Source organism: Pongo abelii, chromosome 18 (assembly GCF_028885655.2).
Source record: "Pongo abelii isolate AG06213 chromosome 18, NHGRI_mPonAbe1-v2.0_pri, whole genome shotgun sequence".
NCBI lineage: Eukaryota > Metazoa > Chordata > Mammalia > Primates > Hominidae > Pongo > Pongo abelii.
In genome coordinates, this window is record NC_072003.2 from 32,073,427 (window position 1) to 32,207,049 (window position 133,623).

At 52.5% G+C, this 133,623-nt stretch overlaps 9 protein-coding genes across 40 annotated transcripts; 3 read left to right on the forward strand and 6 right to left on the reverse strand.

Annotated features, from left to right (window-relative positions):
* Positions 1-2,962: 2,962 nt before the first annotated feature.
* Positions 2,963-8,980, reverse strand: ALDOA (aldolase, fructose-bisphosphate A). Of its 4 annotated transcripts, XM_054533180.1 has the most exons (10): positions 7,110-7,455; positions 6,364-6,517; positions 6,036-6,168; positions 5,741-5,952; positions 4,676-4,730; positions 4,398-4,558; positions 3,984-4,067; positions 3,708-3,882; positions 3,348-3,547; positions 2,963-3,260 (listed from the first exon to the last, which is right to left on the reverse strand). In XM_054533180.1, exons 2-10 carry the CDS (start codon positions 6,502-6,504, stop codon positions 3,165-3,167), a joined length of 1,257 nt encoding a protein of 418 aa, XP_054389155.1. In that variant the 5' UTR covers positions 6,505-6,517; positions 7,110-7,455; the 3' UTR covers positions 2,963-3,164.
* A 544-nt stretch (positions 8,981-9,524) lies between these two features.
* Positions 9,525-20,699, reverse strand: LOC129047191 (keratin-associated protein 10-2). 2 transcript variants are annotated; one of them, XM_054533778.1, is made up of 5 exons: positions 20,573-20,699; positions 20,291-20,326; positions 18,866-19,009; positions 18,466-18,621; positions 9,525-9,658 (listed from the first exon to the last, which is right to left on the reverse strand). In XM_054533778.1, exons 2-5 carry the CDS (start codon positions 20,294-20,296, stop codon positions 9,545-9,547), a joined length of 420 nt encoding a protein of 139 aa, XP_054389753.1. In that variant the 5' UTR covers positions 20,297-20,326; positions 20,573-20,699; the 3' UTR covers positions 9,525-9,544. The 2 variants fall into 2 exon arrangements, with proteins under 2 accessions (XP_054389753.1, XP_054389752.1); XM_054533777.1 differs by having other exon boundaries at positions 18,866-20,326.
* Positions 20,700-37,198: 16,499 nt separating this feature from the next.
* Positions 37,199-49,058, forward strand: TLCD3B (TLC domain containing 3B). 2 transcript variants are annotated; one of them, XM_054533786.1, is made up of 7 exons: positions 37,199-37,382; positions 37,535-37,594; positions 38,243-38,373; positions 43,950-44,033; positions 46,641-46,875; positions 47,664-47,759; positions 48,018-49,058. In XM_054533786.1, exons 1-7 carry the CDS (start codon positions 37,344-37,346, stop codon positions 48,300-48,302), a joined length of 930 nt encoding a protein of 309 aa, XP_054389761.1. In that variant the 5' UTR covers positions 37,199-37,343; the 3' UTR covers positions 48,303-49,058. The 2 variants fall into 2 exon arrangements, with proteins under 2 accessions (XP_054389761.1, XP_002826353.3); XM_002826307.5 differs by lacking the exons at positions 37,199-37,382; positions 37,535-37,594; positions 38,243-38,373 and adding an exon at positions 42,191-43,057.
* C18H16orf92 (chromosome 18 C16orf92 homolog) lies at positions 45,755-50,249 on the reverse strand. 14 transcript variants are annotated; one of them, XR_008514473.2, is made up of 5 exons: positions 50,081-50,186; positions 49,600-49,838; positions 49,399-49,486; positions 46,807-47,145; positions 45,755-45,880 (listed from the first exon to the last, which is right to left on the reverse strand). XR_008514473.2 is itself a non-coding variant. In XM_024234113.2 (5 exons), the coding sequence occupies exons 1-5, from the start codon at positions 50,247-50,249 to the stop codon at positions 45,803-45,805; spliced, it is 576 nt and encodes a 191-aa protein (XP_024089881.2). The 14 variants fall into 14 exon arrangements, 7 of the variants coding, with proteins under 7 accessions (XP_024089881.2, XP_002826354.2, XP_054389764.1 ...); XR_008514471.1 differs by having other exon boundaries at positions 45,778-45,880; positions 49,600-49,758; positions 50,081-50,249; XR_008514470.1 differs by having other exon boundaries at positions 45,778-45,880; positions 49,399-49,489; positions 49,600-49,758; positions 50,081-50,249.
* A 1-nt stretch (position 50,250) lies between these two features.
* Positions 50,251-67,866, forward strand: DOC2A (double C2 domain alpha). Of its 4 annotated transcripts, XM_054533784.1 has the most exons (17): positions 50,251-50,484; positions 50,976-51,091; positions 51,843-52,294; positions 58,101-58,156; positions 59,764-59,893; positions 60,918-61,273; positions 62,386-62,476; positions 63,143-63,407; positions 63,821-63,900; positions 64,102-64,176; positions 64,273-64,382; positions 66,079-66,205; positions 66,288-66,347; positions 66,429-66,592; positions 66,700-66,781; positions 66,868-66,964; positions 67,046-67,866. In XM_054533784.1, the coding sequence occupies exons 8-17, from the start codon at positions 63,152-63,154 to the stop codon at positions 67,189-67,191; spliced, it is 1,197 nt and encodes a 398-aa protein (XP_054389759.1). In that variant the 5' UTR covers positions 50,251-50,484; positions 50,976-51,091; positions 51,843-52,294; positions 58,101-58,156; positions 59,764-59,893; positions 60,918-61,273; positions 62,386-62,476; positions 63,143-63,151; the 3' UTR covers positions 67,192-67,866. The 4 variants fall into 4 exon arrangements, with proteins under 4 accessions (XP_054389759.1, XP_054389757.1, XP_054389760.1 ...); XM_054533783.2 differs by lacking the exons at positions 50,251-50,484; positions 50,976-51,091; positions 51,843-52,294; ... (1 more) ...; positions 59,764-59,893; positions 60,918-61,273 and adding an exon at positions 61,836-62,045; XM_054533782.2 differs by lacking the exons at positions 50,251-50,484; positions 50,976-51,091; positions 51,843-52,294; ... (1 more) ...; positions 59,764-59,893; positions 60,918-61,273 and having other exon boundaries at positions 61,835-62,476; positions 63,139-63,407.
* INO80E (INO80 complex subunit E) lies at positions 67,589-77,181 on the reverse strand. 3 transcript variants are annotated; one of them, XM_024234116.3, is made up of 7 exons: positions 77,002-77,181; positions 76,777-76,847; positions 76,535-76,587; positions 72,559-72,637; positions 72,355-72,466; positions 71,865-71,981; positions 67,589-68,159 (listed from the first exon to the last, which is right to left on the reverse strand). In XM_024234116.3, exons 1-7 carry the CDS (start codon positions 77,080-77,082, stop codon positions 67,938-67,940), a joined length of 735 nt encoding a protein of 244 aa, XP_024089884.1. In that variant the 5' UTR covers positions 77,083-77,181; the 3' UTR covers positions 67,589-67,937. The 3 variants fall into 3 exon arrangements, with proteins under 3 accessions (XP_024089884.1, XP_003778648.1, XP_054389762.1); XM_054533787.2 differs by lacking the exon at positions 67,589-68,159 and adding an exon at positions 68,166-68,827; XM_003778600.4 differs by lacking the exon at positions 71,865-71,981.
* Positions 77,182-77,252: 71 nt separating this feature from the next.
* Positions 77,253-80,411, forward strand: HIRIP3 (HIRA interacting protein 3). 3 transcript variants are annotated; one of them, XM_002826313.5, is made up of 7 exons: positions 77,253-77,857; positions 77,935-78,055; positions 78,181-78,295; positions 78,555-79,495; positions 79,597-79,765; positions 79,848-79,946; positions 80,035-80,411. In XM_002826313.5, the coding sequence occupies exons 1-7, from the start codon at positions 77,793-77,795 to the stop codon at positions 80,196-80,198; spliced, it is 1,674 nt and encodes a 557-aa protein (XP_002826359.1). In that variant the 5' UTR covers positions 77,253-77,792; the 3' UTR covers positions 80,199-80,411. The 3 variants fall into 3 exon arrangements, with proteins under 3 accessions (XP_002826359.1, XP_009248890.1, XP_054389756.1); XM_009250615.4 differs by having other exon boundaries at positions 77,685-77,857; positions 78,555-79,501; XM_054533781.2 differs by lacking the exons at positions 78,555-79,495; positions 80,035-80,411 and having other exon boundaries at positions 77,737-77,857.
* Positions 80,412-81,145: 734 nt separating this feature from the next.
* Positions 81,146-100,062, reverse strand: TAOK2 (TAO kinase 2). Of its 3 annotated transcripts, none has more exons than XM_009250618.4 (19): positions 98,708-99,515; positions 95,453-95,619; positions 95,197-95,268; positions 95,004-95,105; positions 94,511-94,556; positions 94,285-94,381; positions 94,047-94,160; positions 93,866-93,957; positions 91,618-91,711; positions 91,432-91,513; positions 90,472-90,639; positions 90,042-90,302; positions 89,710-89,871; positions 87,824-88,189; positions 87,541-87,744; positions 86,898-87,137; positions 83,597-83,809; positions 82,439-82,621; positions 81,146-82,357 (listed from the first exon to the last, which is right to left on the reverse strand). In XM_009250618.4, exons 2-19 carry the CDS (start codon positions 95,582-95,584, stop codon positions 81,836-81,838), a joined length of 3,150 nt encoding a protein of 1,049 aa, XP_009248893.1. In that variant the 5' UTR covers positions 95,585-95,619; positions 98,708-99,515; the 3' UTR covers positions 81,146-81,835. The 3 variants fall into 3 exon arrangements, with proteins under 3 accessions (XP_009248893.1, XP_024089887.1, XP_009248892.1); XM_024234119.2 differs by lacking the exon at positions 81,146-82,357 and adding an exon at positions 82,758-82,862 and having other exon boundaries at positions 82,455-82,621; positions 98,708-99,489; XM_009250617.4 differs by lacking the exons at positions 81,146-82,357; positions 82,439-82,621; positions 83,597-83,809 and having other exon boundaries at positions 85,009-87,137; positions 98,708-100,062.
* A 243-nt stretch (positions 100,063-100,305) lies between these two features.
* Positions 100,306-111,352, reverse strand: TMEM219 (transmembrane protein 219). 5 transcript variants are annotated; one of them, XM_003778601.5, is made up of 6 exons: positions 111,232-111,352; positions 110,062-110,260; positions 109,773-109,962; positions 105,101-105,330; positions 101,792-101,962; positions 100,306-100,404 (listed from the first exon to the last, which is right to left on the reverse strand). In XM_003778601.5, the coding sequence occupies exons 2-5, from the start codon at positions 110,224-110,226 to the stop codon at positions 101,825-101,827; spliced, it is 723 nt and encodes a 240-aa protein (XP_003778649.1). In that variant the 5' UTR covers positions 110,227-110,260; positions 111,232-111,352; the 3' UTR covers positions 100,306-100,404; positions 101,792-101,824. The 5 variants fall into 5 exon arrangements, with proteins under 5 accessions (XP_003778649.1, XP_009248895.1, XP_009248896.1 ...); XM_009250620.4 differs by having other exon boundaries at positions 110,062-110,263; XM_009250621.4 differs by having other exon boundaries at positions 111,180-111,283.
* Positions 111,353-133,623: the final 22,271 nt, after the last annotated feature.

The following is a 133,623-nucleotide window of genomic DNA, read 5'->3' on the forward strand; positions in this document are numbered from 1 at the left end:
CTACTAAAAAATAAAATAATAACAATAATAATTGGGCTTGGTGGTGCGCTTGTAGTCCCAGCTACCTGGGAGGCTGAGGCAGGAGAATCGCTTGAACCTGGGAGGCAGGGGTTGCAGTGAGCCGAAGCTGTGACACTGCACTCCAGCCTGGGCAACAGAGTGAAATGCTGTCTCAAAAAAAAGAAATTTGAACTCAGAAAGTTGTGTCCTCAGGTCTAGTTTTTTTTCTATCAATTACTCTTTCGGGAACTCAGATTATCATAAAATTCAGAGGTCCAGGCCAGGCATGGTGGCTTATGCCTGTAATCTTAGCACTTTGGGAGGCCAAGGCGGGCGGATTACCTGAGATTGGGAATTCAAGACCAGCCTGGCCAACATGGTGAAACCCCGTCTCTACTAAAAATACAAAAAATTAGCCAGGTGCAGTAGCGCGCACCTGTAATCCCAGCTACTCTGGAGAGGCTGAGGCAGGATAATCGCTTGAACCCGGGAGGCGGAGGTTGCAGTGAGCCCAGATCGTGCCACTGCCTTCCAGCCTGGGCTACAGAGCAAGACTTCGTCTCAAAATAAATAAATAAATAAAAGTCCAAAACTCCCAAACTGGTATATGACGTTCTCTGCTTCTCTAGTCTTTTTTTTTTTTGAGACGGAATCTCGCTCTGTTTCCCAGGATGGAGTGTGGTGGCACAATCTTGGCTCACCGCAACCTCCACCTCCTAGATTCAAGCGATTCTTCTGCCTCAGTCTCCCGAGTAGCTGAGACTACAGGTGCGCGCCACCACGCCCAGCTAATTTTTGTATTATTAGTGGAGACGGGGGTTTCACCATATTGGCTAGGCTGGTCTTGAACTCCTGACCTCGTGATCCGCCGGCCTTGGCCTCCCAAAGTGCTAGGATTACAGGTGTGCACCACCGTGCCCGGCTGAAACTATTGATCTTTAAACAATCTCTCCAGTCTCTGAGCCTCTGCACATGTTCCCTTTTGGAATGCCCCCTTTGCCATCTTCTACCGACCTTCAATTTTTATTTGCTTTACTTCAGTGTTGGTTTCCTAGAGTTGAATGAGCTAGGCAGACAAATTAATCCAAAGTTTGGAGGGATAATAGTGATTGGTTTTGTTTTAGATGTAGGCAATAAAAGCAAAATATGCAGAAAAGGGAAGGACCAAGTTTTATTTTTATTTTTTGAGACGGAGTCTGGCTCTGTTGCCTAGGCTGGAGTGCAGTGGCACAATCTCGGCTCACCATTACCTCCGCCTCCTGGGTCCAAGCAATTCTCCTGCCTCAGCCTAAGTAGTTGAAACTACAGGTGTGCGCCACTATGCCTGGCTAATTTTTGTATTTTTAGTAGAGACGGGGTTTCACTGTTGTCCAGGCTGGTCTCAAACTCCTGACCTCATGATCCACCCACCTTGGTCTCCCAGAATGATGGGATTACAGGCGTCAGCCACTGCGCCCGGCCTAGGACCAAGTTTTTATACTCCTAGAAGGTTCTAGGTAAGTCCGTTCTACCTGAATCACTGCAGAGATTCTCTAGGTCCAGAGAGCTGATGTAGTTACTGTACACCCCAGCCTGGGTCATGAGGGAAAGGCTCAAAGTAATGGCATGGCACGCTCATTCTAGCTTCGTGGAAAGCAGCAGCTGCAGAGGCGCAGTTATTCACCTGGAGCCTGACCTCTACAGCTTAACTTCTGCATCTGCATTATCAAGGGGGTATTGGAAACAATTCAAGGTTTTTATGGGATTCCACAGCCCAAAGAAGACTAAGAAGCCCTCTCTCTTAATTCCATCTCTTGTTAAAATGGGAAAACAGGCCAGGCGCAGTCACGCCTATCATCCCAGCACTTTGGGAGGCTGAGGCGGGCGGATTACCTGAGGTCAGGAGTTCGAGACCAGCCTGGCCAACATGGCGAAACCTCGTCTCTACTAAAAACACAAAAATTAGCTGGGTGTGGTGGCTTGCGCCTGTAATCCCAGCTACTGTGGAGGCTGAGGCAGGAGAATCACTTGAACCTGGGAGGGGGAAGTTGTAGTGAGCAGAGACCATGCCATTGCACTCCAGCCTGGGCGACAAGAGCGAAACTTTGTCACAAAAAGAAAAAAAAAAGATGGGAAAACAGAAAACTCAATAGTGTAGATTAAGGAGATAAGCATTGGCTGGGCGCGGTGGCTCATGCCTATAATCTCAGCACTTTGGGAAGCTGAGGTGGAGGGACCATGTGAGGTCAGAAGTTGGAGACTAGCCTGGCCAACGTGGTGAAACTCTGCCTCTACTAAAAAATACAAAGATTAGGCAGGTGATAGTGGCGTGCGCCTGTAATCCCAGCTACTCGGGAGGCTGACGCAGGACAATCGCTGAGCCCAGGAGGCAGAGGTTGCAGTGAGCCAAGGTCGTGCCACTGCACTCCAGTCTGGGTGACTGTGAGATTGTCTCACAAAAAAAAAAAAAAAAAAAAAAAAAGAGCTATGCATTGATAATCCTTTCCACCAAGAAACAGTTCAATCTTGGGCAAAAGAGCCTTAGGTATAAATTGAAAATAACAGCATCTACTCATATAAAACACCCGTTATGTTTCCTGGCTCATGTCACTCAGGAAAAGTGAGCTAGTTAGTGGGTTTTCGTCATAGGGGTCTTCTGCCCCCCTTGAGTTCTGGACCTAAAAGTGCTGAGGCTGAAGCTTCCTAAGACATGAGCAGTTACAACCATACTCCCCAACTGTGAGCCCTATCTGATGCTGCTAAGTGAAGGGGCAGAGCCTGCAGTGGCTGGAAGAAAATGTCACAAGCTCTCAGCCTTTCTCAAAGCCCTGGCCAAGTATAAAACAGAGCATGAAGGTCCTTTCACCTTTCACTCCTTTCCCGCCCAGAAAGAACAGAGAACAGGGGCTCGCTCTTCTTCTGGGCTCTGCTACCTCCCCAGGCCCTCCCCTGCATTATACACCACAAAACACGGATGGCCGACTCCCCCTTAAATAGCTGTTTATTTGGCAGTGTGCTGGAAAGGGTGATGGACTTAGCATTCACAGACGACACCACACACCACTGTCACGAGGGAGGCAAGAGCGCGGGCAAGCCAGCCTGGAGCCCCGAGGAGGAGGCCCCCTCTTCAAGAGTGGGAGGGGGCGGGGCCTGGAGTGTTGGGGGCAGCCTGGGAACACCTCCGCTTAATAGGCGTGGTTAGAGACGAAGAGGGACTCGCTGGCAGCAGCCCCAGCCTGACCGCTTGGAGTGTACTTTCCTTGACAGGCGAGGCTGTTGGCCTAAGCAGGGAGAGGGGTGGAGTGAGAAGGGCTCTTCTCCGAGTCCCGTCCACCCAGGCACCCTAACCACCTTCTGCCCATCCTTACCAGGGCTCGCTTGACGTACTCCTCCTGCGCAGCCTTCAGGTTCTCCTTCTTCCCGCCCCAGGCCTTCAGGGCAGAGGCCTGCAGGGCTCGGCCGTAGGAGAAGGTCAGGGCCCAGGGCTTCAGCAGGGGGCACTTGTTAATGGCATTGAGGTTGATGGACGCCTCTTCCTCACTCTGGCCTCCAGACAGGAAGGTGATCCCTGTAGAGCAGGGGTGAGAGGCAAGAGGGGCTGTGGTCAGAGACCCAGGAAGCTGGCAGGAGCTGGTGGAAGCTGCCATGGAAATCCGTCCAAATGGGCATAGGGTTGTGGGTGGAGCTTATCTACTGCATAGAGGTCAACATGAGAGTGTGGGCCTCACCAGTGACAGCGGGGGGCACTGTGCGGCGCAGCGCTGTGACGGTCGCCATGGCAATCTCCTCGTGAGAAAACTTCTGGGTGCAAGCGTGGCCTGGGGTGACCATGTTGGGCTTCAGCAAGGTGCCTTCCAGGTAGATGTGGTGGTCACTCAGAGCCTTGTAGACAGCAGCCAGCACCTGGAACAGAGCAGGCGCACGAGGAGTAGTGGGGTGGAGGAGAGGATGGGGTTAGCCCCAGGGTCCCCGCCCAGCCACCTTGCACTGAGGCAGCCACTTACCTTCTCGGTCACATACTGGCAGCGCTTCAAGTCATGGTCCCCATCAGGGAGGATCTCAGGCTCCACGATGGGCACAATGCCATTCTGCAGGGTGAGGGACAGGGTCACTGTGAGGCCTCCTAACCCGGAGTCCCACCTACAGCTCTCCACAGCCACTGGTCAAGACCATGTCTTGATGATGCCAGGGACTCAGGCTTCAAAGCCCTCAGCAGATTACAGGAGACAGGAGCCTCCTCAGATCCACCCACAATCCCTCCTTGGCCCCTCTGCCTCGAATAGCCCTTGAGTGTCCTCCATGGGCCAAAGCTGATGCTTGCTTTGGGGGAGGTAGGCATCATGGCAGGTAATTTGCAAGTTAACAACACTGGAACCAAATGAGGTGGGAGGTGGCCTATTGGGGACCTGCAGGCCCACCTGCTGGCAGATGCTGGCATAACGGGCCAGGACATTGGCATTTTCCATGATGGCGAGGGCTGAGGGGGTGTGTTCCCCAATCTTCAGCACACAACGCCACTTGGCGAAGTCAGCTCCATCCTTCTTGTACTGGGCACAGCGCTCAGACAGCCCATCCAACCCTAAGAGAAGAGGGAGGGGTCAGAGCACGGTGGGGAGGGGCATGTGGTTTCCACTCCTCCCGGCACCCAAACCTGCTCTGGTTGGGTTCGTAGGGCAGAGAATCAAAGAGTTCTCACCTTGGGTGGTAGTCTCGCCATTTGTCCCTGCCAGGGGGACCACGCCCTTGTCTACCTGTTGGGGTCGGGGTAACAACATTAAGACACAGGAAATGACCTCTAGCACCCTTTCCACTGTCACCCTAGCTGGAGTACAGTGGTGGGATCTCAGCTCACTGAAGCCTCCACTTCCCGGGCTCAAGTGATCCTCCCGCCTCAGCCTCCTAAGTAGCTGGGTGTGCGCCTCTTTCCTCTTCTTTAGCCCCAGTCTTCCCCCACATTTACTTAATCCCTTAAGCTGCATCTCAGGGCTGGCAAATATTTTCACTTAGTTAAAATTTTTAGTTACTTAGGCTAATTAAGTATTTAGTTACTTAAGCTGGGCATGGTGGCTCATGCCTGTAATCCCAGCACTTTGGGAGGACGAGGCGGGCAGACCACGAGATCAAGAGATCAAGACCATCCTGGCTAACATGGTGAAACCCAGTCTCTACTAAAAATACAAAAAAAAATTAGCCAGGTGTGGTGGCAGGCGCCTGTAATCCCAGCTACTCGGGAGGCTGAGGCAGGAGAATGGCGTGAACCTGGGAGGCGGAACTTGCAGTGAGCCAAGAGATCGCGCCACTGCACTCCAGCCTGGGAGACAGCGAGACTCCATCTCAAAAAAAAAAAAAAAAAAAAAAATTTACTTAAAATGTTTAGTTACTAAAATACTTAGTTACAATTAAATTAAAATATTTTCACTTAGTTCACTTAGTAACAATCCTCTGAGACAGGATACGCTGGGATGTTATTTGACAACAGAAATGTTGAGTGAATTGGGTGTCCGACTGGGGCTCTGCCACTTACTCTGAGCAAAACACTTCACTTCCCTGAGCTTCTGAGATTTTCATCTGTAAAGTGGGAATGATACTGTTCTCTCAGAATTGTGAGGATTAAAAATGTCGAGTAAATGCCCTAAGCCTGAAGCAGGCTCCATGCAAGTCTCTAGGCCTCCAATCCAGCATTCATTCCATGCCTCACTAACCTGGATTTCCTTCCTCCACTTCCATCTCAAACCTCACATCCTGAGGCCCTGCCCCTTACCTTGATGCCCACAACACCGCCCTTGGATTTGATAACTTGGGGGAAGGGACGCCCATCATCCGCCTTTTGGTAGAGTGTCTCGTGGAAGAGGATGACACCCCCGATGCAGGGGTTCACGCGGTTGTCAGCTGTCAGCAGCAGCTGGCGGTAGAAGCGCCGGTTCTCCTCCGTGTTCTCGGTGCCAATGGACTGCAGCCGCTTGGCAATGCTCCCTGGGAGTGTCACATGGGAATTAGGGGATCAGCCTGCCACTCCCAACCCTGCACCCTCCACCCATTCTGTCTCCTGCCCGCACCAGTGGACTCATCTGCAGCCAGAATGCCCTTGCCGGGTGCCACGATGCGGTGAGCGATGTCAGACAGCTCCTTCTTCTGCTCCGGGGTCAGTGCTGGATATTGGTAGGGCATGGTGCTGGTAGTAGCAAGTTCCTGGGTACAGGAAACAGAGGGGAAGGACTAGTTAGCTGGGGTTTCCCATCATCTCCCGATGAGCAGGGCCCCTCTCCTGGAGGTCAGGGAAATGTTCCCTACCTCCTCTGCCCCACACCCAGCAGGCCCTGGGGCACTTCTGGTCCCCAGCTCTCCCGTACGCCCAACTTCCCTATGCTAGGCCTGCCCCTGTACCTTTCCTAACTCTGTCTGGTGCTGGGTGTTGCCCAGCTGAGGGTGGAGTTGCCCACTGGCAACTGGGGGAAAGGAAAAGGCCATAGCCATGGACAGGTGGGTCATGTTGAAGCTGGACCCTTCTGGCTTGCGCCTTGCCATGGGGTCACCTTGCCTGAAAACAAAACCGAACCAGAGTATTTTAGAATGTAAAGATCGTGAATCGACCAGAGGGCCCAACACCCTCGTGTGAAAGGGCCCAGATATGGGAAAGGTCTGTGCTTCAAGCCACAGAGCAACCCCGGAGCCAGATCTGAGATTAGAACCCAGTTCTTCTGACTGCCACTGGGGTGTTCCTCCCAATCCACTCAAGATCCCAGGGCTGGCCCAGGCTCCAAGGCTTCAAGGACATCCCAAGGTCAGGCTTTTCCCCACAAGGGAGGGGGCGGGTGGTAGGAAAGGAGTATTAGGAAAAAGATAAAAGAGCAAGAAGCCCAGGAAAGGGCGGCGGAACAAGTCCTAGCCCGAGGCGAGGAAAGCGGTGAGCTTTGCCGTCGTCACTGTTCCTACGGGGCAAGAACGTGGAGGGGCAAGCACCTTCCCCTGAAAAATGCTCCCGCCGCTTCGCACGGCGGCAGCTGTTCCGGGCTCAGAATCAAGGTCGCCCGATAAGGAGAGACAAGGAAAGTGTTAATGGGGCATCAAGCACCGCGGAGGGGTTTCCCCTCCTCGCGAAGGGCGCCCCGTTTCCCAGGGCAGAAACCAACCTCCCACTTGCGAGAACCCTGGGGCTGTACACGGGCCGGCCTCCACCCCTCACTGCCTCTTAGGATCCCCGCCAGGGCTAAGGGGCCCTAATCCTTTGCCACAGGGGTCCCTGCAAGAAAAGGGGAGGGGAATCGTCCTTCATCTCGTCCGGCTTCCTCCCCCGCCATGACTCAGCGCGCGCAGCCGCTGCATTGCGCAGTTAAGGGACCTCAGGCTGGAGGGGCCGGGGAGCCTGTGTGTGGCTGGTAGTGGGGAGACGCTGGCATGGGGTGGGGGGGGGGCCACCACGAGGACGCCCAACCCGCCACTGCCCCCAAGATCCCTCTCCACGGTCCCTGGTTCCCACACGTGAAGAGGGGCGCTCACCTGGCACAGGAGAGGGGCGGGTGTGCAGGGTGCGGCGGCAGAGGGCGGCGGGCTGGCGAGTGGACTCAGGGAGCGAACGCAGCACTCGTCACCAGGACCCCTTCTGCGGCGCGTTCCGAGAGGAACGCAGCCGATTCAGCCTCGGAGGGGGCGGCGCAGGGGGCGGGCAGGAGAAAGGCGGCGCCCGGCCTTTTAAAGGCACCACTCCGCCCCCCCGCCGCCGAGTTTTTTCCTTTACGAGGAGCTGGCGGCGTCCAATGGCAGGCGATGGACTGGGCTACGGGCCGCCCCCGAGAGGCGCAGCCCAGAGGCCGCGCTAGTTAGGGGCGGGCGCGGAGAACACGATCCCTCCCCACCCTCCTCGGACGTGACTCGGACCACATCCCGCGGGTCGCTAGGGCCCTCCCCTCCGCTCCTTTCCCCCAGCCTGGCGCGGTCTGGGGCGCCGTGACTCAGCCAGAATGTTGGCAATGGAGGAGGGGGGGACGGGGAAGTGGAGGACGCGGATGGAAAAGTCGGAAACGAAGGAGGCTGAGTTTCGCCTCCCAGGCCCAGCTCGCGGCCCGGGGCCGCCCCAGCTGCCGGCATTCGCGGCTGTAGCGCGTGTCACCATAGGGGCCACATCGCGCAGTCGTACGTTAGCCTGCCTCGCCCGCGGGCTGCATCGGCGCGGAGCCGACCCCATGTCAGTGGCCCAGGCGTAAGGGAGGCGGAGGAAAGGGCAGCGAGGACACGCAGGGAGCGTGAGAAGGCGGCGGAACTAGCGGCGCGCGGAGGCGAGGCCTCCCAGTGCGAGCTCCAGGCTGGCTGGCCGGGCTGGGTCGCGCATGCGTGCGCGCTCTCCGCCCGGGCCGCCGCAGCCAGGCTGGTAGTCCTCTGCGCCACCGAAAACCAGAATGTGCGGCTATGCACCGGCCGCTGCTCGGCCTCGGGCATGCGGGGTCACAGTTCCTGCCAAACGTCTTCCTTGCGCCTGACTTCCTTCTCCAGAAGAAAATCCGTCCCCGAACTGATCTGCCTCCCAGATGCTGGCATGGGCTCCTATCGTCCAAGTCTCCCCTCCTCACCCGGACCCCATCTGGACCCTGTCGGCCCAACCCCATCCCCACTCCGGCCCGGTCCTGCAAGGGGCCCACCTGCGGCGAGGCTGAAGGAGCCGGCAGAGCCTGGTCAGCAGCGAGTGAGCCAGGGGTGCCCGGGCTGGTTATAAGGCAGCTCCTGCCCGCCCCACACGTGTCCCCGACCTTCTCTGATGACCCCTGCCCTTTTCCCGCCACGGATCCTCTGGCAGGGACCTATATTTAGGGAAACCTGAAGCCCCTGACATTCACACCAGCGTGGGGCCCGGCATGGGGGAAGGGGGAGGAAGCCTTGGGTCGGCCCTATTGATGGGGAGGGAGCCCCTGCCCACTCACCGGTGCTTCAGAGGAAAATTCTTCCTTGGAAATCCAGACGGAGGCCCTTGGTTGTCAAGAGAAATAAATCTTTGGCCAGGGACCTGTGGGAAGGAAAGGGGTGAGGGGACTCGGATCACGTGGCCTGCCTGGCTCCTTCTCTAATCTCCCTCCTCCCCTGACTCCCTGCCGTGATGGTGGCTGTTCTGATTCTCTGGAGCCCTGGGGTTTTTTTAAGAAGGAAAGCAGATACTGGCACTACACTCACCTACCAAAATAACGGAGAGTCCGTGGACGGAGTGTGGTTGGGGCACCCCTGCGAACCCGGTACTCAAGGGCCAGGCTCCTCCTATAACACTTGTGTGTGGTGAGCAGCGCCACCCCCCTGCCCAACTTCAAATAGAATCCTTGACTTGGGGAGGGGAAGGGGAGCCGGGGCACCTGCCCGAGCACTAGCCCCTCTCTTTTCTGGCCCTCCAGAGGAGCTGCCGTCCAGCCGGCCAACAGTCCTGCCCTGCAGGGAGCCAGGCCCTGCGCTGCCACTTCCAGTTTCCAGGCCTGGGTGCTGGGCAGGCCATCTGTGGTTCCAGTGGCCTGGGGAAAGGCTCTTCAAGGAGGAGGGCACATGGGCCCTGGGGGCTGGCCGCTCCCCAGAGGGCAGGGGCCCTGGGTCCTCATCGGAGCTTGATCTCGAAGCAGAGACAGTTGAGGCTCTGGCAGTCGGGGAGCTGGCACGTACAGGCACAGTCGCAGAGTGGGCAGCAGCGGGGGCAGAGAGGTGCCCAGTCCTGAGGGAGGAGAGAGAGGGGTGAGGGAGGTGGGATGGGGCCAAGTCTGTTGCTCTCTAAGGGGAGAAGGGAACAGAGCGGCCTGGGAAATCTCACTTGCCCAGTGGAACAGAGGGTACTGTCCATCATTCCCAGGAACAGTGCAGTTCCCTGTGCTGTTGAAAAATCAGCAGTGAGTCCTTGTTCTGAACAACTGAGTTCAGGAGCTAGAAGCAATGATTCAGAGTTCTCTCCTTCTCATTTTATGTGTGAGGAGACTGAGGACCAGAGAGCAACTGGCCCTGGGTCCCATGCTAGAATTTGGGCCTCCCGGTATCAAGCTCAAAAGATGGTTCTGCTACAGTCCTGGGGTCTGTGCAGTTGAGGCAGTAGACAGAGAAAGCACACACATTTTTCTGTCCATCATGAAAATGACTTGTGGGCTTTATGGACTTCAGCATGAGACCAAAATAGAGGGTCTCATTCACCATTTTCGAGCATCTACTCTGCGCAACGAACAGACCGCATTCATGAATGATTTTAAAAATCTTTACAGGTATCTTTGAAAATGGCAATTTACATATTTTTAATTTTTAATTTTTTTTTTTTGAGACAGGGTCTCACTCTGTTGCCCAGGGTGGAGTGCAATGGTGCAATCTTGGCTCACTGCAACCTCCACCTCCTGGGTTCAAGTAATTCTTCTGCCTCAGCCTTCTGAATAGCTGGAACTACAGGTGTGAGCCACCACACCCAGCTAATTTTTGTATTTGTAGTAGAGATGGGGGTTTCACCATGTTGGTCAGGCTGGTCTCGAACTCCTGACCTCAGTTGATCTACCTGCCTCAGCCTCCCAAAGTGCTAGGATTACAGGAGTGAGCAACTGTGCCCAGCCGTTTTTTTTTTTTTTTCCCGAGACAGAGTTTCACTCTTGTTGCCCAGGCTGGAGCACAATGGCGTGATCTCCACTCACTGCAACCTCCACCTCCGGATTCAAGCGGTTCTCCTGCCTCAGCCTCCCGAGTAGGTGGGATTGCAGGCATGTGCCACCACACCTGGCTAATTTTGTATTTTTAGTACAGACGGGGTTTTGCTATGTTGACCAGGCTGGTCTTGAACTCCTGACCTCAGGTATCTGCCTGCCTTGGCCTCCCAAAGTGTTGGGATTACAGGCATGAACCACCATGCTTGGCCCATTTTTTGTATCTTTTTTTTTTTTTGAGACGGAGTCTTGCTCTGTTGCCAGGTTAGAGTGCAATGGCGCGGTCTTGGCTCACTGCAACCTCCACCTCCTGGGTTCAAGCGATTCTCCTGCCTCAGCCTCCCAAGTAGCTGGGATTACAGGCACGTGCCACCACGCCCGGCTAATTCATTTTTTGTATTTTTTTTGTAGAGACAGGGTTTCATCATGTTGCCCAGGCTAGTCTCAAACTCCTGGGCTAAACCCACCTTGGTCTTCCAAAGTGCTGGGATTACAGGCATGCGCCACTGCACCCAATCAATTTTAATGTTTTCAAAAGAATTAGATCTATTTGTTTGTTTGTTTTTTCAGACGGAGACTTGCTCTGTCGCCCAGGCTGGAGTGCAATGGCGGGATCTCGGCTTGCTGCAACCTCTGCCTCCTGGGTTCAAGTAATTCTCCTATCTCAGCCTCCTGAGTAGCTGGGATTACATGCGCCCGCCACTACGCCCAGCTAATTTTTGTATTTTTAGTAGAGACAGGGTTTCACCATGTTAGTCAGGCTGGTCTCGAACTCCTGACCTCAGGTGATCTGCCCACCTTGGCCTCCCAAAGTGCTGGGATTACAGGTGTGAGCCACCACGCCCAGCCTTATATCTTTTAATTACCAGAATCCTGAGTAATGGGCTTCTTTACAAAAGAGAAAATGGATGGTTGGACATGGTGGCTCACACCTGTAATCCCAACAACTTGGGAGGCCAAGGTGGGCGGATCACTTAAGGTCAGGAATTCAAGACCAGTTGGGCCAACATGGCGAAACCTCTTCTCTACTAAAAACACAAAAATTAGCTGGGCGTGGTGGCATGCACCTGTCATCCTAGCTACTCAGAAGCCTGAAGCAGGAGAATTGCTTGAGCCTGGGAGGCAGAGGTTGCAGTAAGCCGAGATCGACCCACTGCACTCCAGCCTGGGCAACAGAACAAGACTCTGCCTCAAAAAAAAAAAAAAAAAAAAAGGAAATGGAGGCATAGACAGAGAGGCAAGTGATGGGAATGGAGCTGGAATGTACAGTCCTGCCTGCAATCCCCCTTGAGCCCTCTGCCTCCCAGTGCCAGGAGCATCAGCCTCTCTCTGGGTCTGCCAGGGCAGGGGCAGCTCATCCCATGTTCTCCACTGAGCTAGCACTGGACTCATGCTCAGCAGGTGTCTGAGGTATAAATGAATGCTGAATGAATGGATGAATCTAAGCATATCATTTGCCTTCTTTAGGCAAAGAAGAAAGAAGAGGGCTTCTCAGCTCCTGGAGGAAACAATGTCTGTCTCTTGGGGAACATGAACAGCGTATCCTTAGAGGCAAGAAGGGAGAACTGGTCTATCCAGTGCACTGCTGTCCTCCCCTGGGGCAGGGATGACTCGCAACTGCCTTAGGCATGGGCTGGAGTCAGGCCAAATGGCTGAAGTGGCCCAGGATGGCTGGGTGACAGAAGATTGGCTCCTTGAGGCCAGAGGCAGAGGTAGTGACAGTCACAGTTGTACAGTTCAATCAGAAACTTGGCCAAGCCAGGAATAGGGGAATGACCTTTCCAACAACTGAGGTTTCGGGGTGTGGTGTCAGATGGCTGGTGAAATCAGATATCACTAGGGGCTGCAGTGAGGGGAGGGGACCTGCCACCTGCAGGGACAGGGGTCTGAATTGGGCTGTGCTACTGTCAACAGAACTGCCTCCTGGGGGAGGCTAGAACTGTCATGGTGGAAGGGAGAGAGAGAAGTGATTTTCTTGTGTTTGATGAGGGTGTGATTTGGGGTGTCTCTAGGGAGTCTCAGTCTGGGGATGAAATCGCTTCTGTGGGCTTTTGAAGGACCACACCATCATTCTGTGCACAGAACTCGTGGCTGAGAGAGGCTCTGCTGCCATTACCTCAGAAAAGAGGGTATTAAAAGCATTTCTTGGCTCTCTCCCTTGGAAGGGTTTAGATCTTGTCATTAATAACTGGCTAATGGATTTCTCAACTGTTAAAAGCAGCCATGTGGCTTCTGGAAGGAATCTGCTGTTTAAGTACGTTAAACAAGGACTCCGCAAGACTGTTAACCCTTGTGCCTCTCCTGGCTCTCAGGAGAGTTTTTCACTTGAATTTTTCCTGTTGTCTCTTTGAGAGCCAGCCATCATCATACAGATGGTTAAAGCTCAGGCCCTAGAGTCAGTAAGGCCTGGGTTTGAACCTCAGCTTGGCTAATTCATTTTTTCAGCCTCAGTTTCCTCATTTATAGGAATATAACACCTAAGGCCGGGTGCAGTAGCTCACACCTGTAATCCCAGCACTTTGGGAGGCCGAGGCGGGCGGACCACCTGAGATCAGGAGTTCAAGACTAGCCTGGCCAACAACATGGTGAAACATCATCTCTATTAAAAATACGAAAATTAGCTGGGTGTGGTGGCGCATGCCTGTGGTCCCAGCTACTTGGGAGGCTGAGGTGGGAGACTTGCTTAAACCCGGGAGGTGGAGATTGCAGTGAGCCGAGATTGTTTTACTGCACTCCAGCCTGGGCAACAGAGTGAGACTCCGTCTCAAAAGAATAAAATAAAATAAAATGAAAAAATATAACACCTACTTCATAAGGCCATTGTGGGGAATCGGTGGAAAGAACTAAGCATGATGCCTGGTATGTAGTGAGTGCGGAACGAAAGAGAGCTGTTCTTGGCTGGGCACGGCGGCTCACGCCTGTATGTAATCCCAGCACTTTGGGAGGCCAAGGCAGGCGGATCACTTGAGGTCAGGGGTTCAAGACCAGCCTGGCCAACATGGTGAAACCCTGTCTCTACTAAAAATACAAAATTAGCCGGGCATGGTGGCAGGTGCCTGTAATCTCAGCTACTTGGGAGGCTGAGTCAGGAGAATCACTTGAACCTGGGAGACGGAGGTTGCAGTGAGCCGAGATTACACCACCGCATTCCAGCCTGGGCAACAGGGAGCACTGGCACTCCAGCCTGGGCGACAAGGGAGACCCTGTCTGGGGGAAAAAAAAAAAGAAAGAAAGAAAAAGAAAGATATAAGAGAGATTTTTTTTTTTTTTGAGACGGAGTCTTGCTCTCCCGGGCTGGAGTGCAGTGGTGCGATCTTGGCTCACTGCAAGCTCCGCCTCCTGGGTTTCACGCCATTCTCCTGCCTCAGCCTCCCGAGTAGCTGGGACTACAGGCATATACCACCTATGCCCGGCTAATTTTTTTTTGTATTTTAGGAGAGACGGGGTTTCACCATGTTAGCCAGGATGGTCTCGAACTCCTGACCTTGTGATCCGCCCGCCTTGGCCTCTCAAAGTGCTGGGATTACAGGCATAAGCCACCGCACCCGGCCTGAAAGAGAGCTATTCTTATCATAGCTTCTTCCCTCAGCAGTGGTTCTTAACCTGATGTGCATCAGAATCATGTGAGAACTTGTACAAGATTCACAAACTCTAGCCCCAGCCCAGACCTGAGTGTGGGGCCTAGATGCCTGGCTTTCCTTTTAAGTCCCATACCTGCTTCTGATCGCATGCAGGGCTGAGCAACCGCTGCTCCATAGCACGTCATCTCTCACCCTCTGTTGTAATGGCCTAGTTATTTCTCTCTCTCCATCACCAGAATGGAAGCCCTGCGAGGCTGGGGACCATCTCCATCTTCTTTCTGCTGAGTTCCCAAGGCCCTAGACAGTGCCTCAACAGTAACTTCATAAATCTTTGGTGAGTGAGTCAATGAATGAATGAATGAATGAGAACCTTGCAACATGCACATGAAAGAAGCAAAGCAGGCCAGGCGTGGTGGCTCACGCCTGTAATCCCAGCACTTTGGGAGGCCAAGGCGGGCAGATCACAAGGTCAGGAGATCAAGACCATCCTGGCTAACACGATGAAACCCCATCTCTACAAAAAATACAAAAAATTAGCCAGGTGTGGTGGCAGGCACCTGTAATCCCAGCTACTCGGGAGGCTGAGGCAGGAGAATCGCTTGAACCCGAGAGGCGGAGGTTGAAGTGAGCCAAGATTGCACCACTGCACTCCAGCCTGGGTGACAGAACAAGACTCCGTCTCAAAAAAAAAAAAGAAAAAAGAAGCAGAGCAGGCGAGCAGGCACATTTCTCCCTCAGTAAGGAAGAGAAACCTGGGTTTCTGTTCCAGCTGGTCCAGCCATATCACCTCCAAGTCACTCCAGCCTCCGTAAGCCTCAGGGTCTACAGCTGCCAAGTGGCAAGACATTTGTAACCTCCCGGGCTGTTATTACAAGGAAACTGAAGAGGGAGGGACTTAAATGTACTTTGTGGAAAGACAGCTCAAGGACAGAAAGAACCTGCCCTGCGCTCCACCCTGTTAAAACCCTTCCTAGCTCCAGCAGAAACCGGAGAGGATCAGGCCCTGATGTCTCCAGGTTTGAAAGTTCTTGCAGCACTCTGTGGGGAAGGTGGGAGGGCCCAGTTTATCCTTACAATGCACCTCACCTATCCTCTCTCCCAACGAGGTGATGAGTCCCTGGCTATTCACTTCAAATAGACAGAAGGGGTAGGGGGCAGCATCCCCAGGACAGGGGGCCAGAAATCACTTTCTAATGGAGCATCTCCTCTAAGACAGGAGGTTTTTTTGCTTTGGGTTTTTTTTTTTTTTTTGAGACAGAGTCTCACTCTGTCACCCAGGCTGGAGTGCAGTGGCATGATCTCAGCTCACTGCAACCTCTACCTCCCAGGTTCAAGCGATTCTCCTGCCTCAGCCTTTCCAGTAGCTGGGATTACAGGTGAGTGCCACCACGCCAAGACAGGAGTTTTCAGAACCCAAGGTCTCCTCCTTTTGCCCTTCTGCCCCTCAGCCCCAAACCTGGGACGCCTCTGCTGACTGCCCCTGGCAAACCAGAAGCTGATTATCTGAAAAAGCGCTCCTTGCCCTACAATTTACTTCAAAACTGAAAACATGCCAGGGATTAGCACCAATCACCATGTGCCCAAGTTATGAATTTTCTTTTATCCTCCCCTTCCATCCTAGGGAAGGAAGGTCACCACTCCAAGGGCAGGCGCTTTGCTGTCTGAATCGCTGAGCTCAAAATACCCATTCCTCAGGAAGGTGGTCGATTACATTTAACATCTTTAAACCCACAAATGCAAACAGGCTTGTCTTCTGCAAGCCAGGCTTCTCCCCTGAGGATTCTACCTCAGCTAACGCTGTGGAGCTATTTGCGATGCAAGGCTCTCCTGCGTAACACTCTGGAGAAGCCACTAAACTTCCCTAAGCCAGCTTACTCTCCACTGCAGGAGGAGGACAGTAACCCCTACGTGTCTACACGTACAGGCATGGATAGGTGGCCAAGTGTGATGTCAGGTTAAAAAGGGCAAGTAGAGGCTGAGCCCGGTGGCTCACATCTGTAATTCCAGCACTTTAGGAGGCCAAGGCAGGCAGATCACCTGAGGTCGGGAGTTCGAGACCACCCTGACCAACATAGAGAAACGCTGTCTCTACTAAAAATACAAAATTAGCCGAGTGTGGTGGCGCATCCCTGTAATCCCAGCTACTTGGGAGGCTGAGGCAGGAGAATCGCTTGAACCCAGTAGGCAGAGATTGCAGTGAGCCGAGATTGTACCATTGCACTCCAGCCTGGGCGACAAGAGCGAGACTCATCTCAAAAAAAAAAAAAAGGGGGGGGGCAAGTAGAGGCTGGGCTTGGTGGCTCACGCCTGTAATCCCAGCACTTTGGGAGGCTGAGGATGGCAGATCGCTTGAGCCCAGGAGTTCAACATCAGCCTGGGCAACAAAATGAAACCCCATCTGTGCAAAAGATATAAACATTAGCTGGGTGTGGTGGCATGCACCTGTAGTCTCAGCTGCTCAGGAGGCTGAGGTGGGAGGATTGCTTGAGCCCAGGAGGCAGAGGCTGCAGTGAGCTATGATTGTACCACCGGACTCCAGCCTGGGTGACAGAGCAAGATCCTGTCTCAAAAAAGGCGGGGGATAGGGGGACAGTAGCAGGTATGATGAAATAACCTACGTGATACCACCCCATTTTTGCCAAATAATGGTAAAATACAGCAGTGATAATACTGTATTAATATATGACAGATACATGTAAAACACAGCAACTTTGGGATAGAGAGTGGGTTTGTAAAGTGATTGGTACTTTCCATGTATTTCTATATGTATACTTTGTAAATAATACTTTTTGTAATCAGAAAAAAATATAGGTTTTAAAAAATACCCAGCTTTGGATCACCTGAGGTCAGGAGTTCGAGACCAGCCTGGCCAACATGGTGAAACCCTGTCTCTAATAAAAATACAAAAAAAAAAAATCAGCCAGGCGTGGTGGCACATGCCTGTAATCCCAGCAACTCAGGAGGCTGAGGCAGGAGAATCACTTGAACCTGGGAAGCGGAGGTTGCAGTGAGCTGAGACCACACCATTCCATTCCAGCCTGGGCAACAAGAACTAAACTCCATCTCTAAAAAAAAAAAACAAAAAAAACCAGCTCTCCAGGAGTTTGAGGCTGCAGTAAGCTATGATTGTGCCACTGCACTCTAGCCCGGGTGACAGACCAAGATTCTGTCTCTAACACAAAAAACAAACAAAAAAAATGGCCGGGCTCAGTGGCTCACACCTGTAATCTTAGCACTTTGGGAAACCGAGGTGGGCAGATCACGAGGTCAGGAGTTCGAGACCAGCCTGGCCAACATGGTGAAACCCTGTCTCTACTAAAAATACAAAAATTAGCTGGGCGTGGTGGCAGACGCCTGTATTCCTACTACTCAGGAGGCTGAGGCAGGAGAATTGCTTGAACCCAGGAGATGGACGTTGCAGTGAGCTGAGATTACACCACTGTACTCCAGCCTGGGCGACAGAGCGAGACTCCATCTCAAAAAAAAAAAAAAAAAAACCATGGCTGGGCCTTGGTGGCTCATGCCTGTAATCCCAGCACTTTGGGCAGCCAAGGCGGGTGGATCATTTGAGGTCAGGAGTTCGAGACCAGCCTGGCCAACATGGTGAAACCCCGTCTTTACTAAAAATATAAAAATTAGCCGTATGGTAGTTGTGTGAGCCTATAATCCCAGCAACTCAGGAGGCTGAGGCAGGAGAATCACTTGAGCCTGGGAGGTGAAGGTTGCAGTGAGCCTAGATCACACCACTGCACTCCAGCCTGGGTGAGAGAGTGGAACCCTGTCTGAAACAACAACAAAAAGAAAAGAAGAGGGGAGGGGAGGGGAGGGGACAGGAGGACCCAGCTCTGGAGGGAGGAAAGAAAAAAAAAAAAACTCAGTTCTCAGTTCTCAGGGTTGTTGGGAAAAACAAAGGTCCGTAAAGAGGCCCTATACCTAAAACATAGTTCATTCGGTGAACGGAAAGGAGCTGTGTGAGCTGTTTTTTCATTTAGCTCCCAGTTTTAGTTAGAAGTGCTGGCTATGTGCTCTACATGTTACCCACATCACCTTTCTCCAGCTGGCACCCTATTTTATTTTCTTCAAGTAGCTTTCATCACCAGACATTATCTGATAGGTTGTTTTTACCTGGCTCCACATGATTCATGCCCTGGAACCGTGCCTGGCCTTGAGAAGGTACTCAGTAATAAATGTTGTTGAGCAAAAAAATGAATGCACCGATCATACCTAGATCAGGGCTCAGTGGGGCAGGGGGTAGGAATGGAACTCACAGCTCCGGTGGGCTGGGGGCAGCAGGCATCCAGGAAGTGGGCTGGGCTAGGCAGAGGAAAGTCGCAGGCTTCTGCACAGGTCCAGCAGCAGTCTGGGGGCCCAGAGGAACCTTGCTTCCTGCAGGGGGAGCTACCGTCCGCGCAGCAGCCCTGGGCCTAGATCACAGGGTTCAGGATGTGGAACAGGCAGCAGGTAGTGACAGCCAAGGCAGCTTTCCCGAGGGGGCAGGAAAAGGTGTGGCTGGGGACAGGAGAGGAGGGACCCCCTGGTATCAGAAAACGGATAGATGCAAGGGCTAAATGTCAAGTGTCTCAGGGTAAGAGCCTGCAGATGAAGGGACAGGTTACCGGGATTCCTCTTCCCCAGAGCCCACCCTTTATCCCCAACCAGACCCCTCACCAGCAGGCAGTGCCTAGTCAGCAGGACTAGACCCAGCAGCAACAAATAGATGCCCACAGCGATGAAGACGATGGCAGGGATGGGGAGCAGCAGGGGAGGGCTGCTGACAGGAGCCGGGGTTGGATTCCACGGGCTAGAGGAGGCCTGGACGAGTACAGGAGGAAGGGGTGACAAGGAGGTGGAGAGGGGCTGCAGGAACACGGGAATACCATGAGGGACTCGGAGGTGGCTGGGAGAGGAACGGCCACCAGATGGTGGAGAGAGCATTAACAGGACTACACCCTGACTCATTATCTTGTGCCCCGAGCCTGCCTTTTCCCCTATCATTCCCAGTTCAGCAACATCAAGCACTTCAGCATTCTAGAGTCTTCTAGGGTTTACTGATTTTCCTTATGGAATGCCTCTCCAAAGAGATCTCTTGTCTCTGACTCCCTTGCCACTCCTTTACCATCCCTCAGCCCACATTACCGGCTTCTGTCATCCAACCTGCAATTTTGCCCCTTTCCACACCAGGTGTATCCCTCCCTCCCTTACAATCCATCAATGGCTCCCAGTAACTCACTTAAAATTTTTTCTATTATTTATTTTATTATTATTATTATTTTTGAGACGGAGTATCACTCTGTCACCCAGGCTGCAGCAGTGGGGCGAGCTTGGCTCATGCAACCTCCGCCACCCGGGTTCAAGGGATTCTCCTACTTCAGCCTCCCGAGTAGCTGGGATTACAGGTGCGCGCCACCACGCGCAGCTAATGTTTGTATTTTTAGTACAGAGGGGGTTTTGCCATGTTGGCCAGGCTGGTCTTGAACTCCTGATCTCAGGTGATCCGCCCGCCTCGGCTTCCCAAAGTGCTGGGATTCCAGGCATGAGCCACCGCACCTGGCCAATTTTTTTAGAGACAATGTCTCACTCTGTCACCCAGGCTGGAGTGCAGCGGCATGATGATGGCTCGCTGCAGCCTCGAGCTCCTGGGCTTAAACGATCCTCCCAACCTCAGCCTCCTCAGTAGCTGGAATTACAGGCGACAGCCACCACGCCTGGCACTTAAAACTTATGTCAGTGACAAAATTCCCAATTTAGCCCTGCCTACCTCTCTCCCTCCCCCTCTTCCAAACACACGATAGCCCTAGCAGTTCCCCAAATGCTGCAGCCTCCCTCTCACCCCCAGGCTGTTTCCTCTGCCGGAAATGCCTTTTCTCCTGGATTACTTGGTCAACTCCTTATCTTGCCAGGAATACCAGAAATGTGCCCTCCCGTGGGAAGTCCATTCCTGGCACTCTTCCTCACAGCTCTGGTCCTGAGCTGGCAGGGTGTAGTCTGTGTTGGGTAGAATCCCCCTCCCCAGTCCGTGCTGGAAGACAGGCCCAGTCGGGGTTAGGACAGGGCGCTGAGGGGGCCCAGAGAGGGGAAGGGGCCCGGACTTACGTCCATGGGGCAGGGCAGAGCCAGTCAGTCCGGGAGCTGCAGAAGGAAGGTTCTCGGTCTCAGAGGCTGAGAGGCACCGTTAGACCGGGGTGCCCACCCTCCTTCCCTTTCCTGTTTGGGGAAACTGAGGCCATGGCTGGGCCGGAGGGTGGAATTCGGGAAGGGGAATCGGGGGCTGGGGATCCGAGGCGGCGCCTTCCTCTCAGGCTCCAGCGCGCCCCAGGCCACTCCCCTCCTCAGTCCCCACACGCCGGGCTTCCCCGGTCGGTCAGCACCCATCACCTGCACCCTCGGGCCACGGGCAATTCACGGATTCCGCGCCGAGCTGGGTCCAATCGGCCGAGGGGCCGGCTCCGCCTAGAAGCCGTTCGCGGCATCCCGTTGTTGCCATGGTGACCAGAGCGGTGTTTGTACGGCGGCCGCCGAGGCCCAAACTCCCTCCTCCCGCCTCGCGCTTCCCGCCTCCCGCCTGAACTTCCACTGCCACCGGCTCTGCGCCGCCGCGGCCCTCGGGGCTTTCTCGCGGGGAGCGAAGGAGAAGAGCGAATCCTGCCGCCGCCCGCCTGGGTCGGATCCTCATCAGATGCTGGACGTTGGAGGAGGCACCGGGTTCTGGGGCGCCACAGGAGGATTGAACCCCCAGGCTACACCCACGACTTGGATGTATCTCCGGCCAAGCCACTAAGCATCTGCAAAAGGGAGAAACGCCTGCCGCTCAGGGATATTGTAAACATCAAAGCTACTTTTTATATTTTATTTTTATTTATTTATTTATTTATTTATTTATTTATTTATTTATTTTTGAGACGGAGTCTCGCTCTGTCGCCCAGGCTGCAGTGCAGTGGCGCGATCTCGGCTCACTGCAACCTCCGCCTCCCGGGTTCAAGCGATTCACCTGCCTCAGCCTCCCGAGTAGCTGGGATTACAGGCGCGCACCACCACACCCGGCTAATTTTTGTATTTTTAGTAGAGACAGGGTTTCGCAATGTTGACCAGGCTGGTCTCGAACTCCTGTCCTCAGGTGATGCGCCCGCCTCAGCCTCCCAAAGTGCTGGGATTATAGGCGTGAGCCACCGCACCCGGCCCGGTTCTTTTTTTCTGATTTATTGATTGATTGATTGATTGATTTTTTTGAGACGGAGTTTCGCTCTTGTCTCCCAGGCTGGAGTGCAATGGCGTGATCTTGGCTCACTACAACCTCTGCCTCCTGGGTTCAAGCGATTCTCCTGCCTCAGCCTCCCGAGTAGCTGAGATTACAGGCGACTGCCACCACGCACACCTAATTTTTGTATTTTTAGTAGAGACGGGGTTTCACCATGTTGGCCAGGCTGGTCTCGAACTCCTAACCTCAGGCAATCCCGCCCACCTTGGCCTCCCAAAGTGCTAGGATTACTGGCATGAGCCACCGTGCCTAGCCTTTTTTTCTGAATTTTTAGAGATGTGGTCTTGCTATGTTGTTCAGGCTGGTCTTGAACTCCTGGGCTCAAGCAGTCCTCCAGCCTCAGCCTCCCAGGTAGCTGGGATTACAGGCATAAGCCACCTTCAATAGGATCTGCTGAAGCTTCCTGAACCAGTGTGTAGGGTCTCACGTTTCCACAGCTTTGCAGTTGCTGATCCCTCTGCCTGGAACACCCTCTGTCTTCCCCTCAAATCTCTTCCTTATCCCTCAAGCATGTCCTCAGTTTTGCCTCTGTGAGGTCTCCCTGCCAACCTCAGGCAGAGGTGGCTGCTTTGGACTGTGAATTCCCACAGCATCTTACAGATACTGTTGTTCTAGCACTTCTCACAAGATACTTGAATTCCTCACTTCCATGTCTGGCTCCACAATTAGACTGCAAGTGTCTGGGGCCTGGTCTGAGTCATCTCCGTATCCTGAGCTCTAGTACTTGGCCTAGCCCTGGGAGCCTTGGTGAATACTCACTGATTCTTTTTCTTTCTTTCTTTCTTTTTTTTTTTTTGAAACGGAGTTTTGCTCTTGTTGCCCAGGCTGGAGTGCAATGGTGTGATCTCAGCTCACTGCAACCTCGGCCTCCTGGATTCAAGCAATTCTCCTGCCTCAGCTTCCAGAGTAGCTGGAAGTGCCACCATGGCCAGCTAATTTTGTATTTTTAGTAGAGACGGGGTTTCTCCATGTTGGTCAGGCTGGTCTCGAACTCCCGACCTTAGGTGATCTGCCCGCCTTGGCGTCCCAAAGTGCTGGGATTACAGATGTGAGCCAGTGTGCCTGGCCTATTTTTTTCTTTTAATAAAGTAGACATGGGGTCTCACTATGTTGGCCAGGCTGGTCTCCAACTCCTGCCTCAAATGATCCTCCCACCTCTGCCTCCCAAGTTGCTGGTATTACAGGCGAGAGCCACTGCGCTCAGCCAATACTCACTGATTCTATGAATGAATTGAAACCAAACACCATCCACGAATGAAGCATTGTTTTCCACACGTCCTAATTTCCTTGGCTTTCAAGGCACTCAGACCTCCCTGTTTCATTCCTAACCTTTTTAGATCACACACACACACACACACTTGCACACACCCACACATGCACGCTCACACAAGCACGCCTCTCCATGGAGGCCTCCGACTTCCTACACGATGGCTGAATCCTGGCATTTTCCCCTAAAAACAATGCTGCCATATACCTATTTTTGTCCATGTTCTCCACCCCAACATACCTCACCACAGCTGCTGCCCCTGGGGTTTCCTACACCATGAGGCAGTCACGGAAAGTGCCAGCGGCTGTGTCCCTGGATCCCAAATCTTCCCTCCCACTCTCAACCATACTGAGATGGTCTCAGCCACCCTCTTGGTCACCCCTGGCCCTCTCAGAGGGCATTTCAAGCCCAGAAAACAGAAGTCTAGCTGTCGCTAATGTCACCATTATTGATCCTAAAGAAGATTGTCTTCTTAGGCTGTCTTCCGGTTTTTTTTGTTTTGTTTTTTTTTTGAGACAGAGTCTCACTCGGTAGCCCAGGCTGGAGTGCAATGGCACAATCATGGCTCACCACAACAGCCTCGACCTCCTGGCTCAAGGGATCCTTTCACCTCAGTCTCCCAAGTAGCTGAGACTACAGGTGCATGCTACCACACCCAGCTAATTTTTAAATTTTTTTTGTATAGATGGGGTCTCACTATATTGCTCAGGCTGTTCTTGAACTCCTGGGTTCAGGCGATCCTCCTGCCTCAGCCTCTTGAAGTGCTGGGATTACAAGCGTGAACCACTGTGCCCGGCCTTGGGCGGTCTTATTGTCTGATGGAATCCTGAGGACCAAGTTGAGGCCAGTTCTCACCTCAGCCCTAGAAAAGGCCTCCAGGAACACATATTCTGCATATTCTGCCAACAGAGAGACGTCAGCCTTGGCAAGGCCCCTGGACACGTCCATGGCCTGCAGTGCCCAGACCCGCCGGTGCTGGTGTTTTGTTCCTACCATGGGCTCATACATTATGCAGGAGCATGGGCAGTGCCCCAGGCCTGTGTGTTGCCAGGCAAGCCAAGACAAGGGATGATGTATGCACCCCACTTTGCCAAGGCCCCATTTCTTTTCTTTTCTTTTCTTTCTTTCTTTTTTTTTTTTTTTTGAGATGGAGTCTTGCTCTGTTGCCCACGCTAGAGTGCAGTGGTGCGATCTCAGCGCACTGCAACCTCTGCCTCCCAAGTTGAGTGATTCTCCTATCTCAGCCTCCCAAGTAGCTGGGATTACAGACGCACGCCACCATGCCCGGCTAATTTTTGTATTTTTAGTAGAGACAGGGTTTCACCATGTTGGCCAGGCTAGTCTCAAACTCCTGACCTCATGATTTGTCCATGTCGGCCTCCCAAAGTGCTGGGTTACAGATGTGAGCCACTGCGCCTGGCTGTGCCAAGGCCCCACTTCTATCCACATCACAACGTTTGCTGGGGGCAGAGAAAAACTGACTTCACAATAGCCAGCTAACCGCAAAGTCTCCTGTCCCTGAAGTTGGAAGCTGGAAATGTCAGATGTATCATATGTAGTTCCGCACTTCCCCTAGGAAAGGGCAGACAGGATAGTATACTTTCAATAATCGTGGGGTGGGTGGGAGATCAGAGATGCAGAGTTCCCAGAAGATGAAAGAAGCTTCAGCAGGCTTGGGCGTGGGAAGGGACCTGGCAGTTCTGATTCTGATCTAATACTTTCAGCTGCCTCCAATGGACATCCAACGATATCATCTCCCAGAGATTAAGAAGAGATTCACCAGCCTCCTTAGTATAAAATGAAAGGCTTGTGTTTAGGTAATTACCCTGGGGGAATAAAGAAGCAGTGCTGAGCTAGAGCTGGTGTCAACAGAGGCCTCTCCACAGACTTTATCTTACTTAATCCTTACAGGAGGCACAAGTGGCAGAAACAATTACTTCCATTTTATAAGTTGGAAATAATAATGGCCCAGTTGGAAACAAAACGAAAAAAACCTGTAGGCCAGTGCAGTGGCTCACGCCTGTAATCCCAGCACTTTGGGAGGCCAAGGCAGGCGGACCACCTGAGGTCAGGAGTTTGAGATCATCTTGGCCAGCATGGCAAAACCCCATCTCTATTAAAAATACAAAAATTAGCTGGGCATGGTGGCGGGTGCCTGTAATCTAAGCTACTTGGGAGGCTGAGACAGGAGAATCGCTGGAACCCACGAGGCGAAGGTTGCAGTGAGCCGAGATCGCACCACTGCACTCCAGCCTGGGTGACAGAGAGAGACTCCGCCTCAAAAAAAAAAAATAGCTGGGCGTGGTGGTGCATGCCTGTAATCTCAGCTACTGGGGAGGCTGAGGCAGGAGCATCACTCGAACCGGGGAGGCAGAGGGCAGAGGTTGCAGTGAGTTGAGATCGTGTCACTGAACTCCAGCCTGGGCGAGAAAAAAAAAAGGCCTTTAGAACCAGGAAAGATCTGGATTTGAATTCTAGTTCTGCCACAGTGTATCTGTGCAACCCCAGACAAGTCAATTGACCTCGCTGAGCCTCAGTTGTCCTCATGTGGAAAGTGCGGATGACCCTCAGGGACTGGCAGGGCTTCCTGTGATTATTTGAGAAAATGTATGCAAGGCACATGGCATAGAATGAAGGCTCATTAAAATATATACCCAGGTGCAGTGGTTCATGCCTGCAATCCCCCAGCACTTTGGGAAGCTGAGGTGGAAGGATCGGTTGAGCCCAGGAGTTCAAGACCAGCCTCAGAAACATAGTGAACCCCATCTCTACAAAAAAAAATAAGAAAAATTAGCCATGCATGTTTTCTAATTTTCATGTGTATTTATGGTCCAACTACTTGGGAAGCTGAGGAAGAATCTCTTGAGCCCAGGAGTTTTTTTTGTTTGTTGTTGGTGGTGGTGGTTTTTTTTTTTTTCTTTTGGAGACGAAGTTTCACTCTTGTTGCCCAGGCTGGGGTGCAGTCATGCGATCTCGGCTCACTGCAACCTCTGCCTCCTGGGTTCAAGCGATTCTTCTGCCTCAGTCTCCCAAGTAGCTGGGATTACAGACACCCCCTCCCCCACCACACCCAGCTAATTTTTGTATATTTAGTAGAGACGGGGTTTCACCATGTTGACCAGGCTGGGCTTGAACTTCTGACCTCAGGTAATTCACCCGCCTTGGCCTCCCAAAGGGCTGGGATTACAGGCGTGAGCCACCATGCCTGGCCCGAGCCCAGGATTTTGAGACTACAGTGAGCTATGATTGCACCACTCCACTCCAGCATGGGCAACAGAGTGAGACACTGTCTCAAAAAAAAAAAAAAAATTATAGGCCACATACAGTGGCTCACACCTGTAATCCCTGCATTTTGGGAGGCCGAGGCAGGTGGATCACCTGAGGTCAGGAGTTTGAGACCAGCCTAGCCAACATGGTGAATACCCAGTCTCTACAAAAAATACAAAAATTAGGCTGGGTATGGTGGCTCTCACCTGTAATCCCAGCACTTCGGGAGGCCGAGGCAGGCGGATCACTTGAGGTCAGGAGTTTGTGACCAGCCTGGCCAACATGGTAAAACCCTGTCTCTACTAAAAACACAAAAATTAGCCGAGCATGGTGGCACGTGCCTGTAATCCCAGATACTCAGGAAGCTGAGGCAGGAGAATTGCTTGAACCTGGGAGGCAGAGGTTGCAGTGAGCTGAGATTGTACCACTGGACTCCAGCCTGGGTGACAGAGCAAGACTCCATCTCAAAAAAAGAAAAAAACCCAAAACCAAAAAGCAAAAATTAGCCAGGCATGGTGGCACATGCCTGTAGCCCCAGCTACTCAGGAGGCTGAGGTGGGAAGATTGCTTGACCGCTGGGGGCCGAGGTTGCAATGAGCCGAGATTGCGATAGATACATAGATAGACAGACAGACAGATAGATAGATAGATGACACAACAGGCCGGGCATGGTGGCTCATGCCTGTAATTCTAGCTACTTAGGAGGCTGAAGAGGGAGGATCAGTTGAGCCCAGGAGTTCAAGGCTACAGGGAGCCATGATCATGCCACTGTACTCCAGCCTGGACGACAGAGCGAGATCTCATCTCTAAATATATACATTTTTAATGACTATTAATGAATATCACAATGCATATGTGTGTAGCAACTGTGCTTTACACAGATCTCATTTAATCACCCCAGCAGCCCCAGGTAGAGGTGCTGCTGTTTCATAGATGAGGAGCCCAAGGCTCAGAGGAGTTGAATCCCTTGCACAAGGATGCCAGGCTAGTGACTGGCGGAAGCAGGACTTAGGCCTGGCAATGGGACTTGGTGTGTGCTCAGTGGAGGCTCAGAGAAGTTGTGAAATTTGGCCAAGGTCACACAGCCAGTCTATGTGAGAAGAAAGGGATTGGACCCTTAGCTATCTGGCTCCAATCACCTGCTGTGCCCTCAGCTTTTTCTGGTGTGCGGATAGAGGGTGGGACTGGCATTGCTTGGGACAGTCCCTAACCTGGGACAGGTAAGTAAAAATACTAAATAATAAATGCTCTGGCACCCCGGCCAGGACTCGCCCCAGAGCCCAGGCGGGGGGAATCGGACCGTTCCCTGGGTATCATGTGGGAAACAGGCCACTTCTGGCCGCTTATTGTTTACTTATTCACAGCCTTCGATGATATCACACCTGCACACCTCCGCAGGGCACCCGGTGGAGAGGATGAGTGAAACAGCCTGTGGGCGGCAGAACCTGGAAGAACAGAGAACGGTAAACTCAAGGCCAAGGGTAAATTGGGTGGCGGGTCTCTAAGGACTGCGTGGGGGTGAGACTTGCCTGGGGAGACAGGCTAGGGGAAGGAAAGATGGTGGCCAAAGTCACAGAGGCTTGAATGGGCCCTCCTATACCCCTGCCCTGCACTGCCCCTCCACGCGTGGACTGCCTAATGCTCTATGTTTTGTTTGTTTTTGTTTTGTTTTTGAGACAGGATCTCCCTCTGTCACCCAGGTTGGAGTGCAGTGGCGCGATCATGGCTCACTGTGGCCTCCACCGCCCTAGCGCAAGTGATCCTCTCACCTCAGCCTCCTAAGTAGCTGGGACTACAGGCACACGGCACCACGCCCCAGCTAATTTTTTTGACTTTTTGTAGAGAGGAGGTCTCACTGTGTTGCCCAGGCTGGCCCCATGCTTTCTGGCTGCACACCCAGGCCAGGATAGACTGGTGTGTCTCCCTTCCTCTGCTGGGATGTCCTGAACACCCATTGACCACCTGACAAGGGTTCAGAGTGTGCGGTGCATCCCATCTTGGGTTTATTTTAGGTGGCATGTCAGCAAGAAAACACACACACACAAAAACACACACCACACACACAAACACACACAACACACACAAACACACCACACACACCAACACACACACCATACACACACCACACAAACACACATACCACACACAAATACACACACGCACCACACAAACACACACACCACTCACCACACACACACCACACAAACACACCACACACAACACACACATACCACACACACAAACACCACACACACATCCCATACGCCCACCCCACACACACCCCACCACACACACCGCACACACACCACACATACCACACACACCACACATACCACACACACCACACACACCACACACACCATACACACACCACACACATACACCACACACATAAATACACACCACACACACCACACACACACCATACACACCACATACACCACACAAACACACCACACACACCACACACATCACACACACCATACACACACACCACACATACCCCACACACACCACACACACACACCATACACACACCACACAAACACACATACCACACAAACAAATACACATACACCACACATGCACCACACACACACACCACACACACTACACAAACACACCACACACACCATACCCACACACATCACACACACAAACCACACACATCACACACACACACCACACACACAAACACACACAAACACCACACACACCCCATACACCCACCCCACACACACTGCACCACACACACACCACACACACAGCCTGAACAAGCTACTCTCTTTCTCTTTCCAATTCCCTTTCAACGCTTCTGATTACTGCAGAAGAAAGTCTCAATTTGCTGCCAGAAACCCTTTAACACCTTTCTGTCTGTGTTTATCTTTTTGTTCTTTCTTTCTTTCTTTTTTTTTTTTTTGTGAGATCGAGTCTTGCTTTGTCGCCCAGGCTGGAGTACAGTGACACGATCTTGGCTCACTGAAATCTCCACCTCCTGGGTTCAAGCAATTCTTCTGCCTCAGCCTCCCGAGTAGCTGGGATTACAGGTGCATGCCACCACGCCCGGCTAATTTTTATATTTTTAGTAGAGATGGGGTTTCACCATATTGGCCAGGCTGGTCTCGAACCCTTGACCTTAGTTGATCCACCCCCCCCTCCCCCCTGGCCTCCAAAGTGCTGGGATTACAGGCTTGAGCCACTGCGCCCAGCCTGCTCTTTCTTTTTTTTAACAAGGAGAGAGCCAGCCTCCAGTTCAGAATGAGCAGCTGCCTATAGTATCTAGCTAGAATGTTATAAAATGTGTTTTCATTTTGTATATTTTTTGTTACCTTCTGTTTATCACAGGTGGTACTGGTTTTCTATTTTCCAGAGTGATAAAAAGTTTCCTTTTAAAGTACATGGTAGCCACAGTGGCTCACTCCTGTAATCCCGGCACATTGGGAGGCCAAGACAGGCAGATCGCCTGAGGTCAGGAGTTTGAGACCAGCCCGGGCAACAGGGTGAAACCCTGTCTCTACTAAAAAAAATACAAACAATTAGCCGAGTGTGGTGGTAGGCACCTGTAATCCCAGCTACTCAGGAGGCTGAGGCAGGAGAATCACTTGAACCCAGGAGGCGGAGGTTGCAGTGAACGGAGATCGCACCATTGCCCTCCAGCCTGGGCAACAAGAGCGAAACTTCGTCTCAAATGAAAGAAAATAAAGTACATGGTTAGTTTAGCACTGTGGCTCCTGCCTGTAATCCCAGCACTCTGGAAGGTGAGGCAGGCAGATCACTGGAGGTCGGGAGTTCAAGACCAGCCTGGCCAACATGGTGAAACCCCATCTCTGCTAAAAATACAAAAATTAGCCAGGTGTGGTGGCACACACTTGTAGTCCCAGCTACTCCAGAGGCTGAGGCAGGAGAATCGCTTGAACCTGGGAGGCGGAGGTTGCAGTGAGCTGAGATCGCACCACTGTGCTTTAGCCTGGGAGACAGTTAAAAAAAAAAAAAAAAAAAAAAGGACGTGGTTAGCTCATGCTAACCATGGTGGCGCACACCTATAATCCCAGCACTTTGGGAGGCCGAGGCGGGAGGATCGGGTGTATTGCTGGAGCTCAGGAGTTTGAGACCAGCATGAGCAACATGGCGAAACTCTGTCTCTACCAAAAATACAAAAAATTAGCCGTGCATGGTGGTGGCATGCCTGTGGTCCCAGCTACTCAGGAGGCTGAGGCAGGAGGATCACTCGAGCCTGGCAAATGGAGGTTGCAGGAAGCTGAGATGGTGCCACTGCATTCCAGCCTGGGCAACAGAGTGAGAACCCCATCTCAAAAAATAATACATGGTAAAAAACAAAACAAAACACACAACCTGTGCTCTGAAAATCAGATTACTCAGTTCAAATCCCCGCTTGTGCCACTTTCTACCTGCATGACCTTGAGCAAGTCACACAACCTCTCTGTGCCTCAATTTCCTCATCCGAACAGTGACTGAGAGTATGTCTCACCTGACACAGTGATTTGTGCCTATAATCCCAGCACTTTGGGAGGCCAAGGCAGGAGAATACTTGAGGCCAGGAGTTTGAGACCAACCTAGGCAACAAATCGAGACCCCCATCTGTAGAAAAAACTTTAAAAATAAGCTGGCAGTGATGAGCCTGAGAGCCTGTAGTCCCAGCCACTTGGGAGGCTGAGGCAGGAGGATCCTCTGAGCACAGGAGTTTGAGGTTACAGTGAGCTAATTGTGCCAGTGTACTCCATCAAGGGAGACAAAATGAGAGACCCCGTCTCAAAAATCAAAACAAAACAAAAACCCCAGTATGTCTGTCTTAAGATTATTGTGGAGATTATGTTAGTTAATATATATAAAGGGCTTAGATTGCTGCTGGACGTCTAGTAAATGCTCTATAAATGTTTGCTTCTTTTTTTTTCTTTTGGAGACGGAGTTTTACTCTGTCGCCGGGCTGGAGTGCAGTGGTCTGATCTCGGCTCACTGCAGCCTCCGCCGTTCAGTTTCAAGCAATTCTCCTGCCTCAGCTTCCTGAGTAGCTGGGATTACAGGTGCGTGCCACCACGCCCGGCTAATTTTTTTTTGTATTTTTAGTAGAAATGGGGTTTCACCATGTTGGTCAGGCTGGTCTCAAACTCCTAACCTCATGATCCACCCACCTCGGCCTCCCAAAGCATTGAGATTACAGGTGTGAGCCACTGTGCCTGGCCTAATGTTTGCTCTTATTAGGTCAAATAGAGAAAAACAACAACAACAATAACAACAAAAAACACCCATAACTGACCATAACTGAGGTTTTTTTACGTGGGGAAACAAAGGTTTGGAGAAGCTAGAGGCTGAGTTAGGATATTGGTAAGTTTCTGGATTCCCAGTCTAATTGCCAGCTATTTCAATCTTCAATAATTAATATAACCTCTCAGCTTCCACTTAATCACTCGCAAAATGGGACTAATCCTATCTCATTGGATGTTGGAATTGGTGTGTATAAAGGCGGATCAGAGGCGGGGCACGGTGGCTCATGCCTGTAATCCCAACACTCTGGGAGGCCAAAGCGGGTGGATCACTTGAGGTCAGGAGTTTGAGACCAGCCTGGCCAACATGGTGAAATCCCGTCTCTACTAAAAATACAAAAATTAGCTGGGCGTGGTGGTGGGCGTCTATAATCCCAGCTACTTGGGGGACTGAGGCAGGAGAATCGCTTGAACCCAGGGGGCGCAGGTTGCAGTGAGCCAAGATTGTGCCACTGCATACCAGCCTGTGCAAAAGAGTAAAACTCCATCTGAAAAAAAATAAATAAAATAAATAAGTAAATAAATAAAGGTGGCTCAGAAAATGAGCATTAGGACAATGATGCCTTCTCAACTGGGATAATATCGCCCCCAAGGGGGCAAAAATCTTACTCTTTTTAATATGGAAAAGATATATGTAAATAGACATACAGTATATCTGTGTTATTAAACTTTCTTGATAGGCAGCGATTACAAAAAAAAGTCTAAAAAGGGCTCCTTAGGGGAACAATAATGAAAGAAAAGTTGAGAAATACTGCTCCCCAAACCAAGGTTTTTCCTGCTTGGCTTGTTTAGCCACTAGTGGGCAGTGAAATTGGCTTAATGGGTCATGATCAATATTTGGTGGAAAAATGATCTAGAAAATTCCACAGGGCACTGCATATAATGAGTCAGAATGTGTTGTGCAAAGGTTTTCCATTCAACGTGTGGGTGAGTGAACTGCAGTCACAAAATAAAAGATATCTCGGCTGGGCGCCGTGGCTCACCTCTGTAATCCCAAACTTTTTTTTTTTTTTTTTTTTTTTTGAGACAGAGTCCCGCTCTGTCGCCCAGGCTGGAGTGCAGTGGCGAGATCTCGGCTCACTGCAAGCTCCGTCTCCCAGGTTCATGCCATTCTCCTGCCTCAGCCTCCCAAGTAGCTGGGACTACAGGTACCCGCCACCACGCCCAGCTAATTTTTTGTATTTTTAGTAGAGACGGGGTTTCACCGTGTTAGCCAGGATAGTCTCGATCTCCTGACCTCGTGATCCGCCCGCCTCGGCCTCCCAAAGTGCTGGAATTACAGGCGTGTGTAATCCCAACACTTTGGGAGGCCAAGGCGGGCGGCTCACTTAAAGTCAGGAGTTTAGACCAGCCTGGCCAATATGGTATCTCTACTAAAAATACAAAAATTAGCCAGGCGTGGTAGCGCGTGCCTGTAATCCCAGCTACTTGGGAGGCTGAGGTAGGAGAATCATTTACCCAGGAGGTGGAGGTTGTAGTGAGCTGAGATCGCGCCACTGCACTCCAGCCTGGGCGACAGAGCGGGACTCTGTCTCAAAAATAAATAAATAAATAAATAAATACATAAAGAAATAAAATAAAAGATACCTCTTGTGGGTCACTATTAAAAAAATTTAAAGCCATTGCTCAAAACCACAATTTTCTCCTCTCATATTTTCTCTCTCAGACAAGCCTGTGCAGCCTTGGACTGTTTTGCTCTAAACAAGAAGAAATCGACAAGGAAAGGAAGAAATGTAGGAGAGAGTCCAGATTCCAGTGAGACTCGGGCCTGACTCTAACCAGCTCATGGCCTGGAAACTCCTCCCTTCCACATTTTCTTGTCCGGGGTAAGCACAGGTGCAGAGGAAAATAACCATCCCTGGTCACGCTCAGTGGCTCACGCCTGTAATCCCAGAACTTTGGGAGGCTAAAGCAGGAGGATCTCTTGAGCCCAGGAGTTGAAGACCAGCCTGGGCAACATAGCAAGATCCCATTTCTAGAAAAAAAAACTCCCCAAATTAGCCAGGTGTGGTGGCACACATCTATCGTCCCAGCTACTCAGGAGGCTGAGGTGGAAGGATCACTTGAGCCCGGGAGGTGGAGGCTGCAGTGAGCTGTGATTGTGTCACTGCACTCCAGCCTGAGTGACAGAGTGAGACTCTGTCTCAAATTAAAAAAAAAAGAAAAAGAAAATAACCCCAGAGGGGTGCAACTCCTCCTCACTCCTTCTGCCTCTCCTACTCTCATCCCTTCTCTTCCCCTTTTTCCCTCTCCCATCTCCTCTCCTCCCCTCACGCCTTCCCCTCTCTTCGCCTCCTTTTCTCCAGACTTGGAAGGCAGCGGTCACATTTACCGATTTTGGCATGTACTGTATGGTCTGAAGCATGTCATTCAACTTTTCTGAGACTCTCATTTCTCAGCAGTAAAATGGGGAAGTTATTTGTAAGGTGGCATAGATGATTAAACGGGAGCATGTATATAAAGTATTTCAGCCCGGTGCCTGGCATACGGTGGGTGCTCAGAATGACAGTAGCTGGCTCAGAATGACAGTAGCTGGCTACCGGCTACTGTGTGAAGTATTGTAGTTTCTATGCATTGGCATGATTTAGTCCTCACAATGAGCTATGCAGAAACTGGGAAAATAGCAGGACAGGCTGCCTATTTTCAGATCCCAGCTCAGGATCTTTTCGTATATATATATATATATATATATATATATATATATATTTTTTTTTTTTTTTTTTTGAGACAAAGTCTTGCTGTGTTGCCCAGACTGGAGTGCAGTGGCACCATCTCAGATCACTGCAACCTCCGCCTCCTGGGTTCAAGCGATTCTCCTGCCTCAGCATCCTGAGTAATTGGGATTACGGATGTGCACCACCACACCCGGCTAATTTTTGTATTTTCAGTAGGGATGGGGTTTCGCTATGTTGGCCAGGCTGGTCTCGAACTCCTGACCTCAGGTGATCCACCCCCTTCTGCCTTCCAAAGTGCTGGGATCACAGGCGTAGCCACCATGCCTGGCCGCTCTTGGTTTAACTTTTAATTTTCAGAGTCCCATCCAGAGGGAAGAAAATAAAGTAGCTAAAGAAGCAAATACTGGCTGAGCATGGTGGCTCATGCCTGTAATTCCGGCACTTTAGGAGGCCAAGGCAAGGGAATTGCTTGAGGCCAGGAGTTCAAGACCAGCCTGAGCAACATAGCAAGCCCCCATCTCTAAGTACAAAGATTCCTTTCCATAGAACATAGCTAAAAATTTTTTTTAAATACAAAAATTAGCTGAGTGTTGTGTGCACACCTGTAGTCCCAGCTACTCTGGAGGCTGAAGCAGAGGCTAAGGAGGATTGCTTGAGTCCGGAAGTTAGAGTCTGCAATGAGGTAGGATCATGCCATTGCATTCCAGCCTGGACAACAGAGTGAGACCCTGTCTCAAAAGAATAAGAGGAAGAAGCCGGGCGCAGTGGCTCACACCTGTAATCACAGCACTTTGGGAGGCCGAAGTGAGCAGATCACCTGAGATCAGGAGTTCAAGACCAGCCTGACCAACAGGGAGAAACCCCATATCTACTAAAAATACAAAATTAGCCAGGCGTGGTGGCACATGGCTGTAATCCCAGCTACTTGGGAGGCTAAGGCAGGAGAATTGCTTGAACCTGGGAGGTGAAGGTTGCGGTAAGCTGAGATTGCGCTATTGCACTCCAGCCTGGATAACAAGAGGAAACCTCCATCTAAAAAAAAAAAAAAAAAAAAAAAAAGAGAATAAGAGGAAGGAGGAGGAGAAGGATAAGTTCTGAAAATATGAATGAGGATGTCTAAATTGTATTCAGTGGTGTTTTTTCCCTCCTTTTTAAAAAAAACCTTTCAGTTCCTTAGGAAAATAAGTTTATGTTTTCTATATCTGCTTAACATTATAGGGACAAATAAATTCAGAAAATATGATTTAAAAAATTTCTATTCACTTCCTGACTGTTTAACCTTGGACAAGGTACCAAACCTCTCTGTGCCTCTGTTTTCTGATCTGTAAAATAGAGGTACAGTAATAATCCCTACCCACAAAGTTGCTTTGGATAAATGACTTGATATTTTTAATTAATTTTTTTAGAGACGGAGTCGCACTCTGTGGCCCAAGGCTGGAGTGCAGTCTCGTGCGTGATCAAAGCTCACTGCAGCCTCAACCTCCTGTCCTGAAGTAATCCTCCTGCCTTGGCCTCCCAAAGTGCTGGTACTACAAGTGTGCACCACCACACTTGGCCTTTTTTTTTGTTTTAGAGTTAGAGAATGCAGATCAATGTCTGACCTGTAGTCTAAGCAGCATTTAATGATGTAACACTATTATTAACCCAACCTCACAGATGAAGAAATTGAGGCCCATAAAGGCTTTGCCCACCATCATTCAGAGAAAGGAAGAGCCTAAATTTAGCATTTTAAAAACTGCAGCTTCACTTAAGGGGCACACATTTTAAGAGGATGCCTTGAGAACGTTTATGTATGTGTACACTGGTGATTAATATAAGGGCATTTCCAACACTTCAGAAGGTTCCCTGGGGTCTCCTCCAAGTCAATACCTTCCCCAAGTTAAACACTGTTCAGATTTTTCATGATAGATGTTTTGCTTTTCTGAATTTGATGTAAACAGAGCCATACAGTGTGTTTATTTATTTGTTTCCTATTGTCAGCAATAGGGAAGTGAAATGTTTCTTTGATTATCTGTGGACTCTGAATTTGAAGTCCAGGTACTCCCACAGTAGAAATGGCCTTCTTTACCTTTTATCCTACACCGCCTTTTAAATCAATAACTACTTAGGACTACTTTTTTGGGGGGGCAGGGTCTTGCTCTGTTGCCTAGGATGGAGTGCAGTGGTATGATCATAGCTCACTACAGCCTTGAACTTCTGGGATCAAGCAATTCTTTCCATTCTTTCGCCTCATCCTTCCAAGTACCTGGGACCACAGGTATGTGTCATTGCACTGGACTATTTTCTTCTTCTTCTTCTTCATTTTTGAGACACAGTCTCGCTCTGTTGCCCAGGCTGGAGTGCAATGGCGCCATCTCGGCTCACTGCAAGCTCCGCCTCCCGGGTTCACGCCATTCTCCTGCCTCAGCCTCCCGAGTAGCTGGGACTACAGGCGCCCGCCAATGCGCCTGGCTAAATTTTTTGTATTTTTAATAGAGACGGGGTTTCACCGTGTTAGCCAGGATGGTCTCGATCTCCTGACCCCGTGTTCTGCCCGCCTTGGCCTCCCAAAGTGCTGGGATTACAGGCGTGAGCCACTGTGCCCGGCCTGTTATTCTTATTTTTTGTAGAGACAGGGGTTCCACTATGTTGCCCAAACTGGTCTTGAACTCCTGGCCTCAAGTGATCCTCCCACCTCGGCCTCCGAGGTGCTGGGATTCCAGCCTGAACCACCGCACTTGCTGGTTTTTTTTTTTTTTTTTGGAGACAGAGTCTCTGTCGCCCAGGCTGGAGTGCAGTGGCGAGATCTCCGCTCACTGCAACCTCTGCCTCCCGGGTTCAAGCGATTCTCCTGCCTCAGCCTCCCGAGTAGCTGGGATTACAGGTGCTGGCTGGCTAATTTTTGTATTTTTAGTAGAGACGGGGTTTCCCCATGTTGACCAGCATGGTCTCGAACTCCTGACCGCAGATAACCCACTCGCTTCAGCCTCCCAAAGTGCTGGGATTACAGGCGTGAGTCACCACGCCCGGGCGTGCACCGGCTCTTTCCCTTCTCCTTTTCCTCCTTTCCCTGTCCCTGAACGTAGCTGTCCATCAAGTCACCAATGGATTCTAATTGGCCAATTCTAGGCAAGGCTTCCTGGAACCGCCCCCCAGCCCCCAGAGGAAGCAAATGATAGGGCACATGTATCAACTGGGGGGCCAATGGGAGGATGGCATCTTCTAGCCAGTCCACCAATGGGAGAGCATACTCCTGCCCTCCCCAACTGCCTCTGCAGAGCAGCCTCGTGCCTTTGCAGTTTGACACCTTCCTTTTATCCCGAGAAGGTCCCTTGGAAGCCACTTCAGGAAGGCAGGATGGCAGGGCCTGATTCCCTTCATCCTGCCTGTGCCTGCCCCACACCTCTGCTCCCCAGAGTAGATGGGAGGGGAGGTCTTTCTCAACAAAAATGACATCAATGTAAATATATGTAGTTTCAGGCTTGCACCTGTTATTTCTTTTGTTTTCTTTTTTAATGGAACAACAATCGCTTTGGCTTTATTTTGTTTTTTCAAGAAATGTCATTTTAAAGTTCAAATATCTTGACAACCCCCTCCCTTCCTTTTTCCAAGTTCTGGGTGCTGAGGAGAAACATCAACCTCCCTTTCTGTCTTCCAACCTGTCCCTCAGAGGTGAGGACTGGGGAGAAGGTAGAGGTGACATAGGGTGGGTGGCGGGCGGGGCATGCAGAAGATGGAAAATGGTGGAGTTTAAGAGTAGGAGGAGCTGGGTGCAGTGGCTCATGCCTATAGTCCCAGCACTTTGGGAGGCCGAGGCAGGCAGATCACCTGAGGTCAGGTGACCATCCTGGCCAACACAGTAAAGTCCTGTCTCTACTAAAAATACAAATATTAGCTGGGCATGGTGGCGGGCGCCTGTAATCCCAGCTACTCAGGAGGCTGAAGCAGGAGAATTGCTTGAACCCAGGAGGTGGAGGTTGCAGTGAGCCAAGATCACGCCACCACACTCCAGCCTGGGCAACAAGAGAAAGACTGCGTCTCAAAAAAAAAAAAAAAAGAAAAGAAATTGTCTAAATGGGGTGTGTAAAACAAAAAATTAAGATAATTAGGATGTCGAATTGCCCCGGATGAGGAATATTAAAAGAGTAATAAGGACGCAAAGAGCTTAGAGAAGAAGTTTGCCTGGTGGCTTTCAATGGCCACAGATGGATGGGTCTCTTGGGCCTTGCCTCATTGAGGGTGAAGAAGGCTGCCGGGGGGTCTGAGGGTGTTGTGTTGAGGTGTTCTCATGACCGTCTTTTTCTGCCTTCTTGGCTGCAGGCAGGCATGACCCTGCTGTTCGCAGTGGGTTGCGTCTTCTTCCCGTTGTGCTTTACTGCCCTGCGCTGGGGCTTGCAGAACCACGCCAGCCTGCAGATGGAGAGACAAGAGGCTGTCCTGGTAGCATCCAAGTAAGAGGACCAGGGTGAGGGTGTCCTTCCTGGGGCCATGGCTGGTGGAACTGATCTCTTACTTTCAGGATGAGTTCGTGGTGAAAGCAGAAGCAGAGTGTGGGGTGGAGCTGGGATTTGGAGTCAAAAGACACCAGCAAGCTGGGCGTGGTGGCGCACACCTGTAATTCCAGCACTTTGGAAAGCTGAGGCAGGTGGATCACCTGAGGTCAGCAGTTCAAGACCAGCCTGGCCAACATGATGAAACCCTGTCTGAACTAAAAATACAAAAATTAGCCAGGTATGGTGGCAGGTGCCTGTAATCCCAGCTACTCCGGAGGCTGAGACAGGAGAATCACTTGAACTCAGGAGGTGGAGGTTGCAGTGAGCTGAGATCATGCCACTGCACTCCAGCCTAGGTGACAGAGTGAGACTCTGACTCAAAAAAAAAAAAAAAAAAGACACCAACAGTGGGGTCTTTTGTGAATCATTTAACTTCTCTGAACTTCAGATCCCTCACTGGTAAATGGGCTTAATAATAATACCCACTTTCCTTTCTTCATGGAGATGTTGTGTGAGGATCATGTGAATCAGTGTCTGTAGAGCAGGGGTTGAAAACTGCTGCAGATAATATGAGGGTTGTGGGCTCTGCGGGGGTGATATAGGCTAGAGGACTCACCTTCTCTGCTGAGGGCCAGTGCTGCTCGGCTCCAGCCACTGATAATGTTATATGGTTAGAACGTGGGCCAGTGTTTTCGGAGTTGTGATTCTTTGTCATTGTTGTTGAGACAGGGTCTTGCTCTGTTGCCTAGGCTGGAGTGCAGTGGCACGATCATGGCTCACTGCAGCCTTGAACTCCTGGGCTCAAGCAATCCACCTGCCATAGTAGCTGGGACTACAGGCAATGCACCACCACGCCGGGCTAATTTTTTTTTTTTTTTTTTTGGTAGAGACGGCGTCTCACTATGTTGCCCAAGCTAGTCTTGAACTCCTGGGCTCACAGGATCGTTCCTTCTCAGCCTCCGAAGTGCTGGGATTACAGGCATGAGTCACACTGTACCCGGCTTCCTCTTCTTCTTTTTTTTTTTGAGACAGAGTCTCACTATGTCACCCAGGCTGAAATGCAGTGACACCACCATGATTCGCTGCAGCCTTGACCTCCCTGACAAGTGATTCTCCCTGAGAATCGGGCTGACTCCTGAGTTGCTGGGACTACAGGTGTGCACCACCATGGCTGGCTAATTTTTGTACTTTTAGTAGAGATGGGGTTTCTCCATGTTGCCCAGGCTGGTCTTGTACTCCTGGGTTCAAGTGATCCTCCTGCCTTGGCCTCCTGAGTAGCTGAGTAGAGATGGGGTTTCACCATGTTGGCCAGGCTGGTCTCAAACTCCTGATCTCAGGTGATCTGCCCACTTCGGCCTCCCAAAGTGCTAGGATTACAGGCATGAGCCACCGCGCCCAACCTCTTCCAATTCTTGAATACTGATAAGTAACTAAGAATTTATTTAAGAACTACTATACTGACAACTGCATACTGGCCAAACAAAACATGTCTGTGGGCCGGGTTGGGCCCTTGGGCTGCAGATCTATGACCTGTGTGACAAAGCTTACCATAAAAGTGCACTATCAGCAAACCGTAGGAGGGGGGAGGAGGTACACGGAGCACAGATTTTACTAGGGTGTCTACATGGATTCCCTGGCAGACAAAAAAAGCCTGTCTTTACTCATCCGAAGTGAAACCACAGTTCCATGACCAGCCTTGTAGTCTTCAATCAAGTAGTTACGGTGGCCTCCCATCACCCAGCCTCCCCAGCCTCTGTCCTTTTTGCAGTTTTGCTCATGTGTGGCTTTGGGGTTATGCAACTATGGTTTTTTGGTTTTTTGGTTTTCTTTCAAGATGGAGTCTTGCTCTGTCGCCCAGGCTGGAGTGCAATGGTGGGATCTCGGCTCACTGCAACCTCCGCCTCCTGGGTTCAAGCAATTCTCCTGCCTCAGCCTCTCAAGTAGCTGGGACTACAGGCGCATGCCATCATGTCCGGCTAATTTTTTGTATTTTTAGAAGAGACGGGGTTTCACTGTGTTAGCCAGGATGGTCTCGATCTCATGATTCGCCAGCCTTGGCCTCCCAAAATGCTGGGATTACAGGCGTGAGACACCTTGCCTGGCTGCAACCATGGGTTTGAAACCCAGCTTTCATCTGGGCGTGGTGGCTCCCACCTGTAATATCAGCATGTGGGGAGGCAGAGGCGGGTGGATCGCTTGAGCCCAGGAGTTTGAGACCAGCCTGGCTGACATGGTGAAACTTCATCTCTACAAAAAATAAAAAAATTAGCTGAGCATGGTGGTGTGTGCCTGTAGTCCCAGCTACTGGGGAGACTGAAGTATGAGGATCATTTGAGCCCGGGGAGGTTGAGGTTGCAGTGAGCCATGATCGCACCACTGTACTCCAGCCTGGGGGACAGAATGAGACCCTATCTCAAAAAAAAAAAAACCCACAAAATTTCTAAACCTGTTTCTTCTATAAAACAGGGATACCAAATAAGAATCAGTAGAAATCACCTGGTACTGTGCCCAGCATGTAGTAAAAACTCAGGGAGCTGGATCCCCTTTCCCCCTCCCGTGAAGGGCTGAGGACAAGGAGCTAGGTCCACTATTGTCTCTAAAACCGGCTCTAAATCACCGTGAGACTTCTTGGGTGCTTTCCTACAGATGCCGCTAGAGGGCAGCACAAAACAGCAAATCCCAGTCCCTGGCCTTTCTTTGGGGGAGGCGAGGAGTGGGCTCTGGCAGAGAAAGGCAAACCATAGGGTTGATTATTGAGCTTGGAGACCAAAGGAGTTTGCATAACAGGCCCTTGTCATGCTGAAGTCCACAGGACAGTTGGGATCAGGATGGGAGGCCAGAAGTCAAAGGGGGAAGTGCCTCCGGCTCAGGTCCCACAGCGCGACCCGGGCCCAGTCCCCAGGCCTCACTTTCCTTATGGGCCAGTGAGGAGCTTGCACCTTTCCCACTCTGAAACTAGGCTGTTTGTGGAAGTTGCAGAGGAAGGGGAGCTAGGAGCATTAAGGAAACTGAGGAAAAAGAGAGGGGTGGGAATTTAGGGGAGGCCAGGAGGGGCTGACAGTCTGAAGAACAGGGCCTGGGCATCCTAGGGCTCCCTGGGACTTCCTGAGAGGCAGCTGCCCTGCGCCCTCGCCATTGTCCCCCCTTCTTCCAAACTCCCTGCCCCTCTGACGCCTGCAATGAGAGGGCTCTGCCACTTCTGAACTGGGTGACCTCAGGGAGCCTCAGGATCGTTGCTGGCCCTGTGGGAAGGACAGGCGCAGCGCCCTCGGAGCTCCTGCAGCAGACAGGACATGGGCAGCCCTGCAGCACAGTCAGGTGTCCCCTCTGGCCAATGTCAGCTTCCTTCCCGGCCATCGGATGAGGGGGCCTCTGCGTCTGAGGATGCTGTGTTGAGATGTTTTTGCTCCTATCCCCTCCTTCAGCTTTTCCTTCTGAGAAAGCACCACTTGCTCCCTCTCCCAGGGAACCCTCTCTTCTGCTGGAGTGGGCACCCAAAGCTCGGACCCGGGACAGGCCACAGAGGGATGGCTTGGTGAGGGAGGAGATGCCAGGCATTTGCAAAGTGCTGATGGGAAGCAGGGTCAGGCCCCTGTGGGAGCTCAGGGCCCCCTCCCAGCTGGCCAAGGAGCCCTGGGCCCCCTTCCTCCCCAAGAGAAGAGCTGGCCCCTGTCCCCAGCAGCCCCCTGTGCCGCCGCAGCTGCTGTTCCTTTAAGGGCCTCCCCCTCCCTCTTTCTCTGCTCCCCCCATCTCTGTCGCAGCCGCGGCTGTGGCTCAGAGCTGCATGGGGAGACGCCGCTGCAGGTCCGGTTTCTCGGTGTCTGGTCGGTGCCATCATTTCCCTGCCCCTCCCCCGTCCTCCCCAAGCTGGCCACTTCCCCTCCCCCTCCCCCTCCCCACCGAGGGGGCAGGGGGCTGGGCACGGAGTCTCTATGATGCCGTGTGCGGTGTCTGTGCCGGGCGGCGGGGACTGGGGCGGCAGCGCGAGGAGGCAGTGGAGCCGGGAGAGCGGTGGTGACCGCTGACCGCTTGCCCGGCTGCTCCTCCGCTCCCTCCCGCCCACCTCCTTCTTTTGGGGCTGGCACCCAGACCCACCCCCACCCCCTCCCCGCCTCCTCGGGCCCTCCCAGCCTCTCACGTAAGCCTCCCCTCCCCACCTGCCTGGTGGCTCCCTCCCCTCCCCCATCTGCATCCTCCTCCTCCTGTCCCCTCTTCCTCTCTGTCCCTCACCAAGCCATCCCCTCTTCGCCTCTCCCCATCCCTCACTGGCCTGCTCCTGCCCCCCTTCTCCCATCCTCCCCTCCCCCGTCTCTGCCCAGCCGGCCCCCTCCCGACTCCCCAGTTTCATCGGACTCCCTGGCCCCATCCTGTCCCCGCCCTGGCCCCTTTGTGCCCCTTCCCATCGTTTTCTCCCTCCTTCCCGGGCTTGGCGTCCCTTCTCCACCCTTAACTCCTTCTGCTCGGCCTCCCTGCCCCTTCACGGCCCGCCTGCCTCCCTGCCCAAGTCCTGAGCCACCATGCTGACCCCGATGGTGGCCGGGGGGGTGGTGTTCCCCGGACTCTTCCTCCTCTCCAAGAACACGCTCCAGCGGCTGCCCCAGCTACGCTGGGAGGAGGCCGACGCAGTCATTGTCTCAGCCAGGTAAACCACTTTCCTTCCCCTCAGCCCCTCTCTGCTTCTTGGGCTTCTCAGGGAATGGAAGGGACCTGGCACTTCTCTGGACCCTCAGCAGTGGGGGACTGGGAGCTCCTGTGGGGGTCCGGGGCTTTACCCCCAGGCTTCCTCTCTCCTCACTGCCTGCCTTGCTCACTGTTCTGGGAGACCTCATCCAGCCCGGCCATCTGGTCTACTAGTGTTCAGCCCGCCTCTCTCTTCTTCCCGGTACACCCTCCCACCCTCCAAAACAGGGCCGGCATGCGGTGAAGACATTCCTATAAGACATTAGGGACCGAGGCCAGGGCCAGACAGCTAGGTGTCACTCAGGGCAAGTGTTTGGGGGCCAGGGATGGAGGAGTGGATGGTACAACTCTACACCCCTAGAACAGGGCCAGAGTGCAGAGTGGAGGCTGGTGGCAGTCAGGAGACAGTGAGAAAGTGACTGGGGAGCTTGGGGTCACAAAGGGTCCAGAGTGAGGCCTGCGTCATGACTGGACAGCTAAGCGGGGCAAGAACCGGCCCAGGCTCCCCTCGTGGGGAGAGGCCCGGGCCAGCAGTTCACTCTCAATGGGGTCTCACCTCAGGACGGACACCCTGCCGGCTTGAGAAGAGGGAGACTCAGTTTCCACAAATGGAGAAGGAAGAAGGTGGCAAGGAGTGGGGTGGACTGAGGAACAGCAGCCGAGCGGGCTGGAGAGCTGTGAGGTGCCCGTGGTGGGGCACATCTCAGGCAGCCCAGCCTTGGGAGAAGGTGGGCAAGGACTGGCCCGAGAAGTGGCTGAATGCAAAGTGCAGTTGTTAGACTAGCAACGAGGAGAAATCAAGGCACACGCCTCTTCCCTTCTGCCTTTCTAGCACACCTCCCTCTCTCCCCCAGGCTGGTGTCCTCCGTCCAGGCCATCATGGCCTCCACTGCCGGCTACATCGTCTCCACCTCCTGCAAGCACATCATCGATGACCAGTAAGTGCTGCGAGACCCCCCCTGCCCAGGTGCCAATGGTTGGCGTATACGGGTAATCCCGGAAGACCCCACATCTTGGAGGGAACTCTGTCTGTAGTCCCCAAGCCCTTAACTTGGGCCTGAGCAAGTTAATTGCAATAACCGCAACTCAACACCCAGGGATAAATTTATCCCGTCCTGTCCTTAAAGGTCAGAACCAGGGGGAGAAGGAGCAGGGATCAGAGAGGATCCTCAAAGCGCTTTCTAGTCGGCTTCCAGGTCTCCCGTGTTGTCGTGGACTCCCCACCTCCTCCCTGCCTTCCACCCCAGGAGGCAGAGACCCCATTTCCAGTCAGCACCCAGGTGGGGTGCCCCCTCCTCATGCCAGGCTCACCCCTCAGCCCCTCCCAGAAACCAGGCATCTGGCACCCACTCCACGCGTGAGGGAGAGGAGAGGGGAGAGATGACACGCACAAGACCACACACGGCCAGGCAGTGCGGGAGGGAATGAGGGTGAAGAGGCCAAAATGTGGCTGGGCAGCTGCTGCAGTGTCTGGTGCTTGCCAAAAAGGCCCAGAGGTGTGCGGGCAGGAGGCGGGGGACAGGGAGGAGAGGGGCCCTGTCCGTGGTGCTGACGGCCGCCCTAGGTGACCCACGGGTGGCCCATTGCAAGTTGCCTTAGAGGTGCCCACAACACCCTCTTTGTAGCTTTCAGCACCGTTTCCCTTCTGTGGCAGCCACTGAGTCCCAGGGGACATTCTCTGGACACCCCTGATGGGGGGTGCCCTGTTTCTGTTTGCCTCTTCTTTTCCCGAAGATGAGTTGCCTCTTCTGTGGTGAGGCAGCGGCCCTTCCTGGAAGGGCTTCAGCGAGGGGAATTGAGTTAAGTGGCAGCTGCAGAGGACAGTTCTTGGCTTAACTCTTTCTTCAGACCCTGCCTAGGGACTTGGCTGCTTCTTGGTCTCTGCCCGCCCCTTCCCACCCCTGCTCCAAGGATCCAGCACTTGAGCCTGGGATCCAGCACTTCCTCCCCAGCCTTCACATGCAGAGGTCACCTTTTAGCTTCTTCACCCCCCTGCTCCCCAGGCCCCCCTGTGTCTGTTCCTGTCCTTCTTCCCTGCTTTAATCCTCAGGTAGGTGGGGAGGATCTGGGTTAATCCAGGGCAGCAGCTGTTCCTACTTCTGAGCACCTAATTGCCAAGAGGGTGGGGATGGGATTTAACACCTCACATGACAGCCCAGGGCCTGGTGGCCCCTCCTGGTCTCCTGCACCAGCCCAGCTGTCCCATCTCCCATCACCTCTGCTGGGCCTGCATTCTGGGCAGCTTCCTACCCTGACTCCTTCAGGCCACTTGGGCCCTCTCTCCCTGTGTTCCCGCCTCGAGTTCTCTGCAGCTGCCCCTCCCCTCTCATCTTTCCCTGCCTCTGGGCCGCAGCTCCACACCACTGCACCACAGTTTCAGGTTCCCTTTTCCCTGATACCGTCCCTGCTGGAGAATGGGCTGGCTCCACTCACAGGCCGCCTGCCCCAGGCTCCCCATCCTCAGAGGCCTCAGCCCCAACTTCTCCACGGCCCCCTCCACGTGCCTCATGTTTGGTGATGGCTTCTGGCTGACTCTGCTTTCATCCCTCCACCCCTTGTGGGGTGAGCACCCCAGGTCCTTGCCTCTCTGACCTCCTGCCCCCACCCCAGACCAGTCTCGGGACTACAGGATTTAAGAGAAACTGCCGATGTGCTGACTCCGGAAGAAAAATGCTGTCTTGTCTGTTCATCCATTTCTCATTTTTGTTTACTCTCCAAGTACATGGAACTTTCTTTGTCCTTGGCTCCTTTTGCTCTGCATTTTCCCCTTAATGCTTGGCTGTCCCTGAAAAACAACACAAAACAGACAAGAGATTGGGTGACTTTGGGGCAGGGCGAACAGCGCTGACAAGACCTCTCACTTTGCCAACAGGGTCTGTCTCTGATGCCTCTCGGATCTTCTGGGGACAGTGGGGATGACAGTGAGGGCTGTGGAGCCACACTGCCCATGTCCCTTCCTTGGCCAGGTTACCTAGCCCTTCTGTGACTCACTTCCTCACCTGTACAGTGGGGATGATGGCCACACCTTCCTTTTACAGGGTTTTGGGAGGGGTAAATAAGTGTATGCATGGGAAGTTTGGAAGAGCGCCTGCCCCAGGAGGCAGGAATGGGCGTCCACCCCTGTAACCTCTCTCTCCAGCACTCTCGCCCCTTCAGCTGTTGCTGGTCCTAACCTCATGGTAAGGTTAGGACAAATAACCATGGCAAGGTCCCACCTGCCTGGCCTGGGCTTATTTTGGCACTGTATCTGTGCCTTTTGGTCTGTGGGCATCTTCTGGTCTTTTCTTTTCCCTCCACTGTACTTCAGAGAGAGAGGAACATGGGTGAGTTCTGAGGCCACAGGTTTGAATCCCAGCACCATCTCTTACTAGCTGCGTGACTGTGTGACCTTGGGAAAGTTTCTCACCCTCTCCCCTCTGGATCTCTCATCTGTACCCGAGACTCCGCTCCTGTCCAGGGCTGCCATGCTGACACCTGAGATCTGCCACCACTCACTGGTGTCCCCTTTCCTCCTTGCTCCCCCACCCCGTCTCTCTGCCCAACAGACACTGGCTGTCCTCTGCCTACACGCAATTTGCTGTGCCCTACTTCATCTACGACATCTACGCCATGTTCCTCTGTCACTGGCACAAGCACCAGGTCAAAGGGCATGGAGGGGATGACGGAGCGGCCAGAGCCCCGGGCAGCACGTGGGCCATAGCGCGCGGCTACCTGCACAAGGAGTTCCTCATGGTGCTCCACCATGCCGCCATGGTGCTGGTGTGCTTCCCGCTCTCGGTGGTGAGTCCCGGGGAGCTGGGCGGGCGGGGTGCGGGTGGCCTGCTCCTTGGTCCTGCTGGTGCTGGCAGGAGCCTGGGAAGCCCCGGGTCTGGGTACTGACAGCCAAGCAGACCCAGCGCATTCCCAGGGAAAGCTGTGGACAGGCAGGGTTCACTGAGCACCAGCTCAGGGGCACTAGGGTGTGGGGGCAGCCCGGCTCCAGGCTGGACGATGCCCGGCTGCGGCTCTTTGGATCTGTGGTTGCACATCTCTGAGCCTTAGTTTCCTCACCTGTTACATAAAGGACACAGTCTTTCTGCAGGACCGTGAGAGGGATGCAGCCAAGTCATGCACCTGCTCCTGCACCCAGGTGTTCTTTCTCTTTTTTTTCTTTCCAAGACGGAGTCTCTCTCTGTCACTCAGGCTGGAGTGCAGTGGTGTGATCTCAGCTCACTGAAACCTCCACCTCCTGAGTTCAAGTGATTCTCCAGCCTCAGCCTCCCACGTAGCTGGGATTACAGGTGCCCGCCAACACGCCTGGCTAATTTTTTTGGTATTTTTAGTAAAGACGGGGTTTCACCATGTTGGCCAGGTTGGTCTCAAACTCCTGACCTCGTGATCCACCTGCCTCGGCCTCCCAAAGTGCTGGGATTACCGGCGTGAGCCACCGCGCCCAGCCCTGCACCCAGGTGTTCTGACGTTCAGAGTCAAGCGTCTCCCAAAGTGACAGAGGGGAAAGAGGAAGGGCGGGGGCTGCCCAAGAACCCAGGGGGAGCCCCAGCTCCTCACCCTCCTGCCTCTGTGCTCAGGTGTGGCGACAGGGGAAAGGAGACTTCTTTCTGGGTTGCATGTTGATGGCAGAGGTCAGCACGCCCTTCGTCTGCCTTGGCAAGATCCTCATCCAGGTGAGTGAGCACGGGAGGGTGCGGGAACCCAATGGGGAGGTCACAGGAAGGGGAGGGACCTTCAAGGTTGCTGCCAAGGGCTCTGGCCCCTTCGTCATCCCCCCCTCACCCCGTGCCTTTTGAGCACCTGGTGCTTGTGTCCTGGCAAAGTGTCCGGTCTGGGAGGAGCTGCCTGCTAGGGTCGCAGGGAGGCAGGGAGAGGGCCAAGGGGGGCCGAGCCCTTCTGCTGCAGCGGCCACCGTGTCTGTGTCTCCTCAGTACAAGCAGCAGCACACGCTGCTGCACAAGGTGAACGGGGCCCTGATGCTGCTCAGCTTCCTCTGCTGCCGGGTGCTGCTCTTCCCCTACCTGTACTGGGCCTACGGGCGCCACGCCGGCCTGCCCCTGCTGGCCGTGCCCCTGGCCATCCCTGCCCACGTCAACCTGGGCGCTGCGCTGCTCCTGGCCCCTCAGCTCTACTGGTTCTTCCTCATCTGCCGCGGGGCCTGCCGCCTCTTCTGGCCCCGCTCCCGGCCGCCCCCGGCCTGCCAGGCCCAGGACTGAGGCCAGGGGCCAGGACCCTCCCCCTCCCCACCCCCACCCCTGTGGAGACAGGGCTCTGGGGCTGATGGCTGGGGGTGGGAGCCAGGGTCCTCTTGCCCGGACAACCCCAGGACTGACGATGACCCCGAAAGGGAAGAGGCCCCATCTCTCGGGGACTGTGGGGGTGGAGAGAGGGGACCTCTTCTCCCTAGTGTGCCCCCTTCCTGCACACCCCTGCACTGGAGGAGGGGAGGGGGCACCGCCTCCCACCCACTGAGGACAGGAGGGCTTGTGGGAGGGAGACCGACAGGGTTTCAAGGGGACCAGGAGTCAGAATGTGGGGAGGCGCCTCTGCCAAGGCCATCCCAGCCCCTATGCTGCCACCCCCCAGGGCTCCCCATCACCCAAGAGGAGAGGACGCCCCAACTAACCCCCGCTGGCCCTCGGGCCTCCCGAGTGGCCAGCTGCAACCACGGCTCCTCTCCAGGGTAGGCCAGCTTGAGGAATCTTATTTATTTTATTTATTTACCCAAATTTGAACTAGTCTGTTGGGCTGGGGGAGGGAGGTGGCTGCTACCCCCAAGCCTTCCCAGTGCTGACAGCCCCCGGGGGCAGGCGAGGGTGCCCAGTCCCTCACCATCGGCTGCACATCGCGCCCTCGGGCCCTGCCATGTCCCTGGTGCTACTGACCTCTCAAGGCTTCCTCCAATCTGGGGTCGGGGGACCCTGGGAGGTGCTTTACAGACCGCTAATAAAAGACGATCTGCGTGAACGCCACCAAGGCCCTTGCCACCAAGTTCTTTGGGGCTGGGAAAGGAGGAGGTGGGGGGCTTGGGCCATGGGAAACAGAGGGGGCGGGATCCCCGGCTGCTCGCTGGGCAGTCAGGGAGGAGGAAAGCAGGGAACTTTTGCTCATCAACAGGAGAGGAGGTGGGTGTGGGTGCTCAGGTTGAGTCCAGAGCCCTTGTCCGGCTCTTTAGGCCCCTTTCTGGAAGTTTCTGTGGGGCATGGAGATCAGAGGGGAGAGGTCACACCCTGCCCCGGTAGAACTGGGGTCTTCAGCCGCTCCCAAGGAAGGTGGTGGTGGGTGGGGTTGGAGAAAGGGGGCAGGCCTTACATGTGGGTGCAGAACTGGAAAAGAAGAAAGAAGAACGCCACCACCAGGAAGCCCACCAGGATGTGATGGAAGAGCCCGGGTCTGGAACCTGCTAGACAAGCAGGACCCTTAACTCCCATCTGATGGCCCAGTGAAGGGTCTGGGGCTGCTCTCCTCCAGGCCCTGGAGGGGAGGGAGGTCTCTTCTCAAGCTGGTTCATACCTGAGTTAATGAACACGATGGGTTTCTCTCCAATAAACTGGGCCACAGCCAGGAGCCTGGCTTGGTCTGAGTCCGGATAATCAAAGAAGTCAGGTCTGTCTAAGAAGCGCGGAGACTCTGTCCCCAGGGCTGACGCCGTGGCACGCTTGGGTCTGGGTGCTAGGACCCAAGCAAAGTCTGTGACAACAGCCAAGCTGACCCCTGCCTTTATCTCTTGAGGCGGAAGCTGACTTGGGACCCTGTGAGACCACCCAGCCTTATTGCAGAGGCTGTGGAGGGTCTTGATTTCCCTCAGAGTCAGCTGGGTGCACCACGACAAGGCCCACGGTTGTTGGGGGGTGGGTGGGACCAGCAGGATGGGAGAGAAGAGTGGAGAGAAAAGGAGAGGGTGCAGGGTTGGCTTCCGAGTCCCTAAGTGGGCATCACACTTTATGCCCCCAGAGCTGCCTGCCTTCCCGCTGCTCCCAAGACAGCTTCTTACCAGTTTCTATGGCCCCTAGTGCAGCCAGCCACACCCACACCAGCACCCATGGCCACAGCCTCATGACTCCTATCATGAGGTGGGGGCTCTGTGATGTCACAGCCCAGAGCTGTTCTGATGGCACTTTGGGGTGAGGGGAGAAAGTGCTAGGAGCTGGGACCCCCCCCATCCCTCACTCTCATCAGAAGAGGAGAGCAGAGGTTGGGACCAGTCTTCATCCTCTGGAATGTCGTTGATGATAAAACCATAATGGTGGCAGCCCCAGCATTTACAAAGAGGAGGGATGCGGCAGGCCCATCTTGCTGAAAGCCCGAACTAAAGGAAGCTGTGTTTGGACAACAGGCACAATTTGGGGTGGCAGCACAGGGCCACACACCTCCGGTTACCCCTTGAATCAACCACAGGTAACATTTGTTTTATTTATTTTAATTTTTTTGGAGATAGGGTCTCTGTCTGTCACCCAGGCGGGAATGCAGTGGCGCGATCTTGGCTCACTACAGCCTCTGCCTCCTGGGTTCAAGTGATTCACCTGCCTCAGCCTCCTGAGTATCTGGGATTACAGCTTTGGATAAATCCCTTCCTTTTATCTGCCTGCCACCACACCCGGCTAATTTTTGTATTTTTAGTAGAGACAGGATTTCACTATGTTGGTCAGGCTGGTCTTGAACTCCTCACCTCAGGTGATCTGTTCGCCTCGGCCTCCCAAAGCACCCGGCCTATTTTATGTATTTTCAGAGACAGGGTCTCACTTTGTCACCCAGGCTGGAGTACGGTGGTATGATTACTGCAGCCTTGAACTCCTGGCCTCAAGTGATCCTCCCACATCAGCCTCCTGAGTAGCTGGGACCACAGGCATGTGCCACCATGCCTGGCTAATTTTTGCATTTTTTTGTAGAGATGAAGTCTTGCTATGTTGCCCAGGCTGCTATCAAACTTCTGGCCTCAGGTGATCCTCCAGCTTCGGCCTCCCAAAGTGCTGGGATTACAGGCATGAACCACCATGCCCAGCAGGTAGCATTTATTGAACACCTATTACTATGCTGGCTGGACCCCATTTATGGCCAAGTCCCTTGCACAAATTGGTTCACTTGCCCTTGCACTGACCCTCAAAGGCAGGTACTCTTTTTTTTTTTTTTTTTTTTTTTGAGATGGAGTTTCACTCTATCGGCCAGGCTGGAGTGCAGAGGCACAATCTCAGCTCACTGCAACCTCCACCTCCTGGGTTCAAGCGATTCTCCTGCCACAGCCTCCTGAAGAGTGGGATTACAGGCGCGCACCACCACTGTCCGGCTGATTTTTGTATTTTTAGTAGAGATAGGGTTTCACCATGTTGGCCGGGCTGGTCTTGAACTCCTGAATTCAGATGATCCGCCCGCCTCGGCCTCCCAAAGTGTTGGGATTATAGGCGTAAGCCACCAAGCCCAGCCCAGAGGCAGGTACTCTTGCCTCCCTTATACACGGGAGGAAATCACGGCACAGAGGGGAAAAGTAGTGTGGGCAATACACACTTCCTGGGGGCGGGGGTTCCTCTCTGAGGCTCCCCCTTGCATCCTACCCGCAGATCCAGGGGCACAGGGCTCTCTCCATCCTCCCCCGCCCCCTCCTCAGTGCTCAGCCGGGAACGACCCTGGGGTTAGGAACCGAGAGGAGTAGCAGGCGTCTCCCACTAGGTGGCAGCAGCGTCCGCGCCTGAGTCCCCGCTCCCACCCTAGGGAAGGCGCAGCCGGGCGGACTCCTGGGCCTCCTCCCGCCTCTTCCACAGGTTGCATCTGCGGCTGCAGGAAAACGGATGGCTGGGAATGGCCGTCGGGGGTTGGTCAGAGGAAGTCCCTCGGCCCTTTCCGAGGCACATCTCTTGGCCATCGACGCGTCCTTCGCAGACTCCGCTCCCTGCACCTCCGTTTCCTCTTCTGTGGCCGGCGGCTCCCCCGTGGCCACCCCATCTCCCGTCTCTGCCACCTCCCAACAGCCATTTCCACTCCTGCGGCCCCATCCTAGCTAAGAAGAGCTCCCTTCTGATTGGCAGGTGGGCCTGTCTGTCACGGGCATGTTCCATCCCACCCAAGCCCAACGACACTCCAGGGTTTCCTTAGTTTCACAACGAAGATATGTGCTCAGCGGACTCTGCAGACCCAGTGCCGCGACTTCCCCTAAAGCCAGGCGTGTATCTGTGCGCGTGTGAGGTGCTCTGCAGCAACCCTATGCAGAGAGCAGGTGGGCTAGGACTCGGGGTACTTGCCATGAACCGCTTCGAGTTCCTAAACAAGTAAAAAGCCCAGAGAGAGAAAAAAAAGGGGGCGGCGGGGCGGGGGTGGGGAAGGAGGGAAACGAATATCTATGGGACTGGCTGACGTGGGCTGCCTCCCCTGTGCTGCACTGATGGCTTCCCTTTTTTTGAGACAGTATATTGCTCTATCTGTCACCCAGGCTGGAGTGCAGCCTCGACCTCCTGGGCTCAAGCGATCCTCTCACCTCAGCCTCCCAAGCAGCTGGGACCACAGGCGTGCACTACCACACCTGCCTATTTTTTGTTTTGTTTTGTTTTGTTTTTAGATGGAGTCTCTGTCTGTTGCCCAGGCTGGAGTGCAGTGGCACCATCTTGGCTCACTGCAACCTCTGCCTCCTTGGTTCAAGCGATTCTCCTGCCTCAGCCTCCCGAGTAGCTGGGATCAAAAGCAGGGGCCACCATGCCTGGCTAATTTTTGTAGTTTTTAAAAATAGAGACGGGGTTTCATCATGTCGGCCAGTCTGGTCTCAAACTCCTGACCTCAAGTGATCTGCCCTCCGCGGCCTCCTAAAGTGCTGGGATTACAGGCGTGAGCGACTGCGCCCAGCCTACTTCTTTTTTTCTTTGCAGAGATGGAGTCTTGCTATGTTGCCCAGGCTGGTCTCAAACTCCTGGGCATAAGTGATTCTCCCACCCTGGCCTCCCAAAATGCTGCGATGACAGGTGTGAGCCGCCATGCAGATCACTTCTAAGAAAAAGGAAGGGATTTATCCAAAGCCACAAGGCATATGAGAGGCAGCAGAAGGGACTCAGTAATGTGGTTTTTGGGCCAGGCGCGGTGCTCACACCTATGATCCCAGCACTTTGGGAGGCCGAGATGGGTGGATCACTTGAGGCCAGGAGTTCGAGACCAGCCTGCCCAACATGATGAACTCTCATCTCTACTAAAAATCCAAAAAATGGCTGGGCATGGTGGCTCACACCTATAATCCCAGCACTTTGGGAGGCCGAGTCAAGTGGATCACCTGAGGTCAGGATTTCAAGACCAGCCTGACCAATATGGCGAAAACCCGTCTCCACTAAAAATACAAAAATTAGCCAGGCGCGGTAGCATGCGCCTGTAGTCTCAGCTACTCCGGAGGCTGAGACAGGAGAACTGCTTGAACCCAAAGGCAGAGGTTGCAGTGAGCTTAAATTGCACCACTGCACTCCAGCCTGGGTGACAGGGCGAAATTTCATCTCAAAAAAAAAAAAAAAAAAAAGATTAGCTAGGCATGGTGGTACGTGCCTATAGTCCCAGCTAGTCAGGAATCTGAGGCAGGAGAATCACTTGAGCCCAGTAGGTGGAGGTTGCAGTGAGCCAAGATCGCGCCACTGCACTCCAGCCTGGGTGACACTCGAGACTCTGTCTCAATAAATAAATAACCTGGTTCCTGATGCTGGACCAGGGCTCGTGCCCCAGGCCCACACGCAACTGCTCCTTGAGGTTAGCTGGGAGAAGGGACACAGAACCTATGGCCTTTGGGGTTGACTTTCTTTTGTTTCCTCAAATGCTTCAAAAACATCCAGCTATCTCTACCAGTAAAGGCCATTTCGACCCAAACAATGCATTATCCATTCATCCATTTATTCATCCATGACATAAACATGCTGAGCTCCTGCTACACACTGGCTGGACTCCATTTATGGCTCAGAAATCACCACGGCACGGTCCCTGCCCTCAAGAATGACAAGGGAGAGAACTCATAGATGCGCATCATTCTAGAGTAGATGGGCAACTCTGGGTCATCTACACCTGCTGTCTCCACTCCCTCACCTTTAATGGACTCTTCAATCTCTTCTTTTTTTGAGATGGAGTCTCATTCAGTCACCCAGGCTGGAGTTCAGTGGCATGATTTCGGCTCACCGCAACCTCTGCCTCCCGGGTTCAAACGATTCTCCCACTTCGGCCTCCTGAGTAACTGGGATTACAGGCACCCACCACGACGCCCAGCTAATTTTTTAATTTTTAGTAGAGATGGAGTTTCACCATGTTAGCCAAGCTGGTCTCAAACTCCTGACCTCAGGTGATCTGCCTGCCTCTGCCTCCCAAAGTGCTGGGATTACAGGCATAAGCCACCGTGCTCAGTCAATTCTTCAACCTCTTCTAATCTGGCTTAGTCCCCACCAATCCACTGAAGCTGCTTTGATCAAGTCAACGAAAGAGCTCATAATCTGTCAAATCAAATAGTTCTCTCTCTTTCCATTCCGTCTGCCTCCCAGCAGGTGCACCTGTCCCTGACTCAGAGCCCTGGAGCCACACTCACCAGTTCTCAGGACTCCTTCTCCAGCCAACTCAGCATGGGGCCTTGTCTTGCTATCTATATTCTCTGCCTAGGTGATCTCATCCATACTCGTGGCTTTAAATACCATCTATATACCAGTGACTCACAAATGTATATTTCCAGCCCAGACCTCTCCTTGGAGCTCCAGACTCCGAGATGTCTGTTTGTAATGTCCAAATACATCTCCAAGGCAATGGATCACAAATGGAGTCCTACTCCAGACCTGCTCTGCTCCCATCTTTTCGTCTCAGTGGATGGTCCCATCATTCCTCTAGATGGTCTTCTCAACACAGAAACCTAGGAATCATCCCAGATCCTTATCTCTCACCTAATGAACCCCAAATTGAGACCTGTTAGGCCAGGTTCGGGGGCTCACGCCTGTAATCCGAGAAATTTGGGAAGGCGAGGTGGGAGGATCACTGGAGGCCAGGAGTTCAAGGTTGAAGTGAGCCATGATCGTGCTGCTACACTCCAACCTGGGTGACAGAGAATCCCATCTGTAAAAGATAAGAATAAAAAGATCTGTTGGTTCAATTTTCTTTCTTTTTTTTTGAGACAGCATCTCACTCTGTTGCCCAGGCTGGAGTGCAGTGGTGCAATCATAGCTCACTGCAGCATCGACCTCCCAGGCTCAAGCAATCCTCTTGCCTCAGCCTCCCAAGTAGCTGGGACTGCATCATCAAGTCACCACGCCCAGCTAAGTTTTTTTTTTTTTTTTGGTAGAAATAGGATTTCACTATGTTGCCCAGGCTGGTGTTGAACTCCGGGGCTCAAGGGATCCTCCTGCCTTGGCCTCCCAAAGTGCTGGGATTACAGCGCCCAGACTCAATTTTCTTTTCTTTTCTTTTTTTTTTTTTTTTTCCCCGAGGCAGAGTCTCACTCTGTTGCCCAGGCTGGAGTGCAGTGGTGCGATCTCAGCTCATTGCAACCTCCACCTCCCAGGTTCAAGTGATTCTTGTGCCTCAGCCTCCTGAGTAGCTGGGATTACAGATGCGTGCCACCAAGCCCACCTAATTATTTTTGTATTTTTAGTAGAGATGGGGTTTCACCATGTTGGCCAGGCTGGTCTCAAACTCCTGGCCTCAAGCAATCCGCCCACCTCGGCCTCCCAAAGTGCTGGGATTACAGGCGTGAGCCACCGCACCCGGCAATAGGTAGTTTTTCGACCCTTTCCCTCCCTCCCCTTTTTTGGAGTCCCCAGTGTCTATTATTCTCATCTTTATGTGCATAGGTACCCAATGTTTAGCTCCCACTTACGAGAACATGTGGTATTTGATTTTCTGTTTCTGCATTAATTCAGTTAGGATAATGGCCTCCAGCTGCATCCATGTTGCTGCAAGGGACATAATTTCATTCTTTTTTATGGCTGCATAGTATTCCATGGTGTATACATATCACATTTTCTTTATCCAGTCCACTGTTGGTGGGCACCTAGGTTGATTCTGTGTCTTTGCTATTGTGAATAGTGCTGCAATAAACACACAAGTGCAGGTGTCTTTTTGGTACAATGATTTCTTTCTTTTTTTTTCTCTCTTTTTCTTTTTTTTTTGAGACAGGGTCTCACTCTGTCACTCAGGCTGGAGTACAGTGGCTTGATCTTGGCTCACTGCAGCCTCAAACTCCTGGGCTCAAGCGATCATCCTGCCTCAGCCTCCCGAGTAGCTGGGACTACAGGTGCACGCCACCACTCCTGGCTAATTTTTTTTCTTTTTAGACAGGGTTTCGTCATGTTGACCAGACTGGTAGAATGATTTCTTTTCTGAATATGCCATACTCTGGACTGCCTCCCAGCCTTGGCACACACCTCTGCCTGGAATACACTTGCCTCCAAGCTTGACCTGGGTAACTCCTCCTCATCTTTCAGGTCTCAGTTGAGACAACTCCTTTTCTGGGAAGTGAGGTGTTAATCTTTGTTCCCTCCTACCTCATAGGACCCTGAGTTCCCATGACTTCTGACCATCCCCTGTCCCCACAATCTATAGTCGATATTCAGTCAATATTTACTGAATGACTGGGTGACTGGTGCAAAAGCCTCCCATCTCTGGACAAAGCAGGGCTCAGCACTGTCCGTCATTTTCCTCTGAAATTGGCTTGAACTCCAGCCTCATCCTCACCTGTCTTCAACAAGTTCTTCTGGAGGCAGGCAGGCCTGGGGTTGAGCAAGCACCGTGGGAAGAGAGCACAGGAGAGAGGACTCGGCAGGTTCCTTGACCAGAGTGTCCCCCTCCCCTCACTGCAGGCCCCCTGTGCCCAGGTCATGGACACCCTCTTGCTAAACTCACCGGCTGTCACACTGCACAGCGTCTCCCTTCGTCCTGCTTCCTTTCTTATTCTGGAGAGCCACGAAGGAAACCTAATGGTTGCCTTTACTTTAGAAATATTGGCCGGGTGCAGTGGCTCACGCCTGTAATCCCAGCACTTTGGGAGGCCAAGGCAGGCAGATCACTTGAGGTCAGGAGTTCGAGACCAGCCTGGCCAACATGGTGAAACCCCATCTCCACTGAAACTACAACAATTAGCCAGGCATGGTGGTGTGCGCCTGTAATCCCAGCTACTCGGGAGGCTGAGGCTTGAACCTGGGAGGTGGAGATTGCAGTAAGCCAAGATCGTGCCACTGCATTCCAGCCTGGGCAACAGAGCGAGACTCGGTCTCAAAAAAAAAAAAAAAATATATATATATATATATATATATATATATATATATATAATTTTGCTGGGCATGGTCTGTGGCTCACACCTGTAATCCCAGCACTTTGGGAGGCCAAGGTAGGAGGATGGCTTGAGGCCAGGAGTTTGAGACCAGCCTGGGCACCATAGTAAGACCCATCTCTACAAAAAAAAAAAAAAAAAAAAAAAGATTAGCCAGGCATGGTGGTGCATACCTATAGTCCCAGCTACTTGGGAGGCTAAAGTGGGAGTATCGCCTGAGCCCAAGAGTTTGAGGATGTTGTGAGCTATGATCTTGCCACTGCACTCCAGCCTGGGCAACAGAGTGAGACCCTGTCTCAAAAAAAAAAGAAAAAGAGAAAGAAAACGAAAGGAAGGAAAGAAAGAAGGAAGGAAGGAAGAAAGGAAGAAGGGAAGGAAGGAAGGAAGAAAAGAAAGAAAAAGATAAGACCAAAATTTGGCCAGGTGCAGTGGCTCATGCCTGTAATCCCAGCACTTTGGGAGGCCGAGGCAGGTGGATCACCTGAGGTCAGGAGTTCAAGACCAGCCTGGCCAACATGGTGAAACCCCCATCTCTATAAAAATACAAAAAAATTAGCCGGGCATGATGGCAGGTGCCTGTAATCCCAGCTACTCAGGAGTCTGACATGGGAGAGTCACTTGAATCCGAGAGGTGGAGGTTGCAGTGAGCCGCGATCGAGCAATTGCACTCCAGCCTGGGCAACAGAGCGAGACTCCATCTCAAAAACAAACAAACAAAAAAAGACCAAAATTTATTATTTTAATGTATTCTTTGGAACAGGTAACCTATGCATGGGGCACAAAATTCAAAAACTACAAAAGGATGCACGTTGAAAAGTAAGCCTTTCCTCTTCCTGCCTTGTCTCCCCAGAGGTCACCATAGTTATATTTTCTTTTGTGTATTTATTATTATTTTTTATTATTTTTATTTTTTCACTCTCTCGGCTTGTCAAGAGACACAGTTACCATTCTTGTGCAGGCCTCCAGAAACAACATATGAACAACTAAGCAAACACGGCTAAGCTCTTTCCCTCTCAAATGGCGGTATTCCAAGCATGCGTCTCTGCACTTGCTTTTCTTTTTTGATTTCTTTTTTCCTTTTTTTTTTCTTCCGAGATGGAGTCTTGTTCTGTTGCCCAGGCTGGAGTGCAGTGGCATGATCTTGGCTCACTGCAACCTCCGCTTCCCAGGTTCAAGCAATTCTCCTGCCTCAGCCTCCCGAGATTACAGGTGCCCACCACCATACCCAGCTAATTTTTGTAATTTTAATAGTGACAGGGTTTCAGCATGTTGGCTAGGCTGATCTTGAACTCCTGACCTCGTGATCCGCCCGCCTCAGCCTTCCAAATTGCGGGGATTACAGGTGCAAGCCACCACGCCCAGCCTGCACTTTGCTTTTTTTTTTTTTTTTTTTGAGATGGAGTCTCGCTCTGTTGCCCAGGCTGGAGTGCAGTGGCGTGATCTCGGCTCACTGCAAGCTCCACCTCCCGGGTTCACGCCATTCTCCTGCCTCAGCCTCCCGAGTAGCTGGGACTACAGGCACCCACCACCACGCCCGGCTAATTTTTTGTATTTTTAGTAGAGACGGGGTTTCACTGTGTTAGCCAAGATGGTCTCGATCTCCTGACCTCGTGATCCACCTGCCTTGGCCTCCCAAAGTGCTGTGATTACAGGCGTGAGCCACGGCGCCTGGCCTGCACTTGGCTTTTCTAAGTTAAAATGAAACTGTGAGATGATGATTCTAGGGCCAGGCACAGTGGCTCACGCCTGTAATCCCAGGACTTTGGGAGGCCGAAGCGGGAGGATTGCTTGAGTCCAGGAATTTGAGACCAGCTTGGGCAAAGTAGTGAGACCTTGTATATTAAAAAAAAAAAAAAAAAAAAAAAAAAAAAAAAGATGATTCTAAACAAGAGCAAAACAGCCTCTTGTGGCTGCACCCTATTTCATTGCATGGAATTACATCATGACTGATTTAACTGGTCCCCTACTTCTGGGTATCTCAGTTGTTTCCAGTCTTTTGGAATATGCTACATTTAAGAATTTTGAACTTCGTGGCTAGGCGTGGTGGCTCACGGCTGTAATCCCCGCATTTTGGGAGGCCGAAGCAGGTGGATCATGAGGTCAGGAGTTCAAGACCAGCGGGGCTACTAAAAATACAAAAATTTAGCCAAGTGTGGTGGCGTACGCCCCTGTAATCCCAGCTACTTGGGAGGCTGAGGCAGGAGAATTGCTTGAACCCGGGAGGCGGAGGGTTGCAGTGAGCCAAGATTGCGCCATTGCACTCCAGCCTGGGCAACAAGAGTAAAAGTCTGTCTCAAAAAAAAAAAAAAAGAAAAAAAGAATTTGAACTTCTATTACTTGGCTCATGGGTCGGCATATCTGTAAGATAAAATCCTAAAAGTGGAATTTCTGGGTCTAAGGATTTTTTTTTTTTTTTGAGACAGGGTCTCACTCTGTTACCCAGGCTGGAGTGCAGTGGAGTGATTATAGCTTACGGCAGCCTTGACCTCCTGGGCTCAAGAGATCCTCCCACCATCACGAGGTCAGGAGATCGAGACCAGCTTGGCTAAGAAGGTGAAACCCCATCTCTATTAAAAATACAAAAAAATTAGCCGGGCATGGTGGCAGGCACCTGTAGTCCTAGCTACTCGGGAGGCTGAGGCAGGAGAATGGCGTGAACGCGGGAGGTGGAGCTTGCAGTGAGCTGAGATTGCGCCACTGCACTCCAGCCTGGGCGACAGAGCAAGACTCCATCTCAAAAAAAAAAAAAAAAAAAAAAAAGAGATCCTCCCACCTCAGCCTCTTGAGTAGCTGGGACCACAGGCACACACCACTGTGCCTGGCTTTTTTTTTTTTTTTTTTTTTTTTATAGAGACAGGGCCTCACCATTTTGCCCAGGCTGGTCTTGAACTTCTGAGCTCAAGGGATCAGTCCGCCTCAGCTTCCCCCCAGCCCAAACACTTTGATTTTGCCCATTTTATGGGTAATAAGTGATATCTCAGGGTTTTTTGTTTGTTTGTTTGGTTTGAGACTGACTTTCGCTCTCACAGCCCAGGCTGGAGTGCAGTGGCACGATCTCAGCTCACTGCAACCTCCGCCTCCCGGGTTCAAGCGATCCTCCTGCCTCAGCCTCCCAAGGCACATGCCACCACGCCCGGCTAATTTTTTGTATTTTTAGCAGAGATGGGGTTTCACCATGTTGGCCAGGCTAGTCTCAAACTCCTGACCTCAGGTGATCCACCCACCTCGGCCTCCCAAAGCGCTGGGATTACAGGCTTGAGCCACTGTGCCCCGCCCCCTCAGTGTTGTTGACTTTACATTTCTCTTACTTTTTTTTTTTTCTTAAGAGACTGTGTCTCACTGTGTTGCCCAGGCTGGCTTCACTCAAGCGATCCTCTCGCCGCAGTCCCTGGAGTAGCTGGGATTACAGGCACCCGCCACCACTCTCGGCCCCATTCCTCTTATTAAAAAAAAAAAAAAAATTGCCGTGAAATACCCATATCGAAATGTACCATCTTCACCATTTTTAAGGGTAAGATTAGGTGGTGTTAGGTATGTTCACTTTGTCGTGCAACCAGATTTCTGTTTTAAATAACAGCACTTAGAGATGCCGACTTCGTGCCAGGCCCAGTTTGGGACACTAGGGACTCCCAGATGAATCAGCCGCTCCAGTGGAACTCCCTGCTGGTGGGGGAGGCACTGGCGAAGCGGTGCTGAGCGGAGTCCTGACGGCGCTGGAGCTGAGGGGCAGTGCGGGATGCCCCAGGAAGGCTCCTAGGAAGAGGGGACCCAGGGTGACTCCCTAAGGAAGCGCGGTTCCCAGGTAGAGGAGCGCATGTGAGCCAAGATCCCTAGGCCTGAGCCGTCTAGGTGTGTCCCAGGAACTGCAGGAAACGGTTGGGTGAGTCAGTGGTGGGCAGCAGGGGTGATAAACCCCTTCGTGTCTTCAGGATGGTAAGTGTGGGGCACAGGTGAGTGAAGACCGAAGGCCAGGGGTGGACTGACACTCCGTGGCAGGCGCAGGGCTGGGCAGGGGGGCGGCTTGGGGGTGGCAGGGTTTGGGTGAGAAATGGCAGCCCATGGGGAACGACCACAGGGCTCTGGAGCCTTCAGAGCCAAGCCCCGACGCCCCTTCCCACCTGCGGGGCAGAACTGGGGATGGCAGGGGGGAAGGTGAGGGAGGGTGAGGGAGGGTGGTTCCCAAAGGAGATGCCATCCCTGGTAAGGGGACATGGGCCCCTGGGAGTTGGGTTGGGCCACAAAGAGAGAGGCCTGAACGGCCAAAGGGAGGGGGCGTGGGGGAAGCCGCAGCATCAGACCTCTGCCTCCTCCCTCAGATCGTGAGGCTCCCCAGCCTGGCTCGGGAGACCCCGAGATCCCCTGCTCCTGTCCACCTCTGACAGGCGACCCCCTGCTCCTGTCCACCTCTGGGTCCCTACGGACATGGGGAGGGGAGGAGGGAGGCCCCAGCTCCCCGCGGGGGAGGGGCGTGAAGACGCGCGGGGGTGGGGGGAGATGAGCCGGCGTCGCCATGACAACGAGGCCGGTGGTCCGGCCCTGCGGACCCGGGAGGGAGGGAGGCGCCGTGGGCCGCGCGCGCGGGCCGGGGCGGGGGCCCAGGTCTCCCAGGAGTAGTTGGGGAACACCCGGCGATTCTGGCGGCTGCTTCCTGGTGGCGCAGGGAGCCCGCGTGTTTGCGAGTGCGTGTGCGTGCGAAGTTCTCCGGGTAAGTGTGCCAGCGCGCGCCTGGGTGTGTGCAAGGGTGTGAGCGTGCACACGTGGGCACGGGCGTGTGCGCGCGGGGGTGCCCGGCTGGATGTGTGCACACGAGTGTATGCCGGCCCGCGTGCCCCTACGTGAGTGTGCGCGCGCGAGCACACGTGTGTTTGTGCGCTCGCGTGCGCTCCCGAGCGGGCCCCGGGTGGGAGTCCGAGATCCCGCCCCCTCCCCAGCCCCGGCGCCCCTCCCCGTCCCCCGCCGCCGCGCCGGCTGCATCCTCGCCTCCACCTCACTCACCCCCTCCTCCCCGCACTTTCTCGGCGCTCCCTCCCTCTCTGCTCGCACAGCTCGACTCCGCGCTCTCCTCGCCGGCCGCCGCCGCCCAGCCTGCGCCCGCCGTCCCCCTAGTGCCTGGGCACCTGTTGGAGGCAGAGGCAGGTGCAGGGGGCTGGGCAGGCCGGGGGGCGTGAGGGTGCAGGGAAGCGTGCCAGCCTGTGCGCGCTACGGGGGTGTTCGGCTCTCCTGCGGCTGCAATTTCTGGCTCCCCTGGGGAGCCAGAGGTGGCATCTGAGGCTGGGGTCTCCACCGTGGGCTGTGGTGAGCGAGCGGGGGAACCAGGCAGGCAGACAGGTCCTGGGGCTGCATGAGGGGACAGTGGGCAGTTGGAGCCTAGAGGAATGGGTGACACCCTGACTAGACCAGCGCCTGGTGCAGAGGACAGAGCCTCCGAGAAACAGAGGCGGGGCCCTGCAGGGCCCCTTGGAGGACAGGCAGGCTCAGGAGCCGAGGGGAGCCCCGGAGGAGAGGAAGGAGCTGGCAAGATGATAAAGGGACAGCCTAGAGGTGGGTGGGTGAGGACGGGGTGGTGCAACCTCGACTTCTGCGGGGAGTGGGTTGGTAGCCCAGCCCCTGTGGAGCCAGCGTGGGATCTGCAGGGGCCCAGGCCTCCCACCTGCCACCGGCTGGCACACGCCACCCTCTCCCTCGACACCTAGGAAGGGAGGCCAGTGAGGGCCCCGCAGACCGAGGAGGCCGTCGCCTGGCCCTTAGCCAGGATGGCTAGCTATGATGGGCTCACTGGCTCACATGCCCTCTCCTAGCCAGGGGTGCTGCATGAGGGGCCGCAGGGGCGATCGCATGACCATCAACATCCAGGAGCACATGGCCATCAACGTGTGCCCCGGGCCCATCCGGCCCATCCGCCAGATCTCTGACTACTTCCCCCGCCGGGGACCAGGACCTGAAGGGGGCAGCGGGGAGGCCCCCACCCATCTGGTCCCCCTGGCTCTGGCCCCCCCTGCAGCCCTCCTTGGGGCCACCACGCCTGAGGATGGTGCGGAGGTGGACAGCTATGACTCGGATGATGCCAGTGAGTCTGGGGACTTGGAGGCCCCATGTGCTGGTGGGGGTCTCCAGGCTTGCCGTGGCGGGTGCGGGGCGGGGGAGAGGGGGATGGGCCCTGCTGGCTATGCATGTAGGTAGGGGAGGAGGGCAGTGGGGGGGTGGCAGGGATGGCCACCACAGCTGCAGTCGGCGTGGAGATTACAGCTTCAGCAAGGCTCAATATTCAGTATTTCTGCTGAGACACTCCACCACCCACACAGCCCCAGTTGCGGCGGAGCCAGGGACCCAGACGCACACACGCATGGGCCCACTCAGCCTCTTGCACTCACACTCGCGGGCTGGCAAGAGAGAGAGACACACACAGCCAGTGCCCACCTCCTGGCCTCTTGCACACACCTGTCTCCATACCGACCCATGCTGCCTTTCCTCTCTCTCCAGCCGCCCTGGGCACGCTGGAGTTTGACCTTCTCTACGACCGGGCCTCCTGCACTCTGCACTGTAGCATCCTCAGGGCCAAGGTGGGCACTCCCTGCCGTCCAAGCCCAGGCCCGGTTTGCATGCAGCCCCCAGAGGGGGCCCATTCCTCCTTCCCTTCCCAGGCCTGCTCCTTCCTCCTGCCCTTGCACCCTCCTTCTGGGCTCCTCCAGGGTCCAGCTCTACAAGAGGGAGGGAGAGCGGTGCCGGGAGCCTCCAGCCCTCTCCCCTGCCCTCCTCTCCAGGGCCTCAAGCCCATGGATTTTAATGGCCTCGCCGACCCCTATGTCAAGCTGCACTTGCTGCCTGGAGCCTGTAAGGTAACAGCCTTCTCTCACCCCGCCCGGCCCAGGCCATGACTCCAGCCCATGGGGCTGGAGGACAGTTTTTGAGAACCTTTCATCCCCACATCCCAGGCCAATAAGCTAAAAACGAAGACTCAGAGGAACACACTGAATCCCGTGTGGAATGAGGACCTGACGTACAGCGGGATCACGGATGATGACATCACGCACAAGGTGCTCAGGTGAGGGCCCCCCTCCACACCACCCAGCAGCAGCTCGGGGACAGCTGACACTGTAACCGCTGGTTGTTTGATCTATGTCCCATTAAGCCCGTACCTCTCTGATGTTCAAGAACCATCAGCGGCTCCCTAGCCCCTTTGGCAGCAGGCCAAAATACTTCCCTGCCACTCCTGCCCCCCAATATCTCCTGCCTGCCAGGTGTGGTGGCTCACACCTGTAATCCCAGCACTTTGGCAGGCCGAGGTGGGCGGATCACTTGAGGTCAGGAGTTCGAGACCAGCCTGGCCAACTTGGTGAAACCCTGTCTCTACTAAAAATACAAAAATTAGCCGGGCGTGGTGGCATGTACCTGTAAATCCCAGCTACTTGGGAGGCTGAGGCAGGAGGATCGCTTGAACCCGGGAGGCAGAGGTTGCAGTGAGCCAAGATCGCACCACTGCACTCCAGCCTGGGTGATAGAGGAAGACTCCATCTCAAAAACAAAACAAAGTATCCTCTGCCCCTCAAACAGAGGACTCCCTTCTTCCAACTGGCCAGTTCCACAACTCCTGAACTTTTCCTGTTGTTTTCTATCTGGAAAGCTCCTTCCTGCCAGCCTAAATTCCACTCATCTGAGGTTCAGTCCAAGCTCTGCCCCCTCCCAAAAACGTTCCCGGGTTGCCGAGACCCCTTCTCAGAGCCCTTGGCTTAAGTCAGACCTCTGCAGCTTTGGTCTGCCCCTTCCGTGCCTTGAGTTCCCCTAAAATCTCTTAAGGAGTGAAGTCTTCAGGGACAGGGAACTTGCTCTGTCATCCCAGGAGATGGAGATGTGGGGAGAGTACTCCCTCAAGTCAGGTGGCGGGCAGCAAAACCCAGGCTCTGGAGAGACCTCTGCCTTTGTGCTTGGATTTGCAGCTGGGACCTTCCCTAATGGTCAGGGCTGTGCGGCAGAGACCACCTTGGTGTCGGCTGTGCGGGTGGAATGGAGGGGAGGCCAGAGGCCAAAACCAGAATGAGACCAAAAAATGAGCGCTCACCAGGGCCCAGCCCAGGCTTAGCATTTTCACATTTCTTTCTTTCCCTTGACTATCTCCATTTACAGATGGGAAATGAGGCGTAGGGTGATCAAGTGACTTGCCCAAGGTCACACAGGTGGCTCAGAAGTGGCAGGGCTGGGATCTGCCCATCCTCCATGCCACAGATGCCCAACCTGGTAGTGGGTCACTGCAGAGGCAGGGCAGGGGCTGCAGGAGGACAGGTGGCTGGAAAGCAATCATTTCTTAGTGAGTCCCTGCGGGGCTGGCTGTCTGCTGCACACAGGAAAAGGACGGGGGTTCCCGAGGAGGCGTGGGGTGCTCGTCTGGCTGCCCAAGGCTCCAAGGCCCTTCTAGCTCTCACGGCCTGTGTCTATGGCCACATCCACCATGGTGTTCGGCTCCTGCCCCCAGGCCCTGAATGGAGGCAGTGAGCGGCGTGCTCCAAGATTTCTGAGGGCTTCCCACAATGGCTGAGCACGTCCTGATGGACCAGGGACAGCCGGGTGGCTGCAGAGGGAGGGAGAGAGGAATGGGCAAATCTGCTTGTCCTTCTCAAGTGCCAGCCTGTCTTCCAGATGAGATGTAGTGTTTAGGGCAGAACTGGGCTGGTCCAAGGCCCTTCCTACACCCCGGAACGGGGCTCAGGTACCCCAGGGGCCCTGACACTGCAGTTCCCCACCAGGATCGCCGTCTGTGATGAGGACAAGCTGAGTCACAATGAGTTTATTGGGGAGATCCGCGTGCCCCTCCGCCGCCTCAAGCCTTCGCAGAAGAAGCATTTTAACATCTGCCTCGAGCGCCAGGTCCCGGTCTGTGTGGGGGCTGCAGGGGCGCCAGGGGAGGGGGCCCTGGGGAGGCCAGGCTTCCAGAACCTTCTCTTTGCCCCCTCAGCTGGCGTCCCCCTCTTCCATGTCAGCGGCGCTGAGGGGCATCTCCTGTTACCTAAAGGAGGTGAGGCACCTCATGGGGATGGGGATGCATGTGGGTGGGCGGCCGCAAGGCCCAGGCTGACCCTGCGTCCGTGCCCCGCAGTTGGAGCAGGCGGAGCAGGGGCAGGGGCTGCTGGAGGAGCGTGGCCGCATCCTGCTGAGTCTCAGCTACAGCTCACGGCGCCGGGGACTGCTGGTAGGCATCTTGCGCTGTGCCCATCTGGCTGCCATGGACGTCAACGGTTACTCGGACCCCTACGTCAAGACGTGAGCCCTTGCTCTGACCCTCTCCTCCCCAGCGAGCCTGCCCTGGCCCGAGTTGGGCCTGGCCTGTCCCTCATCCCTCAGTTCCTCTCCCTCCACCCCACCCCCAGGTACCTGAGGCCCGATGTGGACAAGAAATCCAAGCATAAGACGTGCGTGAAGAAGAAGACTCTCAACCCAGAATTTAACGAGGTACCCGGGTGGGGACGGGACACGGAGGGAGGCCAGGGAGGGGCTGGGGAGCTGGCTCACGAACGGGTGGCCGGCCTTGTCCCCAGGAGTTTTTCTACGAGATAGAGCTCTCCACTCTGGCCACCAAGACCCTGGAAGTCACCGTCTGGGACTATGACATTGGCAAATCCAATGACTTCATTGGTGAGGGAGGAGCTGGCTGCGGGTGCTGAGGGCGGGCGAGTAGCAGGGAGGTGGCCCTGACCCTGCCACCTGCTCCCCCAGGTGGCGTGTCCCTGGGGCCAGGTGCCCGAGGCGAGGCTCGGAAGCACTGGAGTGACTGCCTGCAGCAGCCAGATGCAGCCCTGGAGCGCTGGCACACCCTGACCAGCGAGCTGCCCCCTGCAGCTGGGGCTCTGTCCTCAGCCTGAGTGGACAGCAGTGTCCCAGCACAGGCCCATCGAGCCGGGTCCAGTACCCAACCTTCGCACGAGTGTGTTGCACGTTTACACGGGGTGGGCTGCCCCCACCCTGCACTACCTGTCTTATTTTTGTGAGTCTCCGTGACCCGGGTCTGTCTGCTCATGAGGGGCTGTGGAGTTCTATGTTCACATATGCAAACCTCCTGCCTGACTCGCTAGTCCCTGCAAATATGCAAACCCCCCATCATGTGCACACCCGGGCAGTGCTCAGAGCCTGGCCCCAGGCCCCCGCGCTCCTCACTCCTGCCTCTCCACGCTGCCCCGTCCCTCTCCCCCGACAGGGAGGAGGTCGGATTAGGGGAGGTTCAGAGGAGAATGTCTCAAAAACAAAAAGACAAAAAACAAACCCAGAGCCACTCCTTTAATACAGAAACGTCATTGAAAAAACCTAGCCCTGTACAGCTGCCCTTTTAAAGAGGTGGCCATCGCAGGGTCTCTGCCTCCCCAGCAGGTGGCAGATGCTCCCGGCCACTCGTTTAAATAACTGTCCCCTGGAGGGGGCCGGGGTTTGAAGGCAGGGCCCCTGCCACCCTCCTGGGGGACACCCGTGCATGTTTACGCCTTTTCTGGTTGTGTCAGTGGCCGGAGCATGGCAGCTGGGCGTCAATAAACACCTCCGAGGAAGCTGGACTCGTGTGTGCTGGCATGGGGAGGGCGCCGGGCGGGGCCGTGGTGGGCATGGCGTGATGTCGCGGTCACTCCGGGATGTCGATCACCAGGTCATCGTCTCCATCCAAGGCATCGTCCCCGCTACCTGCGTCACTGAACATCTGCCGAGGGACCGTGCTCAGGATCGTGGGTGGGGGCATCTTGGGGGGTGGGAGGGGGGTCAGGGTTGTCCCGACTCCAGCCCCAGAACCCCGGCCAGGGAAGGTCAGCGGCCCTCCCACAGGGCAGTCGGGGGGTCCCACCGCCATCTGCAGCAGGGGGAAGAAACACAGGGGGACTAGTCAGGGAGGCACTGGGGCCTCAGGAGACCGGGCTTTGCCCCCCGGGGCAGCTCTGGGGAGGAGGAACGGGCCCTGGGCACAGCCGGGCCAACCCATGCTGCACTCAGGGCCTGCCCCCACCAGCCCCTCGAGAGCCTCAACCCAGCAAGTGCCTGGGGGTGGTGATGGAGGTGAGATAAGGGGATGGGGGTGTCTCACAGGAAACCGGAAGAGAAAGGCCCGGGCACCTGCCCCCTCCAGGGAGGCGCCTGGGCTGCCCTGAGACAGGGGTTAAGCCAAAGGCGGAGTCGGCCTGGAGTGCTTGCCTGCCTGCCGGCCCCGGAGGTGCCACCTGCCACCAGCTTCCTCTCCCTACTCCTCCTCTCCCTCCTCCTCCTCTCCCTCTTCTGCGGCACTCACTGGTTCGGTGGAAGGTATTGCAGGCTGCCTGAGCCAGGAGCCCCGGCGGCTTATCTGCCCCCAAGAAGCTTGTATTATGTCTTGGATGGGCCCCTCCTCGGGATCCCCGCAGCTGTGGCCTAGGCCCAGCCCTCCTCTCAGCTCACCTGGGCTGCGGTCCCAGCCTCCTAACTGGACTCCCTGCCTGCAGCCTCTCCCAGATCCAGCTCCTCCGCACTGCAGCCAGAGCGCGCGCTCTAAAACACAGACCTGAGTGCATCACCGTGCCACTCGGGGCCTCGGGACAGGAGTGCCGCCTGCTGGACGACAGGCGGCCCCTCCACCTGGGCATCCTGCTCTATTTGTCAGAAGTCCTGCTTTGTCCTCTGAGGGTGGGAAGTGGCCTCTGCCCTGCTCAACCCTTCAGCTCCCCCCCGCTGCCAGGTCCTCACAAACCCTCCCTAGAGAGCTCTGTGGGTTTCCTCTGCAGTCCCCATGCTTTGTCTGTGGGCACAAACTGGGCACCTGCTGTGTACCAGGTAGTTTCTGTTAATGCCCTCCCAGCCTCAGGACACCAGGGAGCGGGGAGAGGTCATGTGCCAGCGGAGGAGGCTGAACCTGGTGTGGACATGGAGGTCCTGAGGCACAGGCCTGCTGGGTCCTGCGGGGCAGTATCTAGTCTGGCCCTGGGCTAGATGCTGGGTGGGCTGGCAGGAAACGCCATGCGTGGTCTCCAGTGGCCCTTCTGAGTGTCACATTTGGCCCTGTGGCCTCCTCTCTGCTTCCTAAGGAGCCCTCATCCTCATCTCCGCTGCTGGGGTGGTGTGGGGGCCAGGGTGGGTCAGGCCTCAGGGTATAGGAGGCTGGCAAGATGGATAACAGACAGGGGGCCCAACTCTGAACAGCACCCCCACGCCCTGTACCAGGACCCCACATGTACACATGTGAGCAGACATGCGTGTATGACTGGAAAGGACCATCCCCTCCTCTGGCCACCCCCTCTCCTTCCCCACTGTGTGCAGCACGTCCCACCCTGGCCTGGACTTCCTCAGTGGCGTCCTCTCAGCCTGACTGGCAGTGGCTCACATTTCTCTGTTGCTTACTAGGGGCCAGGCATGGGCTGGGCGATTTTCATCCCTTCACTCACATTCTCCGCACAATGACGCCACTGAATGGAGAAAGAGAGCTGTGGCTTAAAGAGTGAAATGACAACGCTGAGGTCGCATGGTGAGCACTGGAAGAGCTGGGATTCAAAGCCGGCCAAGTCCAACTCAGGCCTGACAGAACCAACCTGCTTCTGTCTTCACAGCTATCCTTCCTCTGCTTGGACTCCCTTCCTTCCATCTCCTCACTCCCCTGACCCTTCAGGGACTCCCGCTCCCCCGACAGTAACAGACAAACTCCCATTTCAGGCCGCTGTCCAGGCCTTCCGTGACCCCGCCCCACCCGCTTCTTCTTGCCAATTTCTTAGCACTCCTGCTCTGGCCCGGGCAGTGCTTTCACTGTGGCCCTGTCTCCCTTCCCACTATGGCTTCAGCCAGGAATATCCAAATCCACTCACCCCGGGCTCACACGTTCCCCCTGCTGAGGCCTCTCCTGGCTTCTCCCCGCCTCCCCCGACAGCCATGGACCTGGGCCACCCTCTCAAACCTTCTCTCCAGAATGTCTACAACTTTGCTCCCGGACATGACTCCGCTTCAGGACTCAGCACCCAGCCAGAAAGCCTCAAAGTGCCCCCCAATGCTGCGCCACCCCCCACCCTGCCCGCCACCCCCCTGCTAAGAGCCAGGGCCAGTACTGTCACCTCTGCTTCTCAGGCTCAAGAGGTGAAGCCTCACAGGGCCAAGGTCACACGGAGAAAACAGCAGAGTTGGGATTAGAGCTCCAGATCCTGTACTCCAGACCACCGCAAATGCAGCCTCTCATTCTGCTTCTGGCTCCAGAACCCTGGGAGCCGCCCAGTTGGTCCCCACTCCGCTTTGTCCCTCAGCCCATCCCCATCTCTCCCAAGGCTCGCATCTATCGCCAGCCTGGCGGCTTCCAAATGCACAGCCCCTCACGGGCCGCTGTCTAGCTGCCTTTCCAGATGGCACCTGACATATCTGCAGCCAGACTCAGCTTCCCTCCAAGCCTGTGCTCCCACAGCCCTCCCATCTCCAGGGAGGGAGACTCCACTCGTGCTCAGACTAAAGCCCTGGAGGCATCCTGGCCTCTGTCCCGCACAGCCCACACCAGGTCCTCCAGGAACTCCCATGCTCATTCTCTGAAATGGGTCCGCAGCTCCCTCTGGACCCTCTGCCGTTGGCCTGGTTTACCACGGTGGCCTCCTCACTCCCATCCCAACTCACCCCACTGTTCAGTCTGTTCTCCGACCACCAGTGTCTGCAATTTTGTTAAGATGCAATTAGATCACTCCCCCTCCACACCTGCAACCTGCGCCCCGCCAGGGGAATTGCTGTCTCCAAGCCTTCATTCACAGCGAATCCTGCACACTGGCACTTCAGGAGCTCCCCTCCCTCTGACCTGCTCCGGGACCCAATTCCCTGCTTATTTTTCTCCCAAACACAGACTCTGCCCGACGGAAACACTGCCCAGGAGCCACACGGCTTGCTGCCATTTCCTGTAAGTCTCTGATCAAAGAACATCCCAGACTGCTGGGCCCTAAGTGTCAGCCTTGTCTCCCCGGCGTCCCCACGCTCTGGACCTCACTCTGTTCTTCTCCACAAGTACCTATTTTTTCTGGTCTGTTTTCTGCCTATCTTGCTAGACTGTGAGCTCTGTGAGGGCAGGCACTGGTCTGCTTTGTGCACTGCCGTGTAACAGGAGGCGCTCCAGGGGCGCTTGCTGGTCACATCGAGTAGGACCACTCGCCCTATAGGTGCCAAGCCTAGGAGGCCTAGAGGGTAACAGAGACCTGCTCAAGGCCACGTGGTTTCTAACAGGCAGTCTTGACTTGACTCTAGATCCCATAATCCTGACCCGGTCTGGGGCTACCTGGCATCACAGAACACGCCCCCCCTGGGAAAATGAGCCTGGCCCTGCTACACTGCAGTCATGAAAGGGCGGAACCCCTGGCATCCGCACACCGGGTCCCCCAAGGCTGGTTCTGCCCTGATTTGTCTCCATACAAGCCTGTGAGCCGAGACTTCTCTGATCTACCCCTCAGTGCTAAGTGCTGACTGGGTCCCCAAATTAACCGTTCATGATTCTCTGACAGGCCCCCGCCTTGAGCCTCCCTCAGGTGACTGTCCTCCTGCCGTCCTGCCCCTCCCTAGCGCCCCCACGTCAGGGTACCTTGAGTTTCCGGGGCAGGCGGGGCCGTTTCTCCCGCTTGGGCCTCAGGGGACTGGGCTCGGGCAGCTGCAGGGCCAGGTAGTCAGAAGGGAATGGGGGGTAGCGGGGGGAGGCCAGCTGCGGGCGGGAGCGGGGATGGAGATGGGAGGCGGAGTGGACCGGGGTGAGGGTGGGGGAAGAAATGCAAACAGAAGGAGGATGGAAAAACAAAAGAGATGGTGATGAGTGCGGCTCCTGGGGCTCCCGAGCACAGAAGGGCCGGGCAGCAGCAGGATGCTGTCCTGGGCTTTGCTCTCCTCAGTCAGGCCTGGCCCCGTTCCTATACCAGAGAGAAGGGGGCAGCCCCGACTCACACCCTCCACGGGACACTTGGGCCACACCCAGACAGATGTCCCCAAAGTTGGGCTGGCCTTGCCCCAAGGCCCAGCCCTTCTGCCCAAATGACGCCCACCTTACTCCCACGCACTTCCCATCCCTGACCCCAACTCACCGAGCTCAGGTATGGGGAGGGGACCCCGGAGGCCTGAAGGGGAAACCCTGTTGAAGGAGGCAGGGAGAGGCTGGAGGGAGAGGGGGCCCCCCCCAGCGGAGGGCTTCTCTTCCTGGAGAAAGGACAGGGGGAGGTCAGAGGTGGCTAGGAGCCCAGGCGCCCCACCTGACCCTCCCCAGCGAGAGGAATGCATCTTCTTCTCACCTCTTAGGGGCCGGTGTGTCAGACAACTTGGGTGTCCCCTCTGTCTCGCTGTTATCTGATGATGCAGTGGCATCTGAGTCTGTGATGGAGATAGCTGGTCAGTGGGGATGGGGGGATCCCAGTCCATCCCAGAAAGGTATAACCTTCTCTACACTACAGAAGGGCACCGTAAGACCAGGTGCGAGGGCTCACGCCTGGAATCCCAGCACTGTGAGAGGCTGAGGTGGCCAGATCGCTTGAGGCCAGGAGTTCAAGAGCAGCCTGGACAACCTAGCAAGACCTCATCTCTATTAAAAACAAAAACAATTATCCGAGCATGGTGGGGTGTGCCTGTAGTCCTAGCTACTCAGGAGGCTGAGGCAGGAGAACTACTCGGAGATTGAGGCTGCAGTGAGCTGTGATTTTAACACTGCACGTCAGCCTGGGTGACAGAGCCAGACCCTGCCTCAGAAAAATGAAACAAACCAAAACCCAACAGAAGGGCCCCGGGGGAATCTGACTCACCAGCTAGTGGGCACGCGCATGCACCACACACTCGAGCTGTCCCAGGGAGGCCCATAGCCTCTCCAGCCTCCCCAGCCCCCCTCCCGCTCTGGTTCCTCCATAACACACCTGCCACGCATGGCCAGGGTGCCAGGCTCCTTCCCACTCACCACCTCTCCTTGTCATCAGATCCAAGGAAGGATGGGAAAGGCAGCACCTCCACTTGTCACATGAGGTCACCAAGGCTCAGAAAGTAAGGTGTGAGGCTAAGACTCCAAGCCAGGTCTGTGACTCCTTGGCTGTTTGATGCCACTGGTTCCTTGCCTCTGAGCTGAGCAGTCTTCAACTCCTGCCTCTGCCCCACTCCCCATAACCAGGGTCCTGTTCATCTACCCCTGAAGTCCTCCCCTTCATCCACTGCTCCCCACGCCAACTAACACAGATCAGGCCACCAGCACGTCAAAATCACCTGCTAAGCAGTCTCACCTCACCCTGCCACCCACTGTCCACCCCCAACCCCAGAGTGACCTAAAACAAACCTGGTCACATCCTTCTTGATGATATCACCCACTACCTGCATGAATTCATGGTGCTGCTTAATCTGGCTTCAATGTACCTTTCTGGTCAACTAACACAACTGTATTCTTTAAAGCACACTGACCTATTTCATCAAAAAAGAAATATATTTCCTAGTTCAGTGCCTCTGCCTCAGAAGGGCCATCTTTCATTGAACAAACGACTGCTACACCTATAGAAGCTGTTACCAATGTCTCTGCTCAGACAGACCCTTTAAGAATCAGATTAAATGCCACCTCCTCTGTGAAGTCTTCCAGAATCCCTCTAGTCCAGTTAACTGCAGGCTCTCCTGGAACCCTCTACTCTCACTCATCATGGCTGCCCTCACACTGTGCTGAAAAGCGTCGTTTGCGAGTGTCTCCCTGGCCAGGGCGTGGGCCTCCACGACAGGAGTGGGGCTCGTATTGCTGGCTCTTCCTCCTCAGATGCAACCCACTCTGGCCATGAACATGCTGGGTTCTCTCCCACCTCCTGCCCTGAATTCCCCTCAAACAGGATGTTAACTGGAAGCCCCTAGGGAAGGAAGAGGCAGGGGATGAGAGGCTACAATAAAAGCCAAACCTCCTACTATGACCTACCTGAGTGGGCCCCTGCCTATTTCCCTAACCTTATCTACAATCCTCCTATAATAGCAAGCAAATGGGTATCATGCATTCTGACAAAACACTATGTCCTAAAACGTGGCTGGCTGCCACATGCCAATCCTGCCTCAGACCAATGTGCTTCTTTTTTTTTTTTTTTGAGATGGAGTCTCGCTCTGTTGCCCAGGCTGGAGTGCAGTGGCGTGATCTCGGCTCACTGCAAGCTCCGCCTCCCGGGTTCACGCCATTCTCCTGCCTCAGCCTCCTGAGTAGCTGGGACTACAGGCGCCCGCCACCACACCCAGCTAATTTTATGTATTTTTAGTAGAGACGGGGTTTCACCATGTTAGCCAGGACGGTCTCGATCTCCTGACCTCGTGATCTACCTGCCTCGGCCTCCCAAAGTGCTGGGATTACAAGCGTGAGCCACCGTGCCCGGCCCAGACCAATGTTTAAAGGCAAGGAGAGAGGTGATTCTACGTGACATGGCTTGAGGGCTCCACCCAGGAAGAGGCCCACAAATGCCCACCTTAGGGCTTTTTCAAACTGTGGGTCTCAAGCCATTAGTGGGTCATGAAATCAATTTATTGGTTTGCAACCAGCATTAAAAGAAAGGAAAAAAAGCAGTCTAAAAAGTGTCAAGATGAATTGGATATAGTGATCTTAAAAATGTTTCGTTAAACTTTGTTTTAACATGTGGGGCCCTGGTTATGATGTAAAATATAGTTAACTGCAGACAATATTCAAATAAAAGGATGAAAACAGTGTTCTCTCTCTTTCATCCCTCTGCTCTTCAACCAAGCCTGACCTGTTCTTACCTCAGGGTAGCTGCATTTATTATTCTACCGGGACAACTCTAGACCACTTCTTCACAAGATTGGTTTTTTTTTTTTTTTTGAGATGGAGTCTCACTCTGCCGCCCAGTCTGCAGTGTAGTAGCGCAATCTCAGCTCACTGCAAGCTCTGCCTCCCGGGTTCACGCCATTCTCCTGCCTCAGCCTCCCGAGTAGCTGGGACTACAGCTGCCCACCAACACGCCCGGCTAATTTTTTGTATTTTTAGTAGAGACGGTTTCACTGTGTTACCCAGGATGGGGTTTCTTTCATTTGAGACAGCATTGCTCGGTCACCCAGGCTGGAGCACGGTAGTGCTATCATGGCTCACTGCAGCCTTGACCTTTCAGGCAAGGGATCCTCCTGGTTCTGCCTCCCAAGTAGCTGGGACCACATTTATACACCACTATACATGGCTAATTTTTTTTTTTTAATTGAGATGGGGTCTCACTATGTTGCCCAGGATGGAATGCTGGTTTCTTCTCTGGTCCCAACTCAAATGTCACTCTGTGAAAGGCCTTTCTTGAGTACTCTATTCAGACGTTGCCTGCTGTCTGCTTGTGTGGTTTGCAAGCTAAGGATGGCGTGTTTTTTTTTTTTTTTTTTTTTGAGAAGCAATCTCACCCTGTCGCCTAGGCTGGAATGCAGTGGCAGCGATCTCGGCTCACTGCAACCTCTGCCTCCAGGGTTCAAATGATTCTCCTGCCTCAGCCTCCCCAGTAGCTGGGATTACAGGCGCACGCCACCACACCTGACTAATTTTTGTATCTTTAGTAGAGACGGGGTTTCACCATGTTGGTCAGGCTGGTCTTGAACTCCCGACCTTGTGATCCGCCCACCTCGGCCTCCCAAAGCGTTGGGATTACCGGCGTGGACCACCGCACCTGGCCAAGAATGGCTTTTAAGCTTTTAAACGGTTGGAAAAAAAAAAACTAAAGAAAAATTTTTCATATGGAAATAATACAAAATTCAAATTTCAGTGCCTATAAAGTTTTATAGAAACATAACCATACTCATGTATTTGCCTATGGGGTACGGCTGCTACTACAATGGCAGAGTTCAGTAGATGCTTCAAAGATTGTATGTTGCAAAAAGCTTACTTACCATCTGGCCCTTTGCAGAAACAATTCATCAACCCCTGTTCTCCTATAATCATTACCGCATAACTGTTTTCATTACCTTCAGGTCGTTACTATGACCTAAAATTCTAGTCTATTGTCTTCATTTACTTATTCTTCCCAACTAGAATGTAAATTACAACAGGCCAAGGGCTTTGCCTATCTCTGCCTCTGCTGTATCCCCTGTGCCAAGCACAGTGCCTGAAACACAATAGGTGCTCAGTAAGTGCCTGAATGAAAGAACGGTGGAGGTGGAAGGCAAGCAACTAGGCTTAAGGACCACTGGGGGCTGCATCAGCCACCACTGCCTAAAAGGCAGGGGTCCAGGAAGCTTGCTAAGTGCCAGGAACCATGCCCTCCACCAATTTTTGAAGACCTTGCTCACCCGAAGAGTCTTCATCCACGTTCTCGTACTGCAGAAGTCGGTCTAGGAGGAAACTGAAGGGAGGGAAGGAGAGACGGACAGTGATTTCCAGCACAGCAATGTCCTCCTGGGACCCTGTCCCTCCCAGCTGGCCCATCGGATCCTTGAAAGAGCCCATGCACTTGTGGCCCTACTCGGGGATGGGGTCCAAATGTAGATTCCCTAGGAACCACATCGCTCTCCGCCCCTGCAACGTGCCTCACCTCTTGTCCCGGGACACCTTCAGTAATTTCCTTTGAGCTTTCCTCAGCTCCTCCTGGAAGCACTCGTGCTCCTGTATCACGGGCAAGGGGTGCGCTGGGCCAACGGTCCTCCGTGAAGGGCCCCGGAACCAGCGGCCGCTCGCCCCACCCACTTTACACCTGGGTAAACTGCGATCTTGTCCGCGCCAGGCCTCACCCCCCACAGCCTTCCCGCGCAGCACTCACGTAGATGAGGAACTTGAGCTTCCGCTTCAGATTCCGGTATTTTTTTTTGTAGTCCACTTCGCCGTCCGCCGGCCCGTTCATGACCGGCCCGGGAGTGGCGCCCAGAATCTACCCTCCCGCTACCCCAAGCAGGGGCTGCCCTGCCGCTCACGCCTCCACTTCCGGAGACGCTGCAAGGCTGTGCCGCCAGGACTACAACTCCCGGCGTACCCCGCTCTCAGGCGGCGTCACCGCACGGGCCGACCTCCCGGGGGACACTGGGACAGGAGCGCGGCGGCGAGTGGCTGCGCTAGGGATGGCGTAGCAGCGACGCGGTGACGCCACAAAAATGGCGGACGCTGGAAAGCGCCGTTCCTGACTCTAATGTACTTAGACACTTGAAGCCACAAAAGGATTTATCCCCGAGGTTCCTCGTCTGCTCGCGAGGATGCCTTTTCTCTTCTGCCTTGCGAAATAACAGCAGCCTAGCTGGTGCCCGTGACCAGGGAGGAAGGCAGCGTCGCGGGCTGATTACGTTTCACCCAAAGGGTGCCGGCGCCGAATTGGTTTCTAACGAGAACTTTTAAAATGATCCGTTCCAAGAAAGGGTAGGAGCCGCGAGACCCTCCAACTGCCCAGGGAAAACAAGTCTCGTCTGGCAAAGTTCTCGGCCCACGCGGTCCGCGGCCAGGGGCCAACGGTCCCTCGCCCCACGTTGCCGCAGCACTGCGCGTGCGCGAGCCGCTGTCAAACGCGCTGACGGAGGCCGAGAAGAAAAAAAGGCGGGAGCCGCCAATCCCGGGTTGAGCAAAATGGCGCGGGAGAAGGAGATGCAGGAGTTCACCCGTAGCTTTTTCCAAGGCCGCCCGGACCTCAGGTGCCCAGGGGGTTGAAGATGGGGTTGGAAAGGGCGCGGGTGGGACGGGACTCCGTCCTCACACCATGTCCCTGCAGCACGCTTACGCATTCCATCGTGCGGCGGAGGTACTTGGCTCACTCGGGCCGCAGCCACCTGGAGCCCGAGGAGAAGCAGGCACTGAAGCGGCTGGTGGAGGAGGAGCTGCTGAAGATGCAGGTGTGCCGGGCCGGAGCCTGGGCCGCGGGAGGCGGAGGCGGGGCTTGCTGCTGAGGAGGAGGGGCCTGACGGGGCGCGGTGAGCGCAGCCTTGGTGCATAGTTTGCCCTCTTGGCGCACACACAGGTGGATGAAGCCGCTTCCAGGCAAGACAAACTGGACCTTACCAAGAAGGGCAAGAGGCCTCCCACCCCTTGTAGCGACCCGGAGAGAAAAAGGTTCCGCTTCAATTCAGAGTCGGGTTAGTGCTTCCTCCCTGCTGTGGGGGCCTTCTGCATCGTTGGTTCACTCAAGAAGCATTCACCACGCGTCTCTTATGTCCCCAGGCGTTAGATGAGGGAGCAAGGCCAGTGAGTCAGGAACCGGGAACAGCGAGTACAGATAGCTGTTTCCTGCTGCCCCTCCAACTGTCAGGGCAGGGCTCGAGGCAACCTATCTGAAGTGAAGGGAGAAGGGACAGGAGGAGCCTGTCTCAACCTTCTCTCCTCTCCATATTCCAGAGTCCGGCTCTGAAGCCTCCAGCCCAGACTACTTTGGACCCCCAGCAAAGAATGGGGTGGCAGCAGAAGTCAGCCCAGCCAAAGCGGAGAATCCAAGGCGAGCCTCAAAGGCAGTTGAGGAGAGCAGTGATGAGGAACGGCAGAGGGACCTGCCCGCACAGAGGGGAGAGGAGAGCAGTGAGAAGGAGGAAAAGGGGTACAAGGGGAAGACTAGGAGGAAACCTGTGGTAAAGAAGCAGGCACCAGGCAAGACCTCAGTCAGTAGGAAGCAGGCCAGGGAAGAAAGTGAGGAGAGTGAGGAAGAACCCGTTCAGAGGACAGCAAAGAAGGTGGAGGGAAATAAAGGAACTGAAAGCCTGAAGGAAAGTGAACAGGAGAGTGAAGAGGAGATCCTAGCTGGGAAGAAAGAGCACAGAGAGGAGGAAGTGCGGGAGGAAGAGAAAGAAGAGGATGAGGAAAAGGGGGATTGGAAACCCAGAACCAGGAGCAGTGGCCGGAGAAAGTCAGCTAGGGAGGAGAGGAGCTGTAAGCAGAAAAGCCAGGCAAAGAGGCTCTTGGGAGACTCAGACAGCGAGGAAGAGCAGAAAGAGGCAGCAGGCAGTGGGGATGACAGTGGGAGAGATAGAGAACCCCCAGTGCAGAGGAAGAGTGAGGACAGGACCCAGCTTAGGGGTGGTGGGAAGAGGTTGAGTGGAAGCAGCGAGGACGAGGAAGACAGTGGGAAGGGGGAACCCACAGCTAAAGGCTCTAGAAAGATGGCCAGACTGGGCAGCACCAGTGGTGAGGAAAGCGACTTGGAGAGGGAGGTAAGTGACAGCGAGGTGGGGGGAGGCCCCCAGGGGGAGAGGAAGAACCGCTCTTCCAAGAAGAGCTCCAGGAAAGGCAGGACACGAAGCTCCTCTTCCTCCTCAGACGGAAGTCCAGAGGCCAAAGGAGGGAAGGTGAGGGTGAGGAGGGGTGGGAGGCCACTATTAGGGAAGAGGGGGAGACCCTGCCTCGGGCCCAGCAGGCTTGGCCTTCAGCTGCTGTCTTTCCTTGCTAGGCTGGCTCAGGTCGCCGTGGAGAGGACCACCCAGCTGTGATGAGGCTGAAGCGCTACATTCGGGCCTGTGGTGCCCATCGAAACTACAAGAAGCTGTTGGGCTCCTGTTGCTCACACAAGGAGCGCCTGAGTATCCTCCGGGCAGAACTGGAAGCCCTAGGCATGAAGGGTGAGGCCCAGCGTGCCCTTGGGGCTGCAAGAGAGGGCCTTGCTGCTGGGGAGGAGAGGATCACCAGCTTCTTCTGCCCCAGGTACCCCTTCCCTAGAGAAGTGTCGGGCCCTGAAGGAGCAGAGGGAGGAGGCAGCTGAGGTGGCCTCCTTGGATGTTGCGAACATCATCAGTGGCTCGGGTAAGGGGTTTCCTCTCACTGCCCAGGAGCAGATAGGTGGGGTTGGACATTCTCAGACATCTGATCTCTCGTTTCCCCTTTCCCCTAGGCCGGCCACGCAGACGTACAGCCTGGAACCCTTTAGGAGAAGCAGCACCCGCAGGGGAGCTGTACCGACGGACCCTGGACTCAGATGAAGAGCGGCCTCGTCCCGCACCCCCGGACTGGTCACATATGCGTGGCATCATCAGCAGTGATGGCGAGAGTAACTGAGCTCTGCCACCCCCAGGAGGGACTCTTGATACATGTACAAAGCATACATAGCACCCCTTGCCCTGTGTCTGTGGAACAGAAGCAGCTTCCTTCAGAGAAGACTGCAGCTCCCAAGGACACAAGCTGTTGGGGATGCTACTTCTCAGCTTCACGCTCTCCATTTAAGGTGTTTATTTTTTAAGACTCAATAAAGGAGTGTTTGTAATCACCTCATCAAATTTGGTCCCCCATTCTCACCTCCTGTATTTTGGGCCAGGAAACTGAGCAGTAGTCACTGCCTCCACCTCCTCCCCTGGCCTGGTTCCCTTTAATTTCCCCCAGGTTCCTGGAAGAAGTCCCTGCCTCCAGACCTTGTCATCCAACAGCCACCAGACCCTGTTGGAGAAGGGTGTGTGGCTCCTGTGCTGCCAGCCTGCCCAGTGGCCCCTCTGCTTTTAGCCTAGTCTGATAACCTAATGCCCACTTGGGAGGGGGATAGAATGACTTGAGGGCAGCCAGTGCTTAAGCCTTCTCCCTTAAGCAAACAGCCACTTTGTCCACGGGCTGTTAGCCTCGAAGAGGTGGGGAAAAGCCCAGACCTCCTGGGCCAGTCCCAGCCCTCTAGGCCTCTGGCTATAGGCCCAGCCTCTGCAGTCACATGAGGTCTCCACTGAACTCTGGCGGCTGAGGCTTGTGGGAAGATGTGAGCATGGAGCTGCCCGGGGTCTGTGTGGGAGGGCAAACCTAAGAATCTTTGAAGCCAAAGCAAAGCAAACAGGAATTAGAGGTCAAGGGGTTGAAGACCACCTTTGAGATCCGCAATCTGGTCACACCTGAAGTCATTAAAATCACTGAAATGTTTAGATACACAGCCCAATAAATTCTCTTTTTAAAACACAAGCAGTACTATTTACTGGCCACTGAGCAGTCCTTCACGCACACCAAAGACAGAAGGGTGAGTCCTGAGATCTGTTAGAATAACCAACAGTTTATTAAAAGCTTGCCTGGGGCTCTGTGCCAGCCCCACAGCTGAGAGGGGCTCCCACGACTGCCCCCCAGGCCTGGGAGCAGCCCCTTCCAAGGTCCTTCCCTTGTTTCCCCGCCCCAGCCCTGATCCCAATTAAAAAAAAAAAAAGATAAAGGACAAGACGGCACAGGACGTCAGACAGTAACAGGGGAAGAGACCCAGGCATCCTGACCCCAAGACCCCATCCTGATCCTTCTTGCCAGTAAGGTGGCCTCTCATTCTCCCTGCCTCAGGCCCCAGACCTGCTCTGTCCTGTGGCAGGTCTGAGGGCCCCACTGTGAGGGTAGTATAATTCTCTGAATATAGTATGTCTAGACCCACCCTTCCCCTCCCCCAGGGGACTAGATGAATATTTGACACGCACACCTCCCTCCTTTCCTAGGTGGCGGAGGGAGACCCTGGCACCATGGTAGGGAGGCGGGGCTCCCAGGCAGCCTTGAGGCACCTATCCCCAAGCTGGCCCTGGGCCACTGGCCAGCCCCAAGAAGCTCATGAGATGAGGAGGTCTGAGGGGAGCTGGAGCCTACATCTTGTCCCCTACCCTTGCGGGGGCCTCCAGCTCAGTGCCCTCCAGGGTCAGGCTCCACCCACCCCTGCCCTGCCCAGCTCATCTGCTCCTCCCCGCTGCACTTCAGGAATAGAAGTGGGAAGAACCATTGAGGATGTGGGAAGCGACACTGGTGCTGCGGCTCAGGGGCCCAGGCACCGCGGCAGCAGGGGGGCCCACATTCTCACTGCCACTGCCTCCCGAGGCTGCCCGCCGCAGGGGCTGGGGGCTGTTTCTTAGCAGCAGCAGGGCTCCGCCACGGGGTGTCCCACTCTGTGTGGGGGGCCCCAGCCAGTTTGGGGGGCCTGGGGGAGCCAGCAGAGACGGCTGACGCCAGGCTGGAGGGGGCATGCCTGGTGGAGGAGGGCCGTGGCTCCAGTGTGCCCCAGAACGGGGAACGGGACGGGAGGGCCAGGCTGGGGCAGGGGGTGGAGCGGGATAGCCCTGGGCAGCAGCCTCAGCCGGGATGCCCCCCAGAGCCATGCTGGAGAAGCCCAGCCTCATGCTTTCCGCATCGAAGGCCTCGATCTCACGGGCCTGCCGCTCAAGCAGACTGCGGATTCGCTCGGAGCGCCCTGTCTGCAGGGCCAGCAGCTCCTCTTCCACCTTGGGGCATCCGGAACAGAGGTTAGAGTCGGGGGCAGGAGCCCACCGTCCCTCCCCAGTCCGGGAGGCTGGGCCCCTTACCCGCTGCTCCAGCAGTGCCCGCCGCAGCGCAACCCTCTGCTCCAGCTCCCGCAGCTCCCTCTCGTGCTGGCTCTCTGTTCGGATCTTGATCTTGCTCTGGTAAGCGTTGAGCAGCTCCAGCTCCTGTTGAAGCTGCTGCCGAAGGGCCTGGAACTCTGCCTCCTGGGTCTCATCAAGCCGCAGCTGGGGAAGATGAACAACCAGTTGTAGGGATCTCCTCCCCAACCCCCACTATCCTCCCCTGCCCCAGGTAGGCCTGGGCCCTAAGGTTTCAAGAAGCAGCGGTCTCAACATCTATCAGAATGGAAGATGGTCATACCCTGTGGCACAGCAATTACACTGCAGAATCTATCCCCCAGGTATACTTGCACATGTGCTCGAGGTGTTCACGGAAGCGTTGTGATAGCAAAATACTGGAAACAACCTAAATGTCCACCAATAAGGGATGGGTTAAATAAATTATGGTACAGCCATACCATGGAAAACTCTATGCTGTAAAAAAAAATGAGACAGGTGTACTGACAGGGGAAGATGTCCAAGAAATATTAAGTGGAAAAAAGAAGTTACAGAAAGTAAATGTAAAGTATGATTCCATCTGTGTTTAAAATTCATATAGTTTTTCAAAATGTGCACTGAAAAAATACAAAATACAGTTAATTATTAAGTTACCTGGGAGAGGTGGGACTGGGTGAGAGAACAGCCTTGGGTGGGGCGTTTCCACTCTCTACCCTCTCCGCACATTTTAAGTGGCCCATTCCAGTGTTAGGTGTGATCATTTTTTTAGAACAGCAACTTTCAAAATCCTCCAGAAGTCTGAGCAAATGGGCTTGAGGGCCACACTCACTTTAATCTGCACCCTGTTTACCCATTAAACTAACTCAGGCCCAGGAAAAAATAATAGCCACTCTTTTCCTTGGTGGTTCTTGGGAATAGGCACATGGCTTTGTCAAGACCTTAAGAAAATACTAAGAGAAAGAATAAAACCACTGAGGAGAATATGAAATAAATCATTGTGGAGAACACAAACAGAGGGAGAGTATGTGAGTTTCCTAAGTAAAAAAGCCCCAGCTCTGCGCATGCCCTGCACCGTCCATTTCTCTAAAGCAAAGTACAGAGCCCGGCCTCTAGCGCACTCCCTCCCTGGACCCCAGGCCTCACCGCCTGTGAGCTGAGCATCTCTGAGATGGACTGGTCATACTGCTCCGCCAAGATCGCCAGCTTGCGGGTCTGCTCTTCCTTGAGCCGCTTAAGGAGGCTCTTGTGCTGAGCTTTGGGTGTGGTCTCCAGCAAGTGTGCTCGCAGAGCCTTGTACTGCCGAGTCTGGATCTTACACGTCTCCTGGAACTGCTTCTTGATCTGCAGCTCCTTAGACTATGCAGTGGACGGATCAAGGGGAGATGGGGGCAGCGGGGAAGAGGAGGAGGAGGAAGAGGAGGAACAACCAGGGGAAATGGGGAGAAGAGAGAGAAGAGGAGAGGAGACAGAAGCAGAGACAGGGAGAGGGAGAGAAACAGAAAACATGTTAGACAGAGGGGGTGGGGGGAGCTGTATACAGACAGACATGGAGAGGTGGGATCGTGTTGAGAGAGATCAGGAAGGTCTCGATGGGCACGAGATGCAGAGAAGACAAGAGGTTCCAAGAGCACGTGCACGGAGTTGGGTGCGATACCCACGAGAAAGAACATCGGAGTTACTGGACAGGGAACTGAGGATCTTGGAAGCTCTGACCAGGCAAAGAGGGAGAGATTGTGACCTAGAGACAGAAGCACGTGAGCAAATATGAGAACGTGCACGAGAACAAGCGAGAAGAACCAGTCACACAAAACACCCGTGAAGAAAGCAACACGACTAAGGACAGACACAGGAAGTCCCAGGTCCAGCAGCTCAGGGAGGAAGGCAGGGAAGGAAGAGAAGCACCGAGCTGAGAAATGGGTAAGAAGGGCTGCCCCATTTTGGGCCACAGAGAAGAAAGGGGCAAAGGAGGTGGCCAGAAAGGGCCTGACAAGTTCAATCGGCCAGCAGCTACCACCCTGACCAGATCCGCATTCCAGCCCGGCCCCTCACACACTCAGCTCCCACGCCAGGCCCACACTCAATCCTGCTGCCACAGCCCTCATACTCCGCCTGGTTGCCCCCAGCTCAGCACCCCCTACTGTGGAGGGTCTGCAGCCCCGTCCCCCAACCCACTAGGGTAATGCCTGATGCAGGAGAGCAATTTGGTCCCCTGCAGCCGGGAACCATGGAGGGAACGGGTTGGGAGAAAAGGCAGGGGATGAGGAGACTAAGGGCCTGGAAACTAAGACCTCTGGAAGGCACCCGCAAACAGGCGCTCTGTGGGACCAAGAAGTTCGGTGAAGTTCTACAGGGGCCCAGACCCCAGAGCCGGTGGTGGTCACGGTGCAATGAAGCTATGAAGGCAGAGAGCATGAGGCTGAGGAGTGAGAGGGGCTGAGATAACGGAGATGGGGTGAAGAGGTCATGGAGCCGGGCCGAGGGTCAGCCTGGGGGCATACCGGGGAGGCTAGGCGGCAGGACAAAGCAGACAGAGGCAGCCTGGGCCAAAGGCACAGTTCCGCTCAGATATTTTATTTGTGTTTGTCTTTTTCTTTTTTTGGTGGGGGGAAGGGGACAGGTTGGAAGGGAGACAGAAAAACAAAATCAAAGAGGAGAAAAAAAACATGACTCTTCCCACCCTCCACCACCCCTGGCCCCAGGCCTGAGTCAATGAGGGTGAGGATGAGCACACACAGCGGGCGAACAGCAATAACTTAGGGGAGGAGCGCCAGGAGAACACAGAGTGACTGCTGGACTCCACGGCTGAGGAGGCTGCCTGTCTAGAGGTCCGAAGGGCTAGGGCTGGGGTGAGTGAGCAAACTGAGGAAGGTGGGTGAAAACAGAGGACTAGGGACTGGAGAAACTTCACTGAGTCGTGGGAGATAAAGTGCTCAATGCTCTAGATTTGGGCTGGAAGGGCTAGAGTCAGCTACCTCCAGGGGGGCAGGGCCCGGGACTGGCGGGTGCGGGACCTCCGCCCGGCTAGAGTCCCTGGCAGCGGCTGGCGGGAGGCAGGGGGCCCTAGCTGGCGCTGGCTGCGTGGTAGTAGCCGGGGGATTCGGGTGGGCCGTTCACCCCGAAGCAGGCCCCAGCTGGCCAGTGTGTGGATGGCCCACGGGGGCAAATGGGATGCTAAACCCTGGCTGGCCCGTGCCAGACGCCAGTTCCAGCCCTTGCACAGGACCCAGACCCTTGCCAACAGGGCTAATGGGTGTTGGGTGGTGCGGGGATTACGCCGCTGGGGCCCAGGGACGGGCAGGCGGCTGCGGAAGCCATCCTTGTTGGTTTTGGGGTACAGTGCAAACAGACCCCGGTCCCCCACAGCCCCACAGCCCTGCAGGGCCCGGAAGGCCATGGGTGACAGGCGCAGCAGAACCCGCAACCAGAGTCGAGATATGCCCCGGCGCACCCGGGGACCCTGCTGCCGCACCCATCTGCCCCCCGCTGCCATAGCCACCAGAGGTAGAGCTAGGCCTGGCCAAGCTAAGAGCCAGGCAGCTCCAAGGCCCAGGGGCACACCCATGAGGCCTCGGCGCCAGCTCAGGCCCAGGACGGCCCCCAGTGCGGTACCCTGGGCCAAGAGTAGGAAAAGACTGGAGGGCAGGTGCAGGGCTGTACAAAGGAGCAGGTAGGAGGCCCCCAGACCCACCAGCCCCACCTCAAGGGCCAGCAGCGCTGCCTGCAGGCCACCCCCACCCTGGGCTGCCAGTAATGGAAGCAGCAGCAGCAGCAGGAGGGGCAGGAGGCCAGAGGAGGACCCCACTGCAAAGGAGAGGCCGGCCAGGAGGCCATGGGACAGGAGTCCAGGGAGCTGGCTGGCAGGGCAGGGTCTCAGGTGTGTTGGAGGGGGTTCAGGAGGGATGTCGGGGGAAGGACAACCATCTCCAGGATCCCTAGGGGTCCCAATCGGAGCCCCCTCTTCCTCTTCTTCCTCCTCCTCGGGGACGGGAGTCAGTGCTGGGCCCTGGACCCAGCCAAGCTCAAACTCCTCATCCAAAAGACTCCCATCCTCCTTCCCCCACAAGCTCCACGTCCCAGCCTCCTCCTGGCCAACAATGCTCCTCTCCTGGGGTACAAGGGATGGCACCCTAAGCTCCTCTATCTCCTCAGGCAGACCCCAAACTTCCTCATCAACCAGGCTCCCATGTTTTTGTGGACTGGGACTAGGGGCTCCTGATTCTTCCCCCAGAATCCTCTGCTGCTTGGGCTCCAAAGTGGCCCCTTCCTTTCCCAGAATCCTTCTCTCTCCAACTGCTTCCTCCTCCTCGCCAAGCATTCTTTGGCCCAGGACTGCCTCCTGGCCAGGTGAGCAGGGCTGCTCTTCTATAGGGGTGCCTGTGTTGGGTGGGCCCAGAGCCCCAGGAATGGGGAGTGGGAGGCCCGGGGGGCGCTGGCCTGCACGTACTTTGAGGCTCTTGGGCTGCTGGCGAACCTGGGCCGCATGCTTCTGCCGCAACTCTTGCTCACGCCGCTTGTTGTACTCCAGCTGGTTGCCCAGCTCCGTCTGGTGCTGCAGGCGGGTGAGCTCAGCCCGCGTGCGCTGCACGGCCTGGAGCTGCCGCAGCTCCAGCTCCCGCGTGGCCTCGTGCTGCCGAAGCAGCAGTGCACACTCCAAGTCTTTCTGGGTCTGCTTCTTATTCAGGTCCTGAGGCAGAAGAAATGCAGGGCCCAGGGCCTGGTCAGTATCAAGGAAGTGAGAGGCCAGGGCTCCTTGGCAGAGGGAGCTGGGGATGGCGGAAGAAACGCAGGGCCCGGGGCCTGGTCAGTATCAAGAAAGTGAGAGGCCAGGGCTCCTTGGCAGAGGGAGCTGGGGATGGCAGGAGATGAGGGTGTAGGGGAGGCAAGCTCCTCCCTGGCCTGGGAACAGAGGCCTAAGGAAATTCTGGCAGGGTCTGTTGGGGATCAGAAGTAAAAGGAGCACTGAAGCAAAGCTGAACTGTAACACTCGAGGGCCAAGGAGAAAGAAGACAAGAATGAGGCAAATGGAAAAGGGTGGGTCCCTGGGATCCACCAGTGAGCGGGAGGGGAACGGAGATTGGGATGCCTACCTCCCGCAGCAGGTCCTGGTCCAGGCTGTGCCGAGCCAGCAACATCTTGCGCTTGTACTGGCGACACTGCAGCTCAAAGTACTGGCGCTGCCGCCGCAGCAGCCCTGCCTCCTCTTCCGCCTGGCACTGCTGGAGCTGCTCCTTCTGCCGCAGCAGCCACTCGGCCTTCTCCCGCTTGGGAGTGCTGGGGTTCTCCTGGAGCTCCTGGGCGAGGGCAGAGGGAAGCAGGGTCAGGACCCACCGGGCTCGCTAGCGGCTCCGCCCCCAAGCAGCCCTAGCTCACCTCCTTCAGCTGTTCCTTGCGAAGTTTGTAGGTCCGCTTCTGTGCCTCCAGCAGGGCGGCCAGCTCCTTCTTCTGCTGCCCAAGGATGTGCTGCTGGAACTTCCGCTCCTCGGCCTGGGCAGCTCGTGCCTCCTTCTCACCGATGGCCTGGTGCCGCCGGGCCAGCTTTTCTGCCTCCGCCCCAAAGCCAGCCCGCTGTGCCTCAAGCTCCCGCTGCAGCCGTGCACTGTGCTCCTCCCGTTCACCCCTCAGCCGTGACTCCAGGGCCAGCAGCTGCTTCTGGTGCTGTCGTCGCATCCGCTTATAGCCGCTCAGCTGCTCCCGCAGCGCAGAGTCCTGCTCATGCTCCTGGATCTGACGGCTGACCTGGGGAAGGAGAGAGGGTGAGAGCTGGGGCTCAGCCTGGCCCCTAGTTAATTAACACAAGGGGTCTTCCGTGGGGAAGAGCATGGGTTTTCAACTCATGGGTTTCATTCTCATTTAACACCTTCCTCACACACGGCTACTCTAGCCTGTTTCCTCAACTGGATAATGGTGATATTATCTACTTCACAAGTTGGTGTGACCGAATGATAAAAGGTGGCGAGCACAGGGCCTGGCACAAAAGTAGGAACAATCCATACTAATTTGAAACAGTGAGTCAGACAGACCTGGGATCAAATCCCAGCTTTGCCACTTACCAAGCATGTGATCTCAAGTAAGTTAACTTCTCAAAGCACCAGTTCCCTCATCTGTTAAATGGGGAAATAATACCTCCTCACAGGGGCTGTGGGGTAAGTTCGGACTCTATCTAATAAGTGTTGGCTTCCTTCCCCTTAAGCAAACATGGTCGGCCTATCACTCCCCAAGTATTGAGCTGGGATCGGGACCACAAGATGCTGGAATAACAAGAACACTGGGCTTGGACACCTTCATCCAAAGTCTGATCTCAGGTCTCATTCTCAATTGACTCTATGAGTGGCTCTCAAACTAGTCCCGGCAGCCAAGCCCCTGGCAGTCAAGACCTCTCTGCACAGTACCGCATGGGATCTGAAGAATTGTTGGAACACAACCAGCACCAAGCAGAGGCCATAAGAACATACTAGACTGAATCAGTGGCCTCTAAGGGGATTGCTGACGCTCAAATGCAGCTGAGCAGGAATGTGATCTAAAGGCTTATTAAAAACATGGATGAAAAGCTATGTTTTATGAAAGGCCTAAACACTTTTTCCTGTGAACTGAGAAAGATTGCCATGAGTTGATTTTAGGAGAGGATTAAGGGCCTGCTTACAGGAGCGGAGAGCCAGCAAAGGCACTGGGCCAAGTGGCCCCTCTGAGCCACAGGTGCCTCATTTCTCCAATGGGATCCTACCCTTTCCCTCCCAGGGGGGCTGGGAGGGTTAACACAGGCCTGTGTGTAAGCCTGAGAGCTAACTGCTGGCATGAGACAGATACCCGAACACCATCCCTGCCCTCTAGGGCACAGAATCCGGCAAACCTATCATGATGCTGTTGAGGACCACCCAAGCACAGGGCACCCCCAGCACTGGACACCCCCAGCACAGGGCTCCACAGGCACAGGGCTCCCCCAGCACACAACGGTGAAGCACCTGACTCACCAGAGGAGCCTGGGAAGGCAAACCAGGAGATGTCAGTTAAGTCAGGCCACAAAAATGGAGTAAGAGTCTGCCAAGCTAGAAACACCCAGATTGGGCCATATGACCAAAACAGTCTGCTGGGAAGAGGAGGGAAGCGGGAGGGTTAAGGGGAGCAGGCAGGAGCCAGCAACAGAAAATGAGGGTAGAATCCAGACTCAATCCCATGCCACAGGGAGGAAATCATTTCTAGACTTAAAAAGACTTCAAAAACAGACAGCGAGCAGGCTGAGTGAGGATGGCTACACTCACCAGGGAGGCAGTTCGGATGGTGGCAAAGTGGTCCCGGTTACGGCAGTAGGCCCGGCGGCGGGCGGAAGAGGTGGTGGAGGTGGGAGCTGGGGCTGCAGGCGGCTGGAGAGGGCTGGGGGTTATCTCTGGCTGGTAGGGGTCATCGTATAGGTTGTCAGAGCCCTAGAGGGAGATAGAAGGAACACCCAAGGCTCAGAGGCCACTGGGTCCAAAGAGAGCTACCTGAGGACAGCCACTCAGACTCAGAGGAGTGCTGCACTTGGGGAGGGAGGGCGAAGACCCAGGCGGTTCTAGAGCAGGTGGCTTGGGTCCCCCAAGGGTGAGCTGTGTACCGGCAGCCGGTGGATAATGGAGCTGTGAGAGGTGACTGTGTGCTCCCCCTCCTGCATCATGGCCATCTCCCGGGCTTCAGGGCCTTCCTCCTCCTCCTCCTCTTCCTCCTCTTCCTCCTCCTCTTCCTCATTGTCTGAGGCATCTGCTAGGCTGTTGACGGAGCTGCTCTGGCTGGAGGCGCTGATGGACATGCTGGGCACTGAGTGGCTACTCTCGAGGCTGGTCAGAGTCCCGGCCCGGTGCATGTAGGGCTCGGCCTCCTGCGAACAGGGCGTAGGCTGCTGGGCAGGGAAGGGGAAGCCCTGGGGCGTATGCATGGAGGTAGCATGGGAAGATGGTGGTGTGAGTAGGGCTGGGGAAGGGGCCAAGCAGCTGCAGGGGCAGGCACACATGGGGGATAAAGAGGGGTGTCAGGGCAAGCTGGGTCACCTCTTCCTCCTCTGGGGCCTCGGCACCAGGGCCGTTGGGTGCCTCTTGGAACAGGATCTTCTTCATCTTGCGGTACTGCAGGTTGTCCAGCTCCCGCACGGCATCCTTGGTCCTCTGGATCAGGTCCATGATGACTGTGGGTGGCCGCTCCCGGAGCACAAAGCGGTGCTGGGGGAAGAGGGCACTGAGGTCTGCTGCCAACTCCCCTTCTGCCCTTAACCCACAGCCCTTGGCATTCCCTCTGGCCTAAGGCACTCTTCTGGGGCCCACGCCCACCACGGGTTGATGCTGGCCTTATCCCAAGCCCTTCTCTCACAATAATTTTCTGTACCACCCAGTACCTACTCCCCAGACTCTTCTTCCTCTAAGCATGGCTGACAGGCAGGGACAGTCAGGAGAACTGGATTCTCGTCCAGCTCCTCTATTAAAGGGCTATGTGACCTTGGACATGTCATGAGGCCCCTCTGGGCTTCATACAGTATCCTACAATTATAAAACAAGTGGGTCCAACTACATAATCTGAAGTTTCCAACTAGGGTTCCTCAGACCCCCAAGGGTCTGTGAAGGGAATGGGGCTTCTCCATTTTTGATAATTCAAAAAACACCTAAAGGAAATCATACATTTACCCATGATAAGGCTACACAGGCTTTTGGCTTGCATTACATCAGATCAGTGGGGCAACCCTGGTTATCAGACGCTGACCAGAAGCTCTGGCTGGCAATTATATAAATCTTTGATTAATAAAAGATGGGAAAACAGTTTATTACTTAATAAATTAAGGCAGTCTGGTAGACAAAATCTTGTAAAACACAGAGTCCACTGGGCATTGGGGATGGGGTGGGAATTCATCAACGAAGCTCTTGGTGGAGGAGGAACTGGGAACCACTAATTTCCCTGGGGGTTCCTGTGGCTCTAACAAGCTACAGTTCCAGGAGAATGCTAGGCCAGCAGGCCCTCACCTTCAGGAGAACCTCTGAGGTTGGTCTGTCTTGAGGGATTTTCTGAAGACAGGAGTCGACAAAATTCCGGAAGTACTCAGACCTGAAAGTCACAGGAGGGCGGGAGAGGGGTGGGGAAGGCATGAGTCAGGCATCTGTACCCCATGGCCTAACCCCTGGGCCCAGATTCGGAATCTCAGTCCTCACCAGTGTCCTGACTGGAGCACGGGGGATTCGTTCTGTGCAATGTGGTATAAGGCACTCATCGCATTCATGTTAAACAGCGGTGGTTTCCGTTCAGCTACAGAAAAAGGTGAAAGGGAAGAAGGTGAGAGGTGGCAGGGGGTAGAGGACAATGGAATGGAACTGAGACGACTTGGGTTCAAACCCCAATTCCTTGACTTCTTTGCCACATGACCTTGAGAAGTTCCCATCATCCTGTTGCGTCTCAATTAATTCCTTCCTCTGTAAAATACAACACCCATCCTCTCCACTGCACACGGGTGGAATAGGGGTCAAAGAAAATAACATCCACAAAAGCGGTAACGAAGGCAGAAGGACAGCCATTCAGTTATCACCCCAACTAATACTTCTTAGGTGTCAAAGGGAGCAGATAACTTGATAATTGCTATGGGGAAGATAAAAACAAGAATTAGGCCCCGTCCTCAAGGAACTTCCAGTCTAAAAGAGAAGATTAAATAGGACTGAAAAGATAACATTAAAGTATTAACTGGTATAAGAGGGAAACAGGGAAGTGCTGGGAAGTTGAGAGTATGCAGTGGGCCTTCAAGCTAGCATATCTTCAGGGAATTCAGAGAAGGGCTTTGTAAAAAGCCCTGAGATTAGAAAGGTAAGTGCAAGCTAAGAGTCGCTAAGAGTCCCTTGTAGCCCAGACAAATGTCATGTTGTTTTGGCCTAAACGGTGATTTTTAAAATTAACTGCCAAAAGTAGTAATCAAATAATAATACAAGTTTCCAGTTTCTCCTTAAGAATTAGATCTGGTGAAATGGAGTCTACATTACTGCATAACAATGGTCTGGAGATAAGCATTAGCTGCCCTCTTTCTGTGGAAACAGCAATCTCCAGTTTGCCACATCCTTCTCCACATTGCTTCCCTGATATTGACTTAGTATGAGTTGACATTTATAATCAGACTTGATATATTTTTTTCAATAGTAGAGTAATATTTCTCTGTATCCACATCTCTTCCAAAAACTAGAAATAAAATGGACAGATCTAGCTTTTTCTTATACTTGGGTCTGTTTCTTACATTTTTCATCAACTGTCTGGGCCTGGCATCAAATGGTAAATGGAGACTGTGAAGATGGAGGAAAAGGGCTTGTCCAAATCTCTGACCTCGGGCAGAGGACCCAATACGAACCAAGGCAAGGAAGTGGAAAAGTTCATGACACACTCGGAGGGTGGAGCCCATGAAGGAAAGGGCCAGCATTTAGGAAGCAAAGCCTCTAGGTTGGTGGGAGGAAGGATGGGGTGGCTTCAGTCTTGAAGGCAACAGGGGCCACTCATGGCTCCAAACAGGGAGTGAAATGACAGCACTGAGCTTAGGCAGACCTCTCTGGCATCAGTACTTAAGACAGATTGCAAGGGAGAAGAGACTGGAGAGATCACTGCAGGAGGTTGTTGATAAGAGAAACTAACAGCAACTCTTAGGCAACTGTTTTGTGCCTGGCATTGTGTTGGAAGCTTTATAAAGGTTACCTACCTCATTAAAGAATTGTTTCAATAGTGCTGGCTGACAGAAATGAGAACCTTGGCATGGCTTCAAGGCCTTAGGAACTCACTTGGACCTAACTCTCTGGCCTTATCCTTCAATATTCTCTGCATTACATGCTAGGTTCCAAATAACTGAAGCAAGTCCCAGTTCCCCAGGCCTGCACTTACCTCTAGGCTTCTCACATGCTGTTCTCTCTGCCTGGAAAGCTCTTCCCTACATTCTGCAAACAGCTATTATTTATCTTGCGGGTTGGCTTCAACATTCTCCTACAAGGAGGCCTTTTTCAGCCCCTAAACTAGGTCAAGTTCCCTGTTTTACATTTGAACCGCTCCTGTAACTTCTCCACACAGCGTTCATCACATTGAAAGAAAACATGCCTGCCTGGTTTTCCTAAATCAAATGTAAGTTCCATGAGGGCAGGATTTTCATTCACTGCTATCCCTCCAGAATCACAGTCCATGGCACAGCACATGGTGGGCACTAAGAAAAGATTTAGAACCAGGGTAGTGGACAGGAAGAGATGAATGCTATAAAATCTCTAGGCCTAAGAGCTGGCAGAATTTGCCAGCTGCCTGTATTGGGGCTCCAGGGTAGAGTCACAACGGACAGGAACTTGGAGGCCTGAGATCCCATCCCTAGGAGAAGGGGGTAGTCTGGAGCCTGGGAAGTAACAGGAAAGAATGGAAAAGATGATAAGGGAACAGAGAGGATGTTCTTACCCAGCTCGATGCAGGTTATCCCCAAGGACCAGACGTCCACTTTGCCATCGTACTGCCCCTCATCCATGGCCAGGATCACCTCGGGTGCCATCCTAGGAGAATGGTCAGGAGACGAGATCCTGTCACTCCTACTCCCAACATCCTGGGAGGTCTCTCCACTCACCACCACTCACTCACTCACCAGTATGGGGTGCCCACGAAGGAGTTGGCGGGTGCCATGATGGACGCAGAACCAAAGTCCCCCAGTTTCACTAACCCTGGCTCTGAGAGCAGGATGTTTCCAGCCTTCACATCCCTGCCAGAGGCAAAGTACAGGGATGAGACATGTGTCTCAAGAAAGCTAGGCAGGGGCAGCCCAGCTAAGTGACAGGTGGTGCAGATAGCACTCCCCTCCCAGGCACTGCCGGTGCTGCTTGTACCTATGGATCATGTTGTGGGAGTGCAGATATGCCAGGCCCTGAAGTGCCCCGTGGGTCACAGCTGCGATCTCTACCTCCTGAAGGGGTTTCTTGTGCACTGGAGAGTGAGGAAGAACATCAACCCGAGGGAGCGCAAGGTTGGGACTGGAATAAGCTCCCCTTAACCCTTCCCTATGGCTCCCCTCCTCTTCTCCCTTCTCCACTTATTGGCCTATGAGTCACTTACCTTCTAGAAGGTCAGAAGCTGAGCCCAGGCAATACTCCATTACCAGCTAAGGAAGAGACAAGGGTCAGAGATCAGAGTCTCCCGGGCAGGGACTCAAAACAGAGCTTCCTTGACTGTCCTGTACTCAAGCTATGTCCCCGGGGTGATGACAGGGAGGAAAGGCAACTGGAGACAATGAGGGGGTGGTGGGAGAGTTTCCGGAGTCTGGGCCCAAGACATTCACCACTGACCATCTGAATCCCTTCAAACTCCCATTCAATCTCCACCTTCTCCAGCCCACAGTGACCTGTCCCACCTGCTAACAGCCTGTGTCACTCTGAGCCAGGCTTTTTCTCAGTGGGTATGTCTGAGGACTAAAGCAGTCAAAAGAGACTTCCTCCTTCCCAAGATCCCACAACAGCACCACGAACAGGGACCACCTAAGAGACTGGACCACGATAAGGACGGGCATGAATAGGAGTAAAGATCAGGCCAGAGTCTGGCACCAGCTCACCCAAGCCGTGTGCTCCCTCAGGTAACAGCCCCGGTACTGAATGGTGTTGGGATGCCGGAGCTTCTGTAAGAACCGCACCTCCTTAATGATGTCTTGCCATTTCTAGAGGGTCAGGGTAGGCAGAGGTTACCCAGCCTGCATCTTGAGACAGGAGTCCCCTGTCCCCAACCTGGCTGTATTGCACCTGGCCCACCTCATTGGACTGCTTCCCACTGTAGGACATCTTCTTGATGGCCACCACCTCACTATTCCGGACATCCCGGGCCTAGAGGACCAGACCAGAAGGTGTTGAAGGCCCCATTGAGAGCCGGGCATGGGAAGACTTGCTGGCCCAGCAGAAGAAGGCAGGAAAGACCAGTGTGATGGAGTAGTGTGCAAGGGCTGTTGGGAGGTCCACAGGGGTAGGAAGAGTTCCCATCCCTACTACACTCTCCCAAGACCCAACTCACAAAGTATACGGCTCCAAAGCTGCCATGGCCAATTTCCCGGAGGTCAGAGAAGAGCTTTTCTGGGTCATCCTTGAAGAAGAGCTCAGCCACATCTGGGTCCTTCAGGCTCCCGGCCCGGCCCCCAGCTGGCATGGTGGCCCCTGGGGGCCCTGAGAGTGGTGTCTGGCCTGAGGAATGGAAATGGGACCCTTAGATCAAGGATTGAGCCTTCAGGGAAAGGAAGGGACCCACCAAGTTTCTACCATCTCCTCCCCTCATTCCCTGATGAGGGGGAGGCACTGCTGAGGAAGGGGAGGGGGAGATTAGGAACAACATCAAAGCTCCAAAAAATGAAGTTGCCCTGGCAACCAGATCACGCGGGCTGGGTCCCTGGAGTCCCTAAAACTGCTAGGAAGATTCTGGGAAGCTAAGCATCCTCACCAGCCCCTTCAGCGCTCAACAAGTTCTCATTTCCCTATAGCCCCTGTATCTCCCCTCAAGGATAAAACATTCTGCTTCCCAGCCAGCACTCCAGAGCCCCAAGTGTCCTGTCCCATAAGTCCCATACCCCACCTGTTTCCAGGCACCTTTCTGTTCCCCTTGGCGCTGAGGCCCCCTCCTCCCTCAACCTCTCACACCCTGGAAGAGAACAGGAAATGGCCAGGCCGGAGGCGGTGGAAATCCGTCCATTGTTAGAAGTGGGTACTGGCCCAGAGGAGCCCGCAGAGTCACTCTCAAAAAGGGCAGGGGGAGATCTAGAATGGGAAGAATAGGGATATAAATGGCATCTGGCTATGAGGGCCTCTCTGTGCTCTGGGCCACCTTACTTGTCCTGTCCAATTGCATAAGCATCACACACAGGTACAGGACATTGCAGGTACAAATAACATTTACTGAGTACCTTACGAGCATTATCTCTATTCAGTCCTCACCACAACCTTATGAAGCAAGTATTATGATTTCCCCTATCTTACAGATAAAGAAACAGGCTCAGCAAGGTTAAATGCCTTGTCCAAAGCTGGTCCTCCATCACTATGATTTCAGAGCAGCCCTTCGAAACAGGCAGGGCAGAATCATGATCACCATTTCCTAGGTGAGGTCACTGAGGCACAGAGAAGAAAAAGGACTTCTCCAAAGTCAGAAAACAGGACCTTCTGCTCCCCGGTTAGGCCTGTGTCCATTACTCTCTCAGCTGTCAACCCAAGCTCAGCTCCCCTCTTGCAGGAAGCCTGTCCTGACCACTCCAGCCATTGGGAAAAGCACCTAGGGCACCCAGCCAAACACCCGGAGAAAGTTCCTGCAGGATACCAGAACCAAAACCCTCAAGGAGATTCCAAGACAGGCTCCAGCCTAAGCACTTGTCAGAATTTAGGCACAAAGGAGCCTTCAGCAGAGCTGGACTCCTGGGGCAGAGTTCTAGCTACTTAAAAGCACCTAACAATTTTAGCATGTAATTTATTCTGTCATGCATTGTTTCCTGTTGTGTTGTTAATTTTGTCTCCTCAGCCCAACTGGAAGCTGGAGGGCAAGGAGGGAGCCTGACTCTCCAGTGGGCCCCCAGGGTGCAGAGGGCTCAGAATAGCCTGGGAGACTGATTGATTGCTCTCTGCTCAGCCCTCAGCAGCTCCCAGGTTGCTCAAAGCAGGCCCTTTTCTCCCTTCTGCCAGCAACAGTGCCAAGCACCCCTCACCAGCACCACACACCCACACACAAAGGCAGGTGCTCTCAACTTGCCAAAGGAATCTTCCTGACCTCTTTACCAACACAAGACCCCAGAATGCTAACCTAGGCCACATGGAGGGGTGCCACCCACTGGCAAAACATCATGCAGGTCCCCTTCCCCATAATAACAACAAACACTTGAACAGTAACCAAGGTCTGTGCTAAATCATAACCACCTTCCAAAACGAACAATGTTATCTCCATTCTACAGATGAGGAAACCCATATCTGTTCCTAAGCTATGCTACCAGTACATCCCATCTGCAATGTACAGCAACAGGGCTTTGACTAAGTTCCTTCCAGTTCTTGGTCTTCTCTTCAGTGAAATGGATTACAGCATGGAGCTGTTGTTAAGATTTTAATGAGATCGCATACCTAGGAACACCATGCAGACACTCAGCATATGGATTTTTCCTTCCCTGCCTCCAAGGTTCCCACAAAGCTTTAATCCTTTGGGGGATCATTCTACCCAACAGCTTGGCTTGAACAGTTAAAAGATGCCACTAGTGCTACCATTTGTCAGGAGAGAGCCCTCTCAGGAATCCAGGCCAAACCCTGGGATCAGGGTAAAGATGAAGGTCACAGTGGATAGAAAACTCCATGAGGCAGAGGCAAAAGCCAGAGGCTCCCATCAGGAAAAGCTTCTGAGTAAAGCCCTCCTGGAAAGGAAGCTCATCTCATCCCCATTCTTAAACCTCACCTCAGCCTGGACTCCTAGGGACCCCTGGCCAAACCCAAACTCAGAGGAAAAGAGATGGCAAGAACCAGGCATGCATCAGGGAAAGATGTGATTGAGGACTTGAGTTCAAATTCTAGTTCTGCCACTGTGTGACCTTAGGCAACCTCTCTGGGCCCCAATGTTCTCAACTGTAAAATGGGAAGATGCCAATAAAAGAGGCCCCCACAGAGTGAATGCGGGGATGTCACATGAGAGAATGGCTGTGAAAGCACTTTGTAAAAGACAGATCATTTGACAAATGGATGAGATTATTGACACCATCACAGCAAGAGGTTGGAAGGTAACTGCAGCTGGGGGAAAACATTGCCAGGCACCTCCAAGCACATACACACACGCATACACACAAACACATATACACACACTTCTTGCAAGGACAACAAATCCAACCAGACCAGGCCTGAAAAGCAGATAAGCAGACCCACCATGGGAATCAGAGGCATGGGAATCAACACCACAGAACAGCCAAGAGAACGGGGCATATCAGGGAGGAGAGGTGGCTGTGAGGGGCAAAGTGAAGGGGAGAAGACTGAAGTGCAAATCCATCTGATTAGCTGAAGCACCCTAGGGTGTGAACCCCGGTGACATCAGAGACCCTGTCACCTGAGGTCCCCCACCAACCAGACACAATGAAGGGAAGAGGAAGGGGAAGGGAAAGGGGGTGGCAACAGAAGGCAAGGCTAGCCAGAGGCTGACCACTGGCTCAGCTGGGCTTCCCCATCCTGAGAGGGCCTACCCAAGTCCAGCTTCTCAGAAAGGCGCACCCTTTCTTCTCAGAGCTAGACACAGGGACCCGCGCCCCTGCACCCCGTGTCTCACCTGGTAGGGGTCACTATGGTGCCCCAGCGCCTCCGCTTCCGCCTGGGGTCCTCCAGCGGCTCTGCCAAGCAGGGAGAGGGGCAAGGAGACCTTTCCCCTTGCCACCTCTTCCTCGGCTTTCGCCCTTCCTGAGGGGCGGGCCCGGGAAGCCTCCCCTGGAGGGGAGGGGGTGACAACCTAATCTGACCTCGCGGTCCAGTCCTCCCCCTCCTCGAGGGCGACAGCTGCCGAATTCCGGATTTCTGATTGTGGGGTCTGAACCCCGAATATCTGAACGGGATGGAGACTGAATCCGATATTTGAACGCCCGGGGAATGAACCCCGGATACTGGTGCACGCAGGGGCCTGAACCCGATATTTGAAATTCTATGAAACAGAGACCCAGGTTTAGAGAGGTTGGGACCCGAGTCCCGGATATGTGGACTATGAGGACTGTTACCCGGGTATCTGAGAAGGGAGGAGGGGCAAAGCCTGGAAATTTGGGACCCAGGGGCCTGAGCTGTAGGTCTTCGGCCACCGACTGGGGGCCCACCCCGAGGACGTCCGGCCGCACGGCCCCTCTCACGCCGGGGTCTGAGGGTGACAGCCCCCACTCCCGCCCCGGCCTCCTCCCTCTCCCTTCTCTCTTCCGAGAATAGCTGAAAGATTGTAGCTAAGGCGCTGCTGACGATCCCCGCGCCCTCTCTGCCTCTCCTCTTCTCCGTCTCAGCCTCTCTCCGCACCACAGCCCCGGTCTCGTCCCGGTCTCCCTCTCCCTCTTCCTCCCAATTCCAAGATGGAGACCGGGCGGGAGCGCGCAGGCGCGGTAGGGACGCCGGGCTTAAGGGGGCGGGGCCGCAGAGGACTCAGCCCCGCCCTCTCTCCTCACTGCCGCGGCCTGGGAGACCAGCGGCCGCCAAGCCCAAGTGCGCGCGCTCCCCGCCACGCGGACCCCGGGCCGGAGAAGGCGGGGAGATGGGCTAGGCTTGCAAGGGGAGGAGCCCGGCACTCTGTCCCACGACTGGCGGTGGACAGAGCTGCAGCGCATGCGCTCGCCCCGCCTTCGCTCTGAGCCCGAGCTTGTTGCTAGGGGAAGCTTTGAGGGGGCGCGAGTGGACGGACAGCAGCGGCGATCTGCGCCTGCGCGCAGGATGGAAGTTGGGAGGGGCAAAGGAAGCTGCTGCTGGGCGCGGAAAAGGCGGGAAAATAGACTGCTCCGAGGGTAGCAACCATCTAACCTGGATAAGGGCCTCCCAGTACGAGGAATGTTTGCGCGTCGACGCTGGGAACTCAATCGGTCAAATCTCTTACGGAAATTGAGGCGCTGCAGGTTGCAAGACTTGCCAAGGTCACAGGGCATTTATGTCACAGCATTTCCATGACCTGACACCCCACCCGCCCAACTAACTGTAATTATCCATTTTATTTCTTAGAAGAAAAGAAGACAGGTGTTTACCAAAGCCAGGTCAACCATGGGGAGAGCTCAAGTAACTTATGCCCTATGCCAACCTGTGTCCAAACTAGAGAGTCAACAGGAAAGAGTCCCCCAAAACTTCTAAGCCTGCCTACCCTAAAATCCTCACCTCAATCCAACCCCCAATAAACACCATACACGCCACTGAGCAAAAAAGCTTTTTATTTTCCCCCACATTCCAGCTCTTCGCTTTTTCTAAAACATTTTCCAACTCAGAGCCAAGGCCCAAGAAGTTGATTCACACCTGGGGAGAAAGAAAATAAAACAACAAAACAGGTCGAGGAGCTGCTAGAGGAAGCTCTGAGATGTGTGCAGAAATTGAGGAAGGAGCAGAGGGAGTGACAGCTAGAGACCAATACAGGCATTTAATCCCAACTAAGGTAGCCTCAGGACCCCGGGGTCTACTAGGAGCCGGGAAGCCCTCCTTTCCCCAGTCCAAGGTTGAGAGGGTCCTGTCATTTCCTGTCCCAAGTAGGTGGTTGGGGCATTTAGGCCCAGCCATCAGCAAAATAAGCAGAGTTGATCTTGAGCTTCCAGTTCCTCTGGCCCGATCAGTTCCCTGGGCCTCAACTATTTCCACTTTTCTCATAGTAACTTCCTAGGGCACCGCAGCCAGCTGAAGCTGAGACCAGTTCAAGAGCTGGATGCATAACACATGGCTCTCAAATTTCATGCACCCCCCTCTTACAAGTGAAGATTTTTTGCAGAAATATTTTTTCCTTTAGTGAGCTGACATGTGAACTAGTTAACCAACATGACCCCCACCCACTGCTACGTTTGTGAAGCTGATTCCCTCCAAAGATCTTGTTAACAGAATCAGCTTTTTCTAAAGGTAACGATGACTAAATGGAAGACAGAAGGTGCATGTCAAGTTCTTGGGCACATACTATGTCCCCAGTAAATGGGTATCGTCAATTAGACTCTTCTGAGCGATTCAAGTTGAATTTTACAAAATTTCCATCATAAAACTGGGTATCAGAATTTCAGGACAAAAGCAAGACAAACATGGTTCATATCCAGGATGAATCATCAAATGTGAACCCTCTTAACTCACCATTGTTACCCAAATGCTTGGATGTGAACTAGTTATGGGTGAGTCTTAAAATCACAATGTTGCTTGAAAGAAGTCAGCCACAAAAGAATGTGTGTGATTCTGTCTACATAGGTTCAAAAATAAGTAAAACCAAACTATATTATTTAGGAATACATACGTGGCAATACATTATAAAGCAGGACAGTAGTTATTTCTAGGTAGAGAGAGGGCATTGTCAGGAAGGAAGGGACCATGGGGGGTTTCTGGACTGATGGTAATATTCTACTCCTTCCCTCAGTGGTATTTATAAGTATCCACTTTATAATAATTTGCCAAGCTGTCCTTTTATGCTATTGGACTTTTCTACATAAGTGTTAAATATTTTATAATAAAAAAGTTAAAGTAATTAGAAAAATATTGAATGCTGACGGTGTCAAATTGTTCCTAGTCCCTAAGGGAGAGCTGTGGTTGAAGAGGTTCTCGGGGACTCAGAAGCAGCAGTCTTTGAGGAAAAGTCCAAGGATCTGCTCTACCCCAGTTACAACCCCCACCCCCACCCCATTCCCTGCTCCCGAAGGACTGGAGCAAAGAACCTCACCTGAGAAACAAGTCGGGAACTAGGCCAGTGCCCTCAGAGCCGGGTTCTAGACCAGTGGGACTCCCGGCGCGGGTGGAAGCACATAGCAGTGACACAGCAGAGAAGGCCACAGAAGAGAAGCAGGAAGGAGCCCAAGACCAGCAGCCTGGAGCCACACAGAGCCAGCTCCTCCTAGGGAGGGGTACAGGGAGGGGAGGAGGAGGACATCTTAATCCAGTCCAAGGGCTATAGAAGGAGCCTCCATGAGGGAGAGGGCTATCCACATCTAGGGAGCAACTGAAGGGAAAATATTATTTTCATATAAGCTGACATTTGTCTTTTTTTTTTTTTTGAGATGGAGTCTTGCTCTGTTGCCCAGGCTAGAGTGCAGTGGCGCAATCTCGGCTCACTGCAAGCTCCGCCTCCTGGGTTCACACCATTCTCCTGCCTCAGCCTCCCAAGTAGCTGGGACTACAGGCACCTGCCACTACGCCTGGCTCATTTTTTGTATTTTTAGTAGAGACGAGGTTTCATCGTGTTAGCCAGGATGGTCTTGATCTCCTGACCTCATGATCCACCCGCCTCGGCCTCCCAAAGTGCTGGGATTACAGGTGTGAGCCACTGCGCCTGACATTTTTTTTTTTTTTTTTTTTTTTTGAGACAGGGTCTCACTCTGTCACTCAGGCTGGAATGCAGTGGTGCAATCTCGGCTCACTGCAACCTCCGCCTCCTGGGCTCCAACGATCTTCCCACCTCAGCCTCCTGAGTAGCTAGGACCACAGGTGTGTGCCACCACGCCCAGCTAATTTTTTGTGTGTTTTTTGTAGAGATGGGGTTTCACCATGTTGATCAGGCTCGAACATTTGTCTTGATGGTTTAAAAACTACTTTCTTGCCCAATTATCAACCTGAACCCCCATCATAACTCCATGAGATAGGAAACTTCATTATGATCCACAGTTTAAAGATGTATAAGCGGCCGAGCGCAGTGGCTCATGCCTGTAATCCCAGCACTTTGGGAGGCTGAGGCGGGTGGATCACGAGGTCAGGAGATTTGAGACCATCCTGGCTAACACAGTGAAACCCTATCTCTACTAAAAATACAAAAAATTAGCCAGGCATGGTGGCGGGCGCCTGTAGTCCCAGCTACTTGGGAGGCTGAGGCAGGAGAATGGCATGAACCTGGGAGGCAGAGCTTGCAATGAGCCAAGATTGTGCCACTGCACTTCAGCCTGGGCAACAGAGCAAGACTCCATCTCAAAAAATAAAAATAAAAAAGTGCAAGCAGTGCTGGATCTGGAAACCAGTCCCAGGTTGCGCTCCTCATGGGGTCTTTTCTTTTTGTCTTTATTTGAGATGGAGTCTCACTCTGTTGCCCAGGCTGGAGTGCAGTGGCATGATCTCAGCTCACTACAACCTCTGCCTCCCAGGTTCCGGAGATTCTCCTGCCTCAGCCTCCTGAGTAGCTGGGATTACAGACACCCGCAACAACATCCAGTTAATTTTTAAATTTTTAGTAGAGATGGGGTTTCACCATGTTGGCCAGGCTAGTCTTGAACTCCTGACCTCAAGTGATCCGCCTGCCTTGGCCTCCCAAAGTGCTGGGATTACAGGCGTGAGCCACCGCGCCTCATGGGGTATTTTCAAATGTGAGAGTGGAGTGTACAGCAGCCTCCTGACTGATGGCTCTCCTCCACTCAGCCATTTTCCTCCACCCAGCACCAGGGACGCACGTCTCTCTCCTCCTTAAAACTCCTCAGTGGCCCCCACAGCCTTCAGCATCAGGTCATAGCCCTCTATCCTGCATTCGCAGAGCCTCTCCATCAGACCCCTGTGGTCTCTCTTGACTTTTCTCCTTCCTAAGCCTCTCAACATGGAGTGCTCCCAAAGGCTGAACACTTTCTTTTTTTTTTCTTCTTGAGACAGGGTCTCGCTCTGGCACCCAGGCTGGAGTGCAGTGGTACAATCATGGCTCACTGCAGCCTCAAACTCCTGGGATCAAAGGATCCTCCCACCTCAGCCTCCTGAGTAGCTGGGATTATAGGTGTGTACCACCACACCCTGCTAATTAAAAAAAAAAATTTTTTTAAGAAATGGGGTCGCTGGGCGCAGTGGCTCACACCTGTAATCCCAGCACTTTGGGAGGCCGAGGTGGGCAGATCACGAGGTCAGGAGATTGAGATCATCCTAGCTAACAAGGTGAAACCCTGTCTCTACTAAAAATACAAAAATTAGCCGGGCATGGTGGCAGGCGCCTGTAATCCCAGCTACTCAGGAGCCTGAGGCAGAAGAATGGCGTGAACCTGTGAGGTGGAGCTTGCAGTGAGCCGAGATTGTGCCAATGCACTCCAGCCTGGGTGACAGAGCGAGACTCTGTCTCAAAAAAAAAAAAAAAAGGCAAAAAAGAAACGAGGTCTTGCTATGTTCTCCAGGCTGGTCTGGAACTCCTGGCCTCAGGCATTCTCCTTGCTTCGGCCTCCCAAAGTGCTGGGATTACAGATGTGACAACTGGCTGAACACTTTTCAATCTCTAGGACTATGCGAATGCTGGTGCCTTTGCCTGGAGTGTACCTCCCCCTCTCCTGAACTTCCTCTACTGCAGTCCCTGTCCAAATCTTCCTCATTCTTCAAGGATCATCCTGACCTGACAGAAGGTGTGGGTTGCAACCCTGGCTCTGCCACTTAACCAGTTGGGTGGCCTTCAGCAATTCATTCCCTTTCTCTAAACCTGTTTCCTCATCTGTAAAATGGGATAATAACACCTACCTCAAAAGGCTATTTTAAGATCAAATGAATTAATGAATGCTGAGAGCACTCTGTGCATTATAAACTGCTGTACACAATGCTCTTTGGTAAATGCCACCTTCTCTGTGAAGCACTCTCCATAAATGTTCAAGTTAGGGTTAATGGCTCCTTACTCTGTGTTTGCATAACACTTTGCTCACATCTCTCTAATAGCAATTAGCCCATTTGCCTCTTATTATATCTTCTGAACTCCTTTGAGGTAGAATGTTTTAAAGACAATAGTAAACAATAATAGCTGTCACTTATCAAATCTCTATGTCCCAGGCATTGTGCTGGACACTTCACAGTCATTCTCATTTAATCCTTATTTGATGGAATTAAGAGATAGGGTCATGTTTTCTGTTTTACAGATGAGGAAGCTGACACTCAGAGATGTTTAGACACTTGTTCTAAGTCACACAGCCCCCAAGGCAGGGTTATAAAACCTGTGCTTTTTCTACAAGGTAGAATTGTTTCCAGGGACCTTCAAGATACAGCAGTCAGCAGGCAGTCTACAAAACCCTGGTGACCCATCTGAGGCTCTTACCGAGGTGAGCAGCTTGGTCAGCACAAGGCCTTCATGGCTCCAGACACTAACACATTCCTCACCCATTCTAGGGCTCAGGGTGGCATTTCCAGCCCCCTCCTCTGAGCAGGATATGGGTGGCTGGCTGGAGGGTAGGATTCCTGGAACAGCACTAAAATACAGGCAGGTTTCTGCAGTCCTTTCTGTGGTCACCCTGGCTGTGATAAGGACCAGTTGTCCTGCAGAAGATCCTGTGAAAGGCACAGAAGAGAAATGGAAGAAAATGAGAGGTGACGCGGGAGCTTCTGTCTTCACGCATCTTTTCTTGTATTTTCTTTTTTTTTTTCTTTTTTTGAGATGGAGTCTCGCTCTATCACCCAGGCTGGAGTGCAGTGACGCGATCTCCGCTCACTGCAAGCTCCGCCTCCCGGGTTCACGCCATTCTCCTGCCTCAGCCTCCCAAGTAGCTGGGACTACAGGCGCCCGCCACCATGCCCAGCTAATTTTTTGTATTTTTAGTAGAGACTGGGTTTCACTGTGGTAGCCAGGATGGTCTCGATCTCCTGACCTTGTGATCTGCCCGCCCTGGCCTCCCAAAGTGCTGGGATTACAGGCGTGAGCCACCGTACCCAGCCCTTTTCTTGTATTTTCTGTCTTTATTTTTTTGAGATGGGGTCTCACTTTGTCGTGCAGGTTGCAGTGTAGTGGCATGATCCCAGCTCACTGGAGCCTCAACCTCCTGGGCTCAAGTGATCCTCCCACCTCAGTCTCCTGAGTAGGTAGGGCTACAAGCATGTGCCACCCACCTGGCTAATTTAAAAACAATTTTTTGTAGAGACAGGGTATCACTGTATTGTCCGGGCTGGACTCAAACTCCTGGGCTCAAGCCATCCTGCTACCCTGACCTCCCAAAATGTTGGGATTCCAGGCATGAACCACCATGCCTGGCCCTATTCATTTTTTAAGGCTTTCTATAATACCAGGTGTTTTGGCATTGATTCTATTCAATAAAGTATTCCATATACCATTATTTATATCACTGAGAAATGAAAATAACTTTGTATCAATATAAACACAAATTAAGTTGTAATTTAAATTAACTTAAATTACAATCAATACAACAACCATACTAATACTCGCAAGGCTGCAGTGAAATGGGCAGATACACATTGCCCATGTCAGTTTGCATAAACTAGTTCATTCTTTTTAAGAAAGCAGTTTCTCACTTGGTACCAAAATCCATTAAAAGGTTCTCACCCTATTTTAAATTAGTGGGGAAAGGATGGCCTCAGTAAATGGCCTTGGGAAAATTTCCATGTAGAAAAAAACATAGCGTCAAACTGTTATCTTATAAAATAAAGTTCAGATGTATTAAAGAACTATACAAACTAAAAAAAAACTTAAGTATTTAAAGAAAATACAGAATATTTTATTTTATTTTATTTTATTATTTTTGAGACAGAATTTCACTCTTGTTGCCCAGGCTGGAGTGCAGTGGTGCGATCTCGGCTCACTGCAACCTCCACCTCCTAGGTTTAAGCAATTCTCCTGCCTCAGCCATGCGAGTAGCTGGGATTACAGGCGCCCACCACCATGCCTGGCTAATTTTTTGTATTTTTAGTAGAGATGGGGTTTCATCATGTTGGCCAGGCCAGTCTTGAACTCCTGACCTCAGGTGATCCACCTGCCTCAGCCTCCCAAAGGCTGGGATTATAGCAATGAGCCACCACGCCTGGCCAGAATATTTTCTAATTTTAAAATGAGGAAGGCCTTCCTATGAAAGACACAAAACCTAAAAGTCTTAATAAAGGACAAGAGTGATAAACCTAACCTCATAAAAATTAAAGACTCCTATGCAATGAAAGATAAGTTAAAAAAACAAGTAACATATTGAAAATACCTATAATATATTTAAATGACAAAAGGTTTACTATCCAGAATAAAGACCTTCTACAAATCAAGAAGAAAAAGACAAATAACTTAAAAGAAAAAAGAACAAAGGAAACAAACAGGTAATTCACAGACAACATGAAAACAGACAATAAACCATAAGAAGAGGCTCAACCTTACTAGCAATCAAGAGAAAATAAATTAAAACAATTGGGTAATAGGCCAGACCCGGTAGCTCATGCCTGTAATCCCAGCACTTTGGGAGGCGAGGCAGGAGGATCACTTGAGCCCAGTAGTTTGAAACTAGCCTGGGCAACATAGTGAGACCCCATCTCCATAAAAAATACAAAAATTGGCCAGGCGCAGTGGCTCACACCTGTAATCCCAGCACTTTGGGAGGCCAAGGCGGGTGGATCATGAGGTCAGGAGTTCAAGACCAGCCTGGCCAACATGGTGAAACCCCATCTCTACTAAAAATACAAAAATTAGCTGGACATGGCGCCATGTGCCTGTAATCCCAGCTACTTGGGAGGCTGAGGCAGGAGAATCTCTTGAAACTGGGAGGCAGAGGTTCCAGTGAGCTGAGATCGCACCACTGCCCTCCAGTCTGGGTGACAGAGCAAGACTCCTTGTGGGGGGGGTGGGAATTAGCTGGGCGTGATGGTGAGCACCTGTAATCCCAGCTACTCAGGCGGCTGAGGCAGGAGAATGCTTACTGCAAGCCCTGCCTCCCAGGGATAAGGAATCCTCCCACCTTAGCCTCCCGAGTAGCTGGGACCACAGACGTGCACCACCATGCCCGGCTATTTTTTTTTATTTTTATTTTTAGTAGAGACAGAGTCTTGCCATGTTGTCCAGGCTGGTCTCGAACACCTGTGCTCAAGCAATCTGCCTGCCTTGGCCTCCCAAAGTGCTTGGATTACAGGCATGAGCCACCACATCCGGCCCTAACTGTACACTTTCAATGGGTGAATTGTATGGTACATGAATCATATCTCAATAAAACTATTATATATCTATTTAAAAGTAAAAAGAATGGGAAAGAATTGTCCCAAGTCTGCATATATCAGACACATTCCTTATTTTTGTTAACATACATGTACACCTGGACATGCAGAGACCCACTCCCCCAACACATATATACTCATAGGAGAATGTTAGAATGATAGTGTTGTAAAGGACCTCAGAAGTCAGAAAATACTACCCTCTTCCATCCCTCTTTATCTTAGCAGATTTTAGATAAGGACAAATGTCACACAGGGATTATTGGCATCCACTGACATTTTCACATTCTCTCTATCGCTTGTCATTTTCCCAGAAGACTATAGCTCTTTGGAAATTGATGGTGTCTAATTTTTTTCTGCATCCTTTGTGGCATACAGAACTATGCTAAGGAAAAAGGGGTCTCTAGGAGGAGGTGGCTAAAGGATGAGAAAACATTAGGTCAAACCTAGCCCATTTCATCCTACCTCCAAGGACAGACTCAAAGAACATCAGAACTGGCAGAGGAAGAAAGCAGTCATAGAAAACCTACCCTGTTGGCAGCATGTTCACTGAAAGCCCTAATCACAGAAGTGACTAAAGTCCAGGGATGTGCCCAAGGTCATCATTGGTGAGGTCAGAGGCAGGGCCCACCCCTGAGTGTTCTGATACCCAACCCCACAGTCCTCTGTGATCTCACCTTACTTTTTTTTTTTGGCGGCCGTTGGGGGGGGGGGCGGGGGGGGGGGTTGGGACAGAGTCTCTCTCGTTGCCCAGGCTAGAGTGCAAGAGTGCAGTGGTGTGATCTCTGCTTATTGCACCCTCCGCCTCCCGGGTTCAAGCGATTCTCCTGCCTCAGCCTCCCAAGTAGCTGGGACTACAGGCGCCTGCCACCACACCTGGCTAATTTTTGTATTTTTGTTTGTTTGTTTGAGACGGAGTCTTGCTCTGTCTCCCAGGCTGGAGTGCAGTGGCACGATCTTGGCTCACCGCAACCTCCACCTACCGGGTTCAAGCAATTCTCCTGCCTCAGCCTCCCAAGTAGCTGGGACTACAGGCGCGCACCACCAAGCCTGGCTAATTTTTTTTTGAGACCGAGTTTTGCTCTGTTGCCTAGGCTGGAGTGCAGTGGTACGATCTCGGCTCACTGCAACCTCCGCCTCCCGGGTTCAAGTGATTCTCCTGCCTCAGCCTCCTGAGTAGCTGGGATTACAGGCACATGCAACCATGCCCGGCTAATTTTTGTATTTTTAATAGAGATGGGGTTTCACCATGTTGGTCAGGCTGGACTCGAACTCCTGACCTTGTGATCTGCCTGCCTCAGCCTCCCAAACTGCTGTGATTACCGCTTTGAGCCACCGTGACCAGCCCACCCGCTTAATTTTTGTATTTCTAGTAGAGACGGGGTTTCACCATGTTGGCCAGGCTGGTCTCGAACTCCTAACCTCGTGATCTGCCCTTCTCGGACTCCCAAAGTGCTGGGATTACAGTCATGAGCCACCGCACCTGGTCGTTTTTTTTTTTTTTTTGAGAGAGAGTCTCGCTCTGTCACCCAGGCTGGAGTGCAATCGTGCGATCTCGGTTCACTGCAACCTCCGTCTCCTGGGTTCAAGCGATCCTCCTTCCTCAGCCTCCCAAGTAGTTGGGATTAGAGGCGCCTGCCACCATGCCTGGCTAATTTTTGTATTTTTAGTAGAGACGGGGTTTCATCATGTTGGCCAGGCTGGTCGCGAACTCCTGACCTCAAATGATCCACCTATCTTGGCCTCCCAAAGTGTTGGGATTACAGGCATGAGCCACCACAGCCAGTCTCTGATCTCACCTTTCAATCCCATCTGACTTCCCAGGACTGTGGCCTGGAATGTCCGGGTCTTGTTCCTGTCTGGACCATCTCCGAAGTTCAAGGTGGTCAGTAAGCCCACGACGTGAGACCCTCGCCACTTCCCTGTGACTGTCCCATTCCTGGGACACAGGGTCAGCTGGCCAAAAGATCTCAAAAAAGAGACCCAGTCCTGTGAGCAAAAGAATGGTGGGAGACGGGTGAGATGAGATTAGCAGCAAAAGCCTGTCTAGGTTGGAAGGAAGAGCGGGTACGGCGATGTGGAACTTACCTGGGGGATGTCAGGGCTGCGCAGGCCAGTCCTGTGGGTGAGGAGGAAGCTGCCAAGGCCCAGGCCAGAGAGGCCAAGGAGCAGCAGGATCAAAGTGGCACAGACCAGAGGTGGGTGGTGGGCCAGACACAGGTGCAGGTTGTGCCCTGCCTGGCAGTTGCCCATGGGGAGCAGAGGGGGCTGAGCCTCCGGGGAGAGCCTGCTGGAAGACAGGGAGGGAGAATGGGACAAGAGCACCTCTTTTACGCAAAGAGAAAAGAAAGCTCAGAGAAGACAAGGGACTTCCCAAGGCCACACAGTAAGTGGCAGAGCCAGAACAAGAATCCAAGGTTCCCAACTCCAAAAGTTCATCTCCCTGCACTGCTGGATAAATATTTGCTGCATTTCATTTCTGAAGTAATCTAAGTGGAGGCAGAGCAGGGTACTCCGTGCTGGAAGAAGGAACCTGAAAGGGAGACTTCTCAGCTGGAGAAACAGAAGCACTGTTGTGGGGCGAGGGTTTGGCTGAGGAATAGTTCCAGCCAGAGCCCAGACAAGACTCTGGAGAAGAACTCCACTGTGCAGTTAAACGGCTAGATCTGAATCCCTTTCTGTTATTCACTGACTCTGTGAGTTTAAGAATCCATAAAATGGGAGTTCTGAGAACACCAAGTAATAAGGATTAAACGTGGCGGATGAAGCAGTCTGCGTGGTATTTGGCCATGCAGGAATTCAACAAATGTCCACTTCCTTTCTCTTTCTCGTACAGATCCTCAAAACCGGGTAAGGCGAGGCAAAAAATACTGTGAGGGAAACTGAGGCTCGCGGACTTTAACATACGAGGGGTAGGGCCAAGGTCTGAACCCCGCCTCCTGCTTCCAAGTGGGGTGCTCCTTCCCACGCAAGGTGCGACGGCCTGATGGAAAAGAACTTCTGGAAGGCGAAGAGATAAACAGGGGTCGGGGGAGAAGGAGGGAGCCACGGAAATGCAGGTGTCACAAATGCTCAGCCCTGCCCCGCCTCCCGTCCGGCTGGAAGGGGTTTAAAGGGAGGGGAGGGCAGAGCCTGAGGGTCCGCGGCCGCTGGTGCACCTGAGCACCCCCTCCCCGGAAAGCCCCCGCCCCGAACGATTGCAACACCTTCGTCCCCTCCCGGTCTCGGGCGTCGGATCCGCCAGCCGCTCGCTCTTACCCTTCTGGGCCGGGCGGAGGCCGGCGCCCCCCGTGACGTCACGCGCGGGGCCGCGAGGGGGCGGGGTCCGTGCTCCGTGCTTCAGTCCCCGACCCTCCTCCTCGCGCGGCCCCGCCCCGCGGCCGGGTCCGCATGCGCAGTGGCCACGCGGGCGCCTGCCTCGCAGCTCCCTGCCAGGGTGGGGGCGTACCAAAGGGATACCCAAGGAAGGGGCCACCGGGAAGGAAAACCTCCGGGGGAGGGGTGGAAACGGGAGCAAGGCCAGGGAGCAAGTGCGAGAAACGTCGCAGAAGCCCACAGGCTCCCTCCAGAGAGACTGGCGAGAACTGCCCCAGAAGCTTGTCGCCGGCATTTTTGGGCCGTGCGTCCCCCACCCGCGCCAATAGCACAGCCCAGCCGCGCCCGGGTTCCCGGTGACTACTCGGCATCCGCTCAGAGTTGCAGGGCTGCCACTTTAGGAGTCTGTCCACTGGGGCTGGGAGTGGTGTTTCGGGCTCCGCCTTTCTGTGCACCCCGATCATGCTTAATGTCTGCACCTTTCTCGTGGACCCTGGCTTTTAGTGACTTCTTAATGTATAGGATGCTGGAGCTGAAGAGTTGCGCAGTAGAGAGCATCTCAGTTCACTTCTGCCTAAGTTTTGGAGGTGAGAACATCTGACCGGAGGTAGCATGACACATGGAACCAGGAGCTTTGGGTTCAAATCCTGACTGTCAGTACCCTCGCATAAGCCATAGCCGCGCTCTCAGGGGACTAAGCTTACCCCTCTGCTAAACAGGATCATCCTATCTATCTCACCCGTTGGATCAGAAGCTTAAAGGGTAAAATGTGGGAAAACATGGGCCCAGTCCCCACTGAGCACACAGGACAGATGCTACTTGAAACGGAATCTATTTAATTCGACTATGGCTTCCTTAAGGCAGAGACCATGTCGTTTGTATCAACAGCCACAAAAGTTTGTGGCACAAAACCGTCGCATATACAAATGATTTTTTTTTTTTTTTGAGACAGGGTCTCAGTCTGTCGCCCGGCTGGAGTGCAGTGGCGCGATCTCGACTCACTGCAACCTCCACCTCCCGGGTTCAAGTGATTCTCCTGCCTCAGCCTTCCGAGTAGCTGGGACTACAGGCGCGCGCCACCACGCCCAGCTAATTTTTGTGTTTTTAGTAAAGACGAAGTTTCACCATGTTGGCCAGGATGGTCTCGATCTTTGACCTCGTGGTCTGCCCGCATCGGACCCCCAAAGTGCTGGGATTACAAGCGTGAATCACCGCACCCGGCCGATTTTTTTTTTTTTTTTTTTTTTTTTTTTTTTTTTTTTTTTGACAGAGCCTTGCTCTGTGATCGCCCAGACTGGAGTTCAGTGGCACAATCAAAGCTCACTGCAGCCTGGACGTCTTGGGCTCAAGAGATCTCCAGCCTCAGCGTCCTGGGTAGTTGAGACAGCCGGTAGTCACACGCTACCCACCATGCCCAGCTAACTTTTGCGTTGTGTGTAGAGATGGGGTTTTCCCATTTGCCATGTTGCCCAGGCATGTCTCGAACTCCTGACCTCAAGCAGTCCTCCCGCCTCGGCCTCCCAAAGTGCTGGGATTATAGGCCTGAGCCACCGCGCCCTGACTAGTCAAATGATTTTTGACAAGGGTGCTGTGGCCATTCAGAGAAAAGAGTCTTTTCTGTGCATCGAAGGACACAATAGGCTGGGCATGGTGGCTCAAGCCTGTAATCCTAGCACTTTGGGAGGCCGAGGTGGGTGGATCACCTGAGGTCAGGAGTTTGAGACCAGCCTGGCCAACATGATGAAACCCCATCTCTACTAAAAGTACAAAATTAGCCAGGCATGGTGCCGGGCGCCTATAATCCCAGCTACTCGGGAGGCTAAGGCTGGACAATCACTTGAACCTGGGGAGTGGAGGTTGCAGTGAGCTGAGATTGCACCACTTCACTCCAGCCTGGGCAAAAGATCAAAACTCCACCCCCCAAAAACAAAAATAAAAACAAAAAAAGGAAAGGACAGTGAAAAGGCAACCAACAGAATGAGAGGAAATATCAAATCATATATCTGATAAGGGGTTGATATCTACAATATATAAAGAACTCCTACAACTCAACAACAGCCCAATCTCAGCTCACCTCAACCTCCGCCTCTCAGGCTCAAGGGATTCTCCTGCCTCAGCCTCCTAAGTAACTGGGATTACAGGCGCACGCCACTATCACCTAGCTAATTTTTTTATTTATTAGTAGAGACAGGGTTTTACCATATTGGCCAGGCTGATCTCAAACTCCTGACCTCAAATGATCTACCCACCTCGGCTTCCCAAAGTACTGGGATTACAGGCGTGAGCCACTGCGCCCGGCCTAATTTTTTGTATTTTCAGTAGAGATGGGGTTTCATCATGTTGGCCAGGCTGGTCTCAAATTCCTGACCTCAGGTGATCCACCCGCCTCAGACTCCCGAAGTGCTGGGATTACAGGTGTGCACCACCACACCTGGCCAAGTATACCAACATTTTGACTTAATCCACTCAACAAGCCCTCAAAGTGGATGTTATTCTGGAAAGCTGGCCCTTAGTTTAAGTCAGGGGTCCCCAACCCTTGGGCCGTGGGGCCAGTACCAGTCCGTGACCTGTTAGGAACTGACCCGCACAGCAGGAAGTGAATGGCTGGTGATAGAAGCTTCATCTGTATTTACAGCTGTTCCCCATTGCCTGTGTTACCGCCTCAGCTCTGTTTCCTGTCAGATCAGTAGCAGCATTAGATTATCATAGGAGCATGAATCCTATTGTGAACTGCGCATGTGAGGGAACTAGGTTGCTTCTTATGAGAATCTAATGCCTGATGATCTCTCACTGTCTCCCATCAACATCAGATGGGACTATCTAGTTGCAGGAAAACAAACTCAGGGATCCCACTGATTCTACTTTATGATGAGTTGTATAATTATTTTATTATACCTTATAATGTAATAATAATAGAAATAAAGTGCAAAATAAATGTCATGTGCTTGAATCATCACGAAACCTTTCCTCCCCCGGTGGAAAAATTATCTTCCATGAAACTTGTCCCCACTGCCAAAAAGGTTGGGACTGCTAGTTTAATTTAACCAAGGTCATACATATATTAGGTGGCAGAAATTGGGTTATGATTTAAGCCTGACCACAGCATGGCATGTGGGAATGAGAAAGCCCTGTTGAGGCTCGTTCATTCAATAAGCATCTGTTGGCCGCCAGGCTGTGTATTCTGTGGGCTGGGAATATAGTGATGGACAAAGTATTCATGATCTCTGGCCTCCTGGAACTACAATCTGGCATGTTCAGGCTGGGCGCAGTGGCTCATGCCTGTAATCCCAGCACTTTGGGAGGCCGAGGCAGGAGGATCACCTGAGGTCGGGAGTTCAAGACTAGTCTGACCAACATGGAGAAACCCCATCTCTACTAAAAATACAAAATTATTTGGGCGTGGTGGCATATGCCTGTAATCCCAGCTACTTGGGAGGCTGAGGCAAGAAAATCGCTTGAACCTGGGAGGCAGAGGTTGCGGTGAGCCAAGATCACGCCATTGCACTCCAGCCTGGACAACAAGAGCAAAACTCCATCTCGAAAAAAAAAAAAAAAAAAAGCAACAAGAAAAGTGCATGTTTGCCTAAACCTTTTTTCTTCTTCTTCTTTTTTTTTTTTTTTTGGAGGCAGAGTTTCACTCTGGTTGCCCAGGCTGGAGTGCAGTGGCGCGATCTCAGCTCACGGCAACCTCTGCCTCCTGGGTTCAAACAATTGTCCTGCCTTAGCCTCCCTAGTGGCTGGGACTACAGGCGTGCGTCACCAGGCCCAGCTAATTTTTTTTGTATTTTTAGTAGAGACAGGGTTTTGCCATGTCGTCCAGGCTGGTCTCGAACTCCTGACCTCAAGTGATCCATCCACCTTAGCTTCCCAAAGTGCTGGGATTACAGGTGTGAGCCAGTGAGCCCCACCTTTTTTTTTTGTTTCTTTTTTTTTTGAGACAGGGTCTTGGTCTGTCACCCAGGCTGGAGGGCAGTGGTGCAATCTTGGCTCAGTGCAACCTCCCTCCCCACCATGCTCAAGCAATCCTCCCACCTCATCCGCCCAAGTAGCTGGGACCACAAGTGTGCACCACCATGCCAAGCTATTTTTTTTTTATTTTTTATTTTTAGTAGAGATGGGGTCTCACCATGTTGTGCAGTCTGGTATCGAACTCCTGAGCTCAAGCCATCCACCCACCTTAGACTCCCAAAGTGCTGGAATTACAGGTGTGAGCCACCCTGCCCGGCCCCATCTAGACTTTTTTTTTTGAGATGGAGTCTTGCTCTGTCGCCCAGACTGGAGTGAAGTGGCGTGATCTCGGCTCACTGCAACCTCCAACTCCTGGGTTCAAGCGATTCTCCTGCCTCAGTCTCCTGAGTAGCTGGGATTACAGAGGCATGCCACCATGCCCGGATAATTTTTGTATTTTTAGTAGAGACAGGGTTTCACCATGTTGGCCAGGCTGGTCTCGAACTCCTGACCTCAAGTGATCCACCTGCCTTGGCCTCCCTAACTGCTGGGATTACAGGTGTGACACATCGTGCCTGGCCAAAAAAAATTTTTTTTTTGAGATGGAGTCTCACTCTGTCGCCCAGGCTGGAGTGCAGTGGTGTGATCTCTGCTCACTGCGAGCTCCGCCTCGTGGGTTCACACCATTCTCCTGCCTCAGCCTCCCAAGTAGCTGAGACTACAGGCGCCCGCCACCACGCCCAGCTAATTTTTTGTATTTTTTAGTAGAGACAGGGTTTCACCGTGTTAGCCAGGGTGGTCTCGATCTCCTGACCTCGTGATCTGCCCGCCTTGGCCTCCCAAAGTGCTGGGATTACAGGCGTGAGCCACCGCGCCTGGCTTTTTTTTTTTTTTTTAAGATGGAGTTTCACTCTTGTAGCCCAGGCTGGAATGCAATGGCGCAATCTTGGCTCACTGCCACCTCCGCCTTCCCGGGTTCAAGCGATTTTCCTACCTCAGCCTCCTGCTGGGACTGCAGGTGCCTGCCACCACGCCCGGCTAATTTTTGTATTTTCAGTAGAGACGGGGTTTCACCATCTTGGCCAGGTTGGTCTCGAATTCCTGACCTCTTAATTCCTCTTCGGCCTCCCAAAGTGCTGGGATTGCAGGTGTGAACCACCACGCCCAGCCCCCAAAAATTTTTAAGTTAGCTGGGCATGGGGGCATGCACCTGTAGTCCCAGCCACTCTGGAGGCTGAGGCAGAAGGATCACTTGAGCTGCAGTGAATCGAGATTGCCACTGCACTTCAGCCTAGGTAACAGAGTAAGACCCTGTCTCTAAAATAAATACATAAACAAATAAATATTACTTTATCGAATCATGTCAGTAACAAAACAAATTATTATCCCTATTTTATGGATGAGAAAACCAAGACTTAGCAATGTTAGCAAACTTGCCTATGGTCTCCAGCTAGCCCACCAGCTACATGTCCCACACAGGAAAGAACAATAAAAATATAGAAAAAAAATAGAATAATATGATTGCCTGGAATAAGAAATACTTATTCCAAAATAGAATTTAAAAATAGGATAATATGATTACCTGGAATAAGAGATACTTTCTGAAGCAAGACATACAAATATAGAAACCATAAATGAAGAAGGCTGATAAATTTAATTATTTAAAATTTAAAACCTCTGTATGATAAGATCCCACGTGAGTGAGAAGTGGGAGAAAATCACTGCAGTATATATAAACCATCAAGGGATTAGAAGTTGCTAATGTTTTTTGTTTTGTTTTGTTTTGAGATGGAGTCTCACTCTGTCGCCTAGGCTGGAGTGCAGTGGGTCCATCTCAGTTCACTGAAACCTCCAGCTCCCAGGTTCAAGTGATTCTCCTGCCTCAACCTCCTAAGTAGCTGGGATTACAGGCACTTGCCACCGCACCCAGCTAATTTATTTTGTATTTTTAGTAGAGACGGGGTTTCACCATGTTGGCAGGCTGGTCTCGAACTCGTGACTTCAAGTTACCCACCCGCCTCGGCTTCCCAAAGTGCTGGGATTACAGGCATGAGCCACCATGCCCAGCCTGTTTTGTTTTTTACTAAGGTAAAATTTACATAGAGTGAAATGCACAGGTCTTAAAGTATAAAATTTCATGAGTTTTGACAAATGTAATGCCTATCTAAACACCCCAATCAAGACATAAAACACTTCCAGCACTCCAAGAACTTCCTTCCCTTCCCTTTCTAGTCAGTCCCCACTGCCCGTGTCCATAGGCAACTACTATCCTGATTCCGTAACCAAAAATAGTTATTTTTTTCTTTAAAATGCCCAGATTCACTTAATAGACTGTAAGTGTTGTTACAAGAGGATCTACCTGATTTTTTTCTTAGTGTTTTGTGTGTGTGTGTGCATGTGTGTGTGGTAAACAACATATATAATATAAAACTTGCCATTTTAGCTTTTTTTTGTTTTGTTTTGTTTTGTTTTGAGACAGAGTCTCGCTCTGTTGCCCAGGCTGGAATGCAATGGTGCAATCTTGGCTCACTGCAACCTTCACTTCCTGAGTTCAAGTGATTCTCCTGCCTCAGCCTCCCAAGTAACTGGGATTATAGGCGTCTGCCACCACACCTGGCTAATTTTTTGTATTTTTAGTAGAGACAAGGTTTCATCATATTGGCCAGGTTGGTCTTGAACTCCTGACCTCAGGTGATCCACCCGCCTTGGCCTCCCGAAGTGCTGGGATTACAGACGTGAGCCACTGCACCTGGCCATTTTAGCTATTTTTAAGTGCACAGTTCAGTGGTATTAATTATATTCACAATTTTGTGCAACTGTCACCACTATTTCCAAAACTTTTTCATCACTCCAAACAGAAATTCTGTAACATTAAGCAATAACTTTCTTTTTTTTATGGGAAAAAAATGGATGATTTATTATATAAAAGTATGATTGGCAGAATACAGAAAAACTGTTTTTTTTTTACCTTTATGTGTTTATTACAAACACCAAACAAGGTGTAACAATTGGAAGAATGAATTTCAAACTACCCAAAATTATTCATTTGGTGAAATTATTCAAGTCACGAATGCTAAGTAAATAGATGCACTTCAAAATATGCAAAGTGTGGCTGGGTGCAGTGGCTCACACCTGTAATCCCAGCACTTTGGGAGGCCGAGGCAGCCAGACCACCTGAGGTCAGGAGTTTGAGACAAGCCTGGCCAACATGGTGAAACCCCGTCTCTACTAAAAATACAAAAATTAGCCATGCATGATGGCAGGTGCCTATAATACCAGTTACTTGGGAGGCTGAGGCAAGAGAATCACTTGAACCCGGGAGGCAGAGGTTGCAGTGAGCTGAGATCAAGCCACTGCACTCCAGCCTGGGCAACAGAGCAAGACTCTGTCTTAAAAAAAAAAAAAATCAATGTAATACACCACATTAATAGAATGAACCGGGGAGAAAACACATGGTCATCTCAATTGATGCAGAAAAGGCTTTGAAAAAATGAACACCCTTTCATGATTTTATTTATTTATTTATTTTGAGATGGAGTTTCGCTCTTGTTGCCCAGGCTGGAGTGCAATGGCGTGATTTCGGCTCACCACAGCCTCTGCCTCCCAGGTTCAAGCAATTCTCCTGCCTCAGCCTCTGGAGTAGCTGGGATTATAGGGAAGCGCCACCACGCCCGGCTAATTTTTTTGTATTTCAGTAGAAACGGGGGTTTCTCCATGTTGGTCAGGCTGGTCTCGAACTTCTGACCTCAGGTGATCTGCCCGCCTCGGCCTCCCAAAGTGCTGGGATTACAGGCGTGAGTGAGCCACCGCGCCTGGCCAACACCCTTTCATGATTAAAACACTCCATACACTAGAAATAGACAGGAACGTCCTCAAAATGATAAAGGCCATAAACCACAGCTAACATCATACTCTACAGGGAAAGACTGAAAGCTTGTACCCTCAGACCAGGAATAAGACAAGGATGCCTGCTCTCACCACTTCTATTCAACATAGTACTAGAAGTTCTAGGCAAAGCAATTCGCCAAGAAGAAATAAAAGACTTCCAAATTGGAAAGGAAGAAGTAAAATGATCTCTTTTCACAGATTATATAATTATATATAGAAAATCATAAGAAATCCACACAAAAATTTTAGAATTAAGTTCAGCAAAGTTGCAGGACATAAAATCAACCCAGATTGTATACACTTGCAGCAAACAATTTGAAAAGGAAATTTAAATAATAATTTCCTTTGCAATAGCATCAAAAGAATAAAATACTCAGAAAGAAATTTAACCAAGGAGCTCAAAGATTTGTACACTGAAAATTACAATATACTGCTGAAATAAATTAAAGAAGACCCCCAAAAGAGAAAACATCCCACATTCATGGATTGAAGGACTTAATAGTGTTAAGATGGCAATACTACCCAAAGCGATCTGCAGTTTCAATGCAAATTCCTAACAAATCATATCAAATCCCAATGATGGTTTTTTTTTTTTTTTTTTTTTGAGACAGAGTCTCACTCTGTCGCCCAGGCTGGAGTGCAGTGGAACAGAAAAACCCATCCTAAAATTCATACAGAATCTCAAGGGACCTTGAATACCAAAACGGTCTTGAAAAAAAGTTGAAGGACTCAATTTCCTGATTTTAAAACTTACTACAAAGCTATCATAATCAAAACAATGTAGGGGCTGGCTGCAGTGGCTCACGCCTGTAATCCCAGCACTTTGGGAGGCCAAGGTGGGTGGATCGCCTGAGGTCAGGAGTTGGAGACCAGCCTGGTCAACATGGCGAAACCCCATCTCTACTAAAAATACAAAAACTAGCCAGGTGGCAAGCGCTTATAATCCCAGCTACTCGGTAGGCTGAGGCAGGAGAATTGCTTGAACCCAGGAGGCGGAGGTTGCAGTGAGCCAAGATTTCGCTGCTGCACTCCAGCCTGGGGGACAGAGCTAGACTCTGTCTCAAACAAACAACCAACCAAGCAAAAACTGTAGGGGGGCCAAGTGTGGTGGCTCATGCCTGTAATCCCAGCACTTTGGGAGGCTGAGGCGGGAGGATCGCTTGAGGCCAGGAGTTCAAGACCATCCTGGGCAACATGGTGAGACCCCCGTCTAAAAATACAAAAATTTAGCCGGAGTGGGGGCAAGCGCCTGTAATCCCAGGTACTCAGGAGGCTGAGGCACGAGAATTGCTTGAACCTGGGAGACAGAGGTTGTAGTGAGCCCAGATTTGGCCACTGCACTCCAGCCTAGGTGACAGTGAGTAGCAAAAACAAACAAACGAAACACTATGTAGTGGGAGGTCAGAGCAAGATGGCAGAATAGAAGCCTCCTCAGAACCATCATAAGAACCAAAAATCAGGTGAGTGGTCACAGTAGCTGATTTTAACTTCATATCACTGAAAGAGGCACTGAAGAGGGTAGGAAAGACAGCCTTTTTTTTTTTTTTTTTTTTTTTTTTTGAGATGGAGTCTCCCTCTGTCGCCTAGGCTGGAGTGCAATGGTGCAGTCTCGGCTCACTGAAACCTCTGCCTCCTGGGTTCAAGCGATTCTCCTGCCTCAGCCTCCCTAGTAGCTGGGACTACAGGCATGTGCCACCACGCCCGGCGAGTTTTTGTATTTTCAGTGAGATGAGATTTCACCATGTTGGCCTGACCTCAAGTGATCTGACCTCAAGTGACTCCTGACCTCAAGTGATCCGCCTGCCTTGGCCTCCCAAAGTGTTGGGATTACAGGTGTGAGCCACCGCGCCCATCCAGGAAAGACTGTCTTGAATCACTGACACCACCCCTCCCCAACCCCCTAGCAGTAGCTGCGTGGCACAGAGAGAAACTGTGCACTTGGAGGAGAGAGAGCACATGGACTGGGGGACTTGGCATTGAACTGAGGGACTTGCCAGTGAACTCAGTGCTGCCCTGTCACAGTGGAGAGCAAAGCCATGCTGGCCTCAGCCAGTTGCCTGCCCAAGGAGGGAGCATTTGTATCAGCCTGAACCACAGGGGAATTGCCCATCCTAGTGGTCAGAACTCAAGTTGCGGCAAGCCTTGACACTGCAGGCTAAAGTGCTCTGGGGTCCTAGGTAAATTTGAAAGGCATTTTAGGATACAAGGACTGCAACTTCTAGGCAAGTCCTAGTGCTGGGCTGGCCTTAGAGCCAGTGGACTAGGATGGCACATGACCTAGCTAGACAGTAGTTGGGGCAGCTAAAGGAGTGCATGCACCACCCTTCCCGCAATCCCAGGCGGCATAGCTCACAGCAACGAAAGTAACTCCTTCCTTCTGCTTGAGGAGAGGAAAGCAAAGAGTAAAGAGGACTTTGTCTTGCATCTTGGATACCAGATCAGCCACAATAGGACAGAGCACCAGGCAGTCATGAGGCCCTCATTCCAGGCCCTAGCTCCTGGATGACATTTTTAGACATGCGCTGGGCCAGAAGGGAGCCTCCTGTCCTGAAGGGAAGGACGCAGTCCTGGAAGGGCTTATCACCTGCTGACTAAGGAGCCCTTGGTCCCTGAATAGCCAACAGCGATACCCAGGTAGTGTCTGTGGACCTTGGATAAGAGTCTGAGTTGCGCTGGCTTCAGGTAAGGCCCAGCACATTACCAGCTGTGGTGGCTCTGGTGAAAGACTACTGCTTGACAAAAGCAGAGAGAAAAGTAAAGGGAACTTTGTCTTGCACCTTAGATACCAGCTCGGCCACGGTGGGGTAGAATACCAAGCAGATTTTTGGGGTCCCCGAGTCCAGACCTAAGCTCTTGGACAACATTTTTGGACCTGCTGTGGGCCATAGGGGGACCCACTGTCCTAAAGGGTGAGTCTCAGGCCTGACAGCATTCACCACAAGTTGACTTGAAGAGGCCTTGGGCTTTGAGTGAGTATTCAGAACTCTCTGCGGGCCAGTGGTGGTGGTGGCCACTGGGAGAGGCTCCTCTGTCCATGGAAAGGGGAAGGTAGAGTGGGAGGCACTTTGTGTTGTGGTTTGAGTCCCAGCTTAGCTGCAGTAGAATAGAACACCAGGTAGATTTCTAAGGTTTTTGACTCTAATCCCTGGCTCCCAGACAGTATCTCTGGACCCTCCCAGGGCCTGGGGGAACTCGCTGCCCTGAAGGGAAAGAGAGAAATCAGACTGGTGGCCCCAGCTGCTGATTGTAGAGCCCTAGGGCCTTGAGTGAACATAGATGGTATTTGGGTAGTGGTCACAGTGGGCCTTGGGTGAGACCCACTGCTGTGCTGGCTTCAGGTATGACCCAGCACAGTCCCAATGGTGGTGGTCATAAGAAGGCTTGCATCACCCCACCCCTAGCTCCACGAAGCTCAGCAAAGAGACAAAGACTCCATTTATTTGGGAGACAGTAAGGAAAGAGAACAAGAGTCTCTGCCTAGTAATCAGAGAATTCTTCTGGATCTTATCTAGGACCACCAAGGTGATACTTATATGAGTTCACAAGAACCACAGTGTTATTGGGCTTGGAGCTCAAGTCTTTTTGGATACCTGGAAAGCCTTCCCAAAAAAGATGGGCACAAACAAGCCCAGACTGCAAAGACTACAATAAATACCTAACTCTTCAATGTGCAGACACTGATGAACATCGACAAGCATCAAGACCATCCAGGAAAACATGACCTCACCAAATGAACCAAAGAAGCCACCAGGGACTAATCCTGGAGAAACACAGATGGGACTTTTCAGACAGAGAATTCAAAAAAGATGTTTTGAGGAAACTCAAAGAAATTCACAATAACACAGAGAAGGAATTCAGAATTCTATCAGATAAATTTAACAAAGAGATTGAAATAACTAAAAATAAGCAGAAATTCTAGAGTTGGAAAATGCAATTGACATACTAAAGAATGCATTAGAAGGCGCGGTGGCTCACGCCTGTAATCCCAGCACTTTGGGAGGCTGAGGTGGGTGGATCACCTGAGGTCAGAAGTTCGCAACCAGCCTGGCCAACATGGTGAAACCCCGTCTCTACTAAAAATACAAAAATTAGCCGGGCGTGGTGGTGTGCACCCATAATCCCAGCTACTCAGGAGACTGAGGCAGGAGAATCACCTGAGCCTGGGAGGCGGAAGTTGCAGTGAGCCGAGATTTCGCCACTGCACCTCAGCCTGGGCAACAGAGTGAGACTCCGTCTCAAAAAAAAAAAAAAAGAAAAGAAAAGAAAAAGAAAAAAAAGAAGAATGCATTAGAGTCCCTTAATAGCAGAATTGATCAAGCAAAAGAAAGAATTAATGAGCTTGAAGACAGGCTATTTGAAAATATATAGGCAGAAGAGACAAAAGAAAAAAATATAAAATAATGAAAAATACCTACAAGATCTAGAAAATAGCCTCAAAAGGGTAAATCTAAGAGTTATTAGCCTTACCAGAGGAGGTAGAAAAAGAGATAGGGGTAGAAAGTTTATTCAAGGAATAATAACAGAAAACTTCTAAAACCTAGAGAAAGATATCAACATTCAAGTACAAGGTTATAGAACACCAAGCAGATTTAGCCCAAAGAAGACTACCTCAAGGTGCTTAATAATCAAACTCTCAAATGTCAAGGATAAAGGATCCTAAAAGCAGCAAGAGGAAAGAACCAAATAACATAAAATGGAGGCTGGGTGCAGTGGCTCACACCTGTAATCCCAGCACTTTGGGAGGCCGAAGCAGGCAGGTCATTTGAGGTCAGGAGTTTGAGACCAGCCTGAGCAACATGGTGAAACCCCGTCTCTACTAAAAATACACACACACACACACACACACACACACACACACACACACGTGTACTGGTGCATGTCTGTAGTCCCAGTTACTCAGGAGGCTGAGGCAGGAGAATTGCTTGAACCTGGGAGATGAAGGTTGCAGTAAGCTGAGATCGCGCCACTGCACTCCAGCCTGGGCGACAGAGCGAGACTCCATCTCAAAACAAACAAACAAACAACAAACAAAAAAACACACAATGGAGCTCCAATTCCCATCTGGCAGCAGACTTTTCAGTGGGAACCTTACAGGCCAGGAAACAATGGCATGACATATTGAAAGTGCTAAAAGAAAAAAAAAATTACCCTAGAATAGTATGTCTGGTAAAAATATTCTTCAAACGTGAAGGATAAATAAAGACTTGCCCAGACAAACGAAAATGAAGGGTTTCACCAACACCAGACCTGTCCTACAAGAAATGCTAAGGAGAGTTCTTAATCTGAAAGAAAAGGATGTTCATGAGCAATAAGAAATCATTTGAGCACACAGAAAAATACAGAATATTATAACACTGTAATTTTGGTATATAAACTACCATTATCTGTTTTTTTTTTTTTTTGAGATGGAGTTTCACTCTTGTTGCCCAGGCTGGAGTGCAATGGTGCGATCTCGACTCACTGCAACCTCCTCCTCCCGGGTTCAAGAGATTCTCCTGACTCAGTCTTCCAAGTAGCTGGGATTATAGGCATGCATCACCACACCCAGCTAATTTTGTATTTTTAGTAGAGACAGGGTTTCTCCGTGTTGGTCAGGCTGGTCTCGAACTCCCGAACTCAGGTGATCTGCCCACCTAGGCCTCCCAAAGTGCTGGGATTACAAGCATGAACCACCGCGCCCAGCCAACTACTCTTAAGTAGAAAAGCTAAACAATGAACCAATAAAAAACCAATAACTACAACATTTCAAGGGATAGTATAATAAGACATAAAGGGAACCAAATTAAAAAGCAGTGGGGGCTGGACACGGTGGCTCACGTCTGTAATCCCAGCACTTTGGGAGGCTGAGGCCGGTGGATCACGAGGTCTGGAGTTCAAGACAAGCCTAACCAATATGGTGAAACTCCGTCTCTACTAAAAATACAAAAATTAGCCAGGTGTGGTGCCAGGCACCTGTAGTCCCAGCTACTCGGGAGGCTGAGACAGAAGAATCGCTTGAACCATGGAAGGCAGAGGTTGCAGTGAGCTGAGATCGCGCCACTGCACTCCAGCCTGGGCGACAGAGCGAGACTCCATCTCAAAAAAAAAAAAAAACAGGGGAGGAAGTTAAAGTGTAGAGTTTTTATTATTATTATTTTTCATTTTGCTTGTTTGTTTATGCAACCAGTGTTAAGTTGTCATCAGTTTGCCGGGAGTGGTGGCTCACGCCTGTAATCCCAGCACTTTGGGAGGCCGAGGCGGGCAGATCACGAGGTCAGGAGATCAAGACCATCCTGGTTAACACGGTGAAACCCCGTCTCTACTAAAAATACAAAAAATTAGCTGGGCATGGTGGCGGGTGCCTGTAGTCCCAGCTACTCGGGAGGCTGAGGCAGGAGAATGGCGTGAACCCGGGAGGCGGAGCTTGCAGTGAGCCAAGATCGCGCCACTGCACTCCAGCCCGGGTGACAGAGCGAGACTCTGTCTCAAAAAAAAAAAAAAAAAAAAAAAAAAGTTGTCATCAGTTATCAGTTTAAAATAATGGGTAATAAGATAGTATTTGGCTGGGCATGGTAGCTCACGCCTATAATCCCAATACTTTGATAGGCTAAGGCAGGAAGATCACTTTAACCCAGGAGTTCACAATGTTACCCATTTTGCCTGGGTAAATGGCAAAATGTTGACTCTACAATAAAAAAAATTAGCTGGGTGTGGTGGCATGCACCTGTATTCCCAGCTCCTGAGGAGGCTGAGGCAGGAGAATCACTTGAACTCAGGAGGCAGGGGCTGCAGTGAGCTGAGATTGTGCCATTACCCTCTAGCCTAGGTGACAGAGCAAGACTCCATCACAAAAAAAAAAAAAAAAAAAAAAGATCATCATGACGAAGTGGAATTTCTCCCAGGGATGCAAGGATGGTTCAACATATACAAATCTATTAATGTGGTACATCATATCAACAAAATGAAAGACAAAAACCACATGATCATTTCAATTGATGCTGAAAAAGCATTTGATAAAATTCAACACTACTTCATAATAAAACCCCTCAAAAAACTGGGTATAGAAGAAACATACCACAACATTACAAAAACCATATATGACAGACCCACAGCTAGTATCATACTGAATGAGGAAAACCCGAAAGGCTTTCCTCTAAGATCTGGAACATGACAAGGATGCCCACTTTCACCACTGTTATTCAACATAGTACTGGAAGTCCTAGTTAGAACAATTAGACAAGAGAAAGAAACAAAGGGCATCCAAATTGGAAAGGAAGAAGTAAAAATTATTCTTGTTTGCAGATGATAAGATCTTATATTTGGAAAAAACATAGACTCCACTAAAAAAGTATTAGAACTAATAAACAGGGGACAGTCATGCCAAGCACCTTAATTCATTTTAATGGTGGAAATAATGGACACATATGCTTAGGGAGTTCAAGTCATCTCACTTATGACATATAGACAGAATGAAAAAATATTTTTTTTAGCAATATGATTCTTTTTTTTTTTTTTGAGATGGAGTCTTGCCCTGTTGCCCAGGCTGGAGTACAGTGGTGCCATCTTGGCTCACTGCAACCTCTGCTTCCCAGGTTCAAGTGATTCTCCTGCCTCAGCTTCCTGAGTAGCTGGGACTACAGGCATGTACCACCATGCCTGGCTAATTTTTGTATTTTTAGTAGAGATGGGTTTCACTATGTTGGTCAGGCTGGTCTCGAACTCCTGATCTCATGATCTGCCCGCCTCGGCCTCCCAAAGTGCTGGGATTACAGGCGTGAGCCACAGTGCCCAGCCATTCTTTTTTTTTTTTTTTTTTTTTTTTTTTTTTTGAGACAGAGTCTAGCTCTGTCACCCAGGGTGGAGTGCAGTGGCATGATCTTGGCTTGCTGCAACCTCTGCCTCCCAGGTTCAAGCAATTCCCCTGCCTCAGCCTCTCAAGTAGCTGGGACTACGGGCGTGTACCCCTAGCCCTGGCTAACTTTTTTTTCTTTTTTTTTTGAGACAGAGTCTTGCTGTGTCACCCAGACTAGAGTGCAGTGGCGCGATCTCAGATCACTGCAAGCTCTGCCTCTTGAGTTCATGCCATTCTCCTGTCTCATCCTCCTGAGTAGTGGGGACTACAGGCACCTGAGGCCTGGCTAACTTTTTTTGTCTTTTTAGTACAGATGGAGTTTCACCACGTTGGTCAGGCTGATCTTGAACTCCTGGCCTCAAATGATCTGCCCATCTCGGCCTCCCAAAGTGCTGGGATTACAACACGAGCCACTGCGCCAGGCCAGTCAATAATAATTTAATTGTATATTTTAAAATAACTGAAAGAATATAACTGGGTTATTTGTAACACAAAGGATAAATGCTTGAGGGGATGGATTTATCATTATGTGATTTATCATTTATCATTATGTGATTTATTATTTATGTGATTTATCATTTATCATTTGTGTGATTTATCATTTGTGTGATTTATCATTTGTGTGATTAATGATAAATAATCACATTTATCATTATGTGATTATTATGCGTAGCATGCCTCTATCAAAGTATCTCCTGTACCCCATAAATATATATGCCTACCTTGTACCCACAAAAATTAAAAACAAGAAATTTAAAAAGTTAAAACAAACAAAAGAAAAAACCCAGTGTGATACTGACCTAAGGGTAGATAGAGAAACAAATGGAGTAGAACAGAGAACCCAGAAATAAACCCTCACATATATGGTTAATTGATTTTCAATAATTGATTTTCAGTAATTGATTTTCAACTGTTTTCCCTTGTTGAAAATAGTTGTTTAGACTATTCAATGGGGAAAGTATTCGTATTTTTGACAAATGTTGGTGGGCAGGGGGTGGGGGAAACATGCAAAATAATGAGGTTAGACCTTTTCTGTACCCCACATAGAAAGCTTAGCTCACATACAAAAATTAACTCAAAATGGATCAAAGATCTAAACTTAAGTGCAAAACCATAAAAATCCTAGAAGAAAACATAGGGGAAAATCTTCATCATATTGCATTTGGCAATGATTTCTTAGATATGATACCAAAAGCACAGGTAACAAAAGTAAAAATAGATAAATGGGACTTCATCAAAATAAAAAGTTTTGTGCTTCAAAGAATACCAGCCACAAGGCTGGGGGCGGTGGCTCACGCCTGTAATCCCAGCACTTTGGGAGGCTGAGGCGGGTGGATCACGAGGTCAGGAGATAGAGACCATCCTGGCTAACAGGGTGAAACCCCATCTCTACTAAAAAAATACAAAAAATTAGCCGGGCATGGTGACGGGCACCTGTAGTCCCAGCTACTCAGGAGGCTGAGGCAGGAGAATGGTGTGAACCTGGGTGGCGGAGCTTGCAGTGAGCCGAGATCGCGCCACTGTACTCCAGCCTGGGTGACAGAGCGAGACTCCGTCTCAAAAAAAAAAAAAAAAAATACCAGCCACAAAGTGAAAAGACAGCTCACAGAATGGGAAAAAGCATTTGCAAATCCTACATCTGATAAGGTGCTTGTACCTAAAAGATAGAAATAACTCTTACAATTCAATAAGAAAAAGAAAATTGACCAATTGAAAAATGGGTAAGGGGCCAGGCACGGTGGATCACGCTTGTAATCTCAGCACTTTGGGAGGCCAAGGCGGGTAGATCACTTTAGGTCAGGAGTTCGAGACCAGCCTGGCCAACACGGTGAAACCCTGTCTCTACTAAAAATACAAAAATTGGTTGGGTGTGGTGGCGTTTGCCTATAATCCCAGCTACTTGGGAGGCAGGAGAATCACTTGAACCTGGGAGGCGGAGGTTGCAGTGAGCCAAGATTGCACCACTGCACTCCAGCCTGGGTGACAGAATGAGACTCTGAGTCTCCAAAAAAAAAGTGGGGCTCTGAGTCTCCAAAAAAAAAGAATTCTGATATATACTACAACATGGATGAACCTTGAAAACATTGTGCTGGCTGGGCGCGGTGGCTCACACCAGTAATCCCAGCACTTTGGGAGGCCAAGACGGCAAGATCATGAGGTCAGGAGATTGAGACCATCCTGGCTAACACGGTGAAACCCTGTCTCTACTAAAAATACAAAAAATTAGCCGGGCGTGGTGGCAGGCGCCTGTAGTCCCAGCTACTCGGGAGGCTGAGGCAGGAGAATGGCGTGAACCCTGACAGGCGGAGCTTGCAGTGAGCCGAGATCGTGCCACTGCACTCCAGCCTGGGTGACAGCGAGACTCCATCTCAAAAAAAAAAAAAAAAAGAAAACATTGTGCCAAGTGAAAGTGGCCAGCCATAAACTATAGTCACATATTGTATGATTCCATGCATATGAAATGTCCAGAACAGGCAAATCTACAGGGAGATTAGGGACTGCCAGGGGCTGGGCACGCAGGGGAATAGAGAATCACTGCCTAATGGATTTGGGGGTTTCCTTTGGGATGATGAGAATGTTTTGGAGCTAGATCAAGGTGATGCTTTCAAGCATTGTGAATTTACTTAATGCCACTGAATTGTACACTGTAAAATGGTTAAATGGTAAATTTTACATTATGTGTATTTTACTACAATTTCTTTTTAAAAACTGAGCTTATTACTTTTTCTGTTTTTTCCTTTTGAGACAGGGTCTTGCTCTGTCGCCCAAGCTGGAGTGCAGTAGCATGATCATGACTCACTGCAGCCTCGACCTCCTGGGCCCAAGCGGTTCTCCCACCTCAGACTCCCAAGTAGCTGGGACTACAGGCCCGCACCACCACGCCTGGCTAATTGTTTTGAATTTTAGTAGAGATGAGATTTCTCTATGTTGCTCAGGCTGATCTGGAACTCCAGGGCTAAGGTGATTCACACGCCTCAGCCTCCCAAAGTGCTGGGATTATGGGCGTGAGCCACTGCGCCCGGCCTACTTTTTCTTAATATAAACTCCTCTTACTGTATCTCCATCTCAGGTTACAGTGTTATCATCTACCCAGTCTCCCAGGCAAGAAACCTCTGAGTCAGCCTGGACTCCACCCTCTGCCCTTATCCCACGCAATCCATGCATCACAGTCTTCCCAAAGCCTTCCCCTCCTCTCCATTCCCTTTGCTTCCTTCAGATGTTCTTTGTCTCTCATCAGGGCTTAGCAGTGTCTCCTCACCCTTCTCGCTGCCTCCACTTTCTCCTCTATTCAATGCATCTTCCACGTCGCCTCCTGAGTTTGTTTCCTAAAAGAGCAACCTCAAGACTCAGCTGCTCTGCCTGAAGAACTCTGCTGCCTCCAGCAGAAAGCTCCACCTTTTGAAACAGATATGATCCTCCAGCAGTCCCAACACTGGGAGGCTGAGGCGAGAGGATCACTTGAGCTCAGGAGTTCAAGTCCAGCCTGGGCAACACAGCAAGACCTCCACTGAAATTCAAAAAAATTAGCCAGGCATGGTGGCTGTAAGAATTAAAGAAAGAGGAGAGAAACATGAAGGGTGGCTTGACAGTTATCAGGGACAGGTTTATTTTGAATAATAAACTTGGCGGCTGGCCAAGTTAGGTCAGAGCCACCCTCTCTTACAGACTAAGAATTTGTAAGGATTCAGGGTGGGAGAGTTTATCAGAGGCTTGGACTGCTTCGGTGTCTCTTTGTTGTGCTTATCTTGTGCTTATCTTGTGCTTATCTTTTTTCTGCAGCTACAGGCATATCCCCTGAGTCTGCTTTTAACTTCCCTATCTTAGTGCACCTGAAGGGAAAGAAATGTGCTTATTAAGGTCCATTTTTTGTTTGTTTGTTTGTTTTGAGACAATCTCTCTCTGTCGTCCAGGCTGGAATGCAGTGGCGTGATCTAGGCTTACTGCAACCTCTGCCTCCCAGGTTCAAGGGATTCTCCTGCCTCAGCCTCCTGAGTAGCTGGGATTACAGGCACGCGCCACCATGCCCGGCTAATTTTTGTATTTTTAATAGAGATGGGGTTTCACCATGTTGATCAGGCTGGTCTCGAACTCCTGACCTCGCGATCTGCCCACCTCAGCCTCCCAAAGTGCTGGGATTACAGGCATGAGCCACCGCGCCCGGCCTAAGGCCCACTGTTTTACTGGAGCCCATTGTATGAGGGTGAATTTTGGCAGTTACCCAAGAGACTTTGCCCCCACCTCCCTCTGTGCCCAAACTGTCTTATCTGTGTTTTCCTGTCTGCTCTTTCTGTCTGCTTGTAGTTAGAAGAGAAGTGATTTCCTTGAAATGCTTGAGGCTAGAAAGGGAACTGGAACTTAAAGTGGCGGTGTTTGTCCGAGATGACAGTGCTCTTGCTCCGTCAGTGTCCCAGCACCTTGGGACGCTGAGGCAGGAGGATCGCTTAAGCCTAGGAGCTTGAGGCTGCAGTGAACTGTGATTATACCACTGCACTCCAGCCTGGGCGACAGAGCAAGATCCTATCTCAAAATTAATATATTATTATCATTATTAATTTTTTGAGACAGAGTCTTGCTCTGTCACCCAGGCTGGAGTGCAGTGGCAGAATCTCTGCTCACTGCAACCTTCGCCTCCCAGGTTCAAGCAATTCTTCTGCCTCAGCCTCCCTAGTAGCTGGGACTACAGGCGAACACCACCATGCCCAGCTAATTTTTGTATTTTTAGTAGAGACAGGGTTTTGCTGTGTTGGCCAGGCTGGTCTCGAACTCCTGACCTTGAGTGATCTGCCCGCTTCGGCCTCCCGAAGTGCTGGGATTACAGGTGTGAGCCACTGTGCCCAGCCTATTATTATTATTATTATTATTATTATTTTTTAGATGGAGTCTTGCTCTGTCGCCCAGGCTGGAATGCAGTGGCACAATCTCGCCAGCCTATTATTTTTTTAAGATATCCTTCAAAACCTGGCCTTAACTCTCTTTTCCAGCATCATCTCTCATTTTTCACTCCAGTCACATAAATGTCTCACAATTCTACCTACTCCATACCTCCATATTTTTGGCTGGTGCAGTTCTCTCTTCGGGAAACTTTCTCCCTTCTTTCTGCCTTGTACACATTTTCTCTTTCTTCAAGTCCAATCTCAAAGGTCACAGCCTCTGTAATGCCTTTCCCCACTCTCAGGATTGAGCTCCCATTCCCTCTGAACCTCGGCAAGTCTCCACCTATATAGTACATAGCACCCTGCATGTAACTCTCTTGTAGAAAAAATCCATCTCCTTTGTTTTTTATTTATTTGTTTATTTACATACAGAATCTCCCTTTGTCTCCCAGGCTGCAGTGCAGTGGTACAATCATAGCTCACTGCAACCTCCACTTCCTGTGCTCAATCCATCCTCCTGCCTCAGCCTCCCAAGTAGCTGGAACTACAGGCATGTGCAATCACACTCGGCTAATTTTGAAATTTTTTATAGAGGTGGGGTCTCACTATGTTGTTGCCCAGGTTAATCTCAAACTCCTGCCCTCAAGCAATCCTCCCAGCTTGGCCTCCCAAGATGCTGGGCCAGGTGCTGTGGTACCATGCTAGATGGTATGTCACAGGTAGCCAGCGGTTCCTGGTAGTGATTATATTCAGAATGGCAGTTACAAGTAATCAGTTTATTCTGCAGCAAGCACAGGGGCACAGGAAGACAGTCCTGACTCCAGGGGCTAGCACCTGTTGGGGATTCTGGGATGCCAGGGCTAGCTCCAGTCCTAGGGAAACTGTATTGTCAGACAGGGCAACTGAGGCAGAAACCTTGGCCAACAGCAGAGAAGAGGAAAGGCAGGGGTCTGGTGGGCATCAGGGTTTCCAGGGTTCATCTCAGTCAGTTAGAGGAAGGCAATGGCTTTTTGGAGAACAGAATGAAGGACATATTGTGTGGGAAATGTCAGGGATGTGGCAAGGGAGGTGAATTAGCGGGGTGTGAACTCCATTGCTTAGCCTAAAGCTTTTCCTGGTCTTTCCATCTTCACTGGCCAAAGCAGCTGTCATACAATTGGGTCCTTTGCTGCTATGATTCCAGGGCTGGAAGGGTCCTTAAAGATATTCCAGCCAATGCCCTGGGTGATGCTAGAATTCCTTCTAGACTTTAGGCTTGATCCACACACTCCCAGAACTAGTAAAGCCTTCAGAGACCTGGGGACCTGGTATGCAGGGCCCACTCCTGCCTTCTCTGGGGGAATTTTCCCCACCACCTCCTTTCTTTGCCTGGTCTGAGTCCCAGCTCCCAGAAAGAGGTCCATACGTGAGGTACCTCCACTTCCTCCTCCTCCAGAGCCAGCTTAAAGTCAGGAGGCGGCACAAGGCCTCGAAGCTCAGAAAGTCCCCCAGATTCCTCTGTGGTCAAGCCAGTTTCATTCAAATGAAGCTTGTTCCCTGAGGATTTGTTCATGGGGGAGTTATTGTGTACTTGATTATAGTTCCCATGGCTACTGGCTCACAGTGTGAAGGGAATGGGCATACATCCACGTCCTCCTGCAAAATTGAGATTTGACCTCATTTATAACCAAACATGCAGCAGGCAACCTTGCAAATTACACAGCATGAAGAGAGTCCAGAGAGTTCTGAATGACTTAGTACAAAAGAACATTAAATAAAATAGTACATGCGGAAGGAAGAATCTCTCCCTGGTTC

Excerpts from the sequence above, each read along its gene's own strand:
- LOC129047191 (XM_054533777.1), bottom strand. The coding sequence starts at position 19,192 with ATGATAGGGGAAAAGGCAGGCTCGGGGCACAAGATAATGAGTCAGGGT. Across the intron at positions 18,622-18,865 it reads TGACTAGGCACTGCCTGCTG|GCCCAGGGCTGCTGCGCGGA; the intron begins GTGAGGGGTCTG and ends CCTGTGATCTAG. Across the intron at positions 9,659-18,465 it reads GCCCCCAGCCCACCGGAGCT|GACTGGGCACCTCTCTGCCC; the intron begins GTGAGTTCCATT and ends CTCCTCCCTCAG.
- TAOK2 (XM_009250617.4), bottom strand. The coding sequence starts at position 95,584 with ATGCCAGCTGGGGGCCGGGCCGGGAGCCTGAAGGACCCAGATGTGGCT. Across the intron at positions 95,269-95,452 it reads GCTTTGGAGCCGTATACTTT|GCCCGGGATGTCCGGAATAG; the intron begins GTGAGTTGGGTC and ends CTGGTCCTCTAG. Across the intron at positions 94,557-95,003 it reads TGAGGGAGCACACGGCTTGG|CTGGTAATGGAGTATTGCCT; the intron begins GTGAGCTGGTGC and ends TCTCTTCCTTAG.
- C18H16orf92 (XM_024234113.2), bottom strand. The coding sequence starts at position 50,249 with ATGGGGGGGGTCCCAGCTCCTAGCACTTTCTCCCCTCACCCCAAAGTG. Across the intron at positions 46,397-49,398 it reads TTCCAGTTCTGCACCCACAT|TACAGTGGAGGGAAAAGAAA; the intron begins GTAAGGCCTGCC and ends CTCTCTCTGAAG. Across the intron at positions 45,881-46,314 it reads CCAAAATAAGCCCAGGCCAG|GGACAGCCAAGCATTAAGGG; the intron begins GCAGGTGGGACC and ends GTTGTTTTTCAG.
- TMEM219 (XM_003778601.5), bottom strand. The coding sequence starts at position 110,226 with ATGGGCAACTGCCAGGCAGGGCACAACCTGCACCTGTGTCTGGCCCAC. Across the intron at positions 105,331-109,772 it reads AAGTCAGATGGGATTGAAAG|GATCTTCTGCAGGACAACTG; the intron begins GTGAGATCAGAG and ends TGCCTTTCACAG. Across the intron at positions 101,963-105,100 it reads TGACCAAGCTGCTCACCTCG|GAGGAGCTGGCTCTGTGTGG; the intron begins GTAAGAGCCTCA and ends ACCCCTCCCTAG.
- TLCD3B (XM_054533786.1), top strand. The coding sequence starts at position 37,344 with ATGGGAGGGGAGGTCTTTCTCAACAAAAATGACATCAAT. Across the intron at positions 44,034-46,640 it reads AAGCACATCATCGATGACCA|ACACTGGCTGTCCTCTGCCT; the intron begins GTAAGTGCTGCG and ends TCTGCCCAACAG. Across the intron at positions 47,760-48,017 it reads TTGGCAAGATCCTCATCCAG|TACAAGCAGCAGCACACGCT; the intron begins GTGAGTGAGCAC and ends GTGTCTCCTCAG.
- HIRIP3 (XM_009250615.4), top strand. The coding sequence starts at position 77,793 with ATGGCGCGGGAGAAGGAGATGCAGGAGTTCACCCGTAGCTTTTTCCAA. Across the intron at positions 77,858-77,934 it reads CAAGGCCGCCCGGACCTCAG|CACGCTTACGCATTCCATCG; the intron begins GTGCCCAGGGGG and ends ATGTCCCTGCAG. Across the intron at positions 78,296-78,554 it reads CCGCTTCAATTCAGAGTCGG|AGTCCGGCTCTGAAGCCTCC; the intron begins GTTAGTGCTTCC and ends TCCATATTCCAG.
- DOC2A (XM_054533782.2), top strand. The coding sequence starts at position 62,136 with ATGTGTGCACACGAGTGTATGCCGGCCCGCGTGCCCCTACGTGAGTGT. Across the intron at positions 66,593-66,699 it reads TCGGACCCCTACGTCAAGAC|GTACCTGAGGCCCGATGTGG; the intron begins GTGAGCCCTTGC and ends CCCCACCCCCAG. Across the intron at positions 66,782-66,867 it reads TCAACCCAGAATTTAACGAG|GAGTTTTTCTACGAGATAGA; the intron begins GTACCCGGGTGG and ends CCTTGTCCCCAG.
- ALDOA (XM_054533180.1), bottom strand. The coding sequence starts at position 6,504 with ATGGCAAGGCGCAAGCCAGAAGGGTCCAGCTTCAACATGACCCACCTG. Across the intron at positions 3,883-3,983 it reads GCCAGTATGTGACCGAGAAG|GTGCTGGCTGCTGTCTACAA; the intron begins GTAAGTGGCTGC and ends GCTCTGTTCCAG. Across the intron at positions 3,261-3,347 it reads AGTACGTCAAGCGAGCCCTG|GCCAACAGCCTCGCCTGTCA; the intron begins GTAAGGATGGGC and ends CTCCCTGCTTAG.
- INO80E (XM_024234116.3), bottom strand. The coding sequence starts at position 77,082 with ATGAACGGGCCGGCGGACGGCGAAGTGGACTACAAAAAAAAATACCGG. Across the intron at positions 76,848-77,001 it reads AGCTCAAGTTCCTCATCTAC|GAGCACGAGTGCTTCCAGGA; the intron begins GTGAGTGCTGCG and ends CCCGTGATACAG. Across the intron at positions 71,982-72,354 it reads CCTCCCCATACCTGAGCTCG|CTGGCCTCCCCCCGCTACCC; the intron begins GTGAGTTGGGGT and ends TCCCGCCCGCAG.